We start from the raw sequence: 134,297 nt of genomic DNA, 5'->3' as shown, positions 1-134,297 counted from the left end.
TTTGCTTCACGGGGAAGCCCCATGGTCTGGAAGCTGTGGCTCCCCCACGGAGCAAACCAGGGCAGTGGAAGACCGCCCTTTTTGGGCGGTCTGTATCCCACCTTTATTGCATAGTTTACTGTAGATGCACTGCTGAAACCTGATATTGAATATCTATGTTACTCCGGTCCTCCTTCACCATTTTACCTGTGCTGCTGCTGCTGCTAAAAAAACCTCTAGCTAAACAGAGGATAAGGGAAAAAGGTGGGAGCTGGGCAAATGCAAAAAAGACTTTGCAAAAATGAGCTTCTTTGTCAGAAGCTTTGTGAAGTGAGGTATGCCTGTATCTTGAAAAATAACCAAAAAGTCACACATCCCTGGATCTAAATAAAAAATATTAAAACAGCAGCAGTGGAAAGAAGGCAGAAAGTATTCTTTCCTAGGTCTCCTGTCTGAGATGCAGATTTGGTCTGTTGAGAGAGAGAGAGAGAGAGAGAGAGAAGGACTACCTCAGGTGATAAATACTGTTACAGCAGAGCATTAGCAAGGGTTTATGGGCAAATACACACACACACTCACAGAGAGAGAGAGAGGGAGAGGGAGAGGGAGAGGGAGAGGGAGAGAGAGCTTGCCCTACATCCTCAATAGCACCTGCTGCTGTGATATACAATGGAGAACCATTCCCACTGAACAGTCCAGTTAGTTTTGATAAGGAATAGAAGAGAGCACCATTTGGTCCTTCATTTCAAGCAGCAAAGCATCTTGAACTGACATTGCTGTGAACCTGGCCCCTCTTGATACAAAAGATATCTCCTGTCACAAAGATGTGGTTCCAGTAGTCTCACAGCTTAAGGAACAAAAGCAAACTTTTGATTTTTTTTTTTTTTAAATTCCTGTCCACCAAAGGAATTTGGGAGATTTGGAGAATGTGATGTAGTTACCATGGCCAAAGATGCTGTTTTCATCTGAAATCCTCCTCTTGATTAGAATTAACCAAGAAAGTAAAAAGAAAATGCATATGTTGACTTTGCCACCTGGTGACTAACATCATAACTGCAGACTTTCTAACATATAACTCTTTCCTTTTCTGTAGCACCTCAGATAACATTTACTCATACTCATCTCCCAAAGACAGAAAGAAAAGAATGTGAGTGATTAAAACAGGAGAAACAGATATGTGTTAACATTATGGCAGAAAGAGCATGAGCAATACAAATCATGGCTAATTTCCAGTACGAGAAAATGCAAGCACACAAAATGAAAGGCATTCAGGAAGGCAAGATCTGTTGAATGGAAAGGAGCAAAACACAGCTTCTAGACCTAACAGATCATTGACTGGCATAGTATTGCTGGGTAAAATATAGGACAAGGCTCTGGGTACGGCAATTCCCTTGTCTTCACAGATATTAAAAAATGCAAGAGCCCTTTTCTGTATTTTACCTGGCAGCCCTATTGCTTACTATTGCTACAGCTATTCCTCACACAAGCCTCTCAATAAGCAGTGTGTCAGTGATATATCAGTGACTGGTATGGTGTGTGCTGTTTAATTCTCAGGTTCTGGTAAAGTGTGTATTCACTGTGTGAGATCCCAAGGCGGAGAAGAAGTATATGCTACTGTGTAACTTAATGATAAATTCTTCAAGGACAATACATGTCCACCATTACAACATAGCAGCTTCTGCTTCCTGTACAGATAAAATACTTTCACAGTATCACAGTAAATACCACACACATCCAACTGGAACTTGCAACCTTCACCAACATGTTTTTTTACTTCGACCATGATCAATCCCAGTGACCTGTAGGCCCATTAAATCTAGGAATAGAAACTCTCTACCTGCCAAACAAGTTTTCTTTTGCAATACAAGAGGGAATCTCAAGATTCAGATGTTCCCTTTAATGATTAAAGGGCTATAATTAGCTCTTCAGAAATCCCTAAGGACTTGTAGCGATTAGCTAAAGCAATCAGATAGTCTGGAATGATGGCAAAATATAACTTCCAGCAATCAGACTTGGAGCTAGGAATGTGGAGGGGCAAAGAAAATATCAGAATAGTTTGTGACAGTACGTGTTTTATTCTCCTAGTGTCAAGGCATCAGTGCAGAGGAAATGAGATTAAATGGAGATAGAAATAGCAGGATTTCTGGACAGAAGGAAGAATGCTACTAAAGATGATGGCATTATTGATCTTTTTGCTGGTACTGCTTCCTCCCATGATATGGAAGGCTCACATTGTTAAATGTGGAATAGAAGATCCTCACCCTCCCCTTCATAAGTATCACCAGAAAGGAGATGTCATTATAGGGGGCATTGTTTCCAACAGCTTCATCAAAGCACCATTGCCAACATTTTCTGAAGAGTTTCTGTAAGGAGTTAATCATTCTAAACCTTTGTCTTTGGTCATAACCAAAGGCCTAGCAATCTCTGTTCCAGAAAAAATGGTTCAGTGGGGCTGAGGAAGAATCAGATAAGAGAGCAAATACAATGATGGGATGTATGAGGTTTTTGGCCAAGATCTCCACTTTCTAAAGAAATAACAAAGGCGGTGTACAGACCACCCCTTTGGGGCAACCTGCACCCGCCCCTTTCCCCAATGGATTGGGGCCTCAGCTGCCACAGCGGCAGCCCTGAGGCCCCAATCTGTTGCTTTTCCAGGCCGCGGGGAAGTGGCAAAAGGCTGCTTCCTCGCGGCCTGGAAAGGGGTGTCCTTGGGGCTTCATGCCCCAAGGACACCCCGACAGCGGCGGGGAAAGGGAGAAAGGGACAGCTTGGCCCCTTTCTCCTTTGTGTCACTGGCACAGCCATGTAAAGGCTGTGCCAGCAACACAAACAAAGGAAGGAGCTCCATTTCAGAAAGGATGCCCCGAGATAACCCTAGTACGTGTGCAGGCCAGTGCAAAGCGCCGGTCTGTACAGCGCCAAAGTTAACAAAATGTAGTATGGACAGCATTTTGAACTGGGGTCACAGAAGTACAAAAAAGGATTAATGCATTCTCTTCCACTTGTTTCTCTCTACTTTCCCCCATCCCAAGCTGGGCATTCTCCCCACAGAGTAAATTAGTAAGACATCATGCTAGAAGTGCAGGGGAAAAGACCAAATCCACTTCCATCCAGTGCCCTAAGAAAAAGACTGCTAATAGATGTCAGGAAGGTTCAGCCAGACTAGGCCAGGAAATGCAGCTCTGATTTTCTCTAAGAGCACCCGTTTTGCATTAAATGAAATGAAAGTCGCAAAAGGTGGTGACTTCAGCACTTGTGCATTGTATTAACGTCTGTCCCCCCGTCTTTGCTATTTTGTCTCACATTCCTCTCTGTCTGCTCTCCTGCATCCTTCCTTTTCAATTTGGTGTGTTCTTAAAATATAGTTAGCTATTGGTATCCACTGGGGTTTGGTTCCACCCCCACCCCACCAATGGATACCAAAATCTGTGGATGCTCAGATACCATAAAATACAGTGGCATATTAAAATGGTGTCCCTTATAAAAATGGCTAAATGAAGCTTTGTTGTTTGGATTTTTAAAAAAAATATATTTTCAAGCCATGGATGATGGAATTCATGGATACAGAATTTGTGGACACACAGGGCAGAATGTAATAATGAAGACATAAGGTCAGAATGTAAGAATAAATATGTAGCATGCTACTTAGATGTAAATTAAATCCAAAAAGGGCAAATCCATCTCTTATGCAGAATGAGGCAGCTGCCAGAGGTAGATTCTACTGTCATATTGGCTAAGTTCTGGATATGGAATAGAGAGAGGTGCCATCTTTACCTAAGGCAGCAGCAGAGTTCTTTTCCAGACACTGAAGTAGTATGCTACTTCAAAAAACTGGTTATTCTTTTACATAATGCCTATTATGTATAACTACCCTATTGATATAATAATAATAATAATAATAATAATAATAATAATAATAATAATATATTTTTATTTATATACTGCTGTTCCTGTGCAGATCACAGCGGTTCCCAACATGAAAAAGTATAACAAAAACAGTTAAACAATAACATATATCCCTGGCAATGTGCAAACCAACCACCCATCTAAATACATCATCTAAAACCAGTTATCTTACAAAACAATTAAAAACATTAAAAACCATAACAAATAGCTGGATTGAACAGTATGCATCATCAAGGGGAGGTAAAGATAACATTAATGCTCATGGGGAAAAGCCTGGCGGAATAGGAAGGTCTTCAAATTCCTCTTGAATACATCTAGGGAGGTGACAGCGCGGAGCTCATCGGGGAAGGAGTTCCAAAGCTGAGGGGCTGAGATGGAAAATGCCCTCCGAGATGAAATGTATCTTGCTTTAGGAACTCTTAGCAAATGTTTTCAGCCCGATCTGAGAGTGCGGGATGGACTGTATGGGGAGAGGCGGTCCTCCAAATACCCTGGGCCCAAGCCATTTAGGGCTTTATAGGTTATAACCAACACCTTGTATTGCGCCCGGAAGCAAACAGGCAGCCAATTTAGATCTTGCAAAACTGGTGTTATAAGGCTGGTCCTGGAGCATCCAGTAACCAACCTTGCTGCCATATTCTGTACTAATTGAAACTTCCGGGTTTGGTACAAGGGTTGCCCCATGTAGAGCGCATTGCAGAAATCCAACCGAGAGGTTACGAGAGCGTGTACCACCTTTTATTATCTGTATGGTGTATTGCATCTTTAGTTTAAGCACTAGTTTTAGTATTTAGTGTTATTTAGTATTTAGTATGTTGTTGTTGTTTTTGTTGTGTGCCTTCAAATTGTTTCTGATACATGCCAACACTAAAGTGAAACAGGGTTTTCTTGGCAAGATTTGCTCAGAGGGGCATTGCCATTGCCTTTCTCTGAGGCTGAGAGAATGTGACTTGCTCAAGATCACCCAGGGTTTCCATGGCAGAGTAGGGACCCTGGTCTTAAGAGTCCCAGTCCAGCACCGAAACCACTACACCACACTAGCTTTCTACTATATTCTATACCTTACGGGGGGGGGGGGGGATATTTTGCATCATGCCTGCTGTAGTAAAACATGCCCGGGCTGCTTAGATGATGGACTTGTTATGATGATCAGGTGATTGCCATTGCTCTGAGTCATCTTAAATAAGTTGAGAGCATTAGAAGGGAGGGATAGTTTGTCCCATTAATGTTCTGAAGATGAAGTGTGATATTGTCATCTAATCTTGTACAGACCACCATGGGCTAGTCTCAAAGAAATGTTATTTTACAACTGTTGTTTTGTAATAAATAATAATATATAATATAATAACTTTATTACGGCCATTTGGCCAGCACATGCAATAAATAATGTTAGTGATGATGGCACAGATCAATTGTTAAAAATGTTAGGTTGCTATTCTATACCAGCGTACATGGGAGCTCACTGTTAATGACAGTGAGCATCAAACAGAGCACTAGAATAAACAGAACATCATACTAAAGTTGGCACAAGTAGTAAGTTATAAAGGTACTGAACTGAACAATAATGAAGATCATGCAGACAGTCATGATAATTTCATCAGTGAATAATATTTTTTTTCTGATTCAAAATGCAATTTTATTTGCATTTTTTAAAAAAAATGCTGAGAAGACAAACGGGATCATATCAAGTAAACAAATGGTGCATTTGAGAGTAGACCCTTTGTGTCACATTTTCCATCACCTCTGTTGATTGACCATGTTGGCTTGGTCTAGTGGGAGCTTTTGCCCACAACTTTTAGAAGAAATGAGTTTGAAGAAGCTAGTATAAAAGTCTGTTTGTGCCAATTACATTTGCTTGGAAAGTCACCTGGTGTTAGCTGGAAGAGTTCCCTGTTATCTCTGATGACTGAAAATTACAGTGGCACGCTCCTCAACATATTCACCCTTCCCTTTGGAAAGGTGATTGGGGTGGCGAGAGTGCTCTGTTATCTTCCTATTGGAGAAAATTGAGACATTTCTCAGAATCACAACTAGAAAGATCAGAGGGGTAAGGTGGTGATACTACCACTTCTTACTGATCTGTATTTGGAGATAAAAGAGACTCCATTGAAACAGAGAGAAAGAGAGAGAAAGTGAGAAAGAGAGAACTCTATGCCTTAGAGTCCCAATTGACATTGTGATAAGTAGTTGATCTCAGAAATAAAGAAAGTTAGATGTGTTGAATATTGGGAAGTTATCTCATCTCACTGATTGGTTCAAATAGTGGCAATCTGCCAGTGTTCATTTCATCCCCACATCTCAGAAAGTCAATTTGATGATAGTGTAGAGTCCCCTGGTATCACCCACTACTGGTCAGAAATGAAATGGTTCAGGTGTAAAAAGCATTACCCAATGTTCTCATCATTGGTGCAAATCTCGACATGTTAATAGCAATCTTGCTAAAAGATGTTTTGCCCCACATGAGAGTGAAAAGACCAGTGTTTCCCCCCCTTCCTCAGCATCAAAAGCATTGTGCAAGACTGTTTGGGTTTTTTTGCACAAAATAACTTGGTTTTGTGTGAAAACGCTGTACTCCAGTGGAAAACAAACTTTTGTACAAGAATCATCAAAAATTGCACAACAGCTCTCTAAAGCTTCCACTGCAAAGAGAAAGAACTGATCTTTTAATTTACATTTCCTCTGCAAAGAGAGAGATAAAGAACCATACGATTCTGTCAGAAAAGAGAAAGTTCAAATAGATTGGGGGGGGGGGAGTAGGGCCAGGACTCCTTAAAAAAGGGATGGGTAGATTATTACTGAATTCACTGATTCTTTTCTTCTTCTTCTCTATATCTCCTTTAGTTAATTTATGGCCCTGCTCCAGCAATGCATGATAAATCACCAGGCCTTCATTTCTATAAGATGGTGCCCAAGGAGACGCTTCAGTATGCAGGAGTACTTTCTTTGCTTCTGCATTTCAGGTGGACATGGGTTGGGATTCTTATTATTGATATAGAAAATGGAGGAAGATTTCTGCAAAGTGTGATTCCATTGTTTTCCCAGCACAATATCTATTTAGACACAATAGTGAGAGTCCCCATGTTACAGATTGGGGGAAAAAAGAAAATTGGCGGCAACAGTTTGCCAAAGTGCATGACAAAATCATGGGCAGCAAAGCGAATGTATGGGTGGTCTATGAAGAATCTTATACCATGGCACTTTGGAGGTGGTTGTATATATCAGTCTCTAGCTTTTCTTCACAAACGAAGATTCAGGAAGGACTCATCCCACGCTTTCTACAAGCATGTTGATGACTAAAAAGGCCGATCCGTGATAAACAAGTCCAGATGCAGAAAGCACAGCAGTATGTCAGCACAGTATATATCAGTACTTAACGAATGAAATGCTGAAACCAAAGGGCAAAGTATGGATAATGACTTTTCAGATGGATCCTGCTTCAGCTTTCTGTGAAAGGACATGGATCGCAGAAATATTCCATGGGGCTCTGTCTTTAACAGCTCATTCTAATCAGCCATCAGGATTTTGTCAATTTGTTGAGACCCAAAATCGTCTGAGCGCAAGGGAGGATGGCTTCATCAAGCACTTCTGGCAACATTATACAACATGATATCTGTTTCAACATTATAGAGAGAACTCCTGTATCATGGTCTGAGAAAGAAATTGAAGACTGACTACAAGTGATTGCCAAAATACATGACAAAGTCATGGGCAGCAACACCAATGGAGAAGTTTATATTATGGCACTTTGGAAGTGGTTTCATCAGGGTTTGTCAACACTTGTTAAATGTGTTTTTAACACTTGTTAAAAAATGTTATTGACCATTAGTTAAAATATTTTTAATATTCTTTCCCCCATTGATCCCCCCCTTATTTATTTAATCTCCCCAGGATACATTTAATTTTTTTCATTTCAAGACATTTGTCATCTCTTGACCCACCAGCGCTTCCAACATGACAGACAATGCATAATAAAGCATTTTAAAAATGTTTTCAAGTACATCTGTCCTATCACTGAACACATTCGTTTTCTTTTTTGTTCTCAAGCAAAGTCTTCTTTCCTTGTTGTTCACAAGATACACTCAAATTTTCCCCCTCCCAATAAAGGAAAATGGAAATTTCAAGTCGGATGTGATAAACAATTTTTCCTCCATAATTTCATAGAGAACCTCCAGCTTTCAACCAGCAATTATGTTTCCCATCAAATACAAAATAATTATAATTAACATTTGTGCTTTCCAAAACCTATGGGAATTGCAACCAGAAGCAGTGAAAATGATCAAAACATTTAAGAAGAATTGCATAAATATACCTTCCAGCAATTGGAGCTGGAGAAAGCAGTTTGGAACATCCAAAGGGAAGCACCAATGTAGTTTCTGACAGTTTACATTTTAAGACTGTTAGACTGAGGCATAGTAGATGATACTGCTGGAGATTGACGTAAGGGGATTTGTGGCTACAGGGAAAATTCATATGCAATATGATTTCATTGTTTGTCTTTCTTCTGTTACGACTTCCTCATGTGGCATACAAGGTTCACAATGTTAAATGCAGAATCTTGGACCCTCACCCTCATCTTCATAAGTATCACCAGAGAGGAGACCTCATTGTCGGTGGCATTGCTTCTCAAACTTTTGCCTTCTTCAGTTCGGCCAACTTCACGGAAGACCCCTTGTCAGCATTGCCTGAAGATTTTGTGTAAGAAGTTAAACAAATTGAAATTTGCATTTTCATTTGGTTTTTGGATTTTCATTAGACAGATTTGTTGTAGTAGCTTCATCTTCAGAAGAATGGCTTAAAGGATTTGGGTACAGATGAAGTTAATATAGTTATATTTTGGCCTGTCTGTATGGGCTCTTAATATCTCTTCATCAGATGCATAGAGTAGGCTACAGGACATAGGACAAATAAAATTTGATAGAGTTTAAGGTGTTACCATCTCTATTCTTGATATTGTTGTTAATGTATTTGTATGGAATGAATGGATGATCTAATAATTTGGGCTGCATTACTGTTTGTTTTATGATGCTGTACTCCAAATAATTATCTTACTAAGAAAACATTTTGAGTATTATCTTCCACCGTGGTAACCCTAGTGGTGTGGTATAACCAGGATTTACCAGTCTGAAGCCAAAGGATTTTTTATGAACAAGGACAATAACATTATCTGCCATCCCTCTTGGACTCCTTTGTTCCTTTTAAATTTAGCTGAAATTTCCACAGTAACTGGGTGGGTGGGGTTCTCCGGTAGTGATGTATTGTTATGAACTATCCTTGCTGTGGATTTAGTAAAGAGATCTTCCCAAAAGAGAGGCTAGAAATTGTTTCAGATCAACACAACTACCTGCACTGCTAGACTCTTTCTGTGGGATATTGCCACCTTGGATCCCATTTAGGGAGAAAGGAGGGATATAAGTGAAATACATAAATGAAGAAATAAATTGCTACAGGATTGTCTAGGTGAAGACACTGCAAGATGTAACACTACACCACTGTGTATACATGCCCAGACTGCAGATGGATTGGATTTTTGGAAAACAGTGTACTGTACATGGGGCTGACTCCAAAGAAACTCAGAAACTTCAGCTGATCCAGAATGTGTCTGCAAGGATGTTAGGGAGCAAATGATCATATACTATCCTTCATGGTACAGCTGCACTAGTTACCAATGAGTCAAATGGCTGGATAGCTGGCATGCATCCCCTGTCTAAGATCTGGTGGAGATGGTATTCCTTGTGACCACATGTGTGGAAAACATACTGCTACTGTGATTTTAATTGTTGTACCCCATTCTAATGTTGTAATGATGTGTATGTATGAGAAGGGTGAGGTAGATCTATCAATCTGTCTATCTGTCTGTCTGTCTGTCTGTCTTCTGAAAATTAATGGTGAATTTAATTGTTTTTTACTTGACCACCTCAGATAAAGGAGTGCCTTGAGAACTCTGTCTGCCTGTCTGTCTCTCTGTTGGTACCATTATAAATAATAGTAGTGAGGAAGATGTAGATCACTGTCATGATACGTTTACTACCTCAAGTCACAACTCTTTTTAATGTAACTGGGAACAAGTACCACTGAATCCAGTGTAAGTTACTTCACACTGGGGAGATAGGCTTAGAGTATCAGTGTAAATGGGGATAAACATTGTGCCTTGGTCTAAGGCTTGGAAACTGTGTTCACAAAGTGTAGAACTTTCTGATACAGAAAACAATTCTAATTCTAGTGTGGTGATTAATAATTACCAGCATATCCTGGCCATGGCATTTGCTATAAAGGAGATCAATGAAAATTCCAAAATCTTACCAAATTTCACCTTGGGCTTCTGGATATATGACAGCTATTTTGATGCACAGAGGACTTATCATGCCACACTACTTCTCACATCTTCTATGGAGAGCTTTGTCCCCAACTACATATGTGATCCCCAGAAAAACTTGATAGCAGTCATTGGGGGACTGGATTCAGAAACCTCCCTTCATATAGCCACCATCTTGGATATCTACAACATTCCACAGGTGGGAATCTCTCCCCTTCTTTCTCTTCCTGATTTAACACACAGACTGTCTTTCCAAATGCAACTCTTGCAAAAAAGAAATTTAGGGGGAGGTCATTTGAAGCAATCATCCTATGTGAAAAAGAACAAATCTATCTAAGACAGTTAGTTTGAATGAAATATTGTGATGAATGCAGAATATACAATGAATACAAACAACAACAAACCCCCCCCCCCAAAAAAAAAAAATCAGCTGTCTACATCCTAGTCTCCTACCTGGAACAAAATGTTGTGCAAGGCTTTGGATGAGGCAGTTCCTGAGGAGAGTATTTCAGCTCAAACCTCCAACAGAACTGCCAAAGATAGCGGATTTATATCAGAGGACAAAACTGCAGTCCTCCATGTGTTGCTGAGCTGCTTCTCACAGCATTTCTCACCATGAACTGTGGCCTGATGGGAGCTATGGTTCAACAACATCTGGAAGGCTGCCCTTTGCCCACTTCTGATTGAGGAAAAACACTTCTCTTCACATAAAAGACAAGGAATAATGGCAGCTGGTATTTTCTATGCCAAGGGAGCATTAAAACTAGTCTAGGTTTTAGTTTGAACTTTAAAGGAGCTGCCCAAGGTGCCCTTCCCTTCCTCCCTTTAGACAGCGTTCACTGCCTTGAATTGCTTTATTAACCTTCTTACCAAAACGTAAAATCACCATTTCACTGAGTTGGAAGCCAGCAGTAAGCGACTGTTAAACTATTGTCAATCCCTACTCTTGGCGTTCATGGAGTGGGTCTCAGTAGCCAGAATGTGTTTCATGCCAGGAGACCGTATGAATCTGACTGTAGCTGTGGCTTCCATTTATCTGCTGTTCATGGATACTGTGGGGGGATTCTGTATTGAAGGGTTATCCGAAAAGGGTTTCCTGAATTATTGACAAACCAAAGCCTATAACTTTTCTGTTCCTAGTTGTCATAGAGACTGGAGGTTTCCTTAAGGATGGAACCCACTAGGTGGCCTTATGTTAGATATGGGGTTTCCCAAAAGTCTAAATACATCGAGTGACTAACATAGGCCCATTATCTTATGAGATGGTTGCAAGGATACCAGGGGGAAAAAGGAATGTCAAATGTGTTTCATGTGTGGAACTGATAAACACTGCTCTCTTATAGTCTTATTTCTCTCCTCCTCTTCTCTCTGTAGATTATTTATGGCTCTGCTCCAGCAATGCAAGGGAAAACCCCAGGGTTTTTCTTCTTCCAGATGGTCCCAAGAGAAGCCCTTCAACATGAAGGGATACTTTCTTTGCTTTTGCACTTCAAGTGGACATGGGTTGGACTCCTTGTTATGGAGACTGACAATGGAGAAAAAACTGTGGAAACTATGCTTCCATTATTTTCCCAGAATCATATCTGTTTTGCAGACATAGAGAGAATCCCTGTACGGCATTTACAGAAAGAAACTGAAGACTGGCTCCTACAAATTGCAAAAATATATGACAAAGTGATGGCAAGCACAGCTAATGTGTGGGTGGTATATGGAGAATCTTTCACCATGGCATCTTGGAGATGGTTACAGTATATACCAGAAGTTATGTATGTGATGCAGAAACCAAAAGGTATAGTGTGGATAATGACATCCCAGATGCCTCTTGCTTCATTTTCCTATCAAAGAACGTGGGATACAGAAATGATCAACGGTGTGCTGTCTTTCACAGTTCACTCCAGTCTAGTACCGGGATTTCATCAATTTGTTGAAAGCCAAAACCCTTTGGGCCCCAAAGAGAATAGTTTCATCAAGGACTTCTGGCAACATGCATTCAGTTGTGTATTCCTGACACAAGTCCAGAGTAATGGGAAAGGAGATATTTGCACTGGGGAAGAGAAGCTAGAAAGCCTTCCTGGGACTCTTTGGGAAATGAGCATGACTGGCCACAGCTACAGCATCTATAATGCTGTCTATGCTGTGGCCTATGCATTGCATGCCATGTCTCCATCAAGATTTAAGCATAAAATAATGGCAGATGGAGGCAGACAGAAGTCTCCTTATCAACTGCTCTGGAAGGTAATTCATCCATCTCTTAGCCTCAACTTTGTTCTGTTTTAGTTTTCTGGAGGTTCAGTGTTTCATCTGTGGCTTCCTGATAGGCCAGTAGGTCCATGTTATCTGAATGTTTCAATGGAAGTCAAAATGTATAATGAACTGTAAGAAATTTCAGAGCTTTGTATGGCTTAGCATAGGTGTTAATCTATATTAGTCCATTTTTAAAGTTTTTTAAAGCTTTTTGTTTTCCTTGCTAATCTCTTTCTCTTTCTTTTTAATTCAAGTCTTACCCTTTTCTGAGAGGTGTAACATTTAATAATAGTGCTGGGGAGAAGATTTCCTTCAATAAGAATGGTGAACTGGCAGCTGGATTTGATATGCTCAACTGGATCGTTTCCTCAAACCAATCTATTTCTAGAGTGAAAGTTGGGGAGATGACTCCCAAGAGTCCTCCATCAAAAGCATTCACCATCCATGAGCACATCATAACATGGCACAGCAGTTTTAACCAGGTAGGAATCCACTGTAAGAAATTTGGGGAGTCTACCTGTTCTGAATTATCACTACATATTTAAATTGTAAAGTTAATATTGTTGGAGGAGTCCTTGGCCTGTATACAAATTGACTTTTTTTAGTTCAAAATGGCACAATATATGAAGCAAGGCAAGATATAAAGTACAAAGTGATGTTTTAAGGAGGGAATTTTAAACTGATATTGGTGATCATGTGGACAGGGAACAATATATATCAAAGCACAACTCTTGACCATTCAGACAAACATTCTCTAGAAGGCTACAGTAGATGTTATTTGCAATATGCATGAAAATGACCTTCTGAAGAGAGATCAGGCTTTCCAAAATATATTTTCTTGAATTTTGTTATATGATTCTTTAAAAGAAAAAAGCTTGGGTATATTGCAACTCCAATTAATTACAGATATGCAAAAGGGATGGTGACAAAGACCAGCGCCTAGGTTAGGAGGACAAGATAGTGAGGTCCTCTGATGTGAGTACCAGGACAAACTAAGCAGTTTCTCTAGCAAGACCCTGCACTGAGCAGATAAGTGAGTGTTTTTTAAATAACCGATTTTTAAGCTCTGGATCAGTCTAAGAAAAAAGCCAGTAGCATAAATGGTATGAATTAAAGAAATCATTCCAGTCAGGTTCATTGTGGTCAGCCATGTTGTTCTGGATACCTTTGTTTGTCAGATAGTTTCAGACTTTTGTGAAGTGTAGCTGAGATGTCTCCTTCCAATCATTTTTCCCCATTTGCATCTTCTCCACCCTGTGAAGGTACTGTAAGGTGTACAGTTCAAGGCTTCAGGACAGAACTTGTGTCATGACAGGTGTACTGAGAAATCCCTTTTAAAAACTGTGGAGTTAAGACTCTGTAGTTCTTTCTTATTCTTGCTTTACTCAAGGTTTCCTTGTGCCCATTCTTCAAAGCTGAATTCTTGCCCTTCAGAGCTCCTGAGATCATAGCACATTAACAACATTTGACTACTATTTTGCTGAAACCACTGCAAACTCTTCTGGAGAGCATGAACATTAAACAACATGTAATGGTGGTTGCTGAATGTGAGCACTGTACAAAACAAAAATAAATCCACAAGAACATTTCTCTAGTTACCTGTGCAATGAAAATGGAAGGATAAGGAGAAGAAAAAGAAGAAACAGGAAAAGAAAAGGGAGGAGGAGGAGAAGGAGCAGCAGCAGCAGCAGCACAGGGACGTAGCCAGGATTTTGGGAAGGGGGGGTCCAGACTAAGTGCCACCATTATAATGGGGCTTGGGTGCAGCGGCACGGCAGCACACACCATTCATTTTATCTAACAGAAGGGGGGGTCCGGACCCCAAGAACCCCCCCCCCCTTGGCTACGTCCCTGATCAGCAGCAGCAGCAGCATGTTCATATCAAATGCACTTTAGGAGACAACTAACATCATGAGAACATGCAACAATAGTACTGTGGTGCAGGATGAAGCCAAAAAAAGGAGATTTCTTTCCTATGTCAGAAACAAATTAAAACACCACCACATTTTAAGCATCCCATACTTATTATTTCCAGTTTTTATCATTGTCTTCTGTGCACTAGGCCCAACCACTTTCTGTATGTTCTGAGGAGTGTCTTCCTGGTTCAAGCAAGAAAGTAATGGAAGGGAGGCCATTTTGCTGCTATGATTGCAAGCCATGTCCAGAAGGAAAGATTTCAGACCAAAAGGGTATGAAATATGCTGTACAATTATCAAACAGGTTGATTGCCAGAGAATAACACACCGATGGAACTACACATGCACCAGGGTCACCTCAGTGTTTGAAACAGGATGAAACTTTGCCATGATTGTATTCACATTTCTGTTTCATTTCAGCACCCATGTTCTTTACACACATACACACATGTGCACATGCTTTTGCAGTGCACCACCCATCAAAAATTTCCTTTCAGAGATTCTTTTAAATATGTATTTCTTCTTGAAATTCATATTGTTTCTTCTTTTTCATGATCCACATTGCTTTGTCTAATTTCTAATAGGTTTGCATTGTTCAATGACCCTAAATGGTAATAGCAAAACATCCTGTTCATAGTTGGTTCACAAATCGTCCCTGCAACTGTCAGTTGACTTTGTATTGCGTCTCAACCAAACAGAATTTCCCAAGTATATCTAACTACACTAGTTCACTCATTAATAAGATTGAACTATGAGACACAAATATTGACTGGACCATTCACTTAAATTATGCTTTAGTCTAGGATTGATAAGATATGGGTTGGGCTCTGCATTTTGTTTGCTGATGCATAATAGGTCAGCAAGGGGTTCCAATCCCTTAAACCCACCCCTTCCCATATATTTTCCCCACAGGCAATATTGTACATTTGACTGGCTGTCTGGGAGGAGAATGGCTGTATCATTTTCAGTCTTAGTCTTGTTCAGAACTCTCCATATCATTATTGTCATATGTGTCCTTTTTTCTCCCCTAAGTCCAAAGAACATCATTATTGAAAAGAAAATAGAGCAATATCAAGGGCTTATGAAAAATGGTAAAACATCAAAGTATTATAAAACACTTATATACAAACATCCAGTATAGAATTCATAAACAAATTAAGGAACAGATGGATAGTGAAATGTAACCAATATTTTATTTGCTGCAAACAGAGCAGCAGCTAATGTATTAGACCAGTTGGAAGTACTGTTAAAAAGATAAATTCAGTCTAGAAGAAGAGATGGATTTCTTTAGCATTATTGTTTTGTATTAATATAATTACATTCAGAGAGTCAGAGTGGAGCAAAACTACTTGTGTCAGCGGACACAAGTGGAGAATATGAAAAGCATGTTAGGATTCAGTTTGTGGGGATCAAATTATTAATGGATATTAATGCTTCTGTATCACCTCCAGTATCAGAATTCAAAGACATAACAGTGCTGGTGTTGAAAATGAATATGTAAAGGGATCACATAGCACCTTTGAGATTAACTGAAAGAAATGAGCTGATATCATGAGCTTTTGTAGACTTGAATCTACGCATGAGAAAAAGTAGGATAAAATCTATGAAAGGTCATGCTAGCAGCTTCTTTCTTTCTCTCAAAGGTGCCACAAGATCCCTTTGCATACTCCAGTCTCAGAGATAGTGTGTATCTGAAAACCAGTTCTTGCAGAACATGTTCCTGCTTATGTCTTGGTTGTGCACTTGTCATAGGAGTTTATCAGACAAGGGAAATTGGAAGTACAATCCAATGGCAATCTGAACGCAATCATGTGGTTTAACATTATTGTGTGATAACCCACTACATGCAAATTCGGGCAATGGGAAGTCAGTCCGAGCGCAATCATGGGGTTTCACGTTATTGCATGAAAGACTGCCACACGCAAACTCGGGCAATGGCATGCTATTTTTGGGCAATGGGAAGCCAGTTTGAATGCAATTTACATTCACGTAAATTCGGTGAACTAGCAAATTCACGTAAATGCATTCTGGCCCCACTTTCTTTTCATTCGAAATTAAGAGAAATACCTCACATGTGATAAAATCCATAGATATCTCTTTAACTGCTATCATAAATGGAGACTGAATTAGATCTCAAAGACCTCTTCTCGCATTTGAAGGTTCTTATCTTTCCCCTCCTCAGATATGAATGACTGTTTTACATGTTTAGATGAGGAATATCCAAATAAATGGAAGGATTTATGTATTCCTAAGTGTATCAATTTCTTATCTTATGAAGAACCTATTGGGAGCCTTTTAGCCTTCTTTGCTCTTTCCTTTTCTTTGATCACAGCTTTGGTGCTGGGAACATTTATGAAGCATCACAACACTCCCATAGTCAAAGCCAACAACCAGAACCTCACCTACACTCTCCTCATCTCCCTCCTGCTCTGCTTCCTTTGTTCATTGCTATTCATTGGCCAGCCTCAGAAGCTGACATGTCTCCTCCGACAAACTGCTTTTGGCATCATCTTCTCCGTGGCTGTTTCTTGTGTGCTGGCAAAAACCATTACAGTGGTCTTGGCTTTCATGGCCACTAAACCAGGATCCAGGTTGAAGAAGTGGGTAGGAAGAAGAATGCCCAACTCTATTGTGATTTCCTGCTCCCTGATTCAAGTAGTCATCTGTACTCTGTGGTTGTCATCCTTCCCCCCATTCCCAGATGCTGACAAGCACTCAGTGGTTGAAGAAATTATACTGGAGTGCAATGAAGGATCTGTCGCTATGTTTTGCTGTGCTTTGAGCTATCTGGGCCTCCTGGCCCTTGTCAGTTTTACCGTGGCTTTCTTTGCAAGGAAACTACCAGATAGTTTTAATGAAGCAAAATTTATCACTTTCAGCATGCTGGTCTTTTGTAGTGTTTGATTGTCCTTTATTCCAGCTTACTGGAGCACTACAGGCAAGTACATGATAGCTGTGGAAGTATTTTCTATTTTAGCCTCAAGTGCTGGTTTGCTCAGTTGCATCTTCTTCCCAAAATGTTACATTATTTTGTTGTGGCCAGAGCTGAACAAGAGGGAACAACTAACAAGGAGAAAGAACTGAAGAACATACCTATGTTCCTGGCATCATCTACAGACTAGAACTGTGTGTTTGCCTGTATGCAACACAACATGTCCTGAAGTAGTTGCTTGATGTCAACTTTCTTCAATTTTTCCTGCATCTTCACCAATCCCAGACTCATTTTTGCTGTGAACTTTGTTCAGCCCCTGCAAATTCAGTTTTCTACTTCATCTTCTGCCAGGCTATCATTTAGAAACCAATAGTTGCTTGCATTCTATCTTCTTTACTGTTTTTAAAGTGACCCTTAGAGGTCTTTAAACAGAGGATGGATGGTCATCTGTCGGAGATGCTTTGATTGGGAGTTCCTGCATGGCAGAATGAGGTTGGACTCAATGGCACTTGTTATCTCTTCCAACTCTATGATTCTATGTACTTGGCATCTACTTCAGGATGGGTAAATTTTAGCTTCCAGGTATTTTGGACTACAATTCCCTCAGCCCCTTACTGTGCAATATGGTGCTGGATCTTTGGGGGTTGGACTTAGAGGCTATTTATAATAAATAATAATAAATAAAATTGCCAGGCAATCAAAGCGGCTTACAACAGGTTAAAATACATCTATCTGGAGGGCCAAAAGCTGCTCAACCATAGCTTAAAACCTACTGCTTTCTAAGGTCACTGGTGACTTGAAAGATAGCTGTGGGTTGCAAGACTGGATTACACATGCATATTTTAAATGGGCAAACTTATCGTTGAGTTCATGTTTCTTGTGAGTTTTTATCCTATAGAGGGTTTTTTTCTTACAAGAGGATCCTGGTATCTGCTAGAGTTTGCTCCAGGACCCTGTAGATACTAAAATGCACAGATGCTCATCTCTTTATATACAATGACATAGCAAAATGGCATTCCTTATATAAAATGACAAAATCAACATTTGCTTTTGGGAGGGTTTTTTTTTTTTTTGTGTGAATAGTTTCAGACCATTGCTTGTTGAACCCTTGGATGTAGAATCCATGGATAAAGAGGGCTAACCTTTACACTTACTCCTTGATGCAGGTGTTCTCACTTTGGGTGTAAGAAGTCCAGAGTTCAAATCATGGATGAGTGCTATACTTTTAAAGAGACCTAGCAACTGCCCTGGCTCAGTGCTAGGGAATTCTGGGAACTGTAGTTTATTGGGGCACCAAAGACTAAATGTTTCACAAAACTCTAATTTCCAGAATTCCGTAGCACTGAGCTAGGGCAGTTAAAGCAGTCTCAAACTGGATTATTTCTGCAGTGTGTTTCGGTCTTACACACTGGGAGACCAGGGTTTAAATCTCTGCTTAGGCGCTTTAGAGACCGCCCAAAAGGGCGGTCTGCTGCTGCCCTAGTTTGCTGTGTGAGGGACCCACAGCGGGCAAACTGCACGGCTCCCTCGCGCAGCAAAAAGAATCCGCAAAAAGCAGCTTCTTTATCCAGCGCAGTTGTGACGCTGCAAGGCGCCAATGGCACCCTTGCAGCATCACAAGGGCGGCGAGATGTGCGGATGCGAGGTGTCCCTCATGTCAAAATGGCATGGTGTGTATAGAGTGCCACGATTTTGACACCCTCGTCACGTGCGAAGGGTGTCTAAAAGCGCCGCCCCTCAGATGTGACGACGGCGCCTCTATGGGCCCGTCTATAACATGCCTTAACTATGGAAATCTATTGGGTGACCTTGGGATGTCATGTTGCCCCAGCTTCAAAGGATGGCAAAGGCAAAACCTGGTCTGAACAAATTCTGTCAATAAAACCCCATGGGAGGGTTGCCTTTGGAGGTAAAAAGAAAATCAACTCATCTGTGATGTGGTGCTGGAGAAGAGTCCTGAGAATTCCATGGACAGCCAAAAAGAGAAAAAATGGCTTCTAGAACAGATCAAGCCTGAACTTTCCCTGGAAGCCAAGATGATCAAACTGACGCTGTTGTACTTTGGCCACATCATGAGAAAGCATGACTTTTTAGAAAAGACAATAATACTAGGAAAGGTAGGCCATAGTAAAAAAAGAGGAAGATTGCACTCCAGATGGCTAGACTCAATTATGGAGGTCATGGGCCTAAACCTACAAGACCTAAGCAGAGTAGTGCAGGGCAGGAAAGACTGCAGATATCTCCTGTACAGGGTTGCCATGAGCTGAGGTTGACTCATGGGCAATTTAACAACAACAGCAACAACAACAACGGGGCTTGCCTTTTCTCCTTGGCATTTTACACTATTTTTTCATTATTTTTGTCAGACAGAAACTGGCCATTGGAAATAGGTATTACATTTCTGCTTTCGTTATCCCCCTCCAGAAGATGATGGGCATTTAAATGGTTAAATGTCTCTGGCTGCTAGGGAGGAAAATACGCAAATGGTTCTTCTGCTCTCCCAGTGGGATCTCCCTTCTCCTTCCTTCCCACAGTTATTAACCCCACTCAACCTCCTGATACATTGTGTGCCAGAGCAGCGACTTTCAAGGAAAAAAAAAAATCAACATTCACTTTCTTTCCAACACACAGAGACAAAGCCTAGGTTATGACTGGGTGGTGACTGTGAGCAATGAACCGCTGGCTTGGGGAGCCTTTCCAGTGACCATTGTTTCCTCTTTCCTCACCCACTGCAGGGATAAGGGGGGGGGCTAATTGTATTAAAAGCCTACCTCAGTTTTTCAAGATTGCAAGTAGAGAAGGGAAGAAGAGAGAGAGAGAACATCAATGAAGGCTTTACATATTTTCTGTTGTTGTTGTCCTGAGAGAAAAGGTGAACACTATGTGTTTGAAGGTGCAAAAATCTGTGCCAGTTCACTTAACACACTTATGTATAGATTGGCCCTACAAATACTCATGCAGTTGTATAGATCCATATCTATGAGAGTTTCAGAACGTTGCCTTTTTAATTGACATCTCCCATAGCTGGGTGGGGGATTATGAGAGCTGTAATCTGTAACTTTTCTGATTCTCACTCACTCACTCAGTCTGTCTCTCTTCTCTCCAGTACATACTGTAATGATCAACTTATTTGGATCAGCTAACACACATAGAAAATACAGTCCAGCATAGTGGTTAGCATCTTGGACTTTAGGTGGAAAGATCTGGGTTCTTGTCCTTGGGACAATGTTAAATTTATATTGTGGTGGTCAGTGTCAGAGTTTAAGGCCTACCTTACAAAATTATTATTAGCATAATATATGTGGGTATATTGGACTTAACCCAAGCCCATGTATTTCCCCCTGAACTCTGTGGAGGATACCCATTCAATATGCAGCATTTCCTTTTTTAAAAGAAAATGGGACTCATTTAATAGAAACTTTTGGATCACTGTGTTAATTTATTGTAACATATCCCCCTCCCAGGTATTGTTGAACTGCAAGTCCCAGGATCCTCTAGCTAGTGTAGCCAGTGCTGAGAAATACTGAAAGCTGCAGTCCAACAGTAGATATCACGAAAGTTTGTTATATAAAGCTGTAGAACAAACTCCAGGAGAACATGATCACGCCTACTTAAAGATCCCACCACTTGCAGGGCATTAACCAGGTCATCCCTGTTGGTTAGGATGAGATCTAAAATAGCTGATCCCCTTGTGCCACTCCCACCTTTTGGACAATGAAATTGTCTTCAAGGCAAGTTAGGAATTTGCTAGACCTTGAGGTTTTGGCTGAGTTGGACTTCCAGCAAATATCAGGATAGTTTGTTGTGGGCTTTTCAGACTATGTGGCCATGTTCTAGAAAAGTTTATTCCTGACATACCGTATTTTCCAGCGTACAAGATGACTTTTTGACCCTCTAAAATTGGGTCAAAAGTCGGGGGCTGTCTTATACGCCGGGTGTGCGCGCTCGGCTGCCAGTTTCTCAGGCCTCCAGAGGCCTGAGGAGCTGGCAGCCCCATGCTGGCTTCTAAGGGGCCTCCGGAGGCCTCTTAGAAGCTGGTGGCAGCCCCGCGCTAGCTTCTAAGGGGCCTCTGGAGGCCCCTTAGAAGCCGACGTGTGTGCTCTCTGGGCCACCGGCTTCTCAGGCCTCTGGAGGCCTGGAGAGCCAGCAGCCCTGCGCTGGCTTCTAAGGGGCCTCCAGAGGCCTCTTAGAAGCCAGTGCGCACACTTTCTGGGCCGCCGGCTTCTCAGGCCTCCTGAGGCCTGGGGAGCCGGCAGCCCCGTGTCAGCTTCTAAGGGTCCCCCCAGAGGCCTCTTAGAAGCCGGCGTGTGCGCTCTCTGGGCCACTGGCTTCTCAGGCCTCCGGAGGCTTGGGGAGCCGGCAGCCCCGCGCCGGCTTCTAAGGGGCCTCCGGAGGCCTCTTGAAGCCGGCGAGCGCGTGAACGGCTGGCTGCTAGATTCTGAGGAAGAGGGGTAGCCTTATATGGTGAGTATATCCTAAACTCTATTTTTTATTATAAAAGTTGGGGGTCGTCTTATACGCCCAGTCGTCTTATACGCCGGAAAATACTCTCTCTCTCTCTCTCTCTCTCTCTCTCTATATATATATATATATATATATATATATATATATATATGAATCCTACTAGGTCTTGATTTTAGTGTTTTTCAGGACTGGTAGCCAAACTTTACTAACTTTAAGGGTTTCTACTTTCCTGTTGAAGTTGTCTTGGTGTTTGTGGATTCCAATGGCTTCCCTGTGCATTATGACATGATAGCTGTGGCATGGTCCAGAATTTCAGTGTTTTCAAAGATCGTTTTATGCTCAAGATGGTTTATAACCTGCTACTCCTGATTTTTCTGGCTGACCCAGTCTGCAGTGTATCTCGTGTTCCTTGATTTGTGTTTGAACACTATGTTTAGTGGTCCCTATGTAGACTTGTTCGCAGCTGCATGGTATGCGGTAAACTCCTATGGCTGTGAGAGCATCTCTCCTGTCCTTTGCTGAGCACAGCATTTGCTGGATTTTCTTGGTTGGTTTGTAAACCATTTGGAGGGAAACTGGTGAGGAAATGACCCGTACCCCCTAGTGATGACTAATGGTTTTGTTAGTGTAAGGGTCTGCCTGTATGGGATTTTGGCTGCTGCAGTCCTGTTGCCAAAGCCTTTACAGGACTGGGCCCAAGCTGCCAGAGTTCTGAAAGGATCAGGGCTAGACACAGCTGGCTCTAGTCATGCATGACAGCTGGAGGAGCCCTGTTGGCACAAGGTTAAATGTCTGTACTGCAGCCACTCATTCAAAATCATAAGGTTGTGAGTTCAATTCCAGCAAAAGGGCTCAAGCTTGACTCAGGCTTGCATCCTTCTGAGGTCACTAAAATGAGTACCCAGATTGTTGGGGGCAATTAGCTTACAGTTGTAAACTGCTTAGACACTGTTAGTTCAGTATGAAGCGGTATATAAATTAAATTGTTTGTTTTGTTTGAGGTACAGCCATTTCAGGGTAGCATTGGCTTTTCAACCCTTGTCACAGCAACACAGTCTTCTGTGCTGCTTGTAGCTGCTCTGTTTCCATTTTGCCTTGTTAGCTTTGCTGCGTTCAGACTTGATCTGGCCCATTGGACACCTGGAACTTGTCCTTGCTGTATATATACCTGGGCTGTTTCCTGACTTACCTTCTGCCTCTGGCCCATTAGGCATCCTAAATCTCACCATCAATGGTCCTGGCCCCAGAAGCCCGCCTTGGGATCCAGGTCGCCTGTGCTTTAGACCCTGACAGAATACATTCAAAACTCTGTCTTTGAAAACTGCACAGTTTTTGGAATCTTTCTCACAGTGGGAAGGAAATTTCTCAATTTACTCATTGCTTCCCTTGAAGCACTTGTACTTTTGTAATTAATAAAATATGGGACAACTCAGATCCAGTACACCAGGCTCAGTGTACCCTTCTACCTATGATATAAACTGGTCTTCTAAAGGTAAAGGTAGAAAAGTGACCGGTGCTATCCTGGTAATATCATGAAAACTGTATTTTGTTTTTGAGAAAGTGATGTTATCTAACAGACAGTGAATATGTAAACTCAGATTTTGAAAACTTTCCTTGTTAAAGTAAGTCATGTTGCAGCAGTGTGAAGACTCACTTCTGCCTAGATTTGATAGATCCTTAGAAGTTTTGACTCAAAATACCTTCATTGGTATCTTCAACGGAAGCATTTGCAGATACATACTTAACCATTTCCACCAGGATTTTCAGTTGGCAGAATCAGAGAGTTGGGCCATCCCTCCCACACTTCCCCATAGACTGCATCATTGTTGTCAGCATGACTGGATGTGATGCAATATCACATCTAATTTTAGTTTGTGGTTGGAAAATTGTAACTTTTTTCTTGGTTTGGAGGAAGGATTGAGAGTGTGCACAGCAGGAACCATCCTGCAACATTTTTTTTGGTAGTTTGGGTATTTTGAGGGCACATCCCCCCCAACAGCTGGTAAGTGACAGCTAAATATCAAACTCCCATGCTCTTTATCTGTGCCATGATGCTGTTCTTTGTGGCCTTTCCTCATGGAGGCCAGCAAATACAATTCCCCCTTGCAATGCTGTGCATCATGAGAGGGATCCAAATTTCCCTGGATCTGAACAAAGTTGTTTATTTTTTAACAAAACTTTCTGATGTAATCTTATTGAAGGAGAAAAACAATGTGTTTTAGATGTGTTCTTCCAAGCACTTACACTTAAAACTCTTAGCTTTGAGTTGGTAATTAAAAGGACTGTAATTGGATTTTAAAATGACAACAATTAATGCTGTGGCTCCCTTGTGCCACCTTCTGCAGTGCCCTTTATTATTAGGAAAGCTAATAACAAAGTCTTTGAAGGGTGTCATAACTACTCTGAATAGCACTGGGACGAAGGTCTGAACACAGAACAATCAGCTCTCTAATACTTTATATTTTGGTTGCCAGCCTTCTGAGATGAAAATAAATGGAAAAAGGATAATCTATGAGACTAGTACTCAGGATGGTGTTATTACTTATCTTGCTTCTGATCTTGCTTCCACATGTATGCAAATGCTGCACCATTCAATGTATGCTTGGAGATCCACACCAGCCACTTCACAAGTACCACCAGTCAGGAGACTTCTTCATCGGAGGCATTGCTTCTCAGACCTTCATAATTTCCAGTCCAATAGACTTCACCCAAGAGACCCCATCTGCATCATATGAAGAGCTGGCGTAAGAATCAGGGCATCATATAATTCTAGAGTTGGAAGAGACCACAAGGGCTATCCAATCCAACCCCGTGCCATACAGGGATACACAGACAAAGTACTCCTGACAGATGGCCATCCAGCCTCTGTTTAAAACCTTTAAAGAAGGAGACTAGATCATACTCTTAGGGAGCATGTTCCATGGCCAAACAGTTCTTATTGTCAGGAAATTCTTCCTAATGTTTAGGTGGAATCTCCTTTCCCATAGTTTGAAGTCATTGCTCCATGTCCTACTCTATGGAGAAGCAGAAAGCAGGCTTGCTCCATCCTCACTATGACATCCATCAAATATTTAAACACGACTATCATATCAACCCTTACCTTTCTCTTTTCCAGGCTAAACATACCCCGATCCCTAAGCCATTCCTCATAGGGCATGGTTTCCAGACCTTTATGTTCTAGTTACATTGTTTTTAAAAATTGTTCAACCATGCATTTCCATCTATTTTTTTCCATTACTTTTGTGGGGACAAGGTGTAGGAGATTTTTTTTTTTTTAAAAAACAAACAAACTTGGAATGTAAAATAGAGTAAAATGTTTAAGGGGAAATTTAGGTTTTTTCTTTAAAGAATAATACAATGCATGTTACCTCCCCCCCAACTTGCTTCCTATCTTTGTTATGCATGCACCAAATAATGCTTAGCTTTTGATGATACATCCCTTTCAGCTATTTCAATCTTATTATGATCATTTTAGGATTGATTGTCTATTAGTTCAAGAAAGCCTGGATATAAGAGTAATAAAAATAACACTTCATCATATGAATGGCTTTCGAGAATGGTACCACATTGTCATCGTAATGCTTACATTGCGATATCACTTTTCCCCCTTAAAATTGATTTTAGCAAACATTGTCCTATAGATAAATCTAACTTCATTTTCTTTCTTTTAAAATGAACTTTGATTGTCATTTTTCACTTTATTTCTGACAGATTTTTTAAAAAAATTGTCAATGAAAAATTGAATAATGACATTGTTTGAAAAATGCAAATTCATCTTACAGCTACTTGTAATGCAGGGGTAGGCAGGTATTTTTGTTTGTTGAATACCTCATCCAAAAAGTTTGTATATCATACTGTAAACTGGCACTTTACCAAGTAAATATACTGACAGATATGTCCACAAGTCACTAATATAGCTTGCTAGCTTTATCTGTAAATGACCTAAGGTTAATTATTGCCTCAGTAAGCCCTTTCTATAAATATTGTAATCTCTAATAATGAAGTAGAAATTAATCAGAGAATTCTTGCAAGAATTTTAGACAGTATGAAATTTCTTTCTGATGTGGAATGCAACTCTCATTCTAGTTTAATAACTAAGAATTACCAGCACATCCTAGCCTTGGCGTTTGCAGTGAAGGATGTCAATGAAAATCCCCATCTCTTACCCAATGTCACTTTGGGGTTCCACATTTATGACAGCTATTTCACAGCCAGAAATACCTACCATGCAACAATGCTTCTTATCTATACATTGGGGAGATTTCTTCCCAACTACAAATGTGACCCTCAGAATACCCTGATTGGAGTTATTGGGGGATTGGACCCACTAACTTCACTTCATATGGCAACAGTCTTGGATATATACAAGATTCCACAGGTAGGACTACTCTCTCTGTGCATTTGTTTCTGTCTGTCTACAGTGTTCTATCATCTTCCCTACATTTAGTGTTTATTTTCATTTCCATATATATGTTATTTTTCAGTGACAAGGGAATTAGACAAAAGTGATAGACAAATGTGGACATATTCCTGTTCTCTCATACACACAACATATATATTTTCTTGTGCATGGAGATTCTTGTTGGAATCAAGTGTGAAGGGATTATGAGGTGCATGATAAAAAACCCAACCACAATATTTCCATTCTTGTAGAATTTACCTATGACTATCACATGTGGAGCAGAAAGTTCTGAAGAAAGGATTCCTTATGCATTTGGTTGAGGGGAAAATCACCCCTCTATAGGCCTAAATATCCCAAAGACACCAGATATCATGTGTTCTTGGAAGCTAAGCAGGGTCAACCCTGGTTAGTACTTAGATGGGGGACTGCCAATAATTACCATGTGCTGTAGACTATGTGGTGGGGCCAATTTTAGGGTACAAGAAAGCAGAGTGTCCACACACCCTCGAGCCCTACGACGTTGTCCGGGTGTCATTTTGGTGCACGCGTGTTCACCTGGAATGTGTGTCAATGATGTGCCTCGTGTGTCGCATCCAAACAGCACAGTGCACAAGGGATATCACCACGCTGCTCCAGGGTGCTACTGATGCCTCAGCAGTAGCAGAGGAAGGAACCACATTTTACGGCTCCTTTTTCATGGCGCATCATTGCCGTGACATGCAGTCACTGCGACAACAATACACGGGAGAAGAGGGTGGCATCTCATCGCTCTTTTCTGCCCGTCTGTATCCTTCCTATAATCCAGAGGAAGGAACACCTCTTGAGTATTCCCTAAGAAAACCTTATAAAATTCATGGGGTCATTATAAGTCACTGAATGCTTAGAAGTATGGCATATTGTATGTACATCGTCAATTAAGTTAACAGTAGAGAATTGCCTGAGGTGTACAGTCTAAGAGCAAACAGATATTAAGATAATACATATTAAAATTCAAACAGTAAAATATATATCACAACAGGTTAAGATAAACATAAACTATCAATCATGTTGTGTTTTGAATGCCAAATCCATCCTGAGTGATTTGCTATACATGGGTATTTGCTAAATTAAAACAGGAGGAAAAACAATATATATAGTAAAGGTATTTTCATTCTCATATGGAAAATAGGACAGTTTGTTGCTCCAAATGTTTATTTCCTTGCCTATTCAGTTGGGCTCCATAACCCAATGAAGAAATGAAAAAATCTCTTTTCACCATAAATGTGCCTTGGGCAAAAGCCAACATTTAAAGACACATCCCCTTCCAAATTAACTTTTTAACATGGTCAACTATTTAGCAATAGCTCCCCAATTTATTATTTCATAATTTTCATCTTGATTGAGTGCAAGGTAGGAAAACCCTCACATTTCTCTACAATATATATATATGTATATATATCTCAGCGGGAAAGCAAGAGGACCTGCTTAGCCCTGAAGAGGTTAGGTCAAACCTGCATTGTATTGGAAACAACAGCAGTAATCAGACGATGTATTCTGAACATTTAATTGTGGTATATGAACACTGTTATTATACCTTTTCTCCCCTTGACCCTATTTTTAGCTTATATATGGCCCTGCTCCAGTGATGAATGATAAAACTCCTGGCCTTCTGTTCTACCAAATGGTCCCTCCTGAAAAACAACAGTATACCGGGATTTGCTCTTTGCTGCTGTATTTTAGGTGGACATGGATTGGGATCCTTACTTTCAATGATGAGAATGGAGATAGATTTCTAGAAGCTGTATTTCCAATCTTTTCCAAGAGTGGTATTTGTTTTGCTTTCATAGAAAGAAGCCACACCTTTTCTGTGGTTGACAAAATTAATGAGATGTTTGAGCAAGGGGGAAAAATACACGACAGAATCATGGACAGCAAAGCCAATGTAGTAGTAGCTTATGGACCGTCATATTCCGTGGTGTTTTTGAGATGGTTTTCATATCTATCAGGGCAGGAAAAGGTGACAAATAAACCAGGAGGAAAGGTCTGGATAATGACTGCCCAGATGGAGCTCACTTCAATGGTCTATCAAAGGACTTGGGATGCGGAAACAATCCATGGTTCTCTGTTCTTCTCAGTTCATTCCAATGCTGTGCCAGGATTTCAGCAATTTATTGCAAGCAGAAACCCTTTCAACACCACAGGAGATGGTTTCATCATGGACTTCTGGCAACAAGCCTTTGCCTGTGTATTTCCAGACATTAATGAGGTAGTTGGGGAGATATGTACAGGCAAGGAGAAGCTGGAGATCCTACCTGAACCTCTGTTTGGAATGAACATGACTGGTCACAGCTACAGTGTCTACAATGCTGTCTATGTGTTGTCCTATGCTCTACATGTTTGGTTTTCATTTAGACTGAGACACAAAATGGTGGTGGACAGAAGGGGACTGAATTTTCAGAAAGAATGGCTGTGGCAGGTAATGATACACCCGTCTTGTGAGTGTAACAGAAGGCTCCCAGATGCATGATAAACTCCATACTTGCCAAACTTTTCCTCTCCTATCATTATCTTCTTTCTCTTCCATCTGTGTACATGTAATGGATCATTCATATTTAGTCAACATTTCCTATTTTCTTTGTGCAGTCTGTGAACATAGGATGCTGAGTCATACATGATTCCCTCCTGCTTTTCCTTCTATGATTCTGCACTTTGTAAAGCATAGTGTACTTTTGAACTACTCTGCACCCTTCTTGTCTACTGTGTCCTCAACATTATACTGTTATTGCCTTGATTGTCCATTTTTTAAATCAATTTATAATATTTTACTGTGTCATTTTTCTTCATTCAATATCTCCCATATTCAATTTCCCCACATTGGGGATCAAGCAACAAACCAGGGATTAAGGGCAACTTAAAGGGGGCTAAATAAACTAAAGGCATCAGATGCCATCTGATCTTGGAAACCAAGCAGTGTCAGCTCCGGTTAGTACTTGGATGGGAGACTGCCAATGAATACCTTGTGCTGCATGTTATATTTCAGAAGAAGGAACTGGCAAAACCACATCTGAGTATCTTATGCATAAGAAAATCTTATGAAATTCTTGGGGGTCACCATAAATCAACAGATGACGTACAGGCACATATACACAAGTGCAGCCTTTGCCTTTTATAGAGTGTTCTGAAGCATGTTGGCTAAATTATGAAAGTGATAAACTGGAGTGTGGAATATAAGACAGCTTTAAAAATGTTGTTTGCTATACATTATCCTCCTGTTTGTCAAGTCTTCTTTGCTATGTGAAATTACTTCCTTTGTACTGAAGCTGAATTATGAGATATATATGTGAGTAGATTGCATTAACTTAAAAAATTGGGAAAAAACTTGAAGGAAGTAGTGTTTTAGGTCCAAAACACACTAGAGAAATAATTCAGTTTGAGATCACTTTAACTGCCCTGGCTCATTAGTAAGGAATTCTTGGAACTATAGTTTTGTAAGACATTTAGCCTTCTCTTTCAGAGAGCTTTGATGCCAGAGTAAACTGCAATTTGCAGGATTCCCTAGCACTGAGAAAGGGCTGTTAAAGTGGTCTCAAATTGGATTATTTCTCCAGTGTGTTTTGGACTCCAGCATTAGATTATACTCCTGTTGCCAAGGTCAGGCATTATCCAGTACAGGCAGGCATTCAAAAGGGTGGCTGTGATAGTTTACAATCCAATCCACAATGGTTGATCCCCTCACCCTGCTTCCCGAAGTGTGTGACAGAGGGGCTGGACAGATGGGTGGCATCCAGCCGTTCCTTTAATGGCCAGATCAGTGCTGCAGCAACTGCATGCTGTGGCACCGATCTGGCCTCTGCAGAGCACAAAAATGATCAGGAAAAAACAGCTCCTTTTTGCGTCCTATAAAGGGTGTCATAGCTGCCACAGTGCAGCTTTCTGATGCCCTTTTGGCACTGCATCGTCTAGATGCAGAGCCAGGGCCATGCCATGATGCCACACACCATCTAGAAGGGTGCACGGCATCATGGCGCAATGGGGGCAGAGTCACGCCATCCAGCATGTGGATGCTGTGCCGTGGCTCCGCCTACAGGCTGGCACAAAGTGCCAGTCTGTAGAGCCCCAGAGTCATGGACGTGTGACTTACTCATGCAAGCTGCCCTCATCTGTGTTGATTTTGTTTGCTTGAGGCTCAAATGTTTTGGAACCTCTGCTGGTAAAAGTATTTCCCCCCTAACTTCTTCTCTTTGTGTCTTTAATTCAGCTTCACTCCTTTCTAAAAGATGTGTCATTTAACAACAGTGCTGGGGAAAGAATCTCTTTCAATCAGAATGGGGAATTAACAACTGGATTGGATATTATTAATTGGGTTGTTTCCTCAAACCAGTCTTTTCATGCAGTTAAAATAGGGAGAATTGACTCCCTGGCTTCTCCAGACAAAGCATTCACCATAAATGAAAGCGGCATAACATGGCACAGTGCATTTAACCAGGTAAAGTCTAATTGATGCCAGTTTGTGGAATCTTCTGGGTTTGAAAAAAGCAACATACTGAGTCTTCTTTCTGAAGTGTAAAATTAATTTTATTCAATAATAACCTGTATTCAAGTTTTTTTTTTATCTCAGTGTGCAAATTGGTATATGAAGTGAGCAGTGTAGCAATATAGCCATGGGTCCCAGGTTCATTATTTTCAAGACTATCATTAATGCTTTTTTATTTCTGGATTAGATACAGCCCCTTTCTGTGTGTACTGAGAGCTGCTACCCAGGTTCTAGCAAGAAAGTGAAGGAAGGGGAGCCATTTTGCTGTTACAGTTGTATCCCCTGTCCAGATGGGAAGATTTCTGATCAGAAGGGTAAGAAATATACTGAAATTAAATATTTTAATTTTATAAAGTCCCTGTGCAGGGAAGGAGAGGGGGTGGATTTTATCATGTATTTTTGGTGTGTCATCATCTTTATCTGGATCAAGGCCAAAGATGCTTACTTTACTTAAAACATAGTATTAAAACTGCATATTTCTTATTTTGTCCTCAGATGCGATTTTTTCTGTAAGAACAAGTACTCACATCACCTCAATCAATGTCATGAAAGAAAGTAATAATATGTAGATCAGTGACATCTCTGGCAAGTCCTACAGACTGACTCTGCCTCTCTTCTTTTTCAGACATGAATGACTGCTATACATGTACCAAGGAAAAACATCCCAACAAAAAACGAGATTTCTGTATCCACAAGGAAAAAAGCTTCTTGTCTTTTGAAGAACCATTAGGAATTGGTTTATCGTCTTTTGCTCTTGCCTTTACCTTGATCACAGCTTTGGTGCTAGGAACATTTATGAAGCACCACAATACTCCCATTGTCAAAGCCAACAACCGGGACCTCAGCTATCTTCTCCTTGTCTCTCTACTACTATGCTTCCCCTGTGCCTTGCTGTTCATTGGCCAGCCTGAGGAGGTGACATGTCTCCTTCAGCAAACTGCTTTTGGCATTAACTTCTCAGTGGCTATTTCTTCTGTGTTGGCAAAAACCATCACTGTGATTCTCGCTTTCATGGCTACCAAACCAGGATCTGGGATGAGGAAATGGATAGGAAAGAGATTGGCTTATTCAATTGTTATTGTTTGTTCCCTTATTCAAACAAGTATTTGTTTGGTGTGGTTGGGGACTTCTCCACCATTTCCAGATGTTGACATGCACTCAATGGCAGAAGAAATTGTACTGGAATGTAATGAAGGTTCTGTTACTATGTTTTACTGTGTTCTGAGTTATATGGGCTTCCTGGCCATTGTCAGCTTCTCTGTGGCTTTCTTTGCAAGGAATTTACCTGGAGGTTTCAATGAAACCAAGTTAATTACATTCAGTATGTTAGTCTTTTGCAGTGTTTGGATATCCTTTATCCCAACCTATGTGAGCGCCGAGGGAAAATACATGGTAGCTGTGGAGACCTTCTCAATCTTAGCCTCAAGTGCTGGATTGCTTGCTTGCATCTTTGCACCAAAATGTTACATTATTGTGTTGAGACCTGAACTGAATAAAAAAGAGCAATTAATCAGAAGATAAATACAAATTAATCTGAAGATTGTTAAATTGCTGTGTGCTTTGATACAGCTGGCCTACTAGATATGATCCATGTATTGCTAAATTATATTTGTAAAAAGGGAATGATTGGAAGAATGATTGAGAGTAGGAGTAGAATGGAAAGAGTGAATTATACATTTGGCATATTAGAGATACGAATCTCTTGGAAATGTTGGAGCCTTGGGGCCATTTACTGCTCTGTATTCAGCAACAATTGTAAGCAACAGGTTATTTAGCAGAGTGTTAAGGGGGGGCTGGATTGAATGCATTTAGTTGAGTTACTTTGGGGACTTTGGCCACTGATATTAACAGGAGACTGAACAAGGATAGGAAGTTGATCGTTTGCTGTTGTGAAAGTTATTTGGTTCTGGATGGGAGAAAGGCTGGGCATACATACATACTGTAATGAAAGTAGAAAATTAATTCAGAGGATGGCTTGCATAATTTTTCTTTAATACATTTTTCAGAATCTAGGAGCCATTGGGATTAGCACCCCCTCCCCCCCCCCCCATGGTAGGCTTTACACCAGGGGTCACGAGAATGAGAAAATGTTTTAAAATATTTTGAAATATATAACCTTGTGCTTTCTTTATTGAGGCCACCTGTCTGTATTGGGCCTTAGTTAGTGAATAAGATAAGATGTCATGGTAGCTTGTTAGAACCACTGTTTATTATTTGTTAGATAGTCATGTGAGCTAGTTGATGTATTTCATAAATAAACATATGTTGACCATTTCAACTCTTTGTGTTCTTATATGGTTAGATTCTAAGCTTGGCATATTATTGTGTCTCTAGATACTGTATAATAATAATAATAATAATAATAATAATAATAATAATAATAAGATGATGATGATGATGATGATGATGTTTATTTATATACCGCTTTTCCAAATTAGATCAACAGTATGATCTGTGGTATGAACCACAGACACAACAATGAGATACAAACTAGACACATAACAGTAGTCCTTTTGCACTATTGTTCTTTGGCCACTTTGAGAACATGGCAGGTCTCTTCTGACAAATTGCTGTTGGCATTTCCATTTCAGGGTCTGTCCTGTCTGTGTTGGAAAAAGCATCACAGTAGTTTGCCTTTCATAGCTAAGAAACTAGGATACTGGATGAGGAAACGGGGAAGAGACTAGCCAATTCCATGGGGCATTTGGCTTGCAACCTTTCCCCCATCTGAGATGATGACATATGAAATGATTGAAGACATATTTGAATGTAATATTAGTATCACTGTGGGGTTCATCATCAAGAAATTAACTGAAACCATCTCACAAGTCTCCCTGAATAGAAAACTTAGAGATGTGAACACCCATTTTAGATTTAACATCTCTCATTCCAGATCACTTAGATGCAATCTCCCCTATGGACAGTTTCTCGGTGGCACAAGGTTTACACAAGGCATCCCAAAAGCCACATTCTGAACTGCAAAACAACCAAACAACCGAAACCAGGCCATACTTCAAACATCTCAATTTGTCTTTCACCTTTAATCATATCACCAATGGCTTACAGAGTTTCATTTAACAATAACAACAACAACAACCAACACCATTGTTAATTATTTCAAAACATTACAGGTTGCTAAGAAAACCCCCAGTTTCATTTAAAAGAACCAATAAAATAAAATTAAAAAATCAGACATTTTAGTGAGCAGCTGTTTACAGGAACAAAAGCAAACATCCATGGACAACTTTGCTGACTGCAGCCATACTCACAGAACATAATCCCTGTGGCCATTATGTCTATTGCAGATATACCTCCGAAATGAATGAATTTACAAGCTACAGTAGCAAAGAGGCCGGGGTATATTTTGACTCTTGTTATTGCTTGAAATTGCAGTTTTGTCATCTAGACTTCAAATTTCGGGTTGTAGAAATGAAGAACTCAACCTCCTCCTACTATTGTAAAGTCATTCTGTATATTTTCTCCCCTAGCCTGGTTGCATATCTCCCTGAAGCCTATCTCTGAAGCCTATCTCACCACCTTTTCTCCCACTCTTTCATTCTGACCATCTGTAAAATACAGATACAAAAACCTTAAGCTTAGTTCTTTGTCAGTCCTCCAAATGAAATGAATTTTTCAGCTCTATAAATTTCTGCTGCTAATTTCATATATCGGTTTGAATAGACTTTAAACAATATACAAAACTTTTAATATATTATGATGTTTTATATAGATGTTGTGATTAATTATGTGTTGTCCTTTTGATTTTTAATTTGTTATTTCTATTTATTTTTATATATCCTCTGAAGTAGGCCATTGAAATAAATGCATAAGCCAAAACAAATTTGGCTTGTTTAAAAAACAAAAAATAGCAAATACCATCTAAAGAGCACTTGGAGAAGTATCTCCCCCTTTCTTTGGAGAATACTGCAGAGAAATATTCAATTTCTCCCACATTAAGGAGAAAATGACACAAATTATAGTTCCTTGAATGCAAAGTATGGAATTGTGACAGATTCCCAATATCAATGAGAACCTACTGGTACACATTTATCATTGTATTCAGGTTTATTTTTATGCTGTATAGCTTTCCATTTGTTCACATATGTTCAGATTCACATTTGATCCACACTGGATGAATCCTGCTTTGATTTGGACATCATCAAAATGTGTTCAAATCAACTGAATTTGCTTCTGGTTTCAGGATTCATCCTAAACCAAACTATACCCTCCAAATATGTTGTTCCGGACCCAGATTCACAGATAGTGTTCTGGATCCCTCTGGCTTCATCTGGATTGGCAGATTCACTGTCTCAGGTTTTCTTATGTGGGATTTCTATTGACTGTCCCAATCCAGTGTCAAAGCAAAATTGAGACTCAAGAAAACCATTCAAGTAAAATTACTAAGTTATTAGGCATGATACAATTTGACTTTCAAAATAATGTGTGTGTGTGTGTGGGGGGGGCGGTGATGGGAAGCTAGTCAATCTGGAACAGGAGTAGACCTCTGTTGCTGACAAAGTATCTAAATGAAAAGAAAAAAAACCTTAACTAATTTGGTTGCAGAGACTTCTTTTCAGTTGTATCAAAATGTTTTTGTTTGTAATTCTGCAGGAAATCTCAATTGCTCAAATGGTTGTTACATTATTATATAATCAGTAAAAGGATTGTAATTAACTAAGCTTCCACAGAGTTGTTTTTCTAAGCTTGCACAGATGTCTATTAGCCACTTGCAAAACAAGAGAGAGAGAAAATAAAGTTGGGGACTACAGACTAGAGTCCACAGGCCTGGTGTTTGATGCATAAATCTCAAACAAGGCCTCGGGTTTATGTCCATTCAGGTCTAGATACTATAAATTTGAAGATCTTATTGATTATGTTCTACATGGAGATATCTGCAGTGTGAAGATTAGCAGTTATGTTCAAGATGCTACTGTCAGTGATGCTGTTGCTTACACTTCTTCCCCAAATGATATTCAAGACACAGGTTTTTAAATGCAGGTTAGGCAATCCGCACCCTCCCTACCATGAATATCATCAATCAGGAGATGTATTTGTTGGAGGTATTGCTTCGCAGGCATTCATTGTCTCTAATTCTGTACCCTTCACTGAAAAACCTCCACCAATATTGCCTGAAGAAATTGTGTAAGGAATTTAATACTTTTAAATCTTTCCATTACTTTGCAGTTTGAGAAAGGAGACAACACTGTTGAGGGAATGCTGAATGAATGCTGACTCCCTTGTTCAACTGAGGATGGGTTTGAATTTTCTTCACTAGATTTTCTCTAATTCCTCTCTCAAACTCAATTCTCAGGGATTATTTGACTAATTTTATACCTTCCTTATTCATGCAATACTTCATTTATTGACATTGGTGTGGCTCTTTGTTTAAGTAAATAAACAGATAAGTGGAGGCAATTGGGCTACCAGCCTTAAACTGCAGCTACCAAGTAAGTAAAGTCCAGACACACCTTTATCCTTCCAAGAATAGTTGTTGGTGACCTTAGTCTCCATTCCCACTATTCCTTTATCCTTGTAGATCATATCTTAATTTAGATTATTAAATTATGGCAATCAATAAACATCACCATGGAGTTCCATGTTTAAGACAGTTATTTCAGTGCAATGTGGACATCCCATGTCACAATGCTACTCACATACAAGCTGGAAGGAGTTGTACCCAATTACTTATGTGGTACCAAGAATAACCTTATAGCAGTCATTGGAGGAGTGGACTCTCAAATCTCCCTTAATGTGCCAATCATTCTGGATGTCTTCAAAATTCCACAAGTATGGCATGTTTATAGTGATATAAACATATATCTTAATTTAGATTGTTAAAGGGCAAATATTGTCATATTCCTTATTTGTAAGCTGCTCTGAGAGTCTGTTTTAAGTCTCAGAGACTTAAGGGTGAAATTTAAATGCATTAAATAAAAAATAATAATGGCATAAGTCTTGAAAGATATTAAAGTACATGTTCTAAACATTCTGAATTCACTGCTTTTCGTTACCTGTTGTTTTATGAAAAACACTGATACTGTTTGCCTGCCTAATCTTTGGATATATTTGCATCAGGAAAGATAGTATAAAATACTATAATAAATAATTATAGACAAGAAAAAGCAGAACTTTGTGGCAATGATTTTATTAATTGTGGGAAATTGTAATCCTTCTGATACAGAATGCAACTTTCTTTGTAGGGTAGTTCCTAAGAATTATCAGCATATCCTATCTTTGGCATTTGCAATAAAGGAGATCAATGAGAACCCACATCTTTTGCCCAACATCACCTTGGGGCTCCATGTTTATGACAGCTATTTCAATGCAATGTGGACGTATCATGTCACAATGCTACTCACATCCAAGCTGGAAGGAGTTGTCCCCAATTACTTATGTGATATGAAGAAAAATCTGATGGCAGTCATTGGAGGATTGGACTCTGAAATCTCCCTTAATATGGCAACCATTCTGGAGATCTACAAAATTCCACAAGTATGACATGTTTATAGTGGTATCTCTGTAAAACATTTCACATGTCTTTTGCATTTCAGCAAATGAGTGTAGTTTTGTTGTTCTGAACAGAATTGTATGAAATCAAATACACTTGGGAATAAATCCTATTTAGCTTTCAGCTAGAGTCAATCCATTGGATCAGTAGGATTTACATATGTGCCAATTCACAATTGACACCAAGAATCTACTCTAATTGGGACTAATGACTAGGACCAATATCGTTATTTGTTGTGTGCATTTGAAGACAAGGCAAAGAAATGCAGTCTTTAGTTTTACTTTTGAATAGGATGGAAGAATATTAGATTTGAATTATAACTGTATTTAAGTAGATATTTATGGAACTTAAAATATAAAGCATCTATCTGGTATTTCAGGTAATTTCATTGTAACACCAAACTGTTCTAAATGGTCAGATTTCTGTATCATTATCATCATCACATTTCTGCAAAAAGTGATCTGTGTCAGCACTAGTAAGTAAAGACTCTCTCTCTGGCCCTTATCCCATGTGGGTGGTTTGCAGCTCAGACCCGCAGTCACTCCTGTTAGCAATGTGAAAAGTGATCTTTTTTCACACCAGATCCAGAGTCACTCCTGTCTAGCAGTGCGAATTCACATTAAAACGTGATGTTTTACCACACCTGGTTGCCTTTCTGAATCAAGGGGGAAGCGGAGTCAGTTTGATTCCAAGAAAGTCACGGAATGCGGATTCAAGCAAAGCGGGGTGAATGCACTTTGTATTACCACACCGGAATATACTTTGAGGGTTCAACGATTTGAATCATTTGAATCAGCACCCTTGCGCATGCTCAATGGGGCTCTGGATGCTGTCATCCTTCCCTGCCCCCTCCTTAGCTGTCATCTTTCATTGGGATGAAGGAGCAGTCAGGGGATGATGGAATGGGTGGCAGGTTGGCAGAGAGGAGGAGATGGCGATGCAGGAGCAGTCAGGGGATGATGAGATGGGTGGCAGAGGGGGCAAGATGGGGCGAAGGAGGAGGAGGGCGATGAAGGAGCAGGACATAGGGGGCCAAGACGGGTGACACTGGAGTGATTTTCCACACCAGACCAATTCGAAGTGAAATCGAAGTGAGCTTGAATGCAAATTCTGTGAATTCCCTTTTTTCCTGATTTCACCAAAATGAGTCACTTTGGAATCACTGCGGAAGCCCCACGGAAGGGGCTCCCATAGAAAGGAATCGTGTCTGATAACACATACACGTTATGACATGAATCCAAATCGTTGGACCCACAGTTATGTCAGAACTGAGCTGCAAGAGCTCTAAAAATCTCCATGTGATAAACTCCTCTGTATAATAGTGAATGCATGCAGAAATAAAGACTTATGGGATATGTTTCTCATAACAAAATAAGAATCAAGTCTAGCCAAATGCCTCATTTCAGTGTCAATTTTGAGCATGGTATATAATGGGTTTAACTCCCTAGTTAATTTTATATGAGTTTTAGGCGTGATCTAGTTTTATCTTTGTATATATTCTGACATTTTGTATTTCATTGTTGATATGGTCAGTTGACTAATCAATAAACTTGTTGTTGTATAGAATGGGACTTGAACATCCACTGGGGAGGGGGGACTCCTGGAATGAAATCCCAGTGGATACCAAGGGCCCACTGGACTATCTTTTGCAGAATTATAAAATCCAACTTATTCTGAATTGGTCAGTTTTTCCCCCCTTTTTTCCACTTTGTATCCAAATTTAGCTCATATATGGCTCTTCTCCAGTGAGGAATGATCAGTCCTCAGACTTTTCCTTCTACCAGATGGTCCCTAAAGAAACATTTGAATATGAGGGGATTCTTTCTTTGCTTTTGCATTTCAGTTGGACATGGGTTGGGCTCCTTGTTATGGATACCAACACTGGAGAAAGATTTCTACAATCTGTAGTCCCCCAATTTTCCCGGCATGGTGTCTGTTTTGCTTTCATAGAAAGTATCCCTACGCTAACTTTTGTGAATGAAATTAAAGATATGCTACAAGATGGAGCAAAAATAAAAGATAAAATTGTGGAGAGCAAAGCTAAGATAGTGGTGACATATGGAGAATCTTATTTCATGGTGTTTTTGAGATGGTTCCCATACCTCTCAGAACGTGAACACATGGCAAACAATCCAAAAGGTAAAGTGTGGATAATTACATCCCAAATGGAGCTCACTTCATTTGTCTTACAAAGGACTTGGGATATAGCCATAGTCCATGGTGCATTGTCTTTTACAGTTCATTCCAATGAACCACCTGGATTCAAGCCATTTCTTGAAAGCAGAAATCCTTCTAGCACAGTGGAAGATGGTTTTATCAGGGACTTTTGGCAACAAGCCTTTGCCTGTGTATTCTCAGATACATTTAATGGCAGAGAAGATGAAATTATTTGCTCTGGGAAAGAGAAGCTAGAGAACCTTCCTCTGACTTTTTTTGAAATGGGAATGACTGGCCACAGCTACAGTATCTACAATGCTGTCTATGCTGTGGCCCATGCCGTACATGCCATGTCTTCCTCTAGACTGAAACATAAATCTATGGTGAATGGAGGGGAACTAAATCTTCAGAGCCAACCATCGTGGCAGGTAATCAACTAAAAAGGGCACATATGTAAATATTCTTCTAGGTTTTTTTTCATGGTTTCTTTTCTTATTATTACATTTTTCATTTGGGAATCTATCTTTGGCCCTGTAACAGTATAGGGTCTCCTTCTGTCTCACACACACATATGCCGAAGTAACCTTTATAGTGGTGGCAGTATGCTAGATCTAGACAAGGTAGATTTTCACCTAAAGCCAGTCTACACAATACTTCCTAAGTGTCACATGCATGTTTTATGTTTTCACAGAAAAGATGAACTCCGATGGGAATGTGCTTCATTCTTTTCACACAAACTTACACAACTGTGCTTCTTGACTACATAACTGTAGTTTAATTCTGTGAATTCTTTTACTTTGCATTGAGGATAAAATCAAATATATATCAAGGTTTTTGTCTGTATTTTAGCTGTTGGCATGTCAGGGACATAACAATATTTCTATAGTCAGTTAATCTTGTCCTTGCATTTGTCCAATCATATCCTCTCTCTTCACTTTCATGATTAATTCCATCTCTACTCCCACCTACCATTTTCCTTGAAACAGTATTAAAACACCCCCAGGGATGTAATTCTTTGAGGAGATCTTTAGATATCTGAAAGAGCCAATACATCTTTGTCCAACTGCAGTATTTTCTGATCTCTTGTCTTTTCCTTTTTCAATGTAGCTCCATAAGTTTCTGAGAGGTGTTACATTTAACAACAGTGCTGCAGATGAGATTTCTCTTAATCACAATGGAGAGTTAATCATGGGATTTGACATTTTCAACTGGGTTGTTTATGCCAACAAATCACTTAACATGGTCAGAGTTGGGCAGATGGATCGCCAGAGTCCTCTAGACCAGACATTTATCATTGATGAGGATGCCATAACATGGGGCACCTGGTTTAATCAGGTAGGAGCCAATGATGTAAAATAAGGTCATTTCCTAAGTTTGAAGGAACACAGGAGTTCTTTCCTATTATGCATAATTGATTTCATGGGAGAGAGGCGAGCACCTATAAAATACCATGTTTTTTTTTTTAATCAGTGTCAAAATAATAGAGCATCTGTTGCATGATTCTAGTTCAGTGGCTCCCAAATTTTGGTCTTGATCTCCCACAATTCCTGAATGTTGGCTAAGCTGGCTTGGACCTCTGGGAGCTGAAGTCTGATACACTCAGAGGACCAATATTTGGGAATAGCTGTTCTACTTAATCATCCCAATATTGCCATGGAATGAGATTCCTTGCTTGGAGATTTTGATATCCAACTATTCTGCAACACCTGCCTCTTGCTGATTTTTGTCAAACTATTATAAGTCACTTTTTGAGCAACTTGGAATGCTAGAAGAGTTTTTAAAAGTGTGGGTGATGATGGTATTGACACAATTTACTACTCAAAACACCTGTGTAAGAAATGTATGTAATGAAAGATCTGATATAAAACTCACTAATTTAATACCTTGGAAGTATAAATGCATGAATACCACTACTGTTCTACTTATGTTCAGTAACAAATAAGTGACATACAAACAAATAAAAAGAACACGAACAATTATTTGGATGCAGAGGAAGTTATTTATTTATTTGTTTAATTTATTTCCCATCTTTCTCCCGGGATGGGATCCAAGACAGCTTGCAGGAATTTAAGATAGAGGGTGCTTCTACACTGTAGACAAAAGGCAGTTTGACACCACTTTAACTGCCATAGGTCCATCCTACAGAATCCTAGGGTTTGTCTTTTCATGAGACACCAGCACTTTTTGACAGAGAAGGCTATATACCTTGTAAAATGACAAATTGCAGGATTCTATAGGATGGAGCTGTAGCACTTAAAGCAATGTCAAACTGCATGATTTATACAGTCTAGATAGATCTTTAGTTAATATGTTGCCTTCTAAAGGTTTTTTTAAAGAATTAAATAACAGTTTTATTTTTAAAATATGGTTAAAAACAGGTAAAAACACATTTAAAATTACCAGTAAGAGACGAGAATTACAGCATGCCACTTCACAAACACAATTGCTGCATATGGGTAATTTAAATCTCAAAGGCCTCCCTGAATAAAAAAGGTCTTGACCTGCTGGCAGAAAGAAAACAAAGTGGAAACCAACTGGACCTCCCATGGAAAAGAACTGCACAATCTGAGAGCAGCCAGAGCAAGTGCTCTCCTGTGCCCTCACCAAATGTGTCTATGAAGGTGGTGTTATCATTTAGTCTATTGGATAAGATGATCATTAGTAACTTGAGTACAAATGATCACTGTGAGGTATAACTGTTTTTCGTGAATCTAAAGCAGGGGTAGGCAACCTATGGCCCGCAGGCCGGATCCGGCCCGGCAAGGCTTTGGGACTGGCCCCAGCCCGGTCCTGCTGCTGGTTGCCGCTGGGGCCTTTGGCCTCTTGCGTGAGGGCATGGGGCCTTTGGCCTATCAGGAGGAGGCGGGCAAGGGGGGGCAAGGGGGGCAAGCGGCGGGCAAGGGGGAGCAAGCGGGGGCAAGGAGGAGCAAGCGGGGGGCAAGGGGGGCAAGGGGAGCAAATGGGGGCAAGTGGCAGGCAAGGGGGGCAAGGGAGAGCAAGCGGGGCAAGCGGTGGGCAAGGGGGGCAAGCGGGGGCAAGCAGAAGGCAAGGGGGGGCAATTGTCTATAGAAGCCTCAGAAACATGCATTTATATTAACCTTTTTTAAAAAATCAGCAAATTTTTTCGCATGTCCTCCATTTTTTAAAAAAGTGTCCTCCATTTGAAAATTTTGTCCTACATTTGTCCCAGATTATTTATTTATATAAATTTTTTTATAAATATTTAATTATTTATTTTTTGACTTCGGCCCCCCAGTTGTCTGAGGGACAGCAACCTGGCCCCCGGCTCAAAAAAGTTGCCTACCCCTGATCTAAAGCATGGGCTGCATCCTTTTCAACCAATCCTGCAAGTAAAATAAAAGAAAATGGCACATTCTCTGACATAGAAAGAACCATGACTGAAATGGGGTGAGAGGTATTTCTCAATGGCTTTATCCCACCATGCTTTGATAATATTTGGAACTATAGAAATAAGGGCTTGTTGTGTGTTATTGTGTGTCTTCAAGTCATTTCCAACTTAAGGTGATCCTAAGATGAACCTGTTGTGGTTTTTATTTTGGCAAGAATTGTTCAGAGGAGTTTCCCACTGCCTTCCTCTGAGGCTGAGAGAATGTGGCTTGCCAAAGGTGAGTGAGTTTCCAGGGCTGAGTGGGGATTCAAGCCCTGGTCTCCAGAGTCATAGTCCAACTCTCAAGCCATTTCGCCATGCTGGGTCTCACAGAGAACTAGGGTTTACAGCCCTCTTTTTCTGTGCAGGTTATAACCAGAATTTCTCAGCATTTCCAGCATTAGAACAAAGATATCTGATGAAGCTTTGGAATAGCAATTACCTTTAAACGTTGGCATGCATGAACAGATTCTTGAATCTTAAAAATGTTAGGATCACTCTCAGGATAACCCTCCTGCTTTTTTACTTGTGGACTAGACACGACCACTTTCTGTATGTAGTAGGAGTTGCCATCCTGGTTCTAGCAGGAAAGTGAAAGAGGGGCAACCATTTTGCTGCTATGATTGCATCCCTTGTCCACATGGGAAGATTTCAAACCTGACAGGTAAGACATGTTGATATATTTGTCTAACCTCTTACAATCTAGAAAGACCAGACTGGCAGTGACCTCCCAGAGGTCCTTTTCTATCACCGCTCCAAAAACTTGGAATGACCTGCCGAAAGAGATTCGCCAATTATCCTCACTCGAGGCTTTTAAAAAAGCGACAAAAACCTTTCTCTTCCAGCAGGCCTTCCCCGATTGATAATGTCCAGAATCTATTGAATCCCCCTCCTTTTATTATTTTTCTTATTTGTGGTTTTTTTTAACTTTGATGTATTGTTAGGTACTTTTTAAACATCTTTTACTGTTTAATTTTATAGTTGGGAGGGAGGGTTGGGTTGGGGTCTTGTGAGACTTGTTGTTTTTTATTGTTGTACATTGTATTCACTTTGCTGTTACCCGCCTCGATCCTCAAAGTGGAAGAGGCGGGATATAAATAAATTATTATTATTATTATTATTATTATTATTATTATTATTATTATTAATATTGGCTGTAATATGAAGGAATGTATAAATATTGTATGATACACAACCAAACACTTCAGCTGCTGTTCAAGATGCTGTAGCAGAGAAAGCAGATAGTCTGCTTTCTTGGTATGTGTGGTGCTTTTCAGCTATCCAAGGGGTTCATTTTCGCTTCCCAATAACTGCCACGGGAGAGAATTGGAGTTCATATAACTATACATTTTCTTCTCTTCTCTTCCAGACATGGATAACTGTTACAAATGCAGTGATGAAGACTATCCAAATGAGAAGCAGGATTTTTGCATTCCAAAACCTATAACATTTTTCTCTTACAAAGAGCCTTTGGGGATCACGCTAGGCTTCTTTGCTCTTCTCTTTTCTTTGATCACAGTTCTGGTGTTAGCAACAATTATGAAGCACCATAACACTCCCATTGTCAAAGCTAACAACCAAAATCTCACTTACACTCTCCTTGTTACTCTCTTCTTCTGTTTCCTTTCTGCCTTGCTCTTCATTGGCCAGCCTCAGAAGCTAACATGTCTCTTCCGACAAATTGGTTTTGGCATCATCTTCTCAGTGGCAGTTTCTTGTGTGTTAGCAAAAACCATCACAGTGGTCTTGGCTTTCATGGCCACCAAACCAGGAAGCAGGATGAGAAAGTGGGTGGGGAAAAGACTGTCAAAATCCATTGTTCTTTACTGTTCCCTGATTCAAGTAGGAATCTGTATTGTTTGGTTAGTTACCTCTCCACCGTTCCCAGATGTTAATAGGCAAAGCATAATTGAGGAAATTGTGCTAGAGTGTAATGAAGGTTCAGCCATCATGTTTTACTGTGTCCTTGGCTACATGGGATTCCTGGCTATCATCAGTTTTACTGTGGCTTTCTTTGCCCGGAAGTTGCCTGACAGTTTCAGTGAGGCCAAGTTCATCACATTCAGCATGTTGGTCTTTTGCTGTGTTTGGCTATCCTTTGTGCCAACCTACTTAAGCTCAAAAAGAAAATACATGGTAGCTGTGGAGATCTTTTCTATTTTAGCCTCTAGTTTGGCGTTGTTAGGTTGCATCTTTGCTCCAAAATGTTACATAATTTTGCTGAGGCCTGAGATGAACAACAGGGAACATTTAATAAAAAGAAAGCAATAAAGAAAGAATTCATGTCTCTATACATCTTACTGTAGTCTGCAAACCAGGATTCTTTGTCTTTCTTTCTTTTGTAGATGTATGCACTAGAATTTCCATATTCCCTGTCAGCAGCTATCCTGAACATGTTTTCCACCTAGTTTGGCATGTGGTCAAAAAGAAGGTCCTTTTTCTGATGTGAAAGACACGATATCACTCTATTGCATGCTACTCTCTTAGAAATGGGAGAGAAGTACTCTCTTCTGGATTTGATTTAAAGCAGGCAAAATGATTTGCAAGCATCTTTAAACCATCTAATTAAAAATAATGATTGTAAGCTGCTTTGATAGCCTTTAGGGCTGAAGAGTGGGGTATAAATACCATAATAAAATAAAATAAAAAATCCTTAAAGAAGCCCCAATGGCACAGTGGTTAAATGCCTGTACTGTAGCCACTCACTCACAAACCATAAGGTTGTGACTTCAATACCAACCGGGGGTTCAGGCTTGACTCAGGCTTGCATTCTTCTGAAGTTGCTACAATGAGTACCCAGCTTGTTGAGGGCAATTAGCTTAGAGACTGCTTAAGTGGTATGAAGCAGTATATAAATGAAGCTTCTATTGTTATTATTAGTGCCAGAGAAATATTCCAGTAATATAATTCCTTTCTATGACCACTACTCTTGGTCTTCTCCATTCTCATAGAATCATAGAGTTGAAAGAGATGATAAGGGCCATCCAGTCCAGCCCCTGCCATTCTCCTCTATAGCTTCAGATCCTGAGGGGTGCAATTACACTGTGCTCTCCTCTGAGATGCCACATAGAGAGAAATTATTTTATATAAGTAGTTAACAGATCATTTACTGTTTCTGGTTAACAATCTCATGTACACTGACCATCTATCCTCTTGTGTTAAACCCATCTTTATATGAAGTCAATTTGCAATTTTGTGATGAAGACTAACAACCTTATTATTAACCTGGCTTTTAGAGCAGCAAGTTGCCATTATCAGATGCTCCCTCAAACATAGATAGTGATGGTAAAACCTAGAAATGTTGGTTGTGACTTTGTTCTGACTCCAAGGAGAAAACAGCTACAAATATGGATACATTCCATTAAAATTATATGAAAAGTACACATTATGGCAATATTCAAGAATACATTTTTCAGTATTCTGCCTAACTGAACCTCTTTTGACAAATCTTGTATTTTGATGTTAAAATCTTGAAGTGCTAAGCTTTACTACAGGAAATTCTGGTTGGCATCCTTAACTGAATGGTGCTGCAATAATGTTGTATGATCATTCTAGAGACACAAGCACCTCCCACTCTGTTTCTGGTGTTGATCAGTATAGACATAGTGTGGATATCTATTTCTCTGCCCTATGATTTTCCCTATATCACGACTATTGCCACTTCCCCGAGATACAGTCTACAGTAACAATCCAGGGACCCATCAAAGGTTTGGATGGCTAATAGGATGTCAAACTAGTGTCAGAAAGAATATTTGCAAATTTTCTGTTGCCTACAAGGACAAAGTGTTCAACTCCTATAAACACAGTAGTATGAGCTTTTTCATTCCTGCACAAGAGTGAAAGGATTGGTGCTTTCTTTTTTTCTTCTGTCATAACCCACAATAAAAAAAAATGGTTTTGAGCAACAAATGTATTTTGTATAAAAAGCTTTGCAAAAATGTATGCATTAAAATCCAGAAATTTGAGAAATTATTGAAAATGCATAAAACTATTGTAAACTCATAAGGATGAGAATACTTTTCACATTTTTAATTCTCACGTGCAAGAACAAAATTAGCTGAGAGTTACATCCCTAAGTCAGACACAAGGGCTCACTTCAAACACTGGAATGCTTTCTACCATCTTGGGATCCATTAGACCTTCCTTGGCTTCTTCCTCCTCAGCACAAAGCAGATGGGCCAAATAAAGCAGCTTCCAGATGCTTCAGGGCACAGCATTCAGACTAAGGCTGCCCAAAGCTGGTGGCGAAAGGAATGGCAAAAATTGCTCATGCTGGTGGCCTGTTCAGGACCGTGACAGTGGCCCGCTTCAGGAGCAGGCTGTCTGTTCACCATGATCCCAGGCCTATTGGGGCCTGATCACAGCTGGAGCATCCAGAGGCCACTCCTAGCCACATGTCTGCTTCACGTCCTCTTTGGACAATCCATCAATGAAAGGAAACATTGCAATAAATAAAACTAGATATAGTATCCAGAGGAGCCCAAGAATGTCTGAATCTCTTTTCCTGACACAGGGGGAAGTCAATTCTAAATTGGCCTAAAGAGAATTGATAATTCCCAAACCATCTCATGACCCATATAGGGCACCTGATTGAGTTCAAGCTGCCACATTTTGGATTTGATTGCCAGCCCTCGATAACATTAAAACATATAAAAAATCAAAACATAACTAAAACACCCCCCATATAAAATCATTCTGTCACAATTATGATGTTAAGAAGCCTGCCTAAATAAAAAGCCAGTGAAGCTGCTTCAACAAGGGAGATATATACTCCCTATAACAGGCCTTGGTCAGCATTCTGGACCTGTTGAAGTTTCTGAACAGTTTCCCAAAGCAGCCCCACATTGTGGGTTACAATAGTCCAAATGAGATGTAATCAAAGCATGTGTCACTGTAGCCAGATCTGATGTCTCAATGAATGGGTGCAACTGGCACACTAGTTTTAGCTGTGCAAATGCACTCCTGACCACTGCTGAAACCTGGGCATCCAGACTCAGAGTTGAGTCCAGAAGCACAACCAAGCTGTGAGCCTGAGATTTCAGGGGGAGTGTAACCCTATCCAACACATGTAAAGGGCCTATTCCCTAATCTGCTTTATTATTGACCCGGGATACCTCATGCATCATCCCTATTGTTGTCATAATTTGACTGGTTCTGCCACATTGTTGTAAACCTACATGAGGGGTGTGTGTGTGTGTGTGTGTGTTACATACTTTGAAGACCTGCTCATATGGTAGAGAAAAGGGATTGTCAGAGAGAAAAAATAATGCTAGAAACAGGAGAGGAAAAAAACAGTTTTATTTGGTTTTCTCTCTTTTTCACACTTTCCTTGCCTAATTCAGTATAATTTACATATAGATGTTTTCTTTCTACCAGTCTAGCTTTAATGTGTCTCAACTGAGCCATGTTCTTCTCTTCTATTAAATATGCATATTAATCTCTTTATAGTTTGATATATTCTGTGACCCAAGGTTTAATTTGTGTGGTATTACTCATTTTCCTCACTGAAAGTGGGTGGTACAGTTTTCTTGCAATACATATTTGTTCTAGATTCAAGATCCTGAATCTTATGTATCAAACTGGATTTACATATGTGTGATAGTATGATTAGAGACACATAGTTATGACTCTCATTAAAACTGTGGAAGTGCTGGGATAGAAATTAATTTTCTCATATATTCAGTCTCCACAGGTCAATTCAACAACATACTAATCCTGTCATTAATCCTGTCATTAAAGACACTGAATTATTCTGTAGTTCCCAGCAGTTGTTTTGTATTTCTGGTTTTCTTTCTTTCTTGGTGGTTATGTCAATCTCACAGTCCTTTCTTATGCAGCTATGTGGAAGAAAAAGCCTCCGTAGAGATATGATAAACATGTTTTCTTCTACAATTCCACAGGGAATTTTCAATTTTGGTCTGGATCATAAAGACTGTAATGAATGTTGCTGAACATCAAAGCTCCTTGTGGCATTGCAGTTTCCAGCTGAGAAACCTGTGAACAATTGGAAAAGAATAAGATAAATATACCCTAAAAGAATCAGAACTATGGATAAGAAGCAGAAATGTGTCTGTATACAACGGCATGAACAATGGTCATTAATATTCTCAGCCATAAGCCACTAGTTTGTTATCCAAATTTTTGGGAGCACTTGAGTTGTAAATGGAAGAGTGCAGTAAGTGAAATCAGATGAATCTGTGCAGAGGGAAAATTTACACATGTGCTCAGGATGCTGGTATTACTGGTCCTATTTTTGATTCAACTTCCCCAGATGACATGTTGGCCTCACACAGTTCAGTGCAGGGGCTGGTATCTACACTTATCACCACACAAATATCTTCAGGCAGGAGACATTATAATTGGTGGCATTGCTTCTCATGGAAGTTTTGTCCCATATGTAACAGATTTCATTCAAGAACCCTCTGTGCCTTTGTTGGAAGAACTTATGTAAGGATTTTACTTTTGCTTGTTATTTTGTTCTGTATATTTTGGCAGTGGAGTGATCAGTGCTAGAGCTCCATCCTTAGGACAGTGGTTTATTGGTTTATGCTAGCTGAAACAATGAATGTAAGTTAAGGAATGCCCCTAATATCATGGTCATGATCATGATTATGGCCATGATCATCATGACCACTACTAGCATTATCCATCAGCATTATTTAATAGAACCCCTTAATCATAAGGCCAAACCACACTTACATGTGGACCCGACATGGATTGCACAAAGGCTTTAAGATCTTTTTCTCATGTCAGATCTACCTTGAATTTTAACTCTCATTCTATCTCATCTTACATATAGGATTGTGATTTACTATTAACTATTTCTTCTCATATTCTAAGCATCTAGTGCATGCTGTTTCTTCTGAACTTTCTGAGACTTGGCTTTAAATATAGCACAAATATGCTATTTCATCTGATTAACACTTTATGGATTTCCACTGAAAAGCTACCACCTCTACCTACATCCATTCAAAAATCATACGTCTTAGACTAAAACAAGTAAACTCTTATTTGCTTTACTTTTGTTTTACACTCCCATTGAACTGAAAATGTCTCCTGAGAATGTTGTTAATAAATGACAGTATTGAAAATGATGAGTCATGAAGGAATGAAAAGTGTAAGCTTTTGGAATGCTCCTCTGATAAAAATGCTATTGACATTCTAGAGTGATGCCTAAGAACTATCAGCATATCTTGGCCTTGGCCTTTGCAGTAGAAGAGATAAATGAAAATCCTCATCTCTTACCCAATGTCACTTTGGGCTTCCAAATCTATGACAATTATTACAATTCAAAGTGGACCTACCTTTCCATAATGCTACTTATATACACTGTGGAGAATTTTACTCCAAATTACCATTGTGGTATAAAGAATAAACTGGCTGCAGTAATTGGAGGGCTAGATTCCTATACTTCCCTTGATATGGCAGTTATCTTGGATATCTACAAGATCACACAGGTAGGATAAGTGTATAGATGTTTAACATTAATTATTTTCAGTTGCTTTGTCCTGCCAAGTGCAATTTTGAAGCCTGGGGTGTTAAGATGGAAATAAAGGTATCAGAAATAATCAGATGGACTTTTCATCTTGTGTGAGTATGTTATCCAGTCTGACAAATGCATGCTAAATGATTCAGGCATAACTGAAGTGGTGGTGGTGGTGGTGTCAATATTTTTTTTAATTGGAAATACATTGCATTGAAAAAAGAAGACATATCTTCAGTATCTTGAATACCTTTCACATTTACATTCATATCAGTATTTTAAAAGTTTCTTGATTATGTTTGCTTTTCTTTATTAAGTCTGAATTGATGAGTAAACTACTAGCATGTTTTGGGGACTGATTCAATAGGGCCTTCATCCACTCCATTCCAGGAATATTTGTAAGAAAGAATCCTTGCTTGTAGATTATCTAAATTTTGACTGATGCAATAGCAGAGGCCTTAAAAAGTCTTCTCCATTGGTGTAATAGATAGTGAGGCATTATGTATATCCATGGCTATGTACACACACTGAAGGGTTGGGGATATTTACTAAGCTTCATGCCTATTAAAATACTTCTGTGCTATCCTTCCATAATAATGCTGTGACCAGCGCAGTTCATGCCATATTTTAAACAAACAAAAAACACAAGGTGTCGGACAGGTGGACATGGATTATTTTAAAGCAACCACTGAGTTAGCAAAGAGATGGCCCAAGAGTTAATTGGACTGGCAAATACAATTATTTCAGGTGGGGAAAATATCCATGTATGTACATTTTCCCCTTCCTATCCACAGATTATACACCCATGGATTTAACTATCCGTGACTTTAAATATTTTTTAAAAACCCACCTCCAAAAGCAAACTTAGATTTTGGCATTTTATACAAGGGACACCATTTTACTGCACCATTGCATATAATGAGCTCAGTGGGAAGAGGAGATCAGGTCTGTTTGCTTTAAAATGCTATCCAAAGAATAAAAATAATAATTAAAAAAATTCTCAACATCCCTAATAAATGCTATGAACATTTTCTACACTTCTCTTTCAAATGTCTTTTTAGCTAACATACAGCCCTACTCCAATAATAAATGAAAAAACTCCAGGCCTTCCCTTCCACCAGATGGTTCCTGGAGAAGACCTTCAATATGTGGGGATTCTTTCTTTGCTTCTGCACTTCAGGTGGACTTGGATTGGAGTAGCTGTTATGGATTCGCTCAATGCAGAGAGATTTTTGCAAACCGTGTCCCCACTGTTTTCCCAGAAAGGTGTCTGTTTTGCCTTCATAGAAAGAATCCCTATTCCAACTTTTCTCACTGAACTTGGAAGTCTGGTGGCACGAGTGGGAGAAATACATGATAAATTGATGAGCAGCAGTGCCACAGTATTACTGGCCTATGGAGAATCATATTGCTTCCCATTTTTTAGATGGTTGTCATATATATATCATATAGATAATGGAAGAATGACTCCCAAAGGCAAAGTATGGATAATTACAGCCCAAGTGGAATTCAGTTCATTGTCCTATCAAAGAGCGTGGGATGCAGAAACATTCCATGGTTCTATAGCCTTCACATTTCACAACAAGAATGTACCAGGATTTCACCAGTTTCTTGTGGACAGAAACCCTTCCAGTGCTACAAAAGATGGTTTTATCAGGGACTTCTGGCAACATGCCTTTGCCTGTGTGTTTCCAGATTCAGATGTGGGAGAGGTGCAGGAGAATATATGCACAGGGAAAGAGAAGCTGGGGACTCTTCCCCTTCTCTATTTTGAAATGAGCATGACTGGCCATAGCTACAGTGTCTACAATGCTGTTTATGCTGTTGCTCATGCTTTGCATGTCCTCTCTTCATCCAGACCCCGACACAGAGCAGTATTGGCAAGACAGGGAGTGCAACTTCAGTATCATCCATTTTTACAGGTAGACTACTATGTCTGTGTGACCCACAATTTGAGTTTGGAAGAGGTTTCAATCTCTTTAATGAAATGTGTCTCAAATCGCTGATGTCCTTGGCATTAGATCTTTCATCCTGCTTCTGTCAGCTAAAATCGTCAATGTTTAATTCCATCTTTCCCCTTTGAATGGTATCCTTTCTTCAGCACAATCATCACTGTAATACTGTTATGAGAAAATGCATTTACTCCTCATGATCTGCAGCTCATTCAGTGTCAGCACTCATCAAATCACACCTGCTCCAGTGAAAATCCTATCTGCAGCATCATTCTGTTCTATTATTAGATCCTAGTTTAAGCAAATTAATTGCAAGTATTGTACATTTTTAATTGAAAATTTAAACAAAATGGACTGATTTGGCCAATAGTTTATTCTTAACATGTTACAAAATGAATTAATTACAACAGAATTTAAATGGACAATGCTGTACAATTATGGATTTGAATAAGAGGGTTTTAAAAGAATTAGTATTGGGAACAGATATAATAGATTTGGCAAAAAGGGGCCTGTGGCTCCTTTCCTAAGAAAAGCTCAGCCAAATGGCCAAAAATGACTTGGAAGAAAATAAATGGACACTTTTCTTCAACATGCAATTTATTTTAGCAAGATGATGTGCTGTCTCATTCCATTTAAATCACAAATCCACTTTGTGCATTAATGCAGACAAAAATGTGTCCACTGTGTATACAAAAATCTATTTTGTGTGTTTTTTAAAATACAATGAATGTTCAGCTTTACTTCCACACCAAAATGAAACCAGAAAGGAACAAGAATGCAGGTTGGATTTGGAGAAACAGAATGAAATTAATACTGTGAGATTTTGAAATCTCTATTCCCCACAGACATACAGCACTTTCCAATAGTCTAACCATGATGAGATTAAGGCCTGGCTAACATTTATTATTTCAGACTCAATCAGGAGCAGTCAGGAAGAGTTCCCCGACTTACCAGGGATACACCATTTATGGCCCAGTAAGGAAGCAAACAGGAGCTATTTTCTCCACTGATGGGGATCTTCTTCCCAGAAGAAACCTGTATTGTTTCCCAGGTTCTGGAGAAAGGCAGGAAATCAGGGTCTTCCTATTGGCTTGTGGGGCAGAGGGGACTGGAGAGTTGAAGCTGAGGCTTGGAAGCAATGTGCAAACTGGCTAAGGGCCAGTCCCCTGGACTTCCCTCATAGAATTTCATCCCCTCCCTCCCTCCCTCCCTCCCTCTGTATTTCTGTTCATGGTTTTGAGGTTTTGTTTGTCATTTTTGTGAATCCTTATAGACTTTTACTCTTGTTCAGTTTTTAGCATAAGGCCCAGATCCAGATGGAGGATGATGAGAAATGGGTAATTCATTCCCATCAGTTGGCAGGTGGATTGACAGATGCCTAGATCTGAACTCATGCTGGAGCTGCACTTCTACAACTGTGACCAAGAAAAAGTTGTGGCCACTTTTAGCCCAACAAGTGCAGTTTGTGTCGTTATTGCTAAGTCTTAATCAATGCTGATATAGCAATTTCAAAACATTATAAATCTTCCAATGATCCTATTCCAAAGGAAGCCGAACTTCAGTGAGGCCTGTCTTCCTAGATATTCTTAAGGAAATCTGTGAGTGTAGCCGCACAAATGTATCCCATCCCTATCTATTCTTTCAGTAGCAAGAGAGTTGTCTCATGTGAAAGAAGGTGAATGTATCATTCACTGCTATTTTAGATACCTACCAACTCTTTTGTTTTCCCAAATTGCATTTACTATTACATCGTGCTATAACATTCTGGGGAAAGTAGAATGGGCAAACACAAACTTCCAATTATCTTCTCTTGTGGAATGTAGCTGCAGAAAATATTACATTATAATGCCATATCCTTTATATCCTTGGAAACAAAAATAGTTTTCAGCAGAAGGGAATACATGCATTAGATTTTCAAGGAGTAGAAAAAGGAAAAGAAAGTTCCCTAAAGCCACAGAAACTAATGACAGTAATAAATATGGATGTACTTTTGATGGAAAAAGTAAACTCTTGTCTTGTGTTTAGCTTTTTTTTTTTTAAATGCCTCATCCATTTTTATCTAGCTTCACCACTTTCTAAGAAGTGTCTCATTCAACAACAGTGCTGGAGCCAAGATATCCTTTGACCAGAATGGAAAGATTATTGCTGGATATGATGTTATTAATTGGATCATTGCTTCCAACCAGTCATTTCATAGAGTAAAAGTTGGGCATGTGGATCCCTGGACGTCACCTGAACAAATGTTCAGCATCAGGGAGGATTCCATAACATGGCATGGCTGGTTTAACCAGGTAGGATCCACTCACAAGCAGTTTAGGAAATCTTTGATACACAAGTAAGCGCTTAGTCTCATTCCTGACATGTAAAATTAGTTGCAGTGGATTGATCTTATCTCAAGATGCCTAAGAAATAGTTCCTGGGGGAAATTATACAATTGTTATAAATTACTAGGAAATATCTTGCAAAGCTGTGCTTATAAAGCCATATTTTCACATTTTCACACATTTGGGGGGGGGGGGTTCTGTGTGGTTTTGGGGTACAAATGGCCCTCAAATCATGCTGATTTTTTAAAATGGGGAGGTCCTTCAAGGACCACAAAAGGCCTGTATATAGCTTGTATAACCTGCCCAACTTGGAGAAAAGTTTCAGTCAAAACAAAACTTACTACATATTGGTTATGAATGGAATCTCACTTTTTTTTGGTTGCTACCCAGTTTTCTATGAACAAAAATTTCAACAATTTTAAAATAACAGAAACAATGGATTTGATCCAAAATTATAAGCACTTATAACTTTTGTCAATATTTTTAAAGCATCTCAAAAGATGTATTAATTTAATTGCTACTCATTTCTTCATAGGTCTCCATAGATCAACATGGCATGTGCCTGATAGGATTCATTTTACCTACATCAGGAATTGTGAATCTCTGACCTTTCAGATATTGATAGACTACTATCTGAAGTCATTTGAGAACTTCTAGTATTAGTATTAATCAGTGATAAAGCTGTGGATGAGTGACAGAAACATGGCTTTAGAGAAAAAATGAAGAGGACCCTTGCATCCAAAGGTTCCTGAGTTCATTATTCTCAAGATTTTTCTTTTCTTTTTTATTTCTGAATTAGACACAGCCTTTGTCTTTATGCACAGAGAGATGCTGCCCAGGTACTAGAAAGCAACTGAAGGAAGGGGAACCATTTTGCTGCTATACCTGCATCTCATGTCCAAAGGGGAAGATTTCTAGCCAGGAAGGTAAGAATGTTTGTTTAGTCTGTAATCAGGAGAAGCACATTTATGAAACACAGGGCCCAAACAGACAGGCCAAAATAAAGCTGCTTCAGGTCACTTTGGAGGTATGCTGTTTAAATTATGCATGCATCCTAAGAGCCCAAAAGCTGCGCCAAAGCCATGCTCAAGTCCTAAGGATTGGAGGGCAGCTTTGGCGCAGCCTCTGGGCTCTTAAAATGTGTGTGTCATTTAAACAGCATACCTCCAAAGTGACCCGAAGCAGCTTTATTTTGGCTTGTCTGTTCAGGCCCATAGCAAATTTATAGAACATAGCAAATCACTTTTCTTCAGCCTTTGGAAGAAAAAGGAACATTTTGGTATGGCTGGGTTGAATGAGAATGTGCTAAAGTGGAATGAGTCTAATGGGTAAATAAAATCATAAACCATTCAGCCTCTGTTTAAAAACCTCAAAAGGAGACTCAACCACAATCCGAGATATTGTATTCCACAGTGGCAAATATAATTTTCCACTGTGGCAGGGTGGAGCAGACATTGTTAAGGGGTGATATGATAGCCCTGTTTAAATACTTGAAGGGATGTCATTTTGAGGAGTGAGCTACTGTAGCTTGTTTTCTGCTGCTCCAGATACTAGGACCCAGAGCAATGGATGAAAGCTCCAGGAAAAGAGATTCCACCTCAACATTAGGAGGAACTTCCTGACAGTAAGGGCTATTCGACAGTGGAACAAACTCCTTCCTTGGAGTGTAGTGGAGTCTCCTTCCCTGGAGGTCTTTAAACAGAGGCTGGATGGCCATCAGTCAGGGATGCTTTGATTTAGATTTCCTTCAAGGCAGGGGGTTGACTGGATGGCCCTTGCGGTCTCTTCCAACTCTGTGATTCTATGATTGTTAACTTTAAACATATTTGTATATTATTTTTAATTATTTCAGCTTTTAATGCTGTTTTAACTTCTTGTTATATTTAATATGATTTAATATGATAAGCTATTTTATTGTTTTAAATCTTTTATTTTCTATCTGTACATTTCCCCAAAATTCCACAATAAAAGGTGAATTTATTTATTTCACTTCTATGCTGCCTTTCTCTGAAAAAAGGGACCCAAGACAGCTAACAAGACAAAACATTCTTAAAACATCACCATAAAAACTTAAAAAACAATTAAAAATATCTAGTTAAAATGGTATAAAATTAATACAGAAATATATTAAAGTTAAAAACATAACTAAAAACACACACCCCTTATTAAAAAACACCTCCACCCTTTCCTTATTATATGTTTAAAAGCCTGCTTAAATAAAAATGTTTTTGTGTGCCAGTGAAATGCAAGGAAGGAAGGAGCCAACCTAGCTTCCTGTGGAAGGGAGCTCCAAAAAGTGGAAGCAGCCACCTAAAAGGCTCTCTTTTGTGTCCTCACCAAGCAAGCCTAGGATCGTGGCAGGACTAAGAGAAAGCCTTTCTGAGAAAATCTTAAGGCTTTAGCAGGTTCATATGGCAAGATGCAGTCTCTCAAATAGTTTGGACCTCAAATAGTCTGGATTTTCTGGTGACCAACCTGGCAGCCATGTTTTGAATTAACTGAAGTTTCCGAGTTAGGTACAAGGGTAGCTCCGTGTAGAGGGCATTACGGAAGTCCAGTTGAAAGCATGTACCACTGTTTCCAGGTCACCTGGTTCCAGGTCGGATCATAGTTGGTGGCACAGCATGGGGGCATGATCATTAATATCATTGCCCTAGAATAGTTCATTATTCGGTCATAGGACTACATAAGCTTTGGGCTCTGCAAGATGAATGCTCATGATAAGTTACCAACACCTGCAACATGAACACCAGATTGAAACCTCTTCGCTTGTTTTTCAGATATGAATGACTGTTATAACTGCCCAGACGAAATGTATCCTAACAAAAAACAGGATTTATGTATTCCCAAGGAGATAAGTTTCTTGTCTTTTAAAGAACCATTGGGGATTAGTTTAACCTGCACTTGTATTTTCTTTTCTGTGGTAACAGCTCTGATTCTAGGGACATTTATGAAGCACCACGACACTCCCATTGTTAAAGCCAACAACCAGGATCTCACATACATTCTTCTCACCACTCTTCTGCTCTGCTTCCTTTCTGCGCTGTTATTCATTGGCCAGCCTCGGCAACTGACATGTCTCCTCCGACAAACTGTTTTTGGCACCGTCTTCTCAGTGGCCGTTTCCTGTATCTTGGCAAAAACAATCACAGTGGTTCTGGCTTTCATGGCCAAGAAACCAAGAAGCAGGATAAGAAAGTGGATTGGGAGGGGATTCTCTAGTGCCATTGTTCTGTCGTGTTCCCTTATGCAAGTTGTTATTTGTATTGGGTGGCTGGCAACCTTTCCTCCATTCCCAGATGTTGACACTCACTCAGTAACTGAATATGTTGTATCAGAATGTAATGAGGGGTCTCTGATTATGTTTTATTGTGTCCTAGGCTACCTGGGGTTTCTGGCCGTCAACAGTTTCATGGTTGCATTTCTTGCCAGAAAACTACCAGATAGTTTTAATGAATCCAAGTTCATCACGTTCAGTATGTTGGTCTTTTGCAGTGTTTGGGTATCCTTTGTTCCAACCTATGTGAGCACCAAGGGGAAATATGTAGTAGCTGTGGAGATCTTTTCTATCTTAGTTTCCAGTGCTGGTTTGCTGACTTGCATCTTTTTCCCTAAATGTTACATTATTGTAATGAGACCTGAACTAAACAGGAATAGGAAACAGATAATAATAAGGAACATATGAACAATGTGTCTCTCCATTGTACACTTCAGAATTATTTATTTTTGGGTTATTTGCATTTATGCACCAGAATATTGTTCAATGTTTCTTTCACACTCTTTAGCAATATAGAGTTTTCCCTAAAGTGCCTAGCTTTTAAATTAATTTGGAAGATAAAATCAAATTTTACATTTAACAAAAGTGGGGAACTGCCCCCATCCCCTTGTTTTATAATGCTGTTTAAAAAGTAGAATATTGTTATGTTTGCAATATTTTGACAGTGAAAAGTTCTCCATTCCTGGCTTTGATATGCACCCCATTCTTTACCCTCCCCTTCCCTTTTCCTCCCAGAAACTGCATAAACTGGTCCTTATTTTTTCAAAGTTTTAGAATTCTTCTCTACTACTTGTTGATGTTTGTTCGCATATAAATTATTTTCAGTGACCTGGATCAATGATGACTGATTGATTGATTTCTGTCAACATGGAACCCCAGAAAGGTTACTAGCAAAGCGTGCATAAAAGACAATAATAATGAATCCCATTGTGGGAGAGAGGCAGGATATAAATCCTTGAAATAAATAAACATGTACATATATAAATAATAAAAGTTAACCATATTTAAAAATAAATAAACTATACCAGTAAAATCTGCACTAATTTAAAACAGTAAAAAAAAAAGAATTTTAAGATATAACAATGAAAACAATGGTGCAGGACATATACATTCCTGTTGAAGGACCCTTCTGCAGCAACCATTGCCAAAATTCAACCTAAATTTAAAAAAAGTCTTTGCTCACAGAAGGAGAGCACAAAGGGGTCAGCTTAGGCACATTACAGACCGCCGGAAAGTGGCAGTCTGCCTGCACCATCATTAGCGGCAGCAAGAAGCCCCAGCGGCCAAACTGCGAGGCTTCCTGCCACCGCTAAGAAGAAGTGCCAAAATGGCGCTTCTTCTTGTGCCACGGAAATGACGCAGCGAGGAGCCAATGGCGTCCACGATGTCAACATGGCGGCCCCTATCTGTATAGGGTGCCACCATTTTGTACATGCAGAGCACGTACTAGGGTTAGGGGCATGAAGAAGTCACACCCCTTCCTAATCCTAGTACACGCTCTGCATGTACTATGTGCCCGTCTATAACGGGCCTTTGTTTCCTGTGGAAATGAGGTCCACAGTTGCAGAACTAAGATTTCAGGGTGAGTGTAAGCCAAACAGAACAGGTTGAATCCCTGTTTCCCTATCTTTGAACAACCATGATCACCTATGTTTTGTCACTCCTCACTGGCAAAACCCTATGATGCAACAAGGAGTAGGGACAGGACTCAAACAAAGAGCTAAAAGGATAGAACATAAGGCCATTACAGATAGGGATGAGGTCAAGGGCACAAAACTTAATAAGAATAATAAAATCATAGAACAGGAAGAGATCTCAAGGTCCATTCAGTCCAATCCCTGACCATGCAGGAACTAGCAATCAAAGCACCCACAACATATGGCCATCCAGCCTCTGTTCAAAGACCTCCAAAGAAGAAGACCCCACTATACTCTGAGGATGTGTGTTCCACTGTCACAGTTCTTACTGTCAGAAAATTCCTCCTAATGTTGAGGTGGAATCTCTATTCTTGTAATTTGAATCCATTGTTCTTAGTCCTATTATCTGGAGCAGCAGAAAACAAGTTTGGTCCATCCTCAATGTGACCTCCCTTCAAATACTTAAACAAGTCTATCACATCTCCTCTTAACCATCTCTTTTCCAGGATAAACATACCCAGCTCCCTAGGTCTCTTCTCATAGGGCATGGTTTCCAGGCCTTTCACCATTTTGGTCACCCTCCTCTAGACACGCTCCAGCTTGTTAATGTCCTTTTTGAATTGTGGCACCCAAAACTGGACACAATATTCCAGGTGGGGTCTGACCAAAGCAGAATAGAGTGGCACTATTACGTCCCTAGATCTAGACACTATACCTTTATTGATGCAGCCTGGAATCACATTGGCTTTTTTAGCTGCCACATCACACTGTTGGCTCATGTTTAAGAGAGGATGTTTTAAAATTTCTTGAAAAGAAGTGGGCTTAATAGCAATTATAAATTTCCCAACACATGAGATGATTATGAGATAATCAGACATATTAGAATTGAAATTTGGGATGAAAACATTTTGGATAAACAAAAGATTTGGAGACTGAGTAAAAATTATAAGTGGTAGATTAGGAAGTCATGTTTAATTAATGAAGGACCTGGAGAAGGCAAGGAAGGAAGTCAAGGTGTAGATAGTAGAGTAAGATGAAGGGAAGTGTTAGAAAGCCTGAGCATGCCAAATTATGGAAAGGAGGATGTTAGGATGGAGGAGAAGAGGAGAAAGGTAGAGTGAAGAAGTAGAAGGAAGAATGAGAAGTGAAAGAGAAAGATAGAAGGGTGGGATGCACAAATGTAAGAAAGATGATTAGAAAGTGAGGAGGTGGGAGTAGTTGAAGACGATGAAGATGGTTTAGGAAGGGGTTGGAAGGGTTAACTTCAGGAAAAATTAGTGGTTAAATAGTATGTAATTTGTTAGTTAAAAGATACTGCTTATACCTAAATTTGTTGTTAGAACATCTTGGTGTCAAGTAATAGATCTAGATTGGATGACGTTCTATATGGATGTTTGTATGGATCTTATGTGTATGGATGATTTTTTATGTTTGAATTTTCTTTTGAATAAAGATATATTTTTTTAAAAAATAAGAGAGCGAGTCAAACATCAGACATTTTCAAAAGTAAGAAAGACTGTCCGAAGGTGCACTACACATGTTACAGGAACATAGAATGTGACAAACAGGAGTCAAGGGAAGCTAGACATAGTAAAAAAAGAAAATAGAATGTTTAAACATAGCAATACTACAGATGAGTGAGCTAAAATGGGCAGGAATGGAACATTTTGAATAAGATAACTATTTATTATTAATGATTTAGAATCATAGAATCATAGAATCATAGAGTTGGAAGAGACCACTAGGGCCATCCAGTCCAACCCCCTGCCATGCAGGAAATCCAAATCAAAGCATCCCTGACAGATGGCCATCCAGCCTCTGTTTAAAGACCTCCAAGGAAGGAGACTCTATCACCTTCCGAGGAAGTGCATTCCACTGTCGAACAGCCCTTACTGTCAGGAAGTTCCTCCTAATGTTGAGGTGGAATCTCTTTTCCTGTAGCTTGCATCCATTGTTCCGGGTCCTGTTCTCTGGAGCAGCAGAAAACAAGCTTGCTCCCTCCTCAATATGACATCCTTTCAAATATTTAAACAGGGCTATCATATCACCTCTTAACCTTCTTTTCTCCAGGCTAAACATCCCCAGCTCCCTAAGTCGTTCCTCATAGGGCATGGTCTCCAGACCCTTCACCATTTTTGTCGCCCTCCTTTGGACACGCTCCAGTTTCTCAATGTCCTTTTTGAATTGTGGCGCCCAGAACTGGACACAATATTCTAGGTGGGGCCTGACCAAAGCAGAATACAGTGGCACTATTACTTCTCTTGATCTAGACACTATACTTCTATTGATGCAGCCTAAAATAGCATTGGCCTTTTTAGCTGCCGCATCACACTGTTCACTCATGTTCAACTTGTGGTCTACTTGGACTCCTAGATCCCTTTCACACGTAGTTTCATTCAGCCAGGTGTCACCCATCCTATATCTGTGCATTTTATTTTTCCGCCCTAAGTGCAATACCTTACATTTCTCTGTGATGAATTTCATTTTGTTAGCTTTGGCCCAGCTTTCTAGTCTATTCAGGTCATTTTGAATCTTGATCCTGTCCTCTGGGGTATTAGCTATTCCCCCTAATTTGGTGTCATCTGCAAATTTGATAAGTATGCTCCCAATTCTGTCATCCAGGTCATTGATAAAGATGTTGAATAGCACTGGGCCCAGGACAGAGCCCTGTGGGACCCCACTGGTCACTTCTCTCCAGGATGAAAAGGAGCCATTGTTGAGCACCCTTTGGCTTCGGCCGGTCAACCAATTACAGATCCATTTAACAGTTCCTTTGTCTAGCCCACATTTTACAAGCTTGTTTGCAAGAATGTCATGGGAAACCTTGTCAAAGGCCTCACTGAAATCAAGATATACTATATCCACAGCATTCCCTTCATCTACCAAGCTGGTAATTTTGTCAAAGAAAGAGATTAGATTTGTCTGGCATGACTTGTTTCTCTGAAACCCATGTTGACTTTTTGTGATTATGGCATTGCCTTCTAGATGTTCACAGACTCTCTGTTTAATGATCTGCTCCAGAATCTTTCCTAGAACTGATGTCAGACTAACTGGACGATAATTGTTGGGATCCTCTTTTTTCCCCTTTTTGAAGATGGGGACAACGTTTGCCCTTCGCCAGTCTGCTGGGATCTCTCCTGTTCTCCAGGAGTTTTCAAATATGATTGCCAATGGCTCCGATATTACTTTTGCCAGTTCTTTTAATACCCTTGGATGGAGTTCATCTGGTCCCGGAGACTTAAATTCATTTAGATTAACAAGGTGTTCCTCTACTATCTCTTTACTTATTCTGTGCTGAAATTCCCCTATTCTGTCCTCTGCTCCATTATCCTCAGGTTGAGCACCCTTTGCCTTTTCTGAGAAGACTGAGGCAAAGAAGGTGTTGAGTAATTCTGCCTTTTCTCTATCTCCTGTTAGCATTTTGCCATCTTCTCCACGCAGTGGCCCTACCGTTTCCTTCTTCTTCCTCTTGCTGCGGACATATCCAAAAAAGCCCTTTTTATTGTTCTTAACCTCTCTAGCAAGCCTGAGTTCATTCTGCGCTTTAGCTTTCCTGACTTTACCCCTACACATGCCTGCTATTTCTTTGAATTCCTTTTTCGTGATTTCCCCCTTTTTCCATTTCTTATACATGTTCCGTTTCAAACTTAGCTCGGTTGAAAGTTCCTTAGTCATCCATCCTGGTTTCTTGAGACACCTCCCGTTTTTCTTTCTCACTGGAACTGTTTGAAATTGTGCCTTCAGTATCTCCCTTTTGAGAAAGTCCCATCCGTCCTGAACTCCTTTATCTTTTAGTATTTCTGACCATGGAATCGCCCTCATTACTTCTCTAAGTTTACTGAAATCCGCTCTCCTAAAGTCTAGGATGCGTGTCTGACTCTGCCTGGCTTCTCCTTTCCACTGTATTACAAACTCCAGGAGAACATGGTCACTTCCACCTAAGGATCCCACCACTTGCACCCCATTAACCAAGTCATCCTTGTTGGTTAGGATCAGATCTAAAATAGCTGACCCCCTTGTTGCCTCTTCCACCTTTTGGACCATGAAATTGTCTTCCAGGCAAGTGAGGAGTTTGCTAGGCCTTGAGGATTTTGCTGAGTTTGACTTCCAGCAAATATCAGGGTAGTTGAAGTCGCCCATCACTACTACATCTCTCCTTTCTGAGTGTGTGGTCATCTGTTCTAGAAAGGCATCATCCAATTCCTCAGTCTGACTTGGGGGTCTGTAGTAGACTCCCACCGTAACACCCTTGTTGTTTCCCTCCCCTTTGATTCTTATCCAGATGCTCTCCACCTGGCTTCCATGATTGATGTCCAGGATCTCTTCACTGGTGTAAATATCTCTGACATATAGTGCTATTCCTCCTCCTTTCCTGTTTGGCCTATTTCTCTTAATAAGGTTATACCCCTCTATTTCCACATTCCAATCATGAGACTCATCCCACCAGGTTTCAGTGATGCCTATTATATCATATTTGCTTTGTTGTACTAGGCGTTCGAGTTCATCTTGCTTATTTCCCATGCTCTGTGCATTAGTGTAGAGACATCACAGACCATGGTTCCCTTTTACTTGCTGCCTGTGCAAGTTTTTTTGCCTCCCACTGCTGGGTCCTTGCACTGTTTGCCTTGTTTCCTCTATGTCAGTTTGACTATTTTCGCCATCCCTTTCGCCTTCCTTAATATTGTCTCCCTTCCCCTCGGAACTCAGTTTAAAGCTCTCCTGATCAAGTTCTTGAGACTGTTGGCAAAAACATTTCTTCCAACTGGCGTGAGATGCAACCCGTCTGTTGCAAGAAGTCCCTCCTCATGGAACCGCAGCCCATGATCGAAGAATCCAAATCCTTCTCGGCGGCACCATCTGCGAAGCCAGTTGTTCACATCTGCTATTTTCCTCTCCCTTCCTGGACCATGCCCTTCAACTGGCAGAAGAGACGAGATGACAACCTGTACATCCATTCCTTTCAGCTTCCTACCAAGCGCCTCGTAATCCCTTTTGATGTTCTGAATGCTGTGTCTTGCAGTATCATTAGTTCCCACGTGGACCAAAAGGAAGGGGTATTGGTCAGTAGGCTTGACCAGTCTTGTCAGCCTCTCTGTCACATCACGGATCTTTGCACCTGGAAGACAACACACCTCTCGAGACATCTTGTCAGGCCTACAAATCACTGCTTCTGTTCCCCTCAGCAAGGAGTCCCCCACTACGACCACACGCCTCCTCCGAGGCTTAGCAGCGACTGTTCCCTCGGGTGGGACTCTCAGGCTCCTCTGCTCTGTCCCAGAAGTCTGTCCATGCTGCTCTTCTTCATCCTCCTTGATAAGGGAAAGAGCTTCGAATCGATTCTCTAGCTGCAAGCTCCCTGAACAATTCCTTCTTGGCTTACTTCTCTTTGTGACATTCCTCCAGCTGTCTGCCTCCTCTGTTTGGCAAGTGACCTCTTCCACCCTAGCATCTTCCTCTGCGTGGTACTCATCCAAGATGGTTAGTTCTATTGAGTCCAGGAAATCCTCTTGTTCCCTAATATGCTGAAGTGTAGCTACTCTGGACTCCAGCTGCTGCACTTTCTCCTCCAAGAGTGCTACCAACTTGCACTTGGTGCATGTGAAGTTCTCCACTTCTGCAGGCAAGAAGAGAAACATCCCACAAGAGTTGCAGGTGACTGCGGCAGATCCCTCGTTGTACATACTGCAAAGTCTTTAGTAATAAATATAACAGTCAATCTATTGGGAATACTTCTTTAAAGGTAAGTACTGGCTGCTATCTTACACTTAAAGGGAAGGTTCTGTTTCAATATCTGATTCTAACCTGATGCCACTTGAGCAGAGTTGTTGAGTTAAAGAAAACGAAAATTCAAGCACACGGTCTCAAAATGGCTGCCAAGCAGCTCCTCTCCTCCTCCTCTCTCTGGCCGGACTGTTCTGGAAGGCTCTGGAAGTTGGTATATAAAGCTAGTCTGCTAGCTCCGCCCCCTTGTGACTCACAGATGTGACTCACAGAAGCTCCTCCCCTTCAGCAATGAGCACACGGTCTCGAGCACACGGTCTCAAAATGGCTGCCAAGCAGCTCCTCTCCTTCTCCTCTCTCTGGCCGGAATTTATTATTGATTGATTGATTTTAGAGTATTTATACTCCACTATTCATCCGCAAAGTCTTACAAACTGGTTTACAAATGGTTAATTTAACAGTTTTACACAGAAATATATAGTATACAATTCAGGAAATGAAAAAGGCAAGAAGAAATGGGGTGGCACTAATAGTGAAGAGAGATGTGGCATAATCACTCAAAGGAAATAATGCAAAGTTGGATCAAATCAGGTCAGTAAGAGTTCAGGGAAAATCAATAAACATCACCATAATCCAAGTCTATGCACCAACCACTGAGGCAGAGGAAGAGATTCTACAAGAGATTCTATGGTGTAGTTCAGCAAAAAACTGACAACACACCAGAACAGGATTTCTTGTTCATCATAGGTGACTGGAATGCAAATATAGGAAGCAGAGCAGAATAAAAAACTGGACACAATATTCCAGGTGGGGTCTGACCAAAGCAGAATAGAGTGGCACTATTACTTCCCTAGATCAAGAAATGAAGCAGGAAACATCTTTTATTCAACTATGGACCTTACCTGTGGGCCAATAAATAGATCAGATAGAGTACATAAATGGAAGAGATCCAGTGTGGTGTGGTGGTTTGAGTGTTGGACTGTGACTGGAGACTAGATAATTTATCACACAGGGCTCCTGGCATGCAAATGGAATGGTACAAAAGGGGGCAGGAAGGGAATGGAATGGGTGAGGGACATATTTTACAGCACACCAGAATGCCACTGAATTCCGCCGGATGTCCCCATTCGATTCCGTTCCATTCCCCATCCGTCTGGGATGAATGGGGAACGGAACAGGGACTTCCGTTGTCGTCGTTCTGGTGTGTGGTAAAATGCGTCCCCCATCCATTCCGTTCCCTTCCCAGCCTCTTTTGTACCATTCCATTTGCATGCCAGGAGCCCTGTGCAATAAACTCATAGGATTCAATTCCATACTCAGTCATGGAAATCCATTGGGTGACCTTGGGCAAGTCACATGCTCTCAACCTCAGGGGAAGGCAATGGCAAACTTCCTCTGAACAAATCTTGCCAAGAAAACTATTACTCTTCTCTCTTGGCATGAGAAAAAAATTATATATCAGTGACTACTGTTTATGGCAGCAACTGTTTTGGTTTCCTGAAGTGTACCACAGGAGAGCTGGCCCATTGGGTGGTAGGAGCTCTAAATGCTTGCTTGAAAGATGATTATGGTCCATAACATACTGCAGAAATAATCCATTTTGAGACCGCTTTTACTGCTCTGGTTCAATGAGAGGGAATCCTGGGAACTGTAGTTTATTGTGGCACCATAACTCTCTGGCAGAGAAGGCTAAATTTCTCACAAAATTACAGTTCCCAAAATCCCCTAGCATTGAGTCAGGACAGTTAAAGCAGTCTCAGATTGGATTATTTCTGCAGTGTGTTTTGGATCCATGTTGCAGCTCCTCTAAGGCGCGTTACAGACCGCCCCTTTGGGGCGGCCTGTAGGCGCTCCTTTCCCCGGTGTATCAGGGCCTCAGCTGCCAGAATGGCAGCCTCCGAGGCCCTGATCCGCTGTTTTTCAGGCTGCGGGAAAGCGGCAAAAGTCCGCTTCCCCGTGGCCTGGAAAGGGGTGTCCTTGGGGCTTCAAGCCCCAAGGACACCCGGCGATGGCGGGGAGGAGGAGAAAGGGGCCGCTTGGCCCCTTTCTCCTCTGCGTCACTGGCACAGCCATCTAAAGGCTGCGCCCAGCGACGCAAAGCTGGAAGGAGCTCCGAAACGGAGCTCCTTCCAGGGCCGCGGAAAGGGCGCACTAGGCACCCTCGCACGGCCCCACTACGTCACAACCGCACCGCCTCGTTTGGAGGCGGCGTGGTCGTGACATAGTCATGGCAGCGGCTGTGTGGAACGGCCGCTGCCATTTTGTACATGCTGAGCACGTACTAGGGTTGGGGGTATGCAGAAGCGCCGCCACTTCCTAACCCTAGTACGTGCTCAGCATGTACTTAGAGGCCCATCTGTAACAGGCCTAAGAGAAGCAATTGTAATACCCCTGTTAAATAAACCTTAGCTTTGACCCTACCAGCGTAGATATTTACTATCCAGTTCCTCCCTTTTTAAATTAAGGCCTTGGAGTGAGTGGTGGGAGCACAACTATTAGGATCCATTCTGATATTGGTTCAGAATTGGATTTGGGACAGAAACAGATTTGGTCACCTTCATGGATTACATACTCCAGGCACTGGACAGGGGGAGCATGTCCTTCTTGGTCCTTCTGGTTTTGTCATTGTCATTCAATACCATAAGTCTTGGTGTTCTTCTCAATCATTTGGCTGATGTGTGATTTGAGGAACTGTTCTGCAGTGGCTCTAGTCCTTTTTGGCTGAATAATCCCAAAAGGTGTTGTTGAAAGACTGTTATTCAGGCTCCTGACCATTGTAGAATCTCACAGATCTCAATTCTGTCCCCTGAGCTTTTTAATATTTATATGAACCTGTTAGAAGTTGTCTGTTGGCTGGTGGTTGGATACTGATGATAACCAATTCTATTTCTTTTTTACCCCTGATGCCAATGAGGCAGTGGAAGTCCTGAAGCATTGCTTGCATGTGTTGAAGGATAAGATGTGAATGAATAAACAGAGAGTCAATGCCGAAAAATTGAAGATTTTTCTAGTTAATAGAAAACGTAAACTGGGGTTAGATCAAAGATCACAATTGTAGCTTAGGTGTGTTCTTGGAGGGTGGACTGTTCCTGGAAGGACAGGTGGCTGCTGTGGCCAAGATTGTCATGGCCAGCCAAGAGCAGGTCTCGGAGGATGAGGAGGAGATGGGGCTCCTCCAGAGCAAGAGGTAATTGAGGCTACACCAGGTGCTAATCCTGCTCTGCCAGAATCCAGCCCTGATCTCCCAGCCCCAGAGGAGGAGGCTCAGTCAGGTCCTAGTGCTGGTGGGATTCCTCTGGTGGTACAGCAGCCTAGTGCTGACTCTGGGGAGGAACCAGGCTTGAAGGTTCCCTCCTATAGACAACGCAGGGCTGAAAGTGCTGGCAGGCGCAGATCCCAGAGAATTGCTGAGAAGCAATTAGCAAATCAGCCTCAGGTGGCATGGGGAAGAGTTTTTCTTACTTAATGAGCAGAGAGACACCAACTCAGTGCCAGAGTTTATTGCGTAATGTTTTGGTGTGACTGCTGCCTGCACTGGCTCCCTGTATCTTGACTCCTTGTTGCCTTGACTTTGGATTGGACTGGACTATTGCTACCTTCTGGCTGACCTGACCCTGGACTGGACTGACTATTGAGACCTTTGTTATCCTGATTTCGGCTTGGCTTTTAGTTTGCTTTCTCTCTTTCTCCCTGCAAGGTTTGTGGACTACTTCCAGCTCCATAGTTATTTGCCTTCCTTATCGGCGTGTGTCTGTGTGTGCTGGCCGCAGTCCAGGACAAAGATTGCCCTTGCTTGTCTTCAGTTGGGAGGACGGATCTGCTTCATATTGGTTCATTTCTTAACTACTTCTTGATTAAACTACTGCAATTTGTTCTTCATGGCGATACCTTTGAAAAGTGCTCAGAAACTACAGCTAGTACAAAAATTTGCATGGCTTCCAAGTTGCTTCTGAGCTCAAGTCAAGCTATTGGTTTTGACTTACAAAGTTGTGAACAGCTTGGGACCAGAAACACTGAAAGGCTACCTCCCTCCATGTGCACATTCCTGAAAATTGAAATTTCGAGCACAGGCTTTGTTGCATGTTGAAAAGGTATGGTTAGGCAGGGTGGAGGTAGGCAATATAGAATGTACTATTTACCACTGGGTAGGATCCTTCCTCTATTAAATCAAGAACTGAATTTTGCACTGTTCCACACAGGCATAGGATGCATTGCAGATTTGTGCAGTTTCAAGTTGGTAAAGGCCTGAAACAGACTGGGAAAATGGGGGTGGCTTCCAGCTGCTGGAGAGACAGCTGGAGGCCAGGAAAAGGCAGAGAGAAGGAGGAACGGGCATGCGTGTGCCTGTTCCTCCTTGTCCCGGGCCTGGCAAAATGGCATTGTATACCACCTGTGGCCTGCGTGCCCTAGGTTCACCATCACGGACCTAGCATCTTCAGCCTGAGGTAACTATTTCACTCTTCCTTATGACAAGGCTGGAAATCAACCAACAACAATCAACCAATAGGTGAACATGAAAGATCAACTTTCAAGAACAATACAAGTTGGAGAATGTTTGGTCATACACATGTGCCCATATCTAGATAATTGGAAGAGGTGACTCATAAACAATTCTTGTGCAATTCCTTCCCCTTTATTAATCAAAAAGCACTGTAATTTCTCTTGCCACAGAGGAATTGGGATTTTCACTGTCAAAAATAATGACTGAGGCTGTGAAGAACAACATAAATATACCTTTTAGCTGTCAGAGCTTGGTTTAGAGAGAAAGAATAGGCAAGCATCCATCAGCAAGATCACTTATATGTTTTGGTTTGGGCTTCACACTTCAAATATATTGGTAGACTTGACTAAGTTTTTAACTAAGACCATTGTGATTTTATGGATTCTCATGGAAATATTGTAGATGAAAAAATGGAAAGTCTGCACGTATAGTGAAGAGTTGTACTCACTATGACAATATTTCTGGTCTTACTGCTGGTACTGTTTCCTGACATGATATGCAAGATCCACTGTGCTAAATGTAGCATCCATGCTCGACATTCTCCATTTCAGAAGTATCGTCAGCCAGGAGACCTCATTATTGGCGGCATTGTTTCTCAAAATTTCATTTACTCCAGTTCAATCACCTTCAGTGAAGAACCTCCAGCAGAATTGATTGATGGGTAAGGAGTTAATTTTAACTTTGCATTCCCACTTCTCCCTCCTATTTGGTGCTGTCAGACCAAGATGTTGCAGCCTCATAACCATAGCTTATTGCAGAAGAAAATAATGCATTTTAAGAAAAAGAGGGGAAGAGGGAAGAGGGATTAATTTCATACAACAAAATCCACAGTCGTGTGGTAGAGAAAAGGCCTGCAGGTCAAAGTAACTGAGTAGGTATTCGTTGGTAGGAATATATAAGACATCTTCCATTCACTGTTTTCCTAACCAACCCACTTCAGCTTCCCAGTTCCCTCAGAGCTTAGCTGAAAACTTCAGTCTTACCTGGGAGAAGGAATGGATTTATTGATCAATAATATCTTATTACAAGTTATACTTCCTGACCCAGAGTTGTAATATAAAGTATTTTTTTTTTGGGGGGGGGGGTCTTTGAATGTGCAGTTCCGATTAATTCCATATAACCTGCTTCTGAGGATAACCACTGGAACTGATTTGTTACTGTGAATAAACACAGAAGCCTGAATGCTTTGACTCTATTTAGAAGCATGGCTATGTCACCCTTGTGGCCATGTAGTTCAACCCCTCTACAGTGTTGGAATCCACTCTTAAACTGCCCCTGAAACATGAGCATCCAGTCTGTTTAAAAGCCTCCATTGAAGAAGAGTCTACCACCATCTGAGGAAGTCTACTCCCCTGTCAAACAGCTCTTGCTGTCAGGATGTTCTTATTCTTTGTTGTTTGAACTGATTCATTCAGCTCTTCCAGTCTACTCTACTTCAGGCAAAACCTCATAACATTTGTTCGCCTCCCACATAACACATTGCACCTTGTCAACATCATTTTTTATCTGTGACACTCAGAACTAGCTGTGGTATTCTAGGTGAGGTTTCACCAAATCAAAATAAAGTGGTACAACTACATCCTTTGAGTAAGCCACTCTAGTTCTTTTGATACAGCCTAAATTTATATTAGCCCCCCCCCCTTTTTGCCACTGCATCACACTGCTGACTTGTGTTAAGTTTGTGGTGTACCACAATGCCTAGAATGTTTTCACATTTATGTGTTTTTCTTTTCTTTTTTTTAAATTAAGGGTGAAAAGTCCTGGTACTGCATGCAACTTTTGTTTTGATGTGGTCCCAAAGAATTACCAGCATATCATGGCAATGACATTTGCAATAAAGGAGATTAATGAAAACTCTCAGATCTTACCTAATCTCACCTTAGGTTTCAATATTTATGATAGCTGCTTCAATGCACAGCAGACCTATTATGCCTCTATGCTTCTTATATCCTCCTTGGAGAAATTTGTACCCAATTACATATGTGATATCCAGAATACTCTGATAGCAATCATTGGTGGACTGGACTCCCAAACCTCCCTTCATATGGCAAATATCTTGAATATCTACAAGATACCACAAGTATGATCTGTGTATGTGTGTGTATTTAATATTTTATTATTTCTTTATCCTTTAAGAGTTGATTTCATGATAAGAAGACAAAAAAAATCATACCTTTGAATAAATGAAATAGCCTTGAGTTAGATCCCTATCAAATTACACTGTAACTGATTACCTGTGCACTCAGATGCAAGTTCCATTGTTTTCAATGGGGCCTAACCCAGATACGTATGTATAGGGCTGCAGCCTTATTTAATTTCAGTCATTATTTCAGTGGGGGAAAAAACAGCTTAGTCCAAAGTATGTCTATTCATATACATGTTCCAATAACATCAACAGTCATCAGTCCCAGATAGTTAGATAAAAATTTGCATCCTGAATACAGCTAATTTGATCTGGATTCATCTCACTATATTTGGAATGAATGTCATGCCTCCATACTATCAAATAAATGTTTTATGCTTCTATCATAAATGGAGGTGGTAGATCTTCAGTCAAGAATCCATTTACTTGTTCCACTTAGTACAGACGCATTGAATCAATAAGGTTTACATGTTTTCTCATCATTCGATGATCAATCCTGTAGTTTACTCCACTTGGTTCAACAAAGAAAATTCAGGTATTAGCTGCACGTTCTAACTTCATGAACATGAGTAGGGATTTTTTTAGGGGAATGAGCTGCTTCTTTTTGCTTTAGATGTGAAATCACTACAAAAGTAGATCTGTCTGGCAGCTACAGACCTAAACTGTTAAGAAAAGGGTGTCCATATAGTCTTTGTTTCCATGTGGTTTCTTTCAGAGCAGACATTCTTTCTGACATCTCAGTTCCACAACTTTTAAGCCTTTAAACAAATAATCAGCACCTGAGTACTAAAGCAGCCTAGCAGTCAATGAGATTTCATGAATATAATATGGTAAAATGCTTGGTGTAATGGATCCCATCATCAATCTGGATGTTGTATTTGGTACTACTTAAAATTTTAACTGTTCCCATTATTCCCAGAAAATATAACTGCTTAGCTAGGGCAAATGTATTTGTAAACCAGTGCATTTAGAGGGCACCAAACTGGGGAAAGCTCCAGTATAATAATCAGTGCTAGATGTGCTAAAATATAGCTAAACATAGGAAGATCAGTTGATTTAGTTCTTTCACAAAGATACAGCATTGCTACATATATGATCCTAAATTGGATCACTGTTGTTTTTATTATTTTCTTTCCCATCTCTCTTTCCCATCAATCTTTAGCTAACATATAGCCCTGCTCCAGTGATATCTGATAAAGGCCCTGGCCTTTCTTTCTACCAGATGTTTCCTGAAGAAGAGCTTCAATATGAGGGAATTCTGTCTTTGCTTTTACACTTCAGGTGGACATGGATTGGGGTTATTATTATGGATACAGAGAATGGAGAGAGGTTTGTGCAAATGGTGCTTCCTTTGTTTTCCCAGAGGGGAGTTTGTTTTGCCTTTATAGAAAGAATACGCACTCTAAAAATGTTCACTGAGTTTGAAAACATCCTGGAACAGGGAGAAAAGATAGCTGATAAAGTGATGAGCAGCAAAGCAAATGTATTAGTGGCTTATGGAGAATCTTACTCCTTGGCATATTTCAGATGGTTTTCAGTTTTACCTACGACTAAGATATCAACAGGCAAAGTATGGATAACAACTGCCCAGGTGGAACTTACTTCATTTTCCTATCAAAGGGCATGGAAAGAAGACCTCTTACATGGTGCCATAAGTTTCACAACTCATTCTAGTGATCTACCAGAATTTCAAAAATTTCTTAAAAAGAAAAATCCTTTGACTCCAAAAGGAGATGGCTTTATCAGAGAGTTCTGGCAAGAGGCATTTGGATGTGTGTTGCCAAATACCAGTGTGAATCAAATGGATATGAGAACATGTACTGGGGACGAAAAGCTGGAAAGCCTCTCAGCAACAATTTTTGAAATGAGGATGACCAGCCACAGCTATAGCATTTACAATGCTGTGTGTGCTGTGGCCCATGCTCTGCAGGACCTATTTTCATCTAGACTCATGTATAAAGCAATAACAGCTACAAAGCCACGGAAACTTCACAATCAATATTTCTGGCAGGTAAGTAAGGACTCCAGTAAACCTTTTTGTGTAGCAGCTTACCAGTTTTCATATGCAACAATGACTACTTATTTCTCTGATATTGTCTCTGCACAACACTTCCCATGATTGCATTTTCACTTTCATACCTCTCCCTATCATAAATAAATCAATAAATATAAAATAATTAATACGTCAGTCAGCCTTTCCTTCTTTCATATTACTTTTATTATGTTGTATTCTGTGCTACAATTTTCTATTCCATATTGTGTCCCTGCCATCCCTCAGTCATAAATAGTGAACACATTCTATCAGTCCTTCCCCCACACAAAAATATGTCATTGGAAATCTCATGATAACTTTGCCTTTACAAAGTTCTTGCTTTACTTTTGCAATCTAGCTCCATCACATTCTGAGAAAAGTCTCATTTAACAATAGTGCTGGGGACAAGATTTCTTTTGATCAGAATGGGCAGTTGGTTACTGGATATGATATCATCAACTGGATTACTACCTCAAACATTTCTAGAGTGAAAATTGGGAGAATAGATCATCAGAGTCCTCCAGAACAAGCGTTCAGCATCAGTGATGATGCCATCACATGGCATAGCTGGTTTAACCAGGTAAGATCCAATTGTCAACACTTCAGGAAGTTTTTAGACCTTGAATGAGCACCAAGTAATGAGTATTCATTAATTTCCCTCCAACAGCTGAGTTCTGTGTTCCCAAGTAGGTGAGTCAGGGGTTGCTTTTGTTGTAGGAGGAGGGTTTGTTTTTATTGATAAACAAAACTCAATAAACTTAATAATTGTTACTACATCACAAGATTGTCCTTTTGGATAAGTAATGAATCCCCTCTAGAATACTATTGTGTAGATTTCAGGATTTGGGGGGAGAATTGAACATTTCTGAAATAGAAGCAATTGAATCAATTGACATGACAATCTGTCCTTTCCGGTGACGTATTCAAGTCTTTTACTCCAAGTTTCAAGTCAAGTCTCAAGTCTCTACCTTCAAGTCTCCATTTAGTCATGACCAATGGAGTTCCTTCCTTCATTTTTTTGCTGGCGCAGCTTTTACACAGCTGTGCCTGCGACCCAAAAGAGAAAGGGGCCAAGTGGTCCCTTTCTCTTTTACCCGCTGCTGTCGGGGTGTCATTGGGGCTTGAAGCCCCAAGGACACCCCTTTCCAGGTGGCGGGAAGCGGCCTTTTGCAGCTTCCTGCAGTCTGGAAAAGCGGCGGATCAGGACCTCAGGACTGCCGCTGTGGCAGCTGAGGCTCCAATCCATCGGGGAAAGGGGCAGGTACAGGCCAAAAGACATGGCTTCTGGCCATTTTGTGGACATGGCATTCAGATGACACACATCCCCAAAGTGACAGGAAGCCACTCCGAAGCGGCCCAAGGTGTACCGAAGCCACTAGAAAAAAGAGCAGGAAAAATAATCTTCTGCCTGATCACAGCTGGAGTAGCCAGAGGCCTCTCCTTGCTGGCCATCTACCTCAGGCTTTTGTGGGAGCATTCTTAGATGCCCTTTCCATCCAACTGCTGCTATCCCTTTCCAGTCAGATGAAAAGCACATGGTAAGCATATGTGTGATAAATCTAAATGTGAGAAATAAATGCCATCTACATAACCTTAGAAAGCTCAGTGTTAGCATGCAAGATAAAGTCACAAACTAATTATCTTAATATCAACAAAAAGTCACCATACGTACTGTTCTCATTGTCCCTTTTCATTTATTGAATAGGTCCAGCCCATTTCTGTGTGCTCTGACAGTTGTTATCCTGGCTCCCACAAGAAAATGAAGGTGGAGAAGCCGTTTTGCTGCTATGATTGCATGCTATGTCCAGAAGGAGAGATTTCTGATCAGAAAGGTAAGACATAACATTTATAGATGTGTTCTTCAATTTGGATACAATAGCAATTAGCCAAAGCCTGAATACTGAGCCAAATGGGGCCTTTTCTGGACAGTGTTTATACTTATTGATATAGTAAGCTCAACTGAACTGAATGTGATCCCACACGAAATTTCATTAAAACAATCCTGGCTTTGGAAAACTAGATAATAGCTCCAGAAAGAATTTCTTGTGGGGTTTAGTCTCTATGAAAACATGAGAGTGCAGTTGAATGACTGATACACATCCCACCTGCAGAGTATGTTCTACTAGGCTGGGCAATCCAATGGTTTTGTCCAGTGGAAATTATTGGAGCTCAACAGACCATCCCAAAAGGGCAGGCTGGACCCGTCCATTTTTCCTTCCAAGGGACGCTGCAGCAGCCAAACCGCACGGCGTCCCTCCAGCCCAAAAAGATCCTGGAAAAACTGGGTTGTTTTAAATCCTCACGGCGGATGTCATGAGTGCATCATTGGTACTCAATAATGGTGCTGCTGGCACGTCCTAAGGCTTGGGATCATGCGGTTGCTGCACGCTCCCGAGCCCTAGAATCAGCTCCATGACGGCGCTTTCCACCTGTCTTTATCAGGCCATTGTGACCAAATAAATTGCTGTTGCTAGCCACTTTCTTTGCTCATTTGTTAAAATGTTTTATAGCTAGTGCATCTGTGTTAAGTTGTGGGGAGGAGTGCTTCAAGTTTCTTTATATATACCTAAATCTTTCCTTTCTTCTCCACAAATATTTAACCCTCAAACACTAGGATGAGCTGTTTCAATGTTTGTGATTCAAATATTGCTGTGGAAGGCATATAAATTCATTCTCCAATGCAGGATAACATTTGTGATCTTTGTGCAATAGTACAAACCCTCTTAATCTTATCTCACTTATAAGAGATAATATTAATATTTCTTTTTTAACTGTTGTTTTATTGGTTTAATTGCCCAGGTTTTAAAAATACCTTGAGCATGTCAAATGAAATAAGGGGGTAGAATTGTCTTTAATGAATGATAGAAAGTATGCCTGTGTAAGAAGAATATTTGCAATATATTGCTATTATTACAGTATGCTTCTGACCAGACTATTTCTCTCTCTCTAGATATGCCTGATTGCTATAAATGTACAGAGAGAACCTATCCAAATAAAAACCATGACTTTTGCATAGCCAAAGTTGTAACCTTCATATCTTATGAAGAACCTTTGGGAACCTGCCTAGGTTTTGCCACACTTCTCTTTGTGTTGATCACACTTCTGGTGCTGGGAATATTTCTGAAACATCACAACACTCCCATTGTCAAAGCCAACAATCAAAACCTCACCTACACACTCCTGCTGTCTCTTCTGCTCTCTTTCCTTTCTGCATTGCTATTTATTGGCCAGCCTTCAATGTTTACATGTCTCCTCCGACAAACAGCTTTTGGTATCATCTTCTCAGTTGTGGTTTCTTGTGTGTTGGCAAAAACCACCACAGTGATTCTAGCTTTTACAGTCACCAAACCAGGATCAAGGATGCTGATGAGGTTAGGGAAAGGACTGGCCAACACCATTGTTTTTTTCTGTTCTTTTATTCAAGCAAGCATTTGTACAGTGTGGCTATTAACCTCACCTCCATTCCCCAATACTGACATGCTTTCAATGAGTGGAGAAATTCTACTTGAATGTAATGAAGGATCTAGGACTATGTTTTTCTGTGTCCTAGGTTACCTGGGCTTTCTGGCAATCATCAGTTTTATAGTGGCCTTCTTTGCTAGAATGCTACCTGACACTTTCAATGAAGCCAAGTTTATCACATTCAGCATGTTCATCTTTTGCAGTGTTTGGTTAACCTTTGTTCCAACCTACCTGAGCACCAAGGGCAAATACATGGTAGTTGTGGAGATCTTCTCCATCTTGACTTCCAGTGCTGGGTTACTTGGTTGTATTTTTTCTCCCAAGTGTTACATCATTGTATTAAGACCTACACTGAACAACAGGGAACACTTGATAAGAAAAAAGAAGTGAAAAAATATTTCTGTGGAAGTTTATATTGACTGCAAGCCAGAAATATATATTTACACATACAGCAGAATATTTGTATAACTATGTTTTATTATTTTCAATAATTTCATGAGCCATTCTGTGGACTAATTTTTTTTATTATCTAGATGCTGCATTTGGGCAATCTCAATGTCTGTGTCCAGAACTGTATCTTGTCTAGTTGCTCTCTGTTGCTATAAAACCCATGATGCCAACTTCTTGTGCTCTTTTGTCTGTCTCCTCTAGCCCAGGATGGATTGTCTGAGATAATAAACATACATTTTGCTTTTTACATTGTAAGAGTAATCTGAGCAATTACTCCTGTTTCTACCAAAGGTTCATATTATACCAATTGACCCATTGTATACCGTGTGAAGTGAAACGATGACAAAACAATGTCAAAAATACAATTGATTTAATAAAACTATTAACAAAGTGGCTGGTCCAGTAGAGGACTGGGGAGGTGAAGCAAAAGGGAGGAACGCCTGGGGGCACTCCATGATCTTGCTGTGCTAATGTGTCAGTGGGTCCACCAATGTGCAGTGTAAGCAGTGGATCGATTGTGTGATTACGTGGCTGGTCGGGTAGCCAGTCCAATGGGCTGATGGGTGTAATGAGGGAGGCAATTGGTGGTTTCTGGCGGTGTGTTCATATGCTCATGTGCATGTACTTGGGGCAGAAAAGAAAAATAATAATAATGTTGCTGTCACAAATACAGTCAGTGGGTTCTCCCTGCAAATTGGGAAACCCAGCAGGTAAGTTATCTTTTCTGCTTTCTCTGCTCAGTAACCAAGCCTAAGATTCTGCCTTGGTGTTGTGTTCTCTGAAATCTTGCTGTCATTATGTTGACAATCATTCATTGTGTGTCTGCTGTGGCAAGCTAGGGAGATTATTGCATGGGAAATAAAATAAAATGAAGCAATTTACCCCTCGCTTATGGGTTGCAGTCAGAAATTATGGCAATAAAAATACTGCATCCTGGCTGCATCCCAGCTCCCAGCCACACTCAGCCGGCTGATTTGAAAAGATAGTAAACTCCAGTGTTTGCATATTGGCTGGCTGAGAACATCTGGGAGCCTGGATGCAGCTGGGATGCAGTCACCCGGCATCATTGGCGGCATTTTTAATGTGACAATTCCTTCATCCCATAAGTGACTGTATCCAGGTAGAGGTAAGTCGCTTTATTTTTTTACATCCAATAAGGTCCTAGGTCTCCTTTTCTGTCAGTAATCAGTTCTGGAATAATGCTGTAACTGACCAGAGTACAAATACACTCATTTAGAGTATCAGATACACTTCTCAAGCAAAGTATATAGTTCTTTTATTTATCAAGGCTGTTTCATATACAAAATCAACTGTAAAAAGAGAAATACAAAGTTATAACTAACACTATTAAGCATCGGAATTCATACTACTACATAGCAAACTGCAGGTTAAGCCAAGTTATGTTTCTTGTACAAGCTATAGCAAATTATTAACAAAGTCTCTTTATGCTGTGGTTAGGACTTTATATAAGATTGCCACCAAATGCATGCCTGAATTGTGCAGGCCTCAAAGTCCAGAAATATACACAGTTTTGCAGACTTGAAAGTTAATTGTCCTCAGCTTTGATGTCCCCATTAATACAAATGCAAACATATAATATATATTTATGTTTCTGTAAAACAGAATATGAATGTGTTGGCCAGATTAATCTGTGCCTACAGGTGCCTAGATTGGTCATGTGTCTTATTTAAGAGCTATCAGCACATGTTAAACCAGGGTTCACCCCTTGGAATGGTGTTGCTGCTAAGGAGACCATTAACAAGCTTCGATCACTCTCAGTTCTTCCTTTCCTTTAATCTCTAATAAAGAGGACCACATTTCTTATCTGTTAGTCTCTTGGTAGCAAACCCAGTTGAGCAGAGAAGGGATCTTGGTTTCATGGAAGTAAATTCTCCCAGAGGGTTTTGTAATCCAGATCGTTCAAACTGGGCCTACTTGCCACACTCGATTCAGCAGTTAACTTTTATATAACAGCTGATAATTGTAATGTGTTTAACATCTTGCAGGACTGTGGAATCTTTAGTGATAGACATTGGGTTTCATTATTACATCTCAGTTCTGAGTTCATCTCAACTAGAGTAGATTTACAGAGGTACTGAGTTGCCATTTAGCAATTAATAAATAAATAGTAAATAAAAATTTTATTTCTATACTGCCCTTCTATACAATCAGGGCGGTGTACAACATCAACATTCTAGATGACAGTAGCCATTGTATTTAGGATTTGATCTTACCTATAATCTTAAGAAATTAATAACTTCTTAAAATATAGAGTCAACGCATAATTGTTGATTACCTTGCAAATGAGCTTAGCAGTAGCAAAAGCAAATGCCATTTTATTTCTTTAGTTATTTTGGTACTATGATTTAAGTGGCTTTCACAGGAAAACGTGTCTACACTCAGAGAGTTCTTTTGTTTTGTTTTTTAAACAAATCGGCAGAGGTTTCAAGATACTGGTCATGTGAAAATGTGCAAGGTTTCCATAGCTGATTCTCCAGTTCTGTGCTTCTAAATTTTAGGGGTGGTCTAGGAATATCTACATTCAAATCAGGAAAATAATATGAGGGCAGGGAAAACTAGTACAAATGAATTTTTCATTGATAAATTACACCTTCCAATATTATATTTTTGTGGAGGCCAGTGTTATCATGAAACAGTTGATTTCTCCTATTGCACCCCATTTCTCTCTGTTTCTTCCCTGTTGGGGGCCATAGTTCAAAAGTTGAGTGCCTTAGCTTTTCAATTAAGCAGAAAGGAAAACGATTTTTGACAAACAAGTGCAGGGATTCCACAGGGATCCTTACCTCTGACTTGTTAATTTCCTTCCCCTATAATTTCAAAAGTACTGCAATTAGTGCTGCTGCTTGAAATCCCTGTGGAATTTCAGTGACCACTAGTCAAAGTAATAGCAAAGACTATGAAGGTTCTTGTCAATATATGTAATATAAGGGCTATGACCAACGATTATTTTTATTCACAGCCAGCAAACCAAGTTGTTGTGTCTTCAGAAACTCTGATGACAGGGTTTGTCGATATACCGTCTCTTGAATGAAGGATTGAACTCACCCTTTAGGATGGTTGTGTTAGTAGTGGCATTGTTGATGTTATTTCCACACAAGGTATGCAAGGGCCGTGTTGTTAAATGCATGGTTAAGGATCCACACCCTCCACTTCGCAAGTACATTCAATTGGGAGATGTCCTCATTGGTGCCATTGCTTCTCAGTCCTTCATTGTTACTACTTCAACAGACCTCACTAAACCACCCCCACCAACCGTAAATGAGCAAATTATGTAAGGACTGATTTTTGTTAACTTTATTTTTCTTTTGCTGTTCTTGCCTTTCAGGAATGAACCATGTTGCATGACCAGAATAAATGTTGTTGCTTTGCATGAAAGGCCAGTTGCTGTTGCCATTGCAGAATGACCAGAATGACATGCCATTGCATGTAAATACAGCTAAAATAGTATAAACGATGAGAAGAATTTAAGCTTTCCAACATTATTTCAAAATTCTTTTTTTAAATTGTTACAGCAATAGCAATAGCAAGTATTAATCTAGTAAGCTAGATTAATCATCTGTACATTTTCTGTATTCATGATTGCTACTTAGTCACAATTATGATGTTATTTGGATCATTTTAATTCCGACTTCTATCCTACTTCAGGGGGCATCAGCTGCATCCAGAAAAGGCAGTCCATTTTGCCTGTACTTGGAGCAGAAGTGAATGATGTTTTCCTCAGGTTTTGGTGTGGGTCAGGCAGGGAGACATTGCTTAGTTAAGTATACGGAGTTAAATAGCTGATAGAGAATACTGGCCAAGATTTTGATGTGATTTTTTTTGCAAGTAAATCCCAATTAAGTAAAAAGCCTCGTGGTAGTTAACCATTTCCCCTGCAGTGTCTTGAAATCATTTACCTCAAAGATGAGGAAAATTGTAAGTATTCTCTGCTTTCCGAAATGGAACTTTCTAATAAGTTTTCATTATTTAGATTTTATTACATTGTCCATTTAAAAATAAAACTGAGCTGAAAAAGCATAAGCTGTCCATATTATGAATGCTTATATTGTTCTGTTTTTAACTTTCATGCAGATATGTACAAAATACTGTTTTCTGAAGATGATCAGTTATAATGTTTGGTTTGTGTCATCTTTCTGTAGACCATCTTAGTATAAAGATTTTATCCATGGAAGATTTTATTATCTATCTATCTATCTATCTATCTATCTATCTATCTATTCTAATAACTAAGAATGTTCAGGTTTGAAAAATCAGAAAATGACACATATTTTGACAGAATACAACTTTTATTCCAGGGTAGTGCCAAAGAATTACCAACACATCTTGGCCATGGCATTTGCAATACAGGAGATCAATGAAAACCCTCAGCTCTTACCCAATGTCACTTTGGGTTTCCTCATCTATGACAGTCATTTAAATGCAAAGTGGACTTATCATGACACAATGTTACTTACATCATCACCGGACAGCTTTGTCCCCAACTATAAATGTGACACTCAGAGTAATCTGTTAGCAGTGATTGGTGGACTGGACTCCCAAACCTCTTTTCATGTGGCAACCATCTTGGATATCTATAAAATTCCACAGGTTGTGGGTTTTTTGTGTCCTATAGAACTGAAGAATTTCATATCTATTTCCAGCATCACTGCTGCTTTCATTTTGTGGTTTAGAGACACAAATATCTTGCAGACAAAGAAAAATACCCTTCATAATTCACTCATAAATGAGAAAAGAAATTACTGTGATTCAATGGCTATACTATATAAAGGAAGGAAGGAAGGAAGGGTATTCCACTGTGTCTTTGACAACTTTCAATAACCCTCCAATTCAGTGTTTGCATCTAAACTTATCTCTTTTTGTATAATCTCTTTTGCACATTTAGTACTATTTAATACAAGCAGGGGAGTAATTTTGCCTGTACTTTGTTGTTAAGCCCCATGTCAATCGTAGACCTTCTGAAGGAAGGAGATCCATTTTATAAAGTGGATTTTTGCTCTGATGTGAGAGCAAAGAGATTAGAACCTGACAGCAAGTAAAGCTCCGTGATAGCAAAGATTATTTATTTATGTGTAACTCCAAACGCACAACTCAAGAAAAGAGCTGGAAAACATACTAATAATGTTAATATTTGGTTCATACTCATAGCCATGTTTGTCTGGAAAATCAGTAATGAAAGGGTTCTTGTAACACCTTTGAGATTAACTGAAAGAAAGGAGCATGAGCTGATAGTATGAGCTTTCATAGACTTGATGAATCCAAGGAAGTAATCTCAAATCTCTAGAAGCTACCAGCTTCTTTTTGTCGATTAGTCTTGAACGTGCTGTAAGATCCCATTAAAATTAGATATAATTTAAAGGTAAATGTCTATGTTTTTAATTAATGTCCTATTATGCATAACCTTTTGAATTTTATTTTCCTGTTATGCATAACCTTTTGAATTTTATTTTCCTGTGAAAATAAAGTGTTAGAACTTCTTTGGGCTGATGTTAAGCAGTGAATAAATCTAATAAAAGAAATCAAAGGAAACTTAGAAATAATGATACAAGGAAATGTTGCAGCATCATAAGCACAGTGGTCCCTCCACATTCGCTGGGCTTAAAAGGTGAAGGACCCCTGTGAATGTAGAAAAATCATAAATAAAAAAAACACTATCCTTGAGAGGACACCTCTCTAGGAATCTCCAAGTCCTCCAGTGCAATTTTATGGTGAGTATCTGCCAGAAACTGATCACAGAATTATGCCAGATGATGTACAAATCCCTAGAGAGGGGTTTTATCAAGGAACCTCTAGGCTGTCCAGAACAACTTTATGGTCAAAGTCTGGCTGAATTGTGCCGGAGGACCTAAAGATTCCCAGACAGAAGATATTAATCAAACCTGCAATAAATCAAACATGCAAAAGTTAAAACCAAAAATGTGGAGAGCCAACTGTATTTCTATCCTCACTGTTCTTGTAACAAAATACTTCACAGCATTTTGGGATGGTTACTGTGTCATCTTCTTTCACTTAATCTGTCTCCATAGCTCATATATGGCCCAGCTCCAGAGATGCATGATAAAACGCCAAACCTTTCCTTCTACCAGATGGTCCCACAGGAAAGTCTCCAGTATGAAGGGATTCTCTCTTTGCTTCTTCATTTCAGTTGGACATGGATTGCACTCATTGTTACGGATAATGACAATGGGGAAAGATTTGTGCGAAATGTGGTTCCACAGTTTTCCAAGCATGGCATCTGTTTTGCCTTCATAGAGAGAAGCCCTCTGTTAACATTTACCTCTGAAATGGAAAATATGATGCAATGGGGGGCAAGTGTTAATGATAAAATCATGGCCAGCAATGCCAATGTACTGGTAGTCTATGGAGAATCTTACACAGTAGTGTTTTTAAGATGGTTGCCATATCTGTCACATCTAGAACATGTAATAAATAAGCCAAAAATATGGATAATGACAGCACAGATGGAGCTCACCTCACTCGCCTATCAGAGGACATGGAAGACACAAATAATCCATGGTGCTCTGTCCTTCACAATTCACTCCAATGTTGTAGAAGGATTTCAGGCATTTGTTCAAAGCAGAAACATCTCTAACCCAAAAGGAGATGGCTTTTTCAGAGATTTCTGGCAGCAGGCGTTTGGCTGTATATTCCCACATAAAGTTGTATATGAGGAGAAAGACGTTATTTGCAATGGAGAGGAAAAACTGGACACTCTTCCTGGGCCTTATTTTGAAATGAATATGACTGGACACAGCTACAGCATCTACAACAGTGTGTATGCTGTGGCTCATGCCTTACATGCCATGTACTCTTCAAGGCCCAAACACAGAGCAGTGATGGGCAGAAAGAAGCGGAGAATTCATAACCAACAACCATGGCAGGTAATGAACTGAACATGCCTTCCTGACATTTTTGTGTGTTACAACAGTTCACAGTCTCTGTAGTACAGCTGACTATGTATCCATAGATTCGTCATCCACAGATTCCAACATCCACAGCTTAGAAATATTGTTGTTGTTTCTTTAATAATAATAAAAAACACACATTGCTTTTGCCATCTTATATAAGGGACACTATTTTGCTGCCCTATTGTATATAATGGGAGTTTGAGAATCCATAGATCTTGATATCCACAGGAACGAAACCCAGCAGATTCCAAGGACCCATTGCAATTTCTATTCTGGTATTGAAAACTTTGTATGCTAAGTGCCTGAGCAGGGAAAGTGTGATAGTCCCATAACCTCTCAGGGATTTCTTTCAGCCCTGTACATGGGAGGCAATTTTTTTTCCTGAAAGTAAGAACCTCTTGTAGACAGGAAGGTTCTCCATTTATTTTACAATGCTCAGGAAAATCAGTGTTCAAAAATGTGTAAAAGGTCTCCATTGATATCGGAAGCTTTCTCCTTCTAAAACATTCCTCTCTATGTTTAGAGGCCAATGAAAATTATAATGGAGAAAGGCACAGTTCCTATATTGCCTCTCTTCTTGTATTTTCCATCCATTGTTCAATATCAGGGTGGAATACTGTGTTCCTGAATTAGTTCTATGCTTACATTTCCATCTTTCTTTTCTCACAGTCTAAAGGGAAAAAATCAAATGCCCTCTAGTTTAATCTACTTTCTCCAATTTCATTTTTACAATCTGTTAATGGATTATGCAAACAGCATAGATTATGAAAATTGTGCTAATTTATATAATGTCCTCTCCTATGATTTCCACATCACACAGATTTCGTGTCTGAAAACATTCCATGATATCATCATATTTGAAATGCTTGTCTTTTCAATCTAGCTCCATCACTTTCTGAAAGCTGTGTCATTTAATAACAGTGCTGGTGACAAGATCTCCTTTAACGAGAGATGGCAGTTAGTCACCGGATTTGATATTATCAACTGGATTATTCCCTCCAACGAAACCTTTACTAGAGTGAAAGTTGGCGGGATTGATCCCCATGCTGGTTCAGATCCATATTTCCTGATCAATGAAGATGCCATAACATGGCCCACTTTATTCAATCAGGTAGGATCCAGTCATCAACAGCTCAGAATTCTCTCAGTTTTGAATGAGCAGAGATACATTCTTCGTGAGTTGTAAAATTATTTTGGCAATAATACTGATGAACCATTAGTGGTTACTGTTGTTGCTGGAAAAAACATAATACGTGAATATCTTTATCAAATTAACTTTTACAGAATTCCCCCCCTTTAGAAACTATTAGAGGAAATTTAAAATTGAATTGATGTAGTTATGACTGTATAAAAAGGTCAGTGTCCATTTATGTGAGAGCATTAAACAACAATTCCTTATTCCAGTCCAGAGACTACGTAAAATCAAATTCATAATGTATAAAATAAATTAAGAGCACAAGGAACAATTGATCTGTTCATACAGATGGGCATTATTTCAGACCCTGGAAGCCAAGATGACAAAATTTAGGCTGTCATAGTTTGGACACATCATGAGAAGGCATGATTCACTGAAGAAAATCACTCCAATACTGCTAGGAAAGGTGGAGGGAAGTCGAAAGAGAGGAAGGCCTCATGCTAGATGGATGGACTCTATTAAGGAGAAGAAGAAGAATGTACAGGAACGAAGCAGAGGAGTTGAGAACAGGGAGTCTTGGAGATCTCTCATCCACAGGATCGCCATAGCTTGAGATCGACTTGAAGGCATTTAACAACCAAACAAAAATAAAGTTGTATTTGTTTCAAGACAAGCTTCTGATTGTGTGAACTCATATCAACAAAAGTACAAGGAACACATTACCAAACAGATTTAAAGATAATAGGAGAAGGACAAACTGGGGACCCTAACCTTTAAACATTTAGGGAAGGTATATTAAGAGTGGATTATGAGCCAGTGTCATTCACAAGGAGTGTTTGGATGTTTTTGAGGTAAAAGGGTTGCCTTGAAGCATTGATAGAAAGACCTTGTGACAATCCCAAATTGAGTAAACCCATTAAATCAATTGTTGGTAAAGAGAATTGAATCAATAGGTCTGTTCTCCTTGACATTAACAATAGGATTTTGGTAATTGTTTTCTGTACCATTCCTAATGTGTAAAAAAAATCTCTCAGTGGTGTAAAAGTTTCCAATTAATTGATGTATTTCCTCCCTTTCATTTATGGTTTAGGTGAAGCCTCTTTCTGTATGTACTGAAAAGTGTCCTCTTGGGACTAGTAAGAAAGTGAAAGAGGGGGAGCCATTTTGCTGTTATGACTGTCTTTCATGTCCAGAAGGGAAGATTTCAGACCAAAAGGGTAAGATGTAAATTTATATACAGAGTTATCAAATGGATTATCATGATAGATAAGAGTGAGAATTCCATTTGGGAAGCATCTGTATGTGTAATAATAACTTTGCAAAATCCCAAATGATGGGGGAATTTGGAAAGGGTTATGTGAAAGTGTAACTGATGGATTTATTCAGGAAGATGACTTTGAGTGTTTAGCTGTTAAAAATCTGCCTTTGAATGTCTTAATACTCAGCTATATTTGTGGGGATGACTTAAAGTTGTCACCTCTTATTTTTTGACAGGCTTGTTATAGTGAACAACCACATGGCAGGTAGGCAGGGATGTAATTCTTTACTAGGGCCCCATTCCCACTGGGCAAAAAAAGCAGCTTATTTCACTGTGATTCTGATGTGGATTCTGACTTGGATTCTGACTCGAATCTGACCCATCATTCCCATTAAAAACGGGTTCAAAAAGACCCGGGTTTTTTTACCCTTGTTTTCGTTTCCATTGGTATTATCCCTGCAGTTATTTTGCTCCCCGTTCTCATTGCTGTACCAGAACTTCTTTTTTTAAAAGCAGTTGTCAATCAAGCACTTAAGCTCTTGACATCACAGCCAAGCAGTTGTTTAGGTGCTTTTTCCTTCCAGGAAAGGGAAAAGGGAGCCTCTATTCACTCCAAATCCCTTTGGGTCCCAGGCTCTTCTTTGTCTTCCCATAGTTCCTCTGGGAAAGAGAGAACGAGCCTCTAATCGCCCCCAATCCCTTTGCCTCCCCCATTGCTCCCTGGGCTGCCTGGGGGGGGGGAATCATGCAGGCATGTACTGCAAAGCCCATCTGCTGCTCAGGCAGAAGCAAAAAAAGAAATAATAATAATAATAATAATAATAATAATTATTATTAATATTATTATTATTATAAATGGTGTTCAATGGCTCTCATCACACATCGGTCTATGAATGTAGAGCAGAGGAGAGGTTGCAGAGGGAGTAATGTGTTTACTGCGTTTGGAGCTCAATGTAGTGCGATCGCCTTACCCTGCTTTCCAATCCACCGGGGGAAAGGCTATGCGAACGGAAGAAAATGGTGCTGGTGATGCAGAAAGAGAACAAAGAGGGTGACATCCCCAGGCCAGCCCCTTGAGCAATGCACCTCCCGTCTCCAGGTTCCCAAATAAGACACCCTTGTCGTTTCCATTCGTATGCCCCAAATCAGACTCAGGAGGCACAGGAAAACTTGTTAAAAAGCTGCTGTTTTTTAAAACTGGTTTATTGACCTATAATTTGGGGGTTTGGGGATAATTCGATTCAGATTCAATTCCAATGGGAACGATATCGGAGCAATGCCGGTGGAATGCACGCTCAAATGGAAATGATGCACCCATGATTCGCGTCCTGATCCCCGTTATAGGCCAGTGGGAATGAGGCCTAAGATTTTTTCCTGAAGACAATAATAAGTAATTTCAGCACTTGTTTTCCTATTGCAAGAAAGTCTTTGAAAACCATGCAGTTTTTGAAGGTTATTCACAGTATAGGACTTAATCTGTGAAAAATTTGCATGTGGTTGTTAAGAACAAGAAACAGTGTTTTCTACACAAGAAACAGCATTTTCTACTTGGAAAATAATATTTCATGGAAATGCAGTTTTCTGTAGAGACCAACCACATACAGATGTTATGCAGGATTGTATCGATACAGAATTCATTTTATCAACACAAAAAGCAGGATTCTGTGATTCTATCTGAGTCCCTGGCCTTGGAAATACCAAGCTGACATGTTCAAGAAGGCTGAGAGTATCGGATTGAGTAAATCTAAATAAAGTAATACAATGAAACTCAATATTATTCCAGGAACTGGTAAAGCACTCCAAAGAAGGTTCTTGGTCTGGTGAACATGCTTGTTCAAATTCTTATATGTAAAATAAAGAAAGACAAATCCTTCAGTAACACTTCCATTATCTCTGTTCTGTATACATTCCTGATTTTCTCTTTCATTTCCCTTGTATTGGAAAAAAAAACCTATGTTAGGGTAAGGAATTGAAGAATGGGGTAGCAGAGGTTGCCCTTTAAAATGGTAAAGACTCACCAGTCGTCTCGAACTTTGGAAGCTGAAATAAATACAGTTTTCGGTACCATCTTTTCACACAAGGGATTATGGACTGTATTTATCATCCGGCACCCCTAGAAATTACTATACATTATAGATTACTATAAATATGATGACTCTTGCTCTTCTACCTGCTACATTGATTCAAGTTACTCAACTGAGTTTTTTAAATGTCTGAGGGAAAGGGTGGGATCATCTAAGGAAGCAGTAGAGGTATCTAAACTTTCTTCTTGAACATTCCTGATCTTCATTGAGGATTTTTGAACCTTCAAACACATTGTTCAAAATGCTCTAGCCATGTCCCTCTAGTCAGCACTTCTTGCTGACCCATTTCTATCACATTTTACAGGATTAGCAGTGGATTGCAGAATAGTTGGGACATTTCAGAACATCGCATTGGATCCAAATTAGTTGAACATTGTTTCCCCTTCAGTTCAGTGAGACAAAGGTCTCCTCATTTCGTTTGCTCAAATTATTTCCATGTAACGTGTATTCTTTGACTAGAAACACATATCTATGAGGATGTTATGACTCATGGGTAAGATTTATTGCAGTTTTGTGAAATTAAGATTATATCTTTTCACTGCAGACATGGATGATTGCTATAAATGCACAGATGAAAAATATCCAAACAAAAAACAGGACCTATGTATTTCCAAGGATGTAAGCTTCTTGTCTTATGAAGAACCTTTGGGGATCAGCTTAGGCTTTGTTGCTCTCTTCTGCTCTGCAATCACAGCTCTGGTGCTGGTCATCTTCCTGAAGCACAGGAATACTCCCATTGTCAAAGCCAACAACCAGAACCTCACCTATGCTCTCCTCATTTCCCTCTTCTTCTGCTTCCTTTCGGCATTGCTGTTCATTGGCCATCCACAGAAGGCAACATGTTTCCTCCGACAAACTGCTTTTGGCATTGTCTTTTCAGTGTCTCTTTCTTGTGTGTTGGCAAAGACCATCACAGTGGTTCTGGCTTTCATGGCCACCAAGCCAGGATCCAGGTTGACGAAGTGGGTGGGGAAAGGAACGGCTAATGCCATTGTTCTTTACTGCACTCTTATTCAAGCAGGGATTTGTACAGTTTGGGTGGCAACTTCTGCTCCTTTCCCAGATGTTGACATGCATTCAATGACCAAAGAAATTATCTTGGAGTGTAATGAAGGATCTGTGACTATGTTTTATTGTGTCTTGGGCTATATGGGCTTTTTGGCCACTATCAGTTTTACTGTTGCATTCCTTGCCAGGAAGCTACCTGACATTTTCAATGAAGCCAAGTTTATCACTTTCAGTATGCTGGTCTTTTGTAGTGTTTGGCTGACCTTTGTTCCAGCCTACCTGAGTTCGAAGGGAAAATACATGGTAGCTGTAGAGATCTTCTCAATCTTGGCCTCCAGTGCTGGGTTGCTTGGCTGCATCTTTACACCCAAGTGTTACATAATTATATTGCGGCCTCAGCTGAACAACCGGGAACAGCTTATTTGGAGAAAACATCAAGGAACGTAATGGTTTGTCCCTATTTCTCCAGTCTGCACATATCTAAGTTGATTATTTAAGTTTCTTTTTATTATGAGTAGAGTTTTATGTCTCATATCCCTGCCACAGGAATCAATGTAATTTCTATTAAATAGAATTTTATATAATGGTGTAAGAGTCCCGATTTCACAGACAGGAATATGGGATTAAGGTTAGATATTCATAAAACCACCAGCCCTAGTTCTTTGTGATGATGAAGAAGATATGAATACATACTGATGCCTGTACATACTTACCCAGCAACATTTTTCAGAAGTCATTTTTTTCATGAAAGGTTTTTTTTAAATGAAAACATCCTAATGTTTGTATGTGAAAATCACACTGTGTCAGAAGGGGTACGAGAAAAGCCTGATAACTACTAGGTTTTCTATAAAGAGATTACACCTGCAGCACTACATAAACTTTATGCATCCCATCCATCTTTGTACATGTGAAGATTGAGTGGAGATGAGTGTGATACCCAGAAATCCAAGAAATCAAAAGCGACATAGAATCATAGAATCGTAGAGTTGGAAGAGACCACAAGGGTCAGGCAGTCCAACCCCCTGCCATGCAGGAAATCTAAATCAAAGCATCCCTGACAGATGGCCATCCAGGCTCTGTTTTAAAACCTCCAAGGAAGGATACTCCACTACACTCTGAGGGAGTTTGTTCCTCTGTCAAACAGCCCTTACTCTCAGGAAGTTCCTACTAATGTTGAGGTGTACTCTCTTCTCCTGCAGTTTGCATCCATTGTTCTGCGTTCTAGTCTCTGGAGTAGCAGAAAACAAGCTTGCTCCCTCATCAATATGACATCTCTTCATGTATTTAAACAGGGCTATCATATCACCTCTTACCCTTCTCTTCTCCAGCCTAAATATCCCCAGCTCCCTAAGTCGTTCCTGATAGGTCATGGTTTCCAGACCTTTTGCCATTTTAGTTGCCATCCTTTGGACACGCTCCAGTTTCTCCACATCCTTTTTAAATTGTGGTGCCCAGAACTGAACACAGAATTCCAGATGGGGCCTGACCAAAGCAGAATAGAGTGGCACTATTACTTCCCTTGATCTAGACACTATACTTCTATTGATGCAGCCTAAAATCGCATTGGCCTTCTTAGTTGCCGCTTCACACTGTTGACTCATGTTCAACTTGTGGTCTACTTGGACTCCTAGATCCCTTTCTCATTTAGTTTCATTCAGCCAGGTGTCACCCATCCTTGTATCTGTGCATTTTATTTTTCTGCTCTAAATGCAGGACCTTACATTTCTCCGTGTTGAAATTCATTTTGTTAGCTGTGGCCCAGCTTTCTAATCTTTTCAGGTCATCTTGAATTTTAATTCTGTCATTTGGTGGGTTAGCTATTCCTCCTAATTTGGTGTCATCTGCAAATTTGATAAGTATGCCCCCAATTCTGTCATCCAAGTCATTGATAAAGATGTTGAATAGCACTGGGCCCAGGACAGAGCCCTGTGGGACCCCACTGGACACTTCAATCCAGGATGAAAAGGAGCCATTGTTGAGCACCCTTTGGGTTCGGCCGGTCAACCAATTACAAATCCATGTAACAGTTGCCTTGTCTAGCTCACATTCTACAAGCTTGTTTGCAAGAATATCATGGGCGACTTTGTCAAAGGCCTTACTGAAATCAAGATATACTATATCCACAGAATTCCTTTCATCTACCAAGCTGGTAATTTTATCAAAAGAAGAAATCAGGTTTGTCTGGCATGACCTGTTTCTCTGAAACCCATGTTGGCTTTTTGTGATTATAGAATTGCCTTCTAGATGTTCACAGACTCTCTGTTTAATGATCTGCTCTAGAATCTTTCCTGGTATAGATGTCAGACTAACTGGACGATAATTGTTTGAATCCTCTTTTTTTCCCTTTTTGAAGATGGGGACATGACATTCTGTGGCTGTGTAATCTATTTGCCAGACCTCTCCAGATGAATCTTTGATCTGCTGAACACACCGTAGTCAACAAGACACAAGGGAAATAGCATTAGTGAGAGAAAGACTTTGCAAAAGGACTGGAGCTAACATAATCTTTGCTTCTGTGGTTGAGGCTGTATTAATAACTTTTGCTGGGGGAGGGCGGGCCGATCAGAGACTGGGGTGAACACTCATTGGCTGTTTTATTGATCCCATTTTCCTTGCAAACATTGAGAAGTACAATATTAAATAAAGAAGAAATGAACATTCAGCTTCATATAGTTTAACAGAAATAACTAGAAATATTAAGAGAAGGCAGAAGATTCAATGGCATGCACTATCATTTAAATGAAACATGCACTATGTATGTAATGGGGTATTTCTTATCCAGTAAGAATTTTATTATATTGCAGGGTATAGTAGGATTCAATGCCTAATTGTTTGCTTGTAGCCTCTACGTCCTGTTAAATTAAAATCAACTTAAATTCAAAATCATTGCCTTTGTGATCTTTAAACTGGGGTGAGTAGAAAGTTGATTCCTGTTAACATTGGAAACTATTGCTGTTTTCGCCTCATCATCCAAACTTGTAAGACTGAAATGAAGAAAATATCAGGTAACCTCAAGTGGCAGAAATGCTTTTGTGTTATAGAAGAAAGTCAAGATAAGAAATAAATACTGACAACTACTTGGTATTTAAAAGTAAGGCCTCCCTCTGAGAAGTCTTAGTATTCTTCTCTAAATGTTGCAAAATATCTCTCCATTATGTTTTCAGAGAAGTGGAAGGGGAAAAGAATACTCCCCCCAACATCACTGATGCTGAGGAGTTATGTGGAAACAACACCAGGTACAAAACAAAATGGTTTTGCTTCATGGAGGAGAAGAAATGAATTTTGGCACTTGGAATAACATTCAATAGCAATTATGAAGAGGGACGTAATTACTTCTGATTCTTCTTTTTTTAAAGATCGTCCATAAAGTTCCACTAGCTTATAGCGAAAAGATAATAGCAAAGAATGCCATGGATGTTATAAATGCAGGTAGTTCTTTTAGAGGTAGAAGGGGATGAGGAATATGGATGCTTTCCCAAATCTGTTGTCTGAAACTCCAGGGTTCAAAAGGCTGTCACTCAAGAAAATGTAACCCAGGAAGGGGCTAAAGGGGCTCACATAGGGTGTGTTTGATTTTGTCTTTGTTTTTGTCCTTGTGGCTGTGTTTTGTTTTTTTTCCCCAATTGGGACGGAGAAGGTGAGGTTTTATAGCTCACCATATCCACTAGGGGAAAATATTTACGGAGTAGCCATACCCAGTCCAGACAGCTTTGAGCAGGTGCTCAAAGAAATTGCAACTCATTAAGAAATAAGAGATATTTAAAGAAACACAGCATTTTTTTTTATTTCTTTGGTTTTGAGTTAATTTATAATGGAGAAAAAAGAAAATGCATATGAAGAAAGTCACCTAAATAAACTAAAAATAATTAGAATCAGGTGAAAAAGATTAACTATTTGAGTTAAGGAGGAAGGAAATTGTCAGGAGAAAAACAATTAAAACAAAGAAAATCGAGGCTGGAAATTGGTACATAGATTATTTAAAAATAAAGAACCTTGATATATAAATCAATCAAAACTAAAATCCTCTAGAAATGAGAAGAAGGGTTTATAAAAGAGGAGGAGCTACACAGACACAAACTATGACACAGAGAAGAAATTCAATTGAGTTGCTTGACAGAACTTTAGAAGAAGGAACGCAATTAGGACAAGTTTTGGAACAAATGACAAGATTTGAAATGGGAATAAGAGAGGAATTGAAGGGAACAAGAGCTGAGATGAGATCAGACATGAAAAAAGAAATTGATAGACTTGGAGGAATAGTGGAAAAGATTACAGGAGAAGTGGTACAAGTTAAGAAAGATATCAAAGAATTAAGACATAACATCGGAGTTAGAGGAGAAGTCAAAAATAATGACAGAAATACAACAATATGAAGAACAACAAATTATGTTATTGGATTTAAAAAATAGGGAGAAAAGTATTAAATTGAGAGGAATAGAAGAGCAGGAGCAGGAAGATTTATATGAGTTAATAATTCCACCATTAGCAGATTTTGTAGAATTGACAGAAGAAAGGTTAGATTTGGAAATAGATAAAATGTTCAGAATAAATTCAAGAATAGCTAGAGAAAGAAAGCTACCAAGAGATGTGTTAATTTATTTAGTTAGAACAAAGATTAAAGACTTAAAAATCCAAAAAAGTTTCATGAACAAATTAATAATTGAGGATAGAGAAATTAGTATTTTTAAAGATGTCCCAGGTCAACTGCTTAAGAAAAGACAGGAATATAGATTCTTGACGAAGCTGTTGACTAAAAATAAAATAGATTATAAATGGGAAAGATTGGAGGGAATCTCATTTAGTTATAAACAGAAAAGACACAGAGTCAATACAGTGGACAAAGCCAACGAGATATTTGACAGAATAGTCAAGGATTTAGGAAAGGAGACAGAGAAAGAAAAAGAAAAAGAAGTAAAGGAGAAAGGAAATAAGGATAAAAAGAAAAAACAGAGAGAAGAAAAAAGAGAGGAAATAGAAGGAGCAGAAGAAAAAGCATTATTGGATTCAAATTTGGAATTAGAAGAAGAAGAAGAAGTAAAAATAATAGAAGATTAATTAGATATAGAAGCATATAAAAATAAGAAAGAGAGAAGTAAGAGGAAGGAGGTTGAGGGAATGGACTATTGAGTATTGTTGGTGTTGGTTGACTTATATATGATGAGTCTTAAGATTATTTCATGGAATGTTAAAGATTAAATTCTGGAGCAAAAAGACGAAGTATTTTTCATTTCTTGGAAAAACAGAAAGCTGACATAACATGCATTCAAGAGACTCATATAAATAAAAAAGAGGTTAAATATTTAAAAAATGTAAAACTTGGATCGCTTTATGTATCCTCAATTGATAAGAGGAAAAGAGGGGTGGCAATTTACATTAATAATAATTTACAGAGTAAGGAAGTGTTTAAAGATAACAATGGATCGTACGTTGGGGTAGAAATAAAAGGGAATGATCTGAAAGCGTTAGTTGTTGGTGTGTATGCACCATTTGAATAAAAAGGGATTTTTTTTTGCCAAATTACAAGATAAGATTCTAGAGCAAGAAGCAGATAATATACTGTTGTTTGGTGATTGGAATGGGGTACTGAACCCTTTACAAGATAGATCGTCTATAGGAAAAAGTAGAAAGAAGTATGGGAGACAGGGAAGTTACCTAACATGGTGAAGGAACTTATGAAAAATTGTGGAATAGAAGATGTGTGGAGATACAAGTATGGGGAAGCTAAGGGGTACACATATTATTCAGAGAGTCATAAAACAATGTCTAGGATTGATATGTTTATGATAAGCAACACCTTACTACCCAAAATACAAGAAATAAATATTCTACCGAGAATTAGATCAGATCACAACCCCATTGTATTAAAAATATTAGATAGGAAAAGAGAATTCCATTGGAGATTAAATGAGGAATTGTTGAAAGAAGAAGATAAAGTGAATAAAATTAAGGAGGAATTAAAGTTTTTCTATAAAGAGAATGATGATGGAATAATGAAAATGAGTACTGTATGGGATACATCCAAGGCAATGGCAAGGGGATTGTTTATAAAATTGGGAGCAGAAAAGAAAAAATCATGAGAAGAAAAGAATAATAAAATTTTGAAAAGTATAAAGGAAAAGGAAGAAAAGTTGAGAAACAATCCGACTAATAAAAAAATCAAATTAGAAATTAAATTGCTTCAAAAAGAATTAAATTTAGAAATTATTAAGGAAACAGAAAAGAAATTAAGGTGTAATAGACAAAAAAATTTTGAAAATGCGAATAAGGCAGGGAAATGGTTAGCCCGTAAATTGAAAAAAGAGAGAAAATGGAAGCTAATTACAGAAATTTAATATGAAGGGAAAATATATAATAACCCACAGGATCTGAAAAGAATATTTTGGAAATATTTTGGAAATTTATATAAAGATAGAACAGAAAAAGAAAGACATCAGGAGAAAGAAAAGGAATTTTTACAAAAGCTGGAATTGCAAAAAATATCGGACACACAGAGGGAAATCCTAAATGGGCCAATAACATCATTAGAAATATCAGAAAGTATAAAAAGAATGAAAAGTGGAAAAACCCCAGGCTGGGATGGTTTGCCTGCCATATATTAAAAAAAAATGGAAAGTGTACTGATTACGCCTTTAGAAAAACTATATAATAGTATTTTGATGGAAAATAAACCAGAGTCATGGAAAGATACAATGGTTTCTCTGATTCCACAAGAAAGTAAAGATGTGAAAGAACCTACTAATTTTAGGCCAATTGCATTGTTAAATAATGACTATAAAATATTAACATCTATATTAGCGGAACATCTAAAAAAAGTGTTGAAAGATAGAATACATAGCAATCAGAATGGATTTATTCCAGAAAGATTAATGAGAAATAATCATAGGATGGTTTTAAACATTATTGAATATTATGAAAGGAATAAAGAGAAAAAAGCTGCACTGTGCTTTTTGGACGCAGAAAAGGCATTCGACAATGTCAATTTGATATTTATGTTGGAAATGTTGAAAAAAATAAATATAGGAAATGTCTTTATACGTTGGGTGGAAGCCATTTATAAAGATCAATCGGCACAAATTTGGATAAATGGAGAGAAGACAAAAGAAATTAAAATAGAAAAGGGAACAAGACAAGGTTGTCCCCTGTCCCCCCTCCTGTTTGTATTAACTATAGAAATCTTAAATGATAATGTTAGAAAGAATTGCAAAATTTGTGGGCCTAGAATAAAAGGACAATGTTATAAGCTGGGGGGCCTATGCGGACGACATAGTTATATACCTGGAGAAATCTTTAAAAGTGTAGAAGAATTAGTAAAAGAGATAAAAGATTTTGGTAAATTGGTAGGATTCAAATTAAATATGGAAAAAACGGTAGTAATAACTAAAAATCTTAATAAGGAGGAAGAATTAGAACTACAAAAAAAATCGGGCTTCAAAATTAAAAATAAAGTTAAGTATTTGAGAATAGTAATGTCCAAAAGAAATGTAAATTTGTTTGAAGAAAATTACAAGCAGGTATGGAAAGAAATGAAAAAAGACTTAGCAAGTTGGACAAAATTAAGACTCTCATTGTCCGGAAGCATAGCAGCAATAAAAATGAACATATTGCCCAGATTTTTATTTTTATTTCAAAGCATACCAATAGTTATTAAGGACAAATATTTTAAGGAATGGAAGAGAGAATTGACGAAGTTTGTTTGGGCAGGTAAAAACCCAGGCTCAAGTGGAACATATTAATTGATAGTAAAAATAGAGGAGGATTGGAAGTACCTGATTTGAAATTATATTATTATGCCTGTGGGTTATCTTGGATTACAGAATGGTGTACACTACAGAATGAGAGAATATTAAATTTAGAACATGACAATCTTAAGTTTGGGTGGCATAGACATATCTGGTTTGGAAAAACAACTGAGAGTAAGGAGTTTAATAACCATTGTATTAGGAAAAGCTTAATGAAAATATGGTTAAAATGCAAATCAAGATTCTATCAGAAAATGCCCTTATGGGTATCACGGGAAGAAGGTTGGTTGGAAAATTGTAAAATGGCAGATGTAGAAAGACAATGGATTACTTTTAAAGATCTAGTTAAGATAACAAAGGAAGGAGAAAGCAGAATGAAGATAAGGTCGAGAGAGGAAATAGAAAATATAGGAATAAAAATACACTGGTTTAGATATAAGCAATTAGTGGAGATAACAAAAAAAGAGTTAGAAAATATTGGAACAGAAGAATCCTCGAAGAAACTAGAAAATATAATTTTTGGAGAGACCAAGAAAAATATTTGTAATTTTTATGAATTGTTATTGGAAAGACAACTTGAACAAGAGGCAGTGAAGGAAACAATGATAAAATGGAGCCAATACATAAACCATAATATAGATTTAGAAATATGGGAAAAATGTGGCGGAAAACTAATAAATTTACAATGTGTCAGAATTTGAAGGAGAATTATTATAAAATGTTGTATATGTGGCATTTGACTCCACTTAAATTGGCAAAGATAAATAAGAATAAGAACTCAAATCCAAAATGTTGGAAATGTAAGATGAAAAAGGGATCCTACCTACATATGTGTTGGAGCTGCAGGAAAGCTAAGAAGTATTGGGAAATGATTCATAGGGCAATTATGGAAATCTTGGGGATATGCTTTGTTATGAAACCGGAAATGTATCTATTAAATGTAACATCGGTAATACAGAAAGAGATGGAAAATAAGTATTGGAAAATAATACTGTATATGTTAACAGCAGCTAGACTACTTTATGGACAAAAATGGAAATCATCTCAGATACCAACAGAAGAAGAATGGATGGAAAAGTTGTTAGACATGAAAGAGTTAGATCTACTTACTAGAAATTTAAGAGAAGAAGACAATGGAGAAAATTTAATAATAAATTATTGGGAAAACAAGCTAGAAAGAAATAAGAATGAAAAATAGATAAGGAGGGGAAAAATATATGCAATGACAGAGAAAGGATGGGACAGGTAAATAAGAAAGGAAAGAGAGATGAAGGAATATGTGTGTATAAAAGGGTATGATTAGGAAGAATTTTTACATGTAAATATATAATGGGTAGTATAATTATGAGATATAAAGTAGTGTATGTAAAAGGCAGATAGAGAGAAAAAGATGAAATTGAGAATGAAAATGGAAAAAAGAAGTGCGGTGATTAAATAATTTAGTATATAAGAACAGAGGATCTGTTTAAAAGGAAATAATACAAATGACTTCATCTTTATCTTAGAAATAGAACCTTTTTACTTTTGTCAGTTGAAATTTCTCCCTTTTTTAGAAACAAAAATTAGAATAAACGTCATTTTTATATGTAAAATATGTATTTACAAAAGTGATTTGGAGGTAAAGAGTTCCAGATGGAACTTAAATAATGGAGAGTAGATAAGACAAGAAATTTTCAAGATGTATGTAAATACATATTTGTTTGTTTGTTTGTTTGTTTGTTGATGTTTAAATGTGGATGTGTAATATGTCTAATGTTTGTATGTATATTTATATATTAATAAAAAAAAAAGAAAAAAAGAAAAAATGTAACCCAAAATATTTCATTAAAAGGCATGTAGGGGCACCTGCACTGAAACAGAAGATGTTGGTTTGTATTCAGGATGATCTTATTTGTGGTGACAGCGCTGCTTGTACTTCTTCCTAATGTTTTAGGCAACAATCACTCTGTTAAATGCAAGATGCATGATATACATGCTCCACTTCACATGTCTCATCGGTCAGGAGACTTCCTTGTTGGTGTCATTGCTTCTCAGGCTTTCATTGTTTCTGAGCCAACAGCTTTCAATGAAGAATTCTTGCCAGTATCATCTGACAATATTATATAAGGCTGAGATTTTGATGACACGGAGCTTTGGGTGTATGCATGTTATCTATGCATATGTATCTACACATGGAGGGAGGGGGCAAAGCTGTATCTCAGAACAGAGTCATAGGTGGGATACAAACCGGCGCTTTGCGGCACTTCCCCCCCGCCGCCGTTTGCTCCGTGCGGGAGCTGCAGCAGCCAAACTGCACGGCTCCCGCGCGGAGCAAAAAAGAAGCTCCATTTCGGAGCTTCTTCTTGCGGCACACTGATGACGTCGCGAAGCGCCGCAGGCGCATTCGCGACGTCATAGGTGCCGCGACACGTCTGGACGCTATGCGTCCAGTACGTAAAGATGGCGGCGCCCATGTGGAAGGGGCGCCGCCATCTTGTACGTATAGGATACGTACTAGGGTTAGGGGGGTGCAGAAGCACCGCCCCTTCCTAACCCTAGTACGTATCCTATACGTACTATATGGCGGTTTGTATCCCGCCATAATGAATGGAGCTATAGGAAAAACTTGGTACTGTTTAGGAAATTCTTGGTTTTTGAAGGGTCCCTTTTCCCCACATTATGGGGGAAATAACTTGTCATGCATTTAAGCTTTTAAGAAAAATTTCACCCCAGTTATGAAGTTTTATTTCTGCATGTTTTAAAATATTTTCTCTGTCAGCTTCTGTATCACACTAAAGATCTCTATAGTGTACAACAACATGAACTCTTTCAGATCCATGGTCTGTCTTCAATGGTCTGGAGAGCTCCACTTGCAGACAATGCTTCTCCCTACTGTTCCATCCTTACTCATTCCAGTCACTGGGGTTCTCAGACCTCTGTGTAGCATTTTCCAACTGTCCAGGGGAGCTGGTTTGGATTGATGGGATGAGTAAGTATGCTTCCATTAGATCAGTTCACACAACAACAGCACATATGACTCAGAATTTATGCACTGCATCCAGATTTGTGTTTAGGTTTCTAGTGGCTGAACCTTTTGTTATTTTCTTGTACAGGTCTTTCAGGGCTTTTTTATTTGTTTGTTTTTAAATTTATTGCAAGCCATTTCTCAAACATTTCCCTATGTTTGTAGTGGAAAGGATTATTTTATATATTCAGTGAATAATATAATCCACAGGAATGACTAGGGTCCAAAACACACTGCAGAAATAATCCAGTTTGAGACTCCTTGAACTGGCCTGGCTCAGTGCTAGTTCACTCCATCTTTATTATGGTCTTAGACTAGCACATGTGCAAAAAAAAAAGGGGGGGGGAGGCGGGATACAAAGTTAAAGAAGGTAAAAACACAGGTTAAAATATTATTTAAAATGCCATTTTAAAATCCAGTGTGGCATAGAAAGATTGATACTAGGCTACGACAGAGGTCATTGCCTGACAGATTTTAACTGCAGCTGCACATAATCTGACAACATTATATGTTATATCAGGGCTGGTGTCCAAAGGAAACAAAGAAGTATAAAAGTTACTAGTGTGTCCTTGATATTTATACAATAATGATGAAATAAGGCTAAGGTAGATGTCCCTATAGTATATAAGCTCTGAAGTAATACATGCTCTGTCTGTCTGAGAAGGGAATCTCCTTCTATCAACCTTCAAGGACAACTGAGGGAAGGCATAACATCATGCCAAAGTAAAGGCTCTCTGGTGTTTTGGTACTTCAAGTTTTTCTTATTTCAAAATGGACTGGAGAGATGGTTTTAAATGGAGAGGTTTTTTTTCCACAGGAAGCAAGGTCTTGCAAAAGGGTTTGGAGAGATGGTTTTAACTGGAGAGGTTTTTCCATAAGAAGCAATGTCTTGCAAGAGGGACTTGAGAGTAGGGTTGTCATGTCCCGCCGGGAGGCAGGACATTCCCATTTTTTGTGGTACCGGGATGGTCTCATCCCGGTTGCTTCCAATTCCCGGATTTGTGGCCTGCTCCTGCTCCTGCCAGCCAGCCACCCTCCTCCTCCTCCTCCTCACGCTCTGCTTCCACGTGCCGGCACCACCTGCGGCAGTTAACCTGGCTATGTCCGGTGGCAGCTCACATGCACCCCACTTGTGTGCCCACGCACGGGGCTAAGAAAGAGCAGCTCATCCCCTTGAGGCTGGCTGGCCAATAGCAGAACAGCAGGGCCAGCCCCAGTCTGCCATTAGCCAGCCTCAATGAGGAGGTGAAGCTTCGAAGGAGGAGGAGGAAGAGACGGAGGAGAAGCACTGAGGCTAGGCCTCTGGCTCTGGGCCACGGGGAGGGTAAAGGGCCATTTCCTGGCACCATTTTGTGCCGAGGAGGAGGAGGAGGCGGAGGACAAGAAGGAGGTGGAGGTGGGTGGCCATTTCCATTCCAATGTGTATTTTCCCCAAGTGTTTTTTTCCAAAGTGTATTTTTTCCAGTGTATTTTTTCTGCTTTTAATGCTAACAAGTCTGTCTTGTTTTGACGATGACGACGACAACAACAATGATGATGATGATATTGATATCAGCAAGCTTCAGAGGCATGGCCCCAGTCTTTCTGAAGCGGAGAGAGTGTGACTTTCCAAAATGTGTTTTTTGTGTTTTTAGTGCTAACAACTCTGCCTTGTTTTGACAATGATGGTGATGATGGTGATGGTGATATTAATACCAGCAAGGCTCTGAGGCATGGCCAATGTAAGTTGCTCTAATTTTTACAAACTCATGAGCACTGAAGAAAAATCAAAGCACCTTGATCAAGTACAGTTGTTTTAAGAAACCTGAAACCAAGGGCAAATCCACTTCTTGTGAAACAACCTTTACATGTTAAAGGGTTTGGTTATGGAATAAGCAACTGAAATATGTAAGAAGCTATGTTAAATATATAACCATGTTAAATGTTAACGTCTGTTAGCATGTTTTCTGCTGCTCCAGATACTAGAACGCAGAACAATGGATGCAAACTGCAGGAAAAGAGATTCCACCTCAACATTAGGAGGAACTTCCTGGCAGTAAGGGCTGTTTAAACAGAGGCTGGATGGCCATCTGTCGGAGATGCTTTGATTCAGATTTCCTGCATGGCAGGGAGTTGGACTGGATGACCATTGTGGTCTCTTCCAAGTCTATGATTCTGTGTCACTATTGATTTCTTGGATTTCTGGGTATCACACTCATCTCCACTCAATCTTCACATGTACAAAGATGGATGGGCTGCATAAGGTTTATGTAGTGCTGCTGGTGTAATCTCTTTATAGAAAACTTAGTAGTTATCCGGCTTTTCTCCTACCCCTTCTGACACAGTGTGATTTTCACATACAAACATTAGGATGTTTTCATTTAAAAAAAACCTTTCATGAAAAAAATGACTTCTGAAAAATGTTGCTGGGTAAGTATGTACAGGCATCAGTATGTATTCATATCTTCTTCATCATCACAAAGAACTAGGGCTGGTGGTTTTATGAATATCTAACCTTAAGCCCTTATTCTTAGCTGTAAAATTGGGACACTTACGCCATTATAAAAAATTCTGTTTAATAGAAATTACATTGATTCCTGTGGCAGGGATATGAGTCAAAAAACTCCATTCATAATAAAACAGAAACTTAAATAATCAACTTAGATATGTGCAGACTGGAGAAATAGGGACAAACCATTACATTCCTTGATGTTTTCTCCAAATAAGCTGTTCCCGGTTGTTCAGCTGAGGCCGCAATATAATTATGTAACACTTGGGTGTAAAGATGCAGCCAAGCAACCCAGCACTGGAGGCCAAGATTGAGAAGATGTTAAACACATTACAATTATCAGCTGTTATATAAAAGTTGACTGCTGAATCAAGTGTGGCAAATAGGCCCAGTTTGAACTACCTGGATTAGAAAACCCTCTGGGAGAATTTACTTGATGCTAGCTTCCATGAACCCAAGATCCCTTCTCTGCTCAACTGGGTTTGCTACCAAGAGACTAACAGATAAGAAATGTGGTCCTCTTTATAAGAGATTAAAGGAAAGGACAAACAGAGTGATTGAAGCTTATTATTGGTCTCCTTAGCAGCAATAGAGTCCCAAGGGGTGAACCCTGGTTTAATATGTGCTGATGGCTCATAAATAGGACACATGACCAATTAATGTAGGCACCTGTAGGTACACATTAATCTTGCCAACACATTCATATTCTGTTTTAATAATAATATAATAATAAAGTTTTATTTATATACCGCCTTTCAAATATCAAGGCAGTTTCCAACAAAATATAAATACATACAAAAGTAAAAACAATAACACAATTAAAACATTCCATTAAAAACACTAAAAAACTCATGCCAGCTCACCGATGCTGGCGGAGGGGGGAGGAGGGCATTCAGGAGGGAGGGGTTAGGGGTAGGCCTGCTCAAAAAAGAGTGTTTTCAACCCCTTCTTAAATTGGGTCAGGGAGGTAGCCGAGCGGAGCTCGACAGGCAGCGAGTTCCAGAGGGTGGGGGCCGAGGTGGAAAAGGCCCTCCTGGTGGTAGTGACTAATCTTGCCCCTGGAACTCTTAGCAGTTGCTGCCCTGTTGATCTGAGTGTGCGGGGCGGATTGTATGGAGAGAGGCGGTCCTCTAAGTACCCTGGGCCCAAGCCATTTAGGGCTTTATAGGTAATAACCACCACCTTGTATTGCGCCCAGAAGCGAATAGGCAGCCAATGGAGGTCTTTTAAGACCGGTGTTATGTGACTGGCCCTAGATGTATTAGTGACCAGTCTTTCTGCCATATTCTGCACTAGTTGCAGCTTCCGGATATGGTACAAGGGTTGCCCCATGTAGAGCGCATTGCAGAAATCCAAACGAGAGGTTACCAGAGAATGTACTACTGTTTCAAGGTCCCTCCGGCCCAGGTAGGGATGCAGCTGGCGTATCAGCCGAAGCTGATAACAGGTGCTCTTGACCGTCGCATCCACCTGGGATGTGAGGTGGAGCGACGCGTCAAGGAGCACCCCCAGACTGCGTACTGAGTCCTTCACAGGAAGCGTGATCCCATTCAGGACAGGTGGAACCACCGCCGTCCCCGGGCCAGGAGAACCTATCACGAGCACTTCTGTTTTCTCTGGATTCAAGCTGAGTCTGTTTTCCCTCATCCAGCCCATTACCGACTCCAGACAGGCCACGAGAGGAGAGATGCCATCCCTGGTCACTGCATCAGTCGGAGACATAGAGAAGATTATTTGGGTGTCTTCAGCGTACTGATAACCCCACGCCCCATGTCTCCGGATGATCTCTCCCAGCAGTTTCATGTAGATGTTAAAAAGCATGGGGGACAGAACGGCTCCTTGAGGGACACCAGATGTAAGGGCCCTCTTATCGGAGCACACATACCCCAGCTGCACCATCTGGAACCTTCCCGAGAGGTAGGAGCGGAACCACTGGAGTGCAGTGCCCCCGATTCCTAACTCTCTCAGGCGCTCCAGAAGGATACCATGGTCAATGGTATCAAAAGCCGCCGAGATGTCCAAGAGCACTAACAGGGACACGCTACCCCTGTCCATGCCCAGACGAAGATCACTGACCAAGGAGACCATGGCAGTCTCAACCCCGTAGCCCGCCTGAAAGCCGGTTTGAAATGGGTCTAGATAATCCGTCTCATCCAAGATCGATTGAAGCTGGATTGCAACCGCCCTCTTGATCACCTTCCCTAAAAATGGCAATAGCGATACTGGCCGATAATTATTATGCATCAGGGGGTCGAGGGAGGGCTTTTTTAGCAATGGTTTTACAGTGGCCAATTTTAAGCTAGATGGAAATTGCCCATTCCTCAGTGATGTATTAATTATACGGTGTAACATGGAAGTTACTACCGTTCCCCCCTGAGCCGCTAGCCACGAGGGACAGGGATCGAGGGAGCAGGTTGTCTTCCTAACACTTCTAAGGATCTTGTCCACTTCCTCGGTACTAACAGACTCAAAATGATCCAGTACAATCAAGTCCACGGACGATCTGGAGACCTCTACTCTGGTATCTGCACTAATACTAGCGTCAAGATCAGCCCTTATCCGAGAGATTTTATCCACGAAGAAGTTGTTAAATTGGTCACAGCAGGCTTTAGATGGTTCTAAAATAGGGTTCGGGGCAGGGGGGAGCTGAGTAAGCTCCCTCACTACCCTGAACAGCTCTGCTGGACGTGACTCCGCGGACGTGATATGTGCAGCACAGAACGAATTCTTTGCTGCATCTATCGCCTCTCCATAGTCCTTCAATAGGAGGTCTAGGAGAGCCTTGTCGGATAAGCGCTGGTGTCTATGCCAGTCATGCTCTAGATGTCGCAGCACCCGCTTCCTTGCCCGGAGATCTTCCGTATACCAGGGCTGTTTTTTGGAAGCAGGCCTGAGAGGACGCTTGGGAGCGATACTGTGTATAGCCCTGGAGAGATCAGAGTCCCAGATGTTAGTCAGGGCATCAACAGAATTGCTGTCATTTCCAACCATATATCCCTCTAAGGCTTCTTGGAACCTTTTGGGTTCCATCAGCCTTTGAGGGTGGACCATCCTAATAGGGGGGATCTGGGTAGATGCCTTGATTTTAGCCTCTACCAGGAAATGATCCGTCCATGACAAGGCAGAAATATTGGTTATTTCCGCCCATGGAATTTCCATGTCCGTACAAAAGACCACATCAAGTATATTACCCGCAGAATGCGTAGGCCCCGTGACCAGTTGTGACAGGCCCATGGCTGTCATGGTTTCCATGAATTCCCGAGCCGCACCTGATGGAATTTTGTTGGCCGCGAAGGGGATGTTGAGGTCCCTCAGGACCAAAAGCCTGGGGGACTCCAGCACCAGCTCCGAGACCAACTGTGTCAGCTCGGTAAGAGAGTCTGCTAGCGCACGGGGTGGCCAGTAGACCAACAGAATCCCTAAACTGTCTCTGGCCTTCAGGGTCAGGTAAATACACTCAATATAGGAAGTTTGTTGGACATGGTTCCTGGATAGGGACATGGTGTTCTTATGGATCAAGGCAACCCCCCCCCCCCCCCGCCCACCTAACCTGGTCTGGTCCTTCACTGAGTACCCGGCAGGTAGGGCTGAGCCCACACAGCTTCTCCTTCAGGCCCAAGCCAGGTCTCAGTAATGCATGCCAGGTCACAGTTGTTATCCTCCAGCAGATCGTAAATAATGTGGGACTTGTTTTTAATAGACCTGGCATTGCACAGGAGCAGAGACAGGGTTTGTGGTACAGTTGGAATGACCCTCAGATCTCTTTGGTTAGGAGAGGGACTGGAAGGAGAGATAGATATTAAGCATCGATCTCGACTTCCCTTGTTTCAAGATAATGATCCTGTGAAGATGTGCAAGGTTACCAAAGCTGATTCTCTAGTTCAGCAGATTAACTGTGCTTCTATATTTTAGGTGTGGTCTAGGAATATCTATATTCAAATCCAAAAAATAATATGAAGGCAGGGAAAACTAGTACAAATGAATTTTTCATAGAGAAATTACATTTTCCCAAGATTATATTGTCATGGAGGCCAGTGTTATCATGAAACAGTTGATTTCTTCTCTTGCACCCCATTTCTTTCTGTTTCTAATGTCTTTTCCTTGCTGAGGGCCATAGTCCAAAAGTAGAGTGACTTAGCTTTTCAATTAATCAGAAAGGGAAACGATTTTTGACAAACAAGTGCAGGGATTCCACAGGGATCCTTACCTCTGACTTGATAATTTTCTTCCCCTATAATTTCAAAAGTACTGCAATTAGTGCTGCTGCTTGAAATCCCTGTGAAATTTAAGGGACCACTGGTCAAAGAAATAGCAAAGACTATGAAGGTTCTTGTCAATATATGTAATACAAGGGCTACGAGCAAAGATTATTTATATTCACATCCCGCAAACCAACTTGTTGTGTAATCTGAAACTCTGATGACAGGGTTTGTAGATATTCCGTCTCTTGAATGAAGGCTTGAACTCACCCTTTAGGATGGTTGTGTTAGTAGTGGCACTGTTGTTGTTATTTCCTCACCAGGTATGCAAGGGCCGTGTTGTTAAATGCATGGTTAAGGATCCACACCCTCCACTTCGCAAGTACATTCAATTGGGAGATGTCCTCATTGGTGCCATTGCTTCTCAGTCCTTCGTTGTTATCCCTTCAATAGACCTCACTAAACCACCCCCGCCAACCTTATTTGAGGAAATAGGGTAAGGATTGATTTTTGTTAACTTTATTTTTCTTTTGCTGTTCTTGCCTTTCAGGAATGAACCATGTTGCATGACCAGAATGAATGTTGTTGCTTTGCATGAAAGGCCAGTTGCTGTTGCCATTGCAGAATGACCAGAATGACATGCCATTGCATGTAAATACAGATAAAATAGTGTAAACTTTCAAAATGGGGGGGGGGGGGGCACAATTAGAAGAATCTTAGCTTTCCAACATTATTTCAAAAATCTTTTTTTAAATTGTTATAGCAATTGCAAGTATTAATCTAGTAACCTAGGTTTACTCATGTGTACATTTTCTGTATTCATGATGGCTACTTAGTCTTGAAATCATTTCTCTCAAAGATGAGAAAAATTGTAAGTATTCTCTACATTCCCAAATGGCACTTTCTAATATGTTTGAATTACTTAGATTTTATTACATTGTCCATTGAAAAAAAAGACAACTGAGTTGAAAAAGGATAAACTGTCCATATTATGAATGCTAATATTGTTCTGTTCTGTAACTTCCATGCAGATATGTACAAAATACTGTTTTCTGGAGATGATCAGTTATAGTGTTTCATTTGTCTCATCTTTCTGTAGACCATCTTACTATAAAGATTTTATCAATGGAAGATTTTATTCTCCATCAATCATCTATCTATCTGTCTGTCTGTCTGTCTGTCTGTCTAATTATCTATCTAATCTATCATCTGTCAACAAATTCTAATAACTAAGAATGTTCAGGTTTGAAAAATCAGAAAATGACACATATTTTGACAGAATACAACTTTTATTCCAGGGTAGTGCCAAAGAATTACCAACACATCTTGGCCATGGCATTTGCAATAAAGGAGATCAATGAAAACCCTCAGCTCTTACCCAATGTCACTTTGGGTTTCCTCATCTATGACAGTCATTTAAATGCAAAGTGGACTTATCATGACACAATGTTACTTACATCATCACCGGACAGCTTTGTCCCCAACTATAAATGTAACACTCAGAGTAATCTGTTAGCAGTGATTGGTGGACTGGACTCCCAAACCTCTTTTTATGTGGCAACCATCTTGGATATCTATAAAATTCCACAGGTTGTGGGTTTTTTGTGTCCTATAGAACTGAAGAATTTCATATCTATTTCCAGCATCACTGCTGCTTTCATTTTGTGGTTTAGAGACACAAATATCTTGCAGACAAAGAAAAATACCCTTCATAATTCATTCATAAATGAAGAAAGAAATTACTGTAATTCAATGGCTATACTATATAAAGAAAGAAAGAATGAAAGGAAGGAAGGAAGGAAGGAAGGAAGGAAGGAAGGAAGGAAGGAAGGAAGGAAGGGTATTCCACTGTGTCTTTGATCAACTTTCAATAACCCTCCAATTCAATGTTTGAATCTAAACTTATCTCTTTTTGTGTAATTTCTTTTTGACATTATGTACTAATTAGTACAAACAAACAAAAAGGAGATCCATTTTATAAAGTGGATTTTTGCTTTGATGTGAGAGTAAAGAGATTAGAACCTGACAGCAAGTAAAGCTCCGTGATAGCAAAGATCATTTATTTATGTGTAACTCCAAACGCACAACTCAAGAAAAGAGCTGGAAAACATACTAATAACATTAATATTTGGTTCAAACTCATAGCCATGGTAGTCTGGAAAATCAGTAAACAAAGGGATCTTGTAGCACCTTTGAGATTAACTGAAAGAAGCATGAGCTGATAGCATGAGCTTTCATAGACTTGTTGCATCTGAGGAAGTAATCTCAAATCTATGAATGCTCCTGCTACCAGCTTCTTTCTTTCAATTAGTCTCGAATGTTCTATAAGTTCCCATTAAAATTTGATATAATTTAAAGGTAAATGTCTATGTTAATGTCCTATTCTGTATTACCTTTTGAATTTTATTTTCCTGTGAAAATAGTGTTAGACCTTCTTTGGGCTGATGTGAAGCAGTGAATAAATCTAATAAATGAAATCAAATGAAACTTAGAAATAATGGTACAAGGAAATGTTGCAGCATCACAAGGAAAGTGGTCCCTCCACATTCGTTGGGCTTAGAAGGTGAAGGACCCCTGTGAATGTAGAAAAACCACAAATAAAAACCACTATTCTTTTGCCCTGAGAGGACACCTCTCTAGGAATCTCCAGGTCCTCCAGTGCAATTCTTTGGTGAGTATCTGCCAGAAATTGATCACAGAATCATGCCAGATGATGTACAAATCCCTAGAGAGGGGTTTTCTTTAGGAACTTCTAAGCTGTCCAGAACAATTCTATGGTCAATGTCTGGCTGAATTGCGCTGGAGGACCTAAAGATTCCCAGAGAGAAGATATTAATCAAACCTGCAATAAATTAAACCTGCAAATGTTAAAGCCACAAATGTGAATAGCTATCTGCATTTTGTTTCTCACTATTCTTGTAACAAAAAACTTAACAGTATTTTGGGATGGTTACTCTGTCGTCATCTTTCACTTAATCTGTCTCCATAGCTCATATATGGCCCAGCTCCAGAGATGCATGATAAAACGCCAAACCTTTCCTTCTACCAGATGGTCCCACAGGAAAGTCTCCAGTATGAAGGGATTCTCTCTTTGCTTCTTCATTTCAGTTGGACATGGATTGCACTCATTGTTACGGATAATGACAATGGGGAAAGATTTGTGCGAAATGTGGTTCCACAGTTTTCCAAGCATGGAATCTGTTTTGCCTTCATAGATAGAATCCCTATGTTATCATTTGTCTCTGAAATGGAAAACATGCTACAAGGGGGGGCAAGTCTTCATGATAAAATCATGGCCAGCAATGCCAATGTACTGGTAGTCTATGGAGAATCTTACACAGTAGTGTTTTTAAGATGGTTGCCATATGTGTCACATCTAGAACATGCAATAAATAAGCCGAAAATATGGGTAATGACAGCACAGATGGAGCTCACTTCACTCGCCTATCAGAGGACATGGAAGACACAAATAATCCATGGTGCTCTGTCCTTCACAATTCACTCCAACGTTGTAGAAGGATTTCAGTCATTTATTCAAAGCAGAAACATCTCTGACCCAAAAGGAGATGGCTTTTTCAGAGATTTCTGGGAGCAGGCATTTGGCTGTATATTCCCACATAAAGTTGTATATGAGGAGAAAGACATTATTTGCACTGGAGAGGAAAAACTGGACAGTCTTCCTGGGCCTTATTTTGAAATGAATATGACTGGACACAGCTACAGCATCTACAACAGTGTGTATGCTGTGGCTCATGCCTTACATGCCATGTACTGCTCAAGGCCCAAACACAGAGCAGTGATGGACAGAAAGAAGCAGAGAATTCATAACCAACAACCATGGCAGGTAATGAACTGAACATGCCTTCCTGACATTTTTGTGTGTTACAACAGTTCACAGTCTCTGTAGTACAGCTGACTATGTATCCATAGATTCGTCATCCACAGATTCCAACATCCACAGCTTAGAAATATTGTTGTTGTTTCTTTAATAATAATAAAAAACACACATTGCTTTTGCCATCTTATATAAGGGACACTATTTTGCTGCCCTATTGTATATAATGGGAGTTTGAGAATCCATAGATCTTGATATCCACAGGAACGAAACCCAGCAGATTCCAAGGACCCATTGCAATTTCTATTCTGGTATTGAAAACTTTGTATGCTAAGTGCCTGAGCAGGGAAAGTGTGATAGTCCCATAACCTCTCAGGGATTTCTTTCAGCCCTGTACATGGGAGGCAATTTTTTTTCCTGAAAGTAAGAACCTCTTGTAGACAGGAAGGTTCTCCATTTATTTTACAATGCTCAGGAAAATCAGTGTTCAAAAATGTGTAAAAGGTCTCCATTGATATCGGAAGCTTTCTCCTTCTAAAACATTCCTCTCTATGTTTAGAGGCCAATGAAAATTATAATGGAGAAAGGCACAGTTCCTATATTGCCTCTCTTCTTGTATTTTCCATCCATTGTTCAATATCAGGGTGGAATACTGTGTTCCTGAATTAGTTCTATGCTTACATTTCCATCTTTCTTTTCTCACAGTCTAAAGGGAAAAAATCAAATGCCCTCTAGTTTAATCTACTTTCTCCAATTTCATTTTTACAATCTGTTAATGGATTATGCAAACAGCATAGATTATGAAAATTGTGCTAATTTATATAATGTCCTCTCCTATGATTTCCACATCACACAGATTTCGTGTCTGAAAACATTCCATGATATCATCATATTTGAAATGCTTGTCTTTTCAATCTAGCTCCATCACTTTCTGAAAGCTGTGTCATTTAATAACAGTGCTGGTGACAAGATCTCCTTTAACGAGAGATGGCAGTTAGTCACCGGATTTGATATTATCAACTGGATTATTCCCTCCAACGAAACCTTTACTAGAGTGAAAGTTGGCGGGATTGATCCCCATGCTGGTTCAGATCCATATTTCCTGATCAATGAAGATGCCATAACATGGCCCACTTTATTCAATCAGGTAGGATCCAGTCATCAACAGCTCAGAATTCTCTCAGTTTTGAATGAGCAGAGATACATTCTTCGTGAGTTGTAAAATTATTTTGGCAATAATACTGATGAACCATTAGTGGTTACTGTTGTTGCTGGAAAAAACATAATACGTGAATATCTTTATCAAATTAACTTTTACAGAATTCCCCCCCTTTAGAAACTATTAGAGGAAATTTAAAATTGAATTGATGTAGTTATGACTGTATAAAAAGGTCAGTGTCCATTTATGTGAGAGCATTAAACAACAATTCCTTATTCCAGTCCAGAGACTACGTAAAATCAAATTCATAATGTATAAAATAAATTAAGAGCACAAGGAACAATTGATCTGTTCATACAGATGGGCATTATTTCAGACCCTGGAAGCCACGATGACAAAATTTAGGCTGTCATACTTTGGACACATCATAACAAGGCACAACTCACTGGAAAAAACAATAATGCTAGGAAAGGTGGAGGGAAGTAGAAAGAGAGGAAGGCTGCATGCTGGGTGAATGGACTCTCATCTATAAGATCGCCATGGGTTGAAATTGACACGAGGGTAGTTAAGAACAAAACAACAAAAATACAGTTGAGTTTTATTTGTTTCAAGACAAGCTTCTGACTGTCTCAACTCATAGCAACAAAAGTGCCGGGAACACATTACCAAACAGATTTAAAGATAATAAGAGAAGGACAAACTGGGGACCCTGACCTTTAAACATTAAGGGAAGGTATATTAAGGGTGGACGTTGAGCCAGTGTCATTCACGAGGAATCTTTGGATGTTTCTCAGGTGAAAGGGTTGCCTTGAAGCATTGACAGAAAGACCTGTGACAATCCCAATTTGAGTAAACTCATTAAATCAATTGTAGGTAAACACAATTTATTCAATAGGTCTGTTCTCACTGACATTAACAATAGGATTTTTGTCATTGTTTTCTGTACCATTTCTAATATGTAAAAGGATCTCTCAGTGGTGTAAAAGTTTCCAATTAATTGATTTATTTCTTCCCTTTCATTTACGGTTTAGGTGAAGCCTCTTTCTATATGTACTGAAAAGTGTCCTCTTGGAACTAGTAAGAAAGTGAAAGAGGGGGAGCCATTTTGCTGTTATGACTGTCTTTCATGTCCAGAAGGGAAGATTTCAGACCAAGAGGGTAAGAAGTAAACTTATATACAGAGTTATCAAATGGATTATCATGATAGATAAGAGTGAGAATTCCATTTGGGAAGCATCTGTATGTGTAATAATAACTTTGCAAAATCCCAAATGATGGGGGAATTTGGAAAGGGTTATGTGAAAGTGTAATGGATGGATTTATTCAGGAAGAGGACTTTGCGTGTTTAGCTGTTAAAAATCTCCCTTTGAATGTCTTAATACTCAGCTATACTTGTGGGGCTGACTTAGAATTGTCACCTATTCTTTTCTGACAGGCTTGTGATACTGAACAGCTACATGTCAGATAGGCAGGGATGCAATCCTTCATTAAGATTCTTCTTGAAGACATTAATAAGTAATTTCAGCAATTTTCTTCCTATTGCAAGAAAGTCTTTGAAAACCATGCAGTCTTGAAAGGTTATTCACAATTTGCGACTTGTTCTGTGCAAAATTTGCATGTGGCTGTTATACACAGAAAACAGTGTTTTCTACAAAAGAAACATCATTTTCTACTTGGAAAATAATATTTCATAAAAATGCAGTTGTTATGGAGGATTGTATCAATACAGAAATTATTTTATCAATACAAAAAACAGGATTATGTGATTCAATAAGCCCCTGGCCTTGGAAATACCAAGCTGACATTTTGAAGAAGACTGAGAGTATCGGATTGAGTAAATCGAAATAAAGTAATACAAAAAAATCAGTAACATTCCAGGATTTGGTAAAGGACTCCAAAGAGGGTATTGGTCTGGTGAACATGCTTGTCCAAATTATTATAGGCAAAATAAAAAAAGACAAATCCTTCAGTAACACTTCCATTATCTCTGTTCTGTATACATTTCTGATTTCCTCTTTCATTTCATATCCTTGTGTTGAAAAAAAATATATCCTGTCAGGGTAAGTAATTGATAAATGGGAAAACCAGTCTTGTTAAAAAGTAAATATAGCTTCAGGCACCATCTTTTCACACAGGGGATTATGGACTGTAACCCTTATTGATTGCTATAAATATGATGACTCCTGCTCTTCCACTTGCTAGACTGACTTAGTTGACTGGGATCATCTCAGTATACAGTACATATGTCAGCTTTCTTTCTGAACATTCATGATCTCCATTAATTTTTTTTGAAACCTTTAAACAGATTGCTGACCCATTTCTACCACATTGCACAGCATCAGCAGTGGAGAGTAGAATACGTGGGACACTTAAGGATGTTGGGTTGCATCTAAATTCGTTGAACATAATTCCCCTGCAATTCAGTGGGACAAATGAATTCTGATTTCACTTGCCCATGTTCTTTCCATGTTACTCATATGAAGTGCTTTGTCTTGAAACACATATCTATGAGAAAGATATGGCTCACGGGTAAGATTCATTCCAGTTTTGTGAAACTAAGATTATATCTTTTCACTGCAGATATGGATGATTGCTATAAATGCACAGATGAAAAATATCCAAACAAAAAGCAGGACCTATGTATTTCCAAGGATGTAAGCTTCTTGTCTTATGAAGAACCTTTGGGGATCAGCTTAGGCTTTGTTGCTCTCTTCTGCTCTGCAATCACAGCTCTGGTGCTGGTCATCTTCCTGAAGCACAGGAATACTCCCATTGTCAAAGCCAACAACCAGAACCTCACCTATGCGCTCCTCATTTCCCTCTTCTTCTGCTTCCTTTCGGCGTTGCTGTTCATTGGCCGTCCACAGAAGGCAACATGTTTCCTCCGACAAACTGCTTTTGGCATTGTCTTTTCAGTGTCTCTTTCTTGTGTGTTGGCAAAGACCATCACAGTGGTTCTGGCTTTCATGGCCACCAAGCCAGGATCCAGGTTGACGAAGTGGGTGGGGAAAGGAATGGCTAATGCCATTGTTCTTTACTGCACTCTTATTCAAGCAGGGATTTGTACAGTTTGGGTGGCAACTTCTGCTCCTTTCCCAGATGTTGACATGCATTCAATGATCAAAGAGATTATCTTGGAGTGTAATGAAGGATCTGTGACTATGTTTTATTGTGTCTTGGGCTATATGGGCTTTTTGGCCACTATCAGTTTTACTGTTGCATTCCTTGCCAGGAAGCTACCTGACATTTTCAATGAAGCCAAGTTTATCACTTTCAGTATGCTGGTCTTTTGTAGTGTTTGGCTGACCTTTGTTCCAGCCTACCTGAGTTCGAAGGGAAAATACATGGTAGCTGTAGAGATCTTCTCAATCTTGGCCTCCAGTGCTGGGTTGCTTGGCTGCATCTTTACACCCAAGTGTTACATAATTATATTGCGGCCTCAGCTGAACAACCGGGAACAGCTTATTTGGAGAAAACATCAAAGAATGTAATGTTTTGTCCCCATTTCTCCAGTCTGCACATATCTACGTTGATTATTTAGGTTTCTGTTTTATTATGAATGGAGTTTTTTGTCTCATATCCCTACCACAGGAATCAGTACAATTTCTATTAAATAGAATTTTATATAATGGCGTAAGAGTCCAGATTTTACAGCTAAGAATAAGGGCTTACGGATAGATATTCGTAAAACCACCAGTCATAGTTCTTTGTGGTAATGAAGAAGATATGAGTACATACCGATGCCTGTACATACTTTTCCAGAAAATTTTTCAGAAGTCATTTTTTTGTCACGAAAGTTCTTTTAATGAAAACATCTAATAGTTGTATGTGAAAATCACACTGTGCCAGAAGGGATAGGAGAAAAGCCTGGTAACTACGAGGTTTTCTATAAAGAGATTACACCAGCAGCATTAATGCAGCCCATCCATCTCTGTACATGTGAAGATTGAGTGGAGTTGACTGTGATGCCCAGAAAACCAAGAAATCAATAGTGACATAGAATCATAGAGTTGGAAGAGACCACAAGGGCCATCCAGTCCAACTCACTGCCATGCAGGAAATCTAAATCAAAGCATCTCCGACAGATGGCCATCCAGCCTCTGTTTGAAGACCTCCAGGGAAGGAGACTCCACTACACTCCGAGGGAGTTTGTTCCACTGTCGAACAGCCCTTACTCTCAGGAAGTTCCTCCTAATGTTGAGGTGGAATCTCTTTTCCTGCAGTTTGCATCCATTGTTCTGTGTTCTAGTCTCTGGAGCAGCGTAAAACAAGCTTGCTCCCTCCTCAATGTGACATTCCTTAAAGTAATTAAACAGGGCTCTCATATCACCTCTTAACTTTCTCTTCTTCAGGCTAAACATCCCCAGCTCCCTAAGTCGTTCCACATAGGTAATGGTTTCAAGACTTTTCACCATTTTAGTTGTCCTCCTTTGGACACGTTCCAGTTTCTCCACATCCTTTTTGAATTGTGGTGCTCAGAACTGGACACAGTATTCCAGGTGTGGCCTGACCAAAGCAGAATAGAGTGGCACTATTACTTCCCTTGATCTAGAGACTATACTTCTATTGATTCAGCCTAAAATCGCATTGGTCTTGTTAGCTGCCGCATTGCACTGTTGACTCATGTTCAAGTTGTGGTCTACTTGGACTCCTAGATCCCTTTCACATGTAGTTTCATTCAGCCAGGTGTCCCCCATTCTCTATCTGTGCATTTAATTTTTCGGCCCTAATTTTTCGGTGCTCGCTGTGTACCTAATGCTGTATTGCGAAGGGAAACAGGGGCCCGTTCCACATGGGCGTAAAGTGCATCCTGGGGACATACTAGGGTTAGGGAAAGTGCGTGCTTTACGCATGCACCTAAGCCTAGTTTGCCCCCAGGACGTACAAAATTTTCTGGACCCATTTCAAACCGGCTTCCAGGCGGGCTATGGTCGCCTTAGTTGATGATCTCCGTCTGGGCATGGACAGGGGGAGCGTGTCCCTGTTAGTGCTCTTGGACATCTCAGCGGCCTTCGATACCATCGACCATGGTATCCTTCTGGGACGCCTGGGGGAGTTGGGAATTGGGGGCACTGCTTTACAGTGGTTCCATTCCTACCTCTCGGGTAGATCCCAGATGGTGGAGCTGGGGGACTGTCGCTCCGATAGGAGGGCCCTGACATCTGGTGTCCCTCAGGGAGCGATTCTGTCCCCTATGCTATTCAATATTTACATGAAGCCGCTGGGAGAGATCATCCGGAGACATGGGGCGTGGTGTTATCAGTACGCTGATGACACCCAGATAATTTTCTCTATGTCTCCGACTGATGCAGTAACTAAGGATGGCATCTCTCCTCTAGATGCCTGCTTGGCGTCGGTAATGGGCTGGATGAGGGAGAACAAACTCAGTGTGAATCCAGGGAAAACGGAAGTACTAGTGATAGTTTCCCCGGTTTCATAGAATCATAGAATCGTAGAGTTGGAAGAGACCACTAGGGCCATCCAGTCCAACCCCCTGCCAGGCAGGAAATCCAAATCAAAGCATCCCTGACAGATGGCCATCCAGCCTCTGTTTAAAGACCTCCAAGGAAGGAGACTCTTATCACCCTCCGAGGGAGTGCATTCCACTGTCGAACAGCCCTTACTGTCAGGAAGTTCCTCCTAATGTTCAGGTGGAATCTCTTTTCCTGTAGCTTGCATCCATTGTTCCAGGTCCTGTTCTCTGGAGCAGCAGAAAACAAGCTTGCTCCCTCCTCAATATGACATCCTTTCAAATATTTAACAGGGCTATCATATCACCTCTTAACCTTCTTTTCTCCAGGCTAAACATCCCCAGCTCCCTAAGTCGTTCCTCATAGGGCATGGTTTCCAGACCCTTCACCATTTTTGTCGCCCTCCTTTGGACACGCTCCAGTTTCTCAATGTCCTTTTTTAATTGTGGCACCCAGAACTGGACACAATATTCTAGGTGGGGCCTGACCAAAGCAGAATACAGTGGCACTATTACTTCTCTTGATCTAGACACTATACTTCTATTGATGCAGCCTAAAATAGCATTGGCCTTTTTAGCTGCCGCATCACACTGTTCACTCATGTTCAACTTGTGGTCTACTTGGACTCCTAGATCCCTTTCACACCTAGTTTCATTCAGCCAGGTGTCACCCATCCTATATCTGTGCATTTTATTTTTCCGCCCTAAGTGCAATACCTTACATTTCTCTGTGTTGAATTTCATTTTGTTAGCTTTGGCCCAGCTTTCTAGTCTATTCAGATCATTTTGAATGTTGGTCCTGTCCTCTGGGGTATTAGCTATTCCCCCTAATTTGGTGTCATCTGCAAATTTGATAAGTATGCTCCCAATTCTGTCATCCAGGTCATTGATAAAGATGTTGAATAGCACTGGGCCCAGGACAGAGCCCTGTGGGACCCCACTGGTCACTTCTCTCCAGGATGAAAAGGAGCCATTGTTGAGCACCCTTTGGCTTCGGCCGGTCAACCAATTACAGATCCATTTAATAGTTCCTTTGTCTAGCCCACATTTTACAAGCTTGTTTGCAAGAATGTCATGGGAAACCTTGTCAAAGGCCTTACTGAAATCAAGATATACTATATCCACAGCATTCCCTTCAACTACCAAGCTGGTAATTTTATCAAAGAAAGATATTAGATTTGTCTGGCATGACTTCTTTCTCTGAAAACCATGTTGGCTTTTTGTGATTATGGAATTGCCTTCTAGATGTTCACAGACTCTCTGTTTAATGATCTGCTGCAGAATCTTTCCTGGGATTGATGTCAGACTAACTGGACGATAATTTTTCGGATCATCTTTTTTTCCCTTTTTGAAGATGGGGACAACGTTTGCCCTCCTCCAGTCTGCTGGGATCTCTCCTGTTCTCCAGGAGTTTTCAAATATGATTGCCAATGGCTCCGATATTACATTTGCCAGTTCTTTTAATACCCTTGGATGGAGTTCATCTGGTCCCGGAGACTTATATTCATTTAGATTAACAAGGTGTTCCTCTACTATCTCTTTACTTATTCTGTGCTGAAATTCCCCTATTCTGTCCTCTGCTCCATTATCCTCAGGTTGAGCACCCTTTGCCTTTTCTGAGAAGACTGAGGCAAAGAAGGTGTTGAGTAATTCTGCCTTTTCTTTGTCTTCTGTTAGCATTTTGCCATCTTCTCCACGCAGTGGCCCTACCGTTTCCTTCTTCTTCCTCTTGCTGCGGACATATCCAAAAAAGCCCTTTTTATTGTTCTTAACCTCTCTAGCAAGCCTGAGTTCATTCTGCGCTTTAGCTTTTCTGACTTTACCCCTACACATGCCTGCTATTTCTTTGAATTCCTTTTTTGTGATTTCCCCCTTTTTCCATTTCTTATACATGTTCCGTTTCAAACTTAGCTCAGTTGAAAGTTCCTTAGTCATCCATCCTGGTTTCTTGAGACACCTCCCGTTTTTCTTTCTCACTGGAACTGTTTGAAATTGTGCCTTCAGTATCTCCCTTTTGAGAAAGTCCCATCCATCCTGAACTCCTTTATCTTTTAGTATTTCTGACCATGGAATCGCCCTCAATACTTCTCTAAGTTTACTGAAATCCACTCTCCTAAAGTCTAGGATGCGTGTCTGACTCTGCCTGGCTTCTCCTTTCCACTGTATTACAAACTCCAGGAGAACATGGTCACTTCCACCTAATGATCCCACCACTTGCACCTCATTAACCAAGTCATCCTTGTTGGTTAGGATCAGATCTAAAATAGCTGACCCCCTTGTTGCCTCTTCCACCTTTTGGACCATGAAATTGTCTTCCAGGCAAGTGAGGAATGTGCAAGACCTTGAGGATTTTGCTGAGTTTGACTTCCAGCAAATATCAGGGTAGTTGAAGTCGCCCATCACTACTACATCTCTCCTTTCTGAGTGTGTGGTCATCTGTTCTAGAAAGGCATCATCCAATTCCTCAGTCTGACTTGGGGGTCTGTAGTAGACTCCCACCGTAACACCCTTGTTGTTTCCCTCCCCTTTGATTCTTATCCAGATGCTCTCCACCTGGCTACCATGATTGATGTCCAGGATCTCTTCACTGTTGTAAATATCTCTGACATATAGTGCTATTCCTCCTCCTTTCCTGTTTGGCCTATTTCTCTTAATAAGGTTATACCCCTCTATTTCCACATTCCAATCATGAGACTCATCCCACCAGGTTTCAGTGATGCCTATTATGTCATATTTGCTTTGTTGTACTAGGAGTTCGAGTTCATCTTGCTTATTTCCCATGCTCTGTGCATTAGTGTAGAGACATCGCAGACCATGCTTCTCTTTTACTTGCTGCCTGTGCAAGTTTTTTTGCCTCCCACTGTTGGGTCCTTGCACTGTTTTCCTTGTTTCCTCTGTGTCAGTTTGACTATTTTCGCCATCCCTTTCGCCTTCCTTAATATTGTCTCCCTTCCCCTCGGAACTCAGTTTAAAGCTCTCCTGATCAAGTTCTTGAGACTGTTGGCAAAAACATTTCTTCCAACTGGCGTGAGATGCAACCCGTCTGTTGCAAGAAGTCCCTCCTCATGGAACCGCAGCCCATGATCGAAGAATCCAAATCCTTCTCGGTGGCACCATCTGCGAAGCCAGTTGTTCACATCTGCTATTTTCCTCTCCCTTCCTGGACCATGCCCTTCAACTGGCAGAAGAGATGAGATGACAACCTGTACATCCATTCCTTTCAGCTTCCTACCAAGCGCCTCGTAATCCCTTTTGATGTGCGCAGCTTGGGAGTACTCCTTGATTCGTCGCTCCAGCTGACTTCTCAGGTGGATGCGACAGTCAGGAGTGCTTGTTACCAGCTTCAGCTGATACGCCAGCTGCGTCCCTACCTGGACCGAAAGGACCTTGAATCTGTTGTACATGCCTTGGTAACCTCTCGATTAGACTTCTGCAACGCGCTCTACATGGGGCAACCCTTGTACCAAACTCGGAAGCTGCAATTGGTGCAGAACATGGCAGCTAGATTGGTCGCTGGTAGCTCCAGGTCGGACCATATAACACCTATTTTAAAAGACCTCCACTGGCTGCCTATTCGCTTCCGAGCTCAATACAAGGTGTTGGTTTTGACCTATAAAGCCCTAAATGGCTTGGGCCCAGGGTACTTGGAGGACCGCCTCTCCCCATATAATCCGCCTCGCACACTCAGAACTTCCGGGACTAAACTGTTGGAGGTCCCCAGGTCTAATCTTATACGGACCTCACAGAGGGCTTTTACTATTGCTGCCCCTTCATATTGGAACATGCTCCCTGCAGAGCTTCGCTCCGCCGCCTCATTAGCTGTCTTTAAAAAACAGCTGAAAACATATCTATTTCGGCTGGCCTTCCCACCTTAGATTGTTTATTTATTTTCCTGCTCCTTTTTCCCTTTCAACTCCGGACCGATGTAAATTTTTGCTCTTTTTTTTTGCCCTTGATATGTGTATTTTATTGTTTCCTGTTCCCGTTTTTGTAGTAATTGTTTTTAACTGTTTATTGAATTTTTAACTTTGTATTGAAATGTTTTTATAAATTTTGTAAGCCGCCCTGATCATACTCATGGAAGGGCGGGGTATAAATAAAAATTTATTTATTATTATTATTAAAATGGCGGCACCCGTTCCACACAGAGGCCGCCATTCCTACATCACCACTGCGCCGCCTCCAAATGAGGCGGCACGGTTGTGAAGTAGTGGTGCAGCATGAGCACCCTTTCCGCAGTGCCTGAAGGAGCTCCGAAACAGAGCTCCTTCCGGGATTTGCCTTGCTGGCGCAGCATTTAGACGGCTGCGCCAGCGACGCAAGGCAGAAAGGGGCCGAGCAGTCCCTTTCTGTTTGTCCTCGCCGCCATCGGATGTCCTTGGGGCATGATGCCCCAAGGACACCCCTTTACAGGCCACAGGGAAGCGGCCTTTTGCAGCTTCCCCACGGCCTGGAAAATGGCCGATCGGGGCCCCAGAGGCTGCCGTTCTGGCAGCTGAGGCCCCGATCCGGTGGGGAAAGGAGCGCCTACAGGCCGCACCAAAGGGGCGGTCTGTTACGCGCCAGGTATTAGTAAAATTGAGACTCTTCTGTGGATTAACATCTTCATGTACTGCCTTAAATTAAATAAAAATCCTGGAGGATTAACACAGTTAATCTTGGTAGACATTCATAAATCCTCTTGGGAAATCGCTATAATCAAGAAATTGAATCTTCTAGGACTTTCCAGGGATACCATCCTAAAACTGGAAATAGATCAAGCAAAATTGGCCATTAAACAAAGAATCTTAGACATTGAAGGCCAGATGGAAATTGCTGTTTTTCCTAGACATATAGTGGTTAATAATCTAATGTTGGTCTCTTCCCCAGCTTTCTACTTATCTCATGTCACAATACCCAAATTTAGGAGAGCTTTATCTATTGCTTGATTTAATGCTCTACCAACAGGAATGGTAGAAGGAAGATATAGGAAAACACCTTATGAATCTCGGCTTTGCCAGTGCGATGGTGGTGTTATTGAAAAAACAGAACATGTTCTTCTGTACTGTCAATTTTATAAAGATATCCACCATCAGCTCATCATGCCTCTTCTAAATAAATAGCCTGGTCATGCTGACACTTTTTATTTACGTTATCTCTTTTATAACCAAAAACCAAATGTTCTTCACAATGTGGCAAAATGTTGCTATATTGTATGTAAATTACGCCCCCAACTGGTTGCTGACGAAAGCTAAAATGTTTACAGCTGATCTGAAATTGTATCTGAAATTGTATAGACAATTTTTAATAACTGTACTGTTTAATTGTTATATTGTCAATTTTTGCATTGGTCAATGACCTAATAAAATTTTACTACTACTACTACTACTACTAAATGAAACATGCACTATATGTGTAAAAGGGGTATTTCTTATCCAGTGAGAATTTTATTATATTGCAGGGTATAGAAGGATTCAATGCCCAAATAATTGTTTGCTTGTAGCTTCTACATCCTATTAAATTAAAATCAACTTGTTGAGCTTTTTTATTCCAAATAATTGGCTTTGTGTCCTTTAAACAGAGGTGAGTAGAAGGTTGATTCCTGTTAACATTGGAAACAATTGCTGTTTTCGCCTCCTCATCCAAACTTGTAAGACTGAAATGAAGAAAATATCAGGCAACCTCAAGTGGCAGAAATGCTTTTGTGTTATAGAAGAAAGTCAAGATAAGAAATAAATAACTGACAACTACTTGGTATTTAAAAGTAAGGCCTCCCTCTGAGAAGTCTTAGTATTCTTCTCTAAATGTTGCAAAATATCTCTCCATTATGTTTTCAGAGAAGTGGAAGGGGAAAAGAATACTCCCCCCAACATCACTGATGCTGAGGAGTTATGTGGAAACAACACCAGGTACAAAACAAAATGGTTTTGCTTCATGGAGGAGAAGAAATGAATTTTGGCACTTGGAATAACATTCAATAGCAATTATGAAGAGGGACGTAATTACTTCTGATTCTTCTTTTTTTAAAGATCGTCCATAAAGTTCCACTAGCTTATAGCGAAAAGATAATAGCAAAGAATGCCATGGATGTTATAAATGCAGGTAGTTCTTTTAGAGGTAGAAGGGGATGAGGAATATGGATGCTTTCCCAAATCTGTTGTCTGAAACTCCAGGGTTCAAAAGGCTGTCACTCAAGAAAATGTAACCAAAAGATTTCATTAAAAGGCATGTAGGGGCACCTGCACTGAAACAGAAGAAATTGGTTTGTATTCAGGATGATCTTATTTGTGGTGACAGTGCTGCTTATACTTCTTCCTAATGTTTTAGGCAAGAATCACTCTGTTAAATGCATGATGCATGATATACATGCTCCACTTCACATGTCAACAGCCTTCTTTTTTTTTTTTAAATTTTTTATTGAAGTTAAAATTTTCATACACAAAACACCAATATATTGTCAGTATATCATCAACAAAAATACATTAAAGGGGGGGAAAAGAAAAGAAAAAAATCATAAAATATATCTGTTCTATTTGACTAGGTCTTTCTTCTTGATTGTTCTACTTCCGCTGATCTTCTCCTGGTTTTTCTCAACCCTTGTTTACTGAACTCTTATATCAATATAAATCCTTTTACCATTAATCTTAATTTATCTTCTTAACTTTTACACCAATTTTTAACATTTTAGAAATTTTCCAGCATTTGCCACATATCTTCCCAAAAATAAGTATAATTCTGTAAGTATAGACTTAAACAACTGCAATTCAAGAATATATTCTATCCAAAATAAACAAAAGAATACAACCAATGGGCGGATACTAAATACTAAATGAATATATATGTATACACACACACACACACACACACATATCATTCTTCCAGAACCTGTCAAACACCTCCTTTCCTTTCATTTTGCATGTATTCTAAACAACTTTCCCAATTTTTATCGAAATTTTCTAGGGATTTGTTTTTAATCAAATATGTTAATTTATCCATCTCAAACAGGTCCATCATTTCCAGCTTCTACTCTTCTATTGTTGGGCATTCTTGTTTTTTCCAGTGTTTAGCACATATTGTTCTTGCTGCTATAATTGCAAATAGTACAGTATTTTCATCCTTTCTTTCAACTGAACTACTGTTCGTCATATTCAGGAGATACATCTTGGCCTTCGTGTCTTCTTTAAATTTAAGCACCTTCTTTAATTCTGCATGAATAGAAATCCAAAATTTTTTGACTTTGGGACAATTCCACCACATATGCATATAATTACCTACATTTTCCTGACATTTCCAGCATAAATTTTTATTCTGCTTAAACATCTTTGCCAATTTATGTGGGGTAAGATACCATCTATACATAGACTTGTAAATATTTTCTATCATTTCCACACTTATCAATTGTTTGATTTTTGTCTTCCAAAGCCTTTCCCATTCCTCTAATTGAATTGCTTCCTTTAAATTTTTCGCCCATTTTACCATGATTCCTTAATTCTTTCATCCTCTAATTCATATTTACTTATTAATTTATTATTATTATTATTTATAATTTCCACATAACATCCAAATGACATAAAACATACATCTATAACCTACCAACTCAAACTACATACATCTCCTCCACATACCCACATGTCCCTCTTACAATTTTATAAAACACACATAACAAAAATTTTACTTCCTGTTCCTCGTAGTTTAACAATATACTCTCTCTCTTTTTCTTTATCTTGTTTTATCATAAATTTTCCTTCTTGATTCTTCTTCACATTTCTAAGGTAAAATCTAAAACATTGATTGCCATCTTTCCTGTACATTATAAAATTTATAATATACCTTCCAGGTTTAGTCTATAATATATATTGGCAAGTAAAGTTTTCATTTGAATATAATCCAAGACTATGATCAAGATTTCTTTTCCCCTTAAACATGCTGATTTCTTTCTTTACATTTTGTCACCTTTTTTTGTCAAATTACAACAAAATCACATTATTCCATTTGTCTTTTTAAAATTCATAGAACTGTTACCATTCTTTCCCAACACCTTCTTCTGTTTTATTCTTTAACCAGCATGTCAATTTGTCCATTTCTTCTGCCTCGAGGACCTTGATCAGCCACTGATCTATTGAGGGAGCTTCTTCCATCTTCCATCTCCTGGCATAAGTAATTCTTGCACATGTAAGAAGGTAAAATAACAGTTTCCCAAAATTCATATCTAATTCATCATTTACCATACCTAATAAAAATGCTTCTGGTGTAAAAGTTATTGGTATTTTAAGATCAACAGCTATTATTTTGTATATTCCAATCCAGTACTTTTTTTGCCTTTTTACACATCCACCACATGTGAATATATGTACCAATTTCCTTCTTACATTTCCAACACATTGGATTATAATTTTTCTTACTCATTAATGCAATTTTTTGTGGGGACAAGTGCCACCTATAGGCCATTTTATAGATATTTTCTCTTAACTCTTGGTTTAGTGTATATCTTATTTTCTTCCATATTTTTTCCCACTTAGCGTATTCTATACTATGACCCACGTTCTGAGCCCATTTTATCATGCTTTCTCTAATAACTTCGTCCTCTGTCTCCCATTCTAGCAGCATTTTATAATTCCTTGTGATCATCTTTTTCTTACCCTTATCTATGATTTCTTCCCATTTAGATTGTGTTTTGCTAATACCCATCAGTTTCTCATCCATTTTCCACCTTTCTCTTATCTGTCTATACAGGTTCCAATGGCAATTTATGCCAGATGTTTTTAGTTCTTCCTGCGTTTTCATTTCTTTGTATCCCTTTTCCTTTATTAAAATATCATTATATCTCAGCCATCTAATCATAGATATACTTTCTTTACTAAAAAAAGCTTCATGGGGTGAACATATAATTTTTCTCACACCTTTAACATAGCCTTCCTTATCACATGATTTTTGCAATCTTTATGTACCTTGTCCTTGTTATAAAATAAATAGCCGTGTAATCCAAATCGTAAATTATCTCCTTCTAAAGTTAGCAATTTATCTTCCTCCAACGTTATCCACTCTACTAACCATAACAGTACCACTGCAAAATAATACAATTTAAGGTTTGGTAAACCCAAGCCACCTCGTTTTTTATCATCGCAAATAAGTTTTGCTTTAATCCTGGCTTTCTTTTTCCCCCAAACAAAGTTTGCGATATCCTTTTGCCATTGATCTAGTGGTTTCAATGAATGGAGTACTAGTATTGCTTGAAACAGATATAGCATTTTTGGGAGGATATTCATTTGAACCACTGCAATTCTACCCATCATAGATAGCCATAAATTACTCCACTTTTCTAAATCTTTCTTAATTTCCCCCCACCGTCTTTCATAATTATTATGGAAGAGGTCAACATTTCTATCAGTAATTATAATTCCTAATTATCTTTTTTTATGATGAATCCATGCAAATATTCTCATTTTATACTCGTACTTCTTAATCCTCATTTCCTTTATCTGCTTTTCCTCTCTTATTTTATTATTTAATGCTTCCACAACAAAGATAAACAAGAGGGGTGACAGCGGACAACCCTGCCAAGTGCCCTTTGTAATCTTAAATTCTTCTGTTTTACTGGAGTTTATAATTAGTCTAGCGTTTTGTTCTTAATATATTTCATGAATCCATTTATCAAATTGAGTTCCTACATTTACTCTTTCCATAGTAGCAAAAATCATTTCCCAAGCAATGCTATCAAAGGCCTTCTCGAGGTCCATAAATATCAATGCCAAGCTTTTTTCATTGTTCCTTTCATAATACTCTAACGTATTCACAATTATACGTATATTTTCTTTTATCTGTCTTTTTGGCAAAAAGCCCGCCTGTTCTTCCCCAATCCATTCTGCAAGTATTTTTTTGAGCCTTTCTGCCAAAATCATTACAAACAATTTATAATCCATATTCAGCAAAGAAATCGGCCAATAGCTTCTAACATAAGGCAAATCTCTCTCCTCCTTTGCTATCAAGGAAATGTTTGCTTGTTGCCATGTTCCCGGGTATTTTTGTTTTCCAATTTCACTTACTGTTAATTTATATGGGATTACAAGCTGTTCTTCAAATGTTTTATAATACTCGGCGGGGAACCCGTCCGGTCCGGGTTTTTTTCCTTTTTTAGTTTTCTTGAAGGCTTCTGTTACTTCAGCCATTGTAATTGGGCCATTTAGTAATTCTCTCTGTGAGTTATTAAATTGCTTTATGTTTGCTTTATCTAAGAAATTCATAATCTCTTGTTTTGGTATTCTGCTACCTTTATAAAGTTTACTGTAAAAGTCCAGGAATTCTTTCCTTATTTTTTCTTGATCTGTTGTTATTGTTCCTTCTTTAGTTCTTATTTCAGTTATGATATTTCGTTCTCTTTGTTTCTTTAGTCTGTAAGCCAACAATCGTCCTGGTTTATTTGCTTGTTCAAATTGTACTTGTTTAATGTATCTAATTTTCTTTTGGATTTCTTCATTTTCCGTCAAATCAATTTGCTTTTTAATTATTTTAATCTCTTTTGTTATTTTACTCTTCTGTTTGTTGCTTATTAACTCCAATTCTTTTTGCTTCAACAGATCATATAACTGCTTCAATTTTTCTCTCTCTTCTTCTTTTTCACTATATGGTTCTGTTGTATAAAAAAAGGCTTTAGAAGCTTCCCACACTGTTGTCATTTCCATATCTGGTTTTATGTTTTCTTCGAAAAACAGTTTTAAGTTTTCTTTCCCTTTTTCCACTACTTCTTCTTTTTGTAAAAGAAACTCATTTAATCTCCAAGCATATTCTGTTTTCTTTGTTTTGACTGACAATGTTATTGGGCTATGGTCAGAGATTGTTCTCGGCTCGATATCCATTCTTAGTACATCTTTACATAGAGATTTTGTGGCAAAGAACATATCTATCCTTGAAAATAACTTGTGTCTTCCAGAAAAGTAGGTGAAGTCCTTGGAGTTTTTATATTTACTTATTAATTGATATAAATTTGAGATTTGTTTTCTTGGTTGTTTAATTATTTTTTCCACTTAGAGAATGCCTTCACCAATTCCATTTTCTTTCCTGTCCTTCAGAAACCTTTCTTTAATTTGTCTGTAGGCAAACCAATTTATAGAGTATCCTTCTAATGTTAACTCCTCCTGTGTTTTCACTGTTCTTTCTCCTTTTTCCATTTTAGTAATGTCCCCATACATTAACCAAATATTTTGTTTAAGTTCTTCCCTTCCAAAAAAAGCCTCATTTGTAGATGCCCATAATGGGATTTTTGGAAACCACAATCTTTTGTGTTTATTCCAAATTTTTAACATTACTTTTCTAATCCAGTGATTATTAAAATTGCTATCTAGTTTGACTTTATCACACCATAAATATCCATGTAAACCAATTTTTAAATTTATTTTTTCTAAATTTATATTTCTTTTATTGCCGAGTCTGATCCAATCAAATATCCAATCAAGCACACATGCGTAGTAATACCATCTCAGATTTGGTAATGCAAGTCCTCCTCTATCTATTGAATCATATAATATTTTCATTTTAACCCTGTTTTTTTTGTCATTCCATATAAATTTTGAAAGGTCCCTTTCCCAAATTTTAAACGGTGTATTATTTGTTATAATTGGCAAGCTTTGGAAGAGAAAAGTCAATTTTGGTAATACTGACATTTTAAGCATAGCTATTTTGCTCATCCATGAGATACCTAATTTTTGCCATCTTTTAAGATCTGTTTTGAGATCTTTCCAAATTTTTTCATAATTGTTTCCAAAAAGTTCCATATTTTTCGTTGTGATATTGATCCCCAGATATCTTACCATTTTACTAATTTGGAATCCAGTTCTTTCTTTTAAATTATTTATTTCCTCCATAATCATATTCATTGGTAACACTGCTGTTTTTCTTTATTAATTTTATAGCCAGCCATTTTACCAAATTTTTCTAGTATACTCATTAATGTTTCAATACATTCATTCGGATTGGCTATTGTTAAGACAAGGTCGTCCGCATATGCCCTCAACGTATATTCTTTTCCTTTCAGTTTATATCCTTTTATCAATTGATTTTCTCTAATATTGTTCAACAAGATTTCTATAATCAGTATAAATAAAAGAGGGGATAGCAGACAACCTTGTCTTACACCTCTGCAGATTATACATGAGTCCGTTCTTTCTCCATTTATCCAAATTCTAGCTTCTTATTATATATTGCCTCTATCCAATCCTGAAATTTATCACTGAATTTTAATTTCTTCATTAGTTCAAACATAAATTGCCAATAAACGTTATCAAATGCCTTTTCTGCATCAATAAAAATCATTGCAAGCTTTTTGTCTATTTTGTTTTAATGAATTTCAATTAGGTTAATCAAATTTCTTATATTGTTTTTAATCATTCTATTCGGTAAAAAGCCATCTTGATCCATATTAACTTGTTGATCCAAGTCAACAGCCTTCAATGAAGAATTCTTGCCAGTATCATCTGACAATATTGTGTAAGGTTGAGATTTTGATGACATGGTGCTTTGGGTGTATGCATGTTATTGATGCATATGTATATACACATGGAGTCATAATGAATGGAGCTATAGGAGAAACTTGGTATTGTTTAGGAAATTCTTGGTTTTTGAAGGGTCCCTTTTCCCCACAGTATGGGGAAAATAACTTGTCATGCATTTAAGCTTTTAAGAAAACTTTTGCCCCAGTTATAAAGTTTTATTTCTGCATGTTTTAAAATATTTTCTGAGGCCCTTTACAAACGGGCCTTAAAGTATGCAACGAGCACGTACTAGGGTTAGAAAGGGGTGTCCTTTCCAGATGCCCCTAACCCTAGTATGCGCTCTGCGCATAGAAAATGGCGGCAGCCGTTCAACACGGCCACGGCCATCACTACGTCATGACCGCACCGCCTCCAAACGAGGCGGCATGGTTGTGACGTATTGGGGCTGCCCCAGGGCGCCTAGTGCGCCCTTTTCAAGGCCCCGGAAGGATCTCCGTTTTGGAGCTCCTTCCTGGCTTTGCGTCGCTGGGCGTAGCCTTCAGACGGCTGCGCCCAGCGACTCAGAGGAGAATGGGGCCAAGCAGCCCCTTTCTCCTCCTCCCTGCCGTCGTGGGGTGTCCTTGGGCTTGGAGCCCCAAGGACACCCCTTTCCAGGCAGCAGGGAAAGCGGCGAATCGGGGCCTCAGCGGCTGCCGCTCTGGCTTCTGAGGCCCCAATCTGGCAGAGAAACGGGCGGGTGCAGGCCGCCGCTTTTTGGTGTTCTGTAACCCGCCTCTGTCAGCTTCTGTATCACACTAAAGATCTCTGTAGTGTACAACAACATGAACTCTTTCAGATCCATGGTCTGCCTTCAGTGGTCTGGAGAGCTCCACCTGCAGACAATGCTTCTGCCTCATGTTCCATCCTTACTCATTCCAGTCACTGGGGTCCTCAGACCTCTGTGTAGCATTTTCCAAGTGTCCAGGGGAGCTGGTTTGGATTGATGGGATGAGTAAGTATGCTTCCATTAGATCAGTTCACACAACAACAGCACATATGACTAAGAATTCATGCACTGGATCGAGATTTGTGTTTGGGTTTCTAGTGGCTGAACCTTTTGTTATTTTCTTGTACAGGTCTTTCAGGGGTTTTTTATTTGTTTGTTTTTAAATTTATTGGAAGCCTTTTCTCAAACACTTCTCTATGTGTGTATTGGAAAGGATTATTTTATATATTCAATGAATAAAATTATCCACAGGAATCACTAAGTTTCAAAACACACTGCACATATAATCCATTTTGAGACCGCTTGAACTGGCGTGGTTCAATGCTAGTTCAGTCCATCTTTATTAGATTAGCACATGTGAAAAAAAGGGGGGGGGATACAGAGTAAAAGAAGGTAAAAACACAGGTTAAAATATTATTTTAAAATCCAGTGTGGCAGGGAAAGATTGATACTAGGCTACTACAGAGGTCCTTGCCTGAGAAATTTTAACTGCAGCTGCACAGAATCTGACAACATTATATGTTATATCAGGGTTGGTGTACAAAGGCAACAAAGAAGTATAAAAGTTACTGGTGTGTCCTTGATATTTATACAATAGAAATGAAATAAGGCTAAGGCAGATGTCCATATAGTATAAGCACTGAAGTAATACATGCTCTGTCTGTCTGAGAAGGGGATCTCCTTCTATCAACCTTCAAGGACAACTGAGGGAAGGGCATAACATTGTGCCACAGTAAAGGCTCTCTGGTGTTTTGGTACTTCAAGTTTTTCTTATTTCAAAAGGGGCTGGAGAGATGGTTTTAAATGGAGAGTTTTTTTCCATAGGAAGCAAGGTCTTGCAAAAGGGACTTGAGAGTAGGGTTGTCATGTCCCACTGGCAGGTGGGACATTCCTGTTTTTTGCAGTACCAGGGTGGTCCTGTCCCGGTTGCCGCCAATTCCCAGGTTTGTGGCCAGCTCCTGGGCCCGGCCAGCTGATGCGGCCATTGCCCTGGCCATTGATGCAGCCAGTCAGCCCGCCAGCCAGCCACCTCCTCCTCTGCCTCCGCACATTCTGCTTCCGCATGGCCACACCGCCCGCAACAGTTGACCAGGCTGTGGCCGGCGGCAACTCACACGACCGCACTTGCGTGCCCGCGCACAGGGCTAAGAAAGAGCAGCTCCTCCCCTTGAGGCTGGCTGGACAATAGCAGAACAGCAGGGCCAGCCCCAGTCTGCCATTGGCCAGTCTCAATGAGGAGGTGAAGCTTCGAAAGAGGAGGAAGAGGAGACAGAGGCACTGAGGCTAGGTCTCTGGCTCTGGGCCACAGGGAGGGTAAAGGGCCATTTCCTAGTGCCATTTCATGCCGAGGAGGAGGAGGAGGCGGAGGACAAGGAGGAGGTGGAGGTGGGTGGCCATTTCCATTCCAATGTGTATTTTCCCCGTGTATTTTTCCAGTGTGTATTTTTTCCAAAGTGTATTTTTGTGTATTTTTTATGCTTTTAAAACTAACAGGTCTGCCTTGTTTTGACAATGATGGTGATGATGGTGATATTGATATCAGCAAGCTTCAGAGGCATGGGCCCACTCTTTCTGGAGCCAAGAGAGTGTGACTTTCAAAATGTATTTTTTGTGTATTTTTTTCTGCTTTTAATGGTAACAAGTCTGCCTTGTTTTGACAATGATGGTGATGATGGTGATGGTGATATTGATATCAGCAAGCCTCTGAGGCATGGCCAATGTAAGTTGCTCTGATTTTTATAAACTCATGAACAGTGAAGAAAAATCAAAGTAGCTTTACCAAGTTCAACTTGTTGTAAAAAACCTGAAACCGAGGGCAAATCCACTTTTTGTGAAACCACTTTGACATGTTAAAGGGTTTGGTTATGGAATAAACAATTGAAATATGTAAGAAGCTATGTTAAATATATAACCATGTTAAATGTTAACCCCCGTTAAGAGTTAAACCCAAAGGGTTTGTTTATGCAATAAGCCTCTGAAATATGCAAGAGGCCATGTTAAATAAAGCCATGTTAAATGCCCAAATATACTGTTGTATGTGTTTTGGAATTTTTAGGGGGGGTGGCGGCCAGAAGGGGAAGTCCATTTCTGCCATCTGTCTAGGAATAATGTCAAAATGTCCTCCATTTTTAGGATGCCTAAGAAACAGGTGTTTATATTAATGCTTTTTTAAATTATCAATGTTTTCCTAGCTGTTCGCATGTCCTCCATTTAAAAATATGTCCTACATTTGGGGCTAAATTTTATCCTACATTTGTCCTACATTTTTTAACATTTGTCCCGGATTGGAGGCTGACATTTATGGCAACCCTATTTGATTGATGGTTTTAAACGGAGAGGTTTTTGTTCCATATGAACCAAGGTCTTGCAAAAGGAGCAGGAGAGATGGTTTGAAATGTAAAGTTTTTTCACATAGGAAAAAGGATCTGGAAAGATGGTTTGAAATGGAGAGGGTTTTTTTGTAGAGGAAGCAAGGTCTTGCAAAAGGGGCTGGAGAGATGGTTTTAAATGAAGAGGTTTTTTTTAATAGGAGGCCAGGTTTTGCAAAAGAGACCAGAGAAAGAGGCAAGTGTATTTAAATGGATAGTTTTTTTCCATGGGAAGAAAAGGCTTGCAAAACAGACCAGAGAGAGAAGCGAGTAGGTTTAAATGGGGAGATTTTCTGATAGGAAGCATAGGTTGCCAAATGGACTGGAGGGGGAAGAAATAGGTGTTCAATGGAGATTGGGGCATCAGGTTTGCTTGTTCTAGGCCCATTCTAAGCACTACTGATGTATTGACCCTTATATAAGTCTACCCAAAATTTTAGGGTCAGTTTTGGGGCATAAATTTCTCAACT

At 39.7% G+C, this 134,297-nt stretch overlaps 9 protein-coding genes and 1 pseudogene across 9 annotated transcripts; all 10 read left to right on the top strand.

Annotated features, from left to right (window-relative positions):
• Positions 1-10,013: 10,013 nt before the first annotated feature.
• LOC149303537 (vomeronasal type-2 receptor 26-like) lies at positions 10,014-12,475 on the top strand. Its single transcript, XM_089480772.1, has 2 exons — positions 10,014-10,397; positions 11,573-12,475. The coding sequence occupies exons 1-2, from the start codon at positions 10,014-10,016 to the stop codon at positions 12,473-12,475; spliced, it is 1,287 nt and encodes a 428-aa protein (XP_089336898.1).
• Positions 12,476-12,711: 236 nt separating this feature from the next.
• On the top strand, positions 12,712-17,442 carry LOC149303536 (vomeronasal type-2 receptor 26-like; annotated as a pseudogene).
• A 10,338-nt stretch (positions 17,443-27,780) lies between these two features.
• Positions 27,781-28,662, top strand: LOC149303535 (vomeronasal type-2 receptor 26-like). Its single transcript, XM_089480771.1, has one exon. It carries the CDS (start codon positions 27,781-27,783, stop codon positions 28,660-28,662), a length of 882 nt encoding a protein of 293 aa, XP_089336897.1.
• Positions 28,663-29,260: 598 nt separating this feature from the next.
• LOC149303534 (vomeronasal type-2 receptor 26-like) lies at positions 29,261-32,749 on the top strand. Its single transcript, XM_089480770.1, has 5 exons — positions 29,261-29,265; positions 29,744-29,786; positions 30,394-30,621; positions 30,857-30,983; positions 31,295-32,749. The coding sequence occupies exons 1-5, from the start codon at positions 29,261-29,263 to the stop codon at positions 32,188-32,190; spliced, it is 1,299 nt and encodes a 432-aa protein (XP_089336896.1). The 3' UTR covers positions 32,191-32,749.
• A 3,563-nt stretch (positions 32,750-36,312) lies between these two features.
• LOC149303533 (vomeronasal type-2 receptor 26-like) lies at positions 36,313-44,993 on the top strand. The gene is made up of 6 exons (XM_089480769.1): positions 36,313-36,461; positions 36,870-37,161; positions 38,902-39,762; positions 40,442-40,669; positions 43,260-43,386; positions 44,092-44,993. Exons 1-6 carry the CDS (start codon positions 36,313-36,315, stop codon positions 44,991-44,993), a joined length of 2,559 nt encoding a protein of 852 aa, XP_089336895.1.
• Positions 44,994-49,891: 4,898 nt separating this feature from the next.
• Positions 49,892-52,211, top strand: LOC149303532 (vomeronasal type-2 receptor 26-like). Its single transcript, XM_089480768.1, has 2 exons — positions 49,892-50,179; positions 51,267-52,211. The coding sequence occupies exons 1-2, from the start codon at positions 49,892-49,894 to the stop codon at positions 52,209-52,211; spliced, it is 1,233 nt and encodes a 410-aa protein (XP_089336894.1).
• A 1,262-nt stretch (positions 52,212-53,473) lies between these two features.
• LOC149303531 (vomeronasal type-2 receptor 26-like) lies at positions 53,474-58,166 on the top strand. The gene is made up of 4 exons (XM_089480767.1): positions 53,474-53,494; positions 54,221-54,448; positions 55,281-55,407; positions 57,262-58,166. Exons 1-4 carry the CDS (start codon positions 53,474-53,476, stop codon positions 58,164-58,166), a joined length of 1,281 nt encoding a protein of 426 aa, XP_089336893.1.
• An 11,942-nt stretch (positions 58,167-70,108) lies between these two features.
• Positions 70,109-77,644, top strand: LOC149303530 (vomeronasal type-2 receptor 26-like). Its single transcript, XM_089480766.1, has 6 exons — positions 70,109-70,278; positions 71,367-71,697; positions 72,923-73,771; positions 74,151-74,372; positions 75,498-75,624; positions 76,743-77,644. Exons 1-6 carry the CDS (start codon positions 70,109-70,111, stop codon positions 77,642-77,644), a joined length of 2,601 nt encoding a protein of 866 aa, XP_089336892.1.
• Positions 77,645-80,850: 3,206 nt separating this feature from the next.
• LOC149303529 (vomeronasal type-2 receptor 26-like) lies at positions 80,851-90,562 on the top strand. Its single transcript, XM_089480762.1, has 6 exons — positions 80,851-80,996; positions 82,021-82,312; positions 83,749-84,603; positions 85,514-85,741; positions 86,856-86,982; positions 89,652-90,562. The coding sequence occupies exons 1-6, from the start codon at positions 80,851-80,853 to the stop codon at positions 90,560-90,562; spliced, it is 2,559 nt and encodes an 852-aa protein (XP_089336888.1).
• A 3,632-nt stretch (positions 90,563-94,194) lies between these two features.
• LOC149303528 (vomeronasal type-2 receptor 26-like) lies at positions 94,195-116,030 on the top strand. Its single transcript, XM_089480761.1, has 7 exons — positions 94,195-94,443; positions 107,869-108,041; positions 108,844-109,135; positions 110,535-111,389; positions 112,300-112,527; positions 113,571-113,697; positions 115,120-116,030. The coding sequence occupies exons 1-7, from the start codon at positions 94,195-94,197 to the stop codon at positions 116,028-116,030; spliced, it is 2,835 nt and encodes a 944-aa protein (XP_089336887.1).
• The last annotated feature ends 18,267 nt before the right edge of the window (positions 116,031-134,297 follow it).

Source organism: Sceloporus occidentalis, unplaced genomic scaffold, assembly GCF_023333645.1.
Source record: "Sceloporus occidentalis isolate IW3139 unplaced genomic scaffold, rSceOcc1.0.p SCAF_14, whole genome shotgun sequence".
NCBI classification, from domain to species: Eukaryota; Metazoa; Chordata; class Lepidosauria; order Squamata; family Phrynosomatidae; genus Sceloporus; species Sceloporus occidentalis.
This window is presented reverse-complemented; position numbering and strand designations above follow the sequence as displayed.

Bases quoted from the DNA above. Each gene is read 5' to 3' on its own strand.
- LOC149303531 (XM_089480767.1), top strand. From the start codon at position 53,474: ATGGAGGATGATGAGAAATGG. The intron at 53,495-54,220 runs GTAATTCATTCC...ATTTTTATCTAG, and splicing joins TGGAGGATGATGAGAAATGG to CTTCACCACTTTCTAAGAAG. The intron at 54,449-55,280 runs GTAGGATCCACT...TTTCTGAATTAG, and splicing joins GGCATGGCTGGTTTAACCAG to ACACAGCCTTTGTCTTTATG.
- LOC149303532 (XM_089480768.1), top strand. From the start codon at position 49,892: ATGCCTAAGAACTATCAGCATATCTTGGCCTTGGCCTTTGCAGTAGAA. The intron at 50,180-51,266 runs GTAGGATAAGTG...ATGTCTTTTTAG, and splicing joins ATATCTACAAGATCACACAG to CTAACATACAGCCCTACTCC.
- LOC149303528 (XM_089480761.1), top strand. From the start codon at position 94,195: ATGACACAGAGAAGAAATTCAATTGAGTTGCTTGACAGAACTTTAGAA. The intron at 109,136-110,534 runs GTTGTGGGTTTT...CTGTCTCCATAG, and splicing joins ATATCTATAAAATTCCACAG to CTCATATATGGCCCAGCTCC. The intron at 111,390-112,299 runs GTAATGAACTGA...TTTTCAATCTAG, and splicing joins ATAACCAACAACCATGGCAG to CTCCATCACTTTCTGAAAGC.
- LOC149303534 (XM_089480770.1), top strand. The intron at 29,787-30,393 runs GTCAGGCATTAT...TCTTTAATTCAG, and splicing joins ATTATACTCCTGTTGCCAAG to CTTCACTCCTTTCTAAAAGA. The intron at 30,984-31,294 runs GTAAGAAATATA...CTTCTTTTTCAG, and splicing joins GAAGATTTCTGATCAGAAGG to ACATGAATGACTGCTATACA.
- LOC149303535 (XM_089480771.1), top strand. From the start codon at position 27,781: ATGAATGATAAAACTCCTGGCCTTCTGTTCTACCAAATGGTCCCTCCT.
- LOC149303537 (XM_089480772.1), top strand. From the start codon at position 10,014: ATGGGGATAAACATTGTGCCTTGGTCTAAGGCTTGGAAACTGTGTTCA. The intron at 10,398-11,572 runs GTGGGAATCTCT...TTCTCTCTGTAG, and splicing joins ATATCTACAACATTCCACAG to ATTATTTATGGCTCTGCTCC.
- LOC149303529 (XM_089480762.1), top strand. From the start codon at position 80,851: ATGGTTAAGGATCCACACCCTCCACTTCGCAAGTACATTCAATTGGGA. The intron at 80,997-82,020 runs GTAAGGACTGAT...CTTTTATTCCAG, and splicing joins ACCGTAAATGAGCAAATTAT to GGTAGTGCCAAAGAATTACC. The intron at 86,983-89,651 runs GTAAGATGTAAA...TTTTCACTGCAG, and splicing joins GAAGATTTCAGACCAAAAGG to ACATGGATGATTGCTATAAA.
- LOC149303533 (XM_089480769.1), top strand. From the start codon at position 36,313: ATGCTACTCACATACAAGCTGGAAGGAGTTGTACCCAATTACTTATGT. The intron at 37,162-38,901 runs GTATGACATGTT...ATCCAAATTTAG, and splicing joins AGATCTACAAAATTCCACAA to CTCATATATGGCTCTTCTCC. The intron at 40,670-43,259 runs GTAGGAGCCAAT...CTTGTGGACTAG, and splicing joins GGGGCACCTGGTTTAATCAG to ACACGACCACTTTCTGTATG.
- LOC149303530 (XM_089480766.1), top strand. From the start codon at position 70,109: ATGATATGCAAGATCCACTGTGCTAAATGTAGCATCCATGCTCGACAT. The intron at 71,698-72,922 runs GTATGATCTGTG...ATCAATCTTTAG, and splicing joins ATATCTACAAGATACCACAA to CTAACATATAGCCCTGCTCC. The intron at 73,772-74,150 runs GTAAGTAAGGAC...TTTGCAATCTAG, and splicing joins ACAATCAATATTTCTGGCAG to CTCCATCACATTCTGAGAAA.